This window comes from Lissotriton vulgaris, chromosome 5 (genome assembly GCF_964263255.1).
Source record: "Lissotriton vulgaris chromosome 5, aLisVul1.2, whole genome shotgun sequence".
NCBI classification, from domain to species: Eukaryota; Metazoa; Chordata; class Amphibia; order Caudata; family Salamandridae; genus Lissotriton; species Lissotriton vulgaris.
Genome location: NC_141693.1, coordinates 1,838,132,367 through 1,838,276,545, shown reverse-complemented (window position 1 = coordinate 1,838,276,545; position 144,179 = coordinate 1,838,132,367).

The window sequence follows — 144,179 nt, the reverse complement described above, 5'->3', positions numbered from 1 at the left end:
CAACTTTTATCCTCCAGCGCTTCTAAAACGGCAGGGGTGGCACTTCTGTTCTCCAAGGGGTTCAGGGGGGAGATCTTACAAAAGGTAGCGGAACAGAAAGGGAGGCTCTTAGCATACAGGATTAGGGTGGGGGGCCTGGTGATGACTGTAGGCTCTATTTACGGTCCCAATGACCATCAAGATCAATTTTTGCACAGGGCGCTGGAAGACGTGGCGTCCACCTCTGATAGGCACATAGTGTTGGGGGGAGATCTGAACCTGGTCTTCGACGCGGCCCTGGACAGGTCTGTGCAACGGCGCCACCAGTTGGGAGAGCTTTCGGGCTCGGTTCGCACCCGACTTGAGGAGCTGGATTTGCATGACATGTGGCGCCGCCTCCACCCTGCGACCCGCGCGTACTGCTATTTCTCACACGCACACAAGTCCTACGCGCGACTGGACCATCTACTTGTGACTGGCCCGATGCTCGCTCTGGCCTCGAATGCCGACATGGGGGTCCTCTCTCTTTCCGACCATGCGCCGGTGGAGGGTACCTTCAATTTACCCCCGGTGGCTCGACCAAGAGGGGTCTGGCGACTCCGGGACACCCTATTGCACAGACGGTCGACGGTGCAACAGATTCGCGCGGCCATAGCGGACTTCCAGCGCGTAAATGATAATGACGACACCTCCAGCGCGACGCAATGGGCCGCCCTGAAGGCTGTGCTCCGGGGCGAATTTATTGCTATCTCCTCGGCGGAGAACAAGGATCGCCAGCTCAAAAGGGATGAGCTTACCCGACAGGTGCGGGAGCTGGAGCAGGTCCATCCTAGGACGGGAGCCCCCAGGGTCTGGAGACAACTGAAAGCCGCCAGGAAACTCTTGTCTGCCCTTGACATGGACCGGGCTGAGTACGCGCTGCTTCGTCTGAAGCACAAGTATTACACCGGTGGCGACAGGTGCGGGGGGCTCTTGGACAACAAGCTTAGGGTGCAACACCAACAGCACAGGGTGAAGGAGCTGGTTACCCCTGCCGGAGGTTCAGTCACGGAGGACGAGCAAATTGCGGACGTTTTCCGTAGTTTTTACGCTGACCTCTACGCTAGCGAGGCCCCCTCCGCCCGTGCGGAGGCGGACTATCTGGAGTCGGTGCCTCTCCCGTCGTTGACGCCGGATCAGGCCCAGTATCTGGAGCGGGAGATCCGTATCGAGGAGGTGGTCACGGCGATCTCCCGGCTTAAACCGGGCAAGGCCCCGGGCCCGGATGGCTTCATCCCCCTTTTTTATAAGACCTTCTGTCAGGAGCTGGCGCCTCTGTTGACACGCCTCTTCAACACGTTCTCGCAGCCGGGCGCCATTCCCCCCGAATTTCTCCAGGCCACGGTCTCCGTGATCCCGAAACCGGGCAAGGACCGGACTGCCTGTGGATCCTACCGTCCTATCTCGCTACTGAACGTGGACCTGAAAGTGTTCACTAGCATACTGGCGGCACGCTTGGCACTTCATCTCCCGGGCATGGTCGACTCGGATCAAGCCGGCTTCGTGCCTGGCAGGCAGACGGTGGACAACACGAAGAGGGTGGCTCATATTCTTGAGAAGGCCTCCAGGATCCCCGGGGAAAGGATGCTCCTTTCCATCGATGCGGAGAAGGCTTTTGACAGAGTGCACTGGCCCTACCTAGAGAAGGTCCTGGGCAGGTTTGGGGTAGGCGAGAAGTTCCGACACCTGATTTTCAACTGCTACCGGTTTCCGTCCGCGGTGGTCCGAGTGAACGGAGGCAGCTCCCGACCCTTTCCTATAGAACGGGGAACACGACAGGGATGTCCACTGTCCCCTTTGCTCTTTGCTCTTTATATGGAGCCGTTTGCTCAAAGGGTTCGACAGAACCCCGATATCATCGGGGTCAAGATGGTAGAATTTCACCACGTGATTAGCCTCTATGCGTTCGACGTCATTTTGACGCTCGATGACCCACGGAGGTCGCTGCCGGCTTGTATCGCGGAATTGGACCTCTTTGCCGCGGTGGCGGGCTTTAAGGTGAACCTCGGGAAATCTGCTGCCCTCGATATTTCGCTAACCGGCGCCACCAGAGCGGAACTACAGAGGCTTTTCCCTTTGAGCTGGTCCGGGGACCGGATTCCGTATCTGGGGATCCTGTTGGCACCCTCCCTCACAGCGATGGTCACGGCCAATTATGCGGCTTTGAGCACGAAAATCAGAGAGGAACTGGCTCGGTGGGATAAGGGCACGTTGTCGCTGCTGGGTAGGGTGGCCGCTGTGAAGATGACCCTTCTGCCTCAGGTACTGTACCTGTTCTGGGCGCTGCCGCTGCAACCCCCCGCGGGATGGCTCGCGGAGACTCAGTCGGCCATCGCGCGTTTTGTGTGGCAGGGCCGTAGACCGCAGATTAAAAGGAACATTGCTACGCTGGCGCCTGAATCTGGAGGGCTTGGGATACCAGACTTACGGAAATATTTCCAGGCCGCCCAACTTCGCTATCTGGTGGAGTGGAGCCGGTGGGAGTCAGACAAACACTGGCTGTTTCAGGACCAGGCGGTGGCAGGCAGAACGCTACAGGAAGTGCCATTCTTGAGACGGGCTCATCGACCCCCTAACCTTTACGCCTCTTTTGTGACGCGTGTCCCACTTCGGGTATGGGACTCAGTGGCCACTAGGCATGAACTCACTACCTTTCCCTCTCCCTTCACGCCGCTAATTGGCAATCCGGACTTTGGTCCGGGAACTGAGCCTGGCGCTTACGACTGCTGGCGGGCGGCCCGCTGTTGCACTTTGTATCACCTGTATGGCCCGGAGGGTGTCATCCCCTTCCAGGACTTGCGGCGGGATTATGGCCTCCCTGAGACGGAACGCATGCGGTATATGCAGGCGCGCCACTGGGCACTACAGTCCCAAGTGCGCGAAAGTGCAGACCGGGAGATCACGGTGTACGAGCGCTGGTTAGTCACTCGCACGTCAGACGCTAAGCTTATCTCCGACTTGTACAAGATGCTGCAGCCCACCCCCCCTTCACATTCACAACCCGGGTCGGGAGCGCTGGGAACGGGAGCTAGGACGAGTGTTGAGTCATACAGAATGGGACCACATCTCCTACCGCTCACGCCACTCTGCCTATCATACGGGGCTCACGGAGACCTTCACCAAAATTTCGACCTACTGGTATCGCACTCCTGAGAAATTACATGAGATGGATAGGTCAATACCAGGGACGTGCTGGCGTAACTGTGGCCAAACTGGCACGCTTACACATATTTTGTGGGATTGTCCCCTTTTGGCTTCTTACTGGGAGGAGGTCCTTAGCGAGGTTGACAAATGTTTCGAGATAGAGCTGCCACGGTTCCCTGCCTATGTCCTATTGGGATTGCCGAATGGGTTGATGTACCCCCTCAGGTCTAGAAGGGGTAGACAGATTGCGATGGCTCTGGGGTCAGCGGTGCAAAACATTCTCATACACTGGCGCTCGACCACGCTCCCCACCGTGGTCGGCTGGCTGCATAGATTGTGGCATGTTCTTGGCATGGAAAAAATGTCCTTAGTGGCAGTGGGGGATGTAGATGCTTTTGAGGAGCTGTGGGCACCTTTCCATGGTCTGTTGTGTTCTGAGTTCAGGGAGATCACCTGCCCGAGGTATCTCAGGCTGTTACGGCTGACACCGCCGCCGGATCCGCCTGTTTGATTGGTCGGAGTCGGCGTCTAGTAGCGGAGTCAACCGAGGGGTCGCTACGAGGGGAGAGCAGATGGTCATTGGCACAGTGCAGGGGGTGGGTTTGGGTGCTGTAGTTGGGGGGTTTGTTGGTTGGGTAGGATATGGAGCAGGGTTGTTTCCCCACCCTTTTTCCCCCCCTTTTTCCTTTTTCCCCTCCCCTCCTTCCCACTCCCCCTCCCCCCCCCCTTTTTTTTGTCTTTCACCACAGGCGCGCAAACTGTATTTCCATGCTGGATGGTGCCCATTGAGGAGACAGAAATGCTTTACTGTATCTAATGTACCGTACGCACTGATTGTGGGGCACCTGTGGTTTCTTTTTTTCATGTCCTTGTTGTTTCCTTCTTTACCCTGCTTCAATAAAATACTTTAAACCCAAAAAGTTCACACTTAGAAACTTTTCGAGGTAATTCTGACAATGTTATTCAATGGGAGGAAATTAAGGTTACAGGTAAAGTACTGTTGCGTTACTTTGGTGACCCAGCACTAGTCTCCTAGGGCTAGCACTGGGGGCTTAACTCAAAACAGGTAGGTAATTGCGTTTCAGTATTTCGTACGATTTGTAATGAATATTTGCAGTTTTCAAAAGTAGACAGAAGAAATTTCATAGAAAAGCAGACAATGGGTTCCTATGGAGAAAATACAGGTTACTAGTGAACCCGCTAGGGATTAATTTTGCGGTTCAGTACTGGGCTGAAAGGTACAGTACTGGCTTCTCTCCTGATCCCAGGTGAGTATTTTCGAATTCGGACTTTGGCTGATTTTATAAGAATATTTTCAGTTTTCAAAACTTCACACTTAAAAAACGTTCGAGTCAAAATGGGTCAATGTTATCCAATGGCAGGTAAGTGAATTACCGGTTTCCTGGTGAGTACTTGGTTGTTGAAGTTAGGGTTCTGGGCATAGACTCAGGGGTTCCCCAGGGTCAGGCGAGTACAGTTAGTTCAGTCCCAGCGGCACAGGGGCGGCCGGGTGCAGAGGTAGGTAGGCCCAATGTTATCCAATGAGGGAACGGGGGCCTTCGGTTTGTGGCTTCAGGCCAGCAGGCCATGCGGCTCTGGGAGCTGGGCTCCTGGTCACTTGCTCAGGGCAAGGGAAGAAGTAGGATAGGGCAAAGAGGTCACAGCCAGCGGCACTTGGGCGGCTGGGTGCAGGGTGCTTTTGAGGCGTCGGGCGCTCAATGTTATCCAATGAGGATCTTGAAAAAGGAACAAAGGCTGCAGGCTCGGGGACGGTGACTCTCCAGGGGCGACTAGCATTACGAGAGGTAAGTTGGGATCTTGGAGCACAGGTAGGTACCCCAGAAGGAGGCACAGGGGGCTGTAGGGCGCCGGGTGGAGGGGTGTCTTTGGGTGTCGGAAAAGCTTACCCTCGCTGGTCGCAGTTGGGGTGGCCCCTGGTTCTGAGTCTGCAGGCGTCGGCTGGTTCGTCGAGGAGGGTCTTTGGGCACTGGACTTCGGGTCCCAATCGCCGGGGGGACCTCCTCGTGGTCTTGGTTCGGGTTGGCCCGGCCCGGGCTCAGCTGGTGCAGAGTGGGCTGGTCCGGAGCTTCCTGGTGAGCACCAGGTGGGTTGTTGCAGCAGAGCCTCTGCTGATGGTAGCCCCAATCTTTGAGAGGGTCAAGGCAGGCAGGTCCTCTGGGTGTCCCAAGGTTGCTGTCCGCGGAGGTCACCGGGATTAGGCAGGAGCAGGTTCCAGGATCAACAGGCCGGTGGTGCTGGGGCCAAGTCAGTGGTTATTGTCCTGTTGTTAGCAGCTGCGTGGCGGGTCTTCTTCCTCTTGATCTTCTTTCTTCTTTTGATATCGGGATCTGAGGAAGGAAGGTTCAGGGAGTGCCTAAATACTAAATTTAGGGGTGTTACAGGTAGGGCAAGGGCAGGGTCCAATGGGTCCCTGTCCTGGGGTGAGTACACCCCCTAGCCTGCTACTCTCCTGTGGGAGGGGGGCAGGAGCCTAGCTGGCATCAGTGTGGGTTTAATGTGCTGAGAAGTTTGGTACCAAACTTGTCAGTCTTCAGTGAAACCATTATGGTGCTGTTGAGTTCGTAATGACAACCTCCCAGCACCATATACTCTTAAATGGCATCACTGCACTTACAGTGCCCAGGAATTTCCCTGGGTACTGTAGGGGCACTCGGCTCATGTACCTGTGCCCTCACCTCTGGCATAGGGCACCCAGCTAGAGGGGTGACTGAAGTATGCCAGGGCAGTGGGTTCTGTGGGCATGGCACACAGGGATGTGTGCCATGTGGACTCTTGTTTTAGTTCTGCACTTAGGCACTCAGCTTGCAAAGGCAGTGTGTGTGTGCCAGGGTGCAGGGCCCCTGTGGGTGGCACAATAAGTGCTGCAGCCCTAAGGGGTCTTCTCTGGTCACCATGCCCTGGGTACCTAGGGTACCATTTACTAGGGGCTGACAGTTGGCCAGAGATGTCAATTGGGTTTTTTGTTTCAGCATAGCTTTTCTTTTTAGAGAAGGCACACAGGCCCTGGGTCCCTGATTGGCAGGGACCCAGGGCACACTCAGTCAAAGCACATCAGCAGTTCAGAAAAAAGTGGGGGCATACCAAGGCAAGAAAGATGGCACTTTCTCACACCCGAGTACTCTGGTGGTCCAGCGGGTATTGACTCTAGAACTGCCTAGTTCTAAAGGGGTTTACTCCAAGTCCTCTTATAAGTGTCCTTTAATTTTAATTTTCCAACCGTGACTTTCCCCATAGAAGTTAATAGTGATTCGCAGCTGTGTTTAGACACTGCACGCGTCCCCCGTGTCACTACCTTGGATGGTTCCTGGTGGCCACAGTAGTTCTAAAGGCTCTGGGGCTTGTATCTATACAGTAATTAGATTGCCACCATTTCTGAAGCAATCATAGTAATGGTCCCCAAACCGGACATGGATCACCAGTTAATTGACTCATATAAACCCCCTGTCAATAATTATTGCAGATGCTAAGCTGCTGGCAAAGGTGCTGGCTAGTCAACCCGCACAATAGTGAGCACTCTGGTCCATGAGGACCAGTATGGTTTTATATCGAGAAGAAGCACAATGCACAGTATTTGTAGCCTTGCTCATGTGCTACACTCCACAGAGAATATGGATATGTCTGGGACCGATGTGGCCATAGACATAGAGAATGCCTTTGACACAGTGAGCTGGGAGCATAATGCTTGCATTTTTGCAGGTGATGGGCATTGGGGCCACCTTCCGGCAGTAGGTAAAGTTACTTTATACACTACCCACAGCCAGAGTACAGCTGGGAGATGTGGTGTCAGAGGCATGGGGCATAGAGAGGGGAACCATTCAGGGATGCCTCTTGTCGGCCCTGCTTTTTGCTCTATCCCTGAAGCCAGTAGCAATCAGACTTTTCAAAAGGTTCCATTAGGCATACGAAGCATGTCGTGTCTATGTATGCAGATAATGCACTGGTGTACCTCCAGGACCCGCAGACATCACTACCAATACTACTGACCGAGTCGGAGACCTTTGGAGGGGCATCTGGTCTGCGCACTAATTGCGAGAAGTTCCTGGCATACCCACTGGGGCGACTTGCAACTTTAAGAGTGTAATGCCTTCAACGTGTAGGGATATCATGGGAGGTTGAACGGTTTAGGCATCTGGAACTTCTGGTGTCCGATAATACAGCGATATGTTATGATGGTAACATGGATAAGACTCTGCAACTCAATAGCTTTTTGGAATACACTTTCCTTGTCAACTGTGGACCGTATTTCCTGGCAAAGATGGTCCTTTTACCTAAATTTCTGTGTCATTTACAAAACATCCTCTGTGTTATCCGGAGATATACTTTTAGAGAAATTGAATCCTCATTAATATCATTGATATGGTCTGGTAAGCGCAGCAGAGTGCGTCTGACAATCCTGAAACTTGAGAGGTCTCAGGAGGGCTTGGGCTGCCGAACTTAGAATTATATTACTATGCGGCGCAGCTGCAATATGTAGCACAATGGTGTGTTGAGGGGGATAATAGGGAAATAAAACTCCTGAGGGATTTCTTTGGTGAGGATGTTCTTTCGGTGTTGATGAAAGGTGGAGGGGTCCACGCATGTTGCCCATATTTAGTCAGACAGAGAGCGGCAGCCTGGGAGGCAATGGTCGAAGGGTGATTAAGCATTCTCCAGGTCTCTGGAGATGTAGTGGCTACAGCCATTCAGAAAAGTAGACAATTACATAGTAGAAGGAGGGAGGGTGGATGCATAGTTCTTGGAGATTTGTGCATGGGGGATAGATCCTTGTCCTTTATGGAAGTGCAAATAATTTTGTAGAACAATGGTTCGGAGTAGGCCTTATGTGGTCCTTAAGGGAAAAAAGGGTATTAGCGAGTATTTAATAAGTCGCTAGGGAGCATTGGTAGTAGGAAAAATTGAGTTTTTTATTTTTACTCTTTGCTTATATCAGGACACAAAATATTAAAAATATATATACACTGTATTTCAGGTGCTCAGGTGAATAGTACGGTGCAGGACGTGACATAGGTGAACAAAGTGAACGAACTGTCACACACAACAAGGATAAACACACTCAACAATTATATACAATGGTACACGTGAAATTCCTTGGGTAGGTCGACGGCGTTTCGATCTATATTATTTTAGATCTTCATCAGGACAGTTGAGCCTCCTGAAACTTGCCAGTGGGGAAGGCAAGGATGGTCATTCGTGCAGTTCAGCTGGGCGTATGTCGCAGCTTTTCAAGGAATATTAAATTAAGTTAGATTCCAAGCTCTAATTGGGGATTCTGGTGGTGGTTGTTTTCTCCAGTGCGTGGAAATTACTTGAGAGGAAAATTAGGTTTAAAACATAATCAATACCGCTGCCAAGGCGCGTTCGTCGCTATGGTAGGGAAAATTATCTGAAATTAATTAATCGGGGTTCTGACACAGCGCATATGTCGCTTGGATGAAGAAGCCTGAAAATTAATGTTTCCAGGACGGTGCAGCAGGCTGGGGGTCCGAGTACCTCTTCCTAGCAGCTCACTATGGAAGTGCAGCAATGTTTTGGGTTGAGCCCTGGACAATTTTTGCAGTATACACGATTGACGACAACAGTCAAGGGCATCTGACGGAAGTTCCCCATGATACCCCCTTGTTTCAGAGTCACTGGTGATAATACTGGAGACAGGCCATGCAGCACATGCAGTATCTAGACTGCATAAAGCCTTGAAGGCTGATAGACAAAAAATGCAGATGCTGGCCATACAGCACTGGGACGATTGCCTGGATGTGCCATTGACAGATAGGCAGTGGAAACAGTCTTGCGATCATTTCTGATCAAAATCCAGTAATGCCAGATTTCAGCTCACACATTTCCATTGTTTCCACCAGACTTACCTGACTCCACAGACTTTGGCCAAAATCTACCCGACTAGAGTGTCCGACTGCCCTAGACGTGGTATCGGCCAGAATGACTTTTAACATATGATATGGGATTGTGTGCACATTCAAGGGTACTGGAGAGATATTGTCGATACATTGCATGTGGTTACTGGTTAGGCATTGTCAATTAAATGTTATTTCTATACTTAAATTGATGAAGATTGAATACAAATTTCTGTTGTTGGGATTGGTTTTGGCAAAGGACTTGCTGGAATGGGCTGTTGCTGAGGAAATTATGTAAATTGTAAATTGATACTTGTATAGCGCACTACTCACCCGCAAGGGTCTCAAGGCGCTTGTACGAATACCGCTGTGGAACCCATCCTGGCTTTCCCTGTGAGGCGTCCACTCCTGGGCACCCCCAAGGTGGAGGCCAGGTATCCTTAGCGTTGTGGGGGCCGTTGTGGAAATTAAGCAAGCTATTGCCCAGAGTTGCAGAGTGGGACTCCATGATTGGAATAGGCACCGAGGCGAGAATTATCAGGTCCGTGGAATTTTGAGCCCAAGACCCGCCGAGGCAGGGAATTGAACCCTGGTCCCGGGCTAGACCTCTGCATCAGGGTCTGCCGCTCTAATCATTGAGCCACACTTCTCCACTTCTCAAATTAGAATGAGAATGGTCAGCACTGATGATAAACTATCTGATGATCTGGAAGACTGGTCAGAAATGCTTGGGAATTTGACGGATGTCACGAACTGGGGGGGGGGGGGTGGGGAGTGACTGGGAAGCCGCTGATAAACGCTAAATGTGGTGGTATTGATGTGTGTTGAGTTGCTCCAGATTGGAGGGGGCTAAATCTGCATATTTTTTCTGTATTGTTTTGTTGTTCACTAAAATGCATAAATAGTTTTGTTTTTTTAAACAAAAAGGGGAAATATTGCCCTTAATGTCTGTAATCCAAGAACACAAAATATGTGTGGGTTTTCCTAGGGAATTAATTATGTAACATTAGCACAGACCACGAAATTGTGGCAGAATCACTGTTTATGGTGCACTCTTTATTTTATAATGTATCAAAAACAGGACTCTATTGAGAGTATAAAAACTATATATTGTACAATCTGGGGAATCAACTGATGCAAGCCATATGTCCCTTTTCCTGACTGGCTGGCTAGTGGAACCCTCTGAACATGATGGTTGTAAGATTTATACCTATTTTGGTGTTCAAAGCATGATAATCCCTCCAGTGCCCCTCATGCAGGAACATATGCCTTCCTTCAGCGTTGGCCCTCTGTATCCCCTGAGCATGCGGGTACCACACATGCGTGGGTTTTCTGTGGGTGCATGGTGCCCACAGGCAATAAATTAGGTGCAGTGCATTTTGAACATTTTAACTAGCAGCTGCATGCGGAATGTTGTTTTAGGGTACCTGTCTTTTGGTCTCTGATGTTATCCCTTGGCAGTATATAAACATATAGCAACTACATATTTTCATTATCTACACATCCTACGATTTTTATCAATGAATGTCGGATCTCCCGAAAGATAATCGAACTAGAGATCTCACTGAACATTACATTTGTCAGATTTTCGCCTAATTTGTTTCCCAAAAATCATTCTCCCACATGCACGAACACATCCCTGCCAACACTTGACTTCCCCTCTTTGTTTCTCTGTGTGTCCTGCCAGTGTGGGTACCAGACCTGCATTTGTTTTCAGTGGGTTTAGGCCACCGGTGATAAAGTGATTGAAGAGCATTCTGGAGACTTGGGAAGCAGCTTCAAACAAAATTCCAGTTTAGGATACCCGTCATTTGGTCACATATATCACCTCCAGACTGTATGGAACATACCACGACCATATATTTTAACATCAAGACTTTGCTAAAGTTTCTTTTGCTAGGTGCCTGGTCTCCTTCATCCTGATTGGCTGGCCAGGTGATCACACTGAACATGATGTGTATTAGATTGTTTTGCATTTTTCCCCACAATATGGTGACTTCTTCCAGTCTCCATTACACAAGAACATATCCCAGCCAAGGCTTGATCCTTTCCTTTGTGCTTATGGGTCTCCTCAGTATGGAGGTACCAGACATGCATTGGTTTTTCATAGTTTCGGGGGTACCATAGATGATAAACTTAGAGCAGCACATTTGGGAAGTTTGAAGAAAACTAAAATGAAATGCTATGTCTTGCTTCCTGTCTTTTGTTCTTAGATATCATCCTTGGACTGTATGGAAACATACACCAAATATGTATTTTCATCATCTACAGATCATTCGGGCTCTATCAATGTGTGCCGCAAAGGCTGGCTGGGACAATGCACTGAGAGATTTGTCAGATTTTAAACTTTTTTTTCCCACAACATAGTTGTTTCCTTTAGTCTTCCTCTCACAGGAACATATTGCTCCCAAGGTTTGACCCAAATCTGTGTTCCTCTAGTCCTTCTGATTATGTGGTTAATATATCATGTATGTTTCTGTAAGTTTGAGCAGGGATCCAGACACTAGAAACCAGCAAATGTTTTTGATGGGTGTTGTCTTCAGTATTTAAGCTCTGCGTTTGCCAGCACCCAAGGGAACCTACCACCCCCAGACATTTCAGAAAACTAGAGACACAAGGGATCCACACTGATCTCAATATATTTTATTACCCCATATCCACTGCAAATATTAGAATATGTTAAACTATTACAATTTTCTTTATTTTTCTGTGACCGAAAACCTCTGAACTTCAGGAAAATGGCAAATGTTCTACGATCTAATGTTTTCACACACTGATAAAAATCTTCTTTCTATATGTGTGAGGGTGGGCCGATTGCACAGGACAGGATAGGCCAACATTGTAACCAATTGAACACCACATTGACTACTACAATGACTTCACACAATCACATATTTGGCCTGGTCCTGTCAGTTACAATAGGCCCACCCATGTATTTATTCATATTGGTGGCAACGTGGAAACACTTGGAGTTTTGACATTCCCAACACATTCCCGAACCTGCTGTCACAGAAATGGGAGGAAATCTAAACAGTGTCAGACCCCCTCACTAAGACACACAGGTAGGAGAATGCACCCCAGGAAGGGGAAGGACACTATTTGCATTTTTCTGCGACTAAGAAACAATTTAAACAGCTCCTGCCCTGTCAATGTTTGTTTTCTATCATAATCAGTTCCTCTCTTTGCTGGGACACAGACACACAGATCCTTCCTCTCATAATGATTCTCTTTGACAGAGAAGTAGTGGGAGATGAAAAATCAGGAAGTGGCGGTTTAGCCACCTCCTGGTTCATTTCTTATGTTGGTGGTGTAATGTAATGTAATGTAATGTAATGTAAAAGGGATTTATAGAGCGCAACATACACCGGACGGTTTCTTGGCGCTGTTCACTAAATCAAGAGGAGACAGAGGAGGGAGGGGGAGGTAGCTTATGTGTAAGCACAGCGGAAGAGGTGAGTTTTTAAGAGAGACCTAAAGTGAAGGTAGGAGGAGGAGAGTCTGAGTTCCAGTGGGAGAGAGTTCCAGAATGAGGGGGCCAAAAAAGAGAATCTGAGGCCACCGTGCTTTTTGCGCCTAAACCTGGGCGTCTGAAGGAGAGCATGGTGGGAAGATCGAAGGGGTCTAGAAGGGGCGTACGGGAGCAGGAGCGACGAGATGAAGAAGGGGCCGATGCCGGCCAGGGATTTGTGGGTCAAACAGCCTAGTTTGAATTTACAACGCTCTGATACAGGAAGCCAATGAAGGGCTTTAAGTAGAGGACGAACGTGATGATGTTTTGGTTGGTGGTAAATCAGGCGGGCTGCCTGATTCTGTATCAGCTGTAATCTTTTGATTTGGTATTGTGGGATACCTGCGTACAAGGCGTTGGCATAGTCAACCCGAGAGATGACTAATGCCAGCAACGTCAGGGTGAGAGCTTCGGTGGTCAGAAAATGGGCTATTTTACGAATTTTTCTGAGCTGGTGGAAGCAGGAAGACACTGTAGCACTGACCTGAGGTTGCATGGAAAGATCTTGAGAGATATAGACCCCCAAGCTTTTTACCTTGTCAGCAGGGCAAGGGGAGGGACCAAGGGCAGGGGGCCAGAAGGTGGAGTTCCAGGGGTTGGATGGGCCTCCGACGAGAACAAGCTCCGTCTTGTCGGGATTGAGTTTGAGATGGTGAGTGCCCATCCAATTGCTGATATGACAGAGGGTAGACTGGAAATCCTGAGCCGCATCCTGCGAGGAGTCAAGATTGAAAATGAGCTGAATGTCATCTGCATAGTTAAATGCAGTGACGTTCCTTCCCCGGAGGGAGCGGATCAGGGGGGTAAGGTACAAATTAAAAAGAAGTGGGGACAGAGACGAACCCTGTGGCACACCGCAGGTGAGTTTCATCCTGTCAGCCGAAAAATGGGAGAGTCGGACAGATTGGTGGCGGTTCGTCAGGAATGAGCGAACCCAATCAAGGGCCGTCCCTCCGATACCAGCCTCTTTGACACGGTCGACCAAGATGGTATGATCGACCGTGTCGAAGGCCGCCGACAGATCCAAAAGAATCAAGGCTTGGTGGGTGTTAGAATCGGCGCCTCTACGGAGTTCCTCCATTACAGAGAGAATGACCGCCTCTGTTGAATGGGCGGGTCTGAACCCGGCCTGCTGGGGGTCCAAGAAGTTGGAGTCCTCAATGAAAGAACTGAGGATACTAGTCACATACGTCTCGAGCACTTTGCTTAGGTAGGGAAGTAGGGAGATGGGACGGAAGTTGCCCAAAACCGTAGGGTCAGCAGTGGGTTTCTTTAGAATGGGAACAGTGTAGGAGGGGTAGTGGGAAGGAGGGTGATAGGAACATGATTACTCTCCAACCTCTCTAACTCCCAACAATGGAAACAAGCGTTGACGATGCTAACAGGTCTGACTTATAAATGGAAAGTGCTACTGCAATCATTGATGAGTTTAGGCACTTAATTAGTCATCATACATGTACTATATGATTTTTCCTTACCCTTAACCATCGATACATCCATCCACTCTCTGTCTTGCATTTACCCACTTACCCATCAGCAATAAATATATATACAAACTCAACAACCATATGAAAGATATTTGAAAAGAATAAAATGCGACAAAATAAAACATGCTACCTTCTAAACATGCCAGGCATATGCTCGTAATTGAAAAATTAAATTAAAAGTAGGAGCAGCAATGCTATTGTACATAGATTGCATTGTGTGTCATTGTTTTAAAATGTAAACATTGCTGCCATTTTTAGATGCAACATATTGGCCACCTTGAAGCTGTCAAAACATTGACAAGCTATGCACAATGCAATTCCAAGATGGCTACTCAGTAAACATTTCACTGGTCAGCCATCTTTGAACATGTACAGTGCATCCCTGGTATAATGATGCAAGGTGGTCAACATAATGATTCTAAACGTGCTGCCAACCTTTGAAAGGGTAAAATAATGATAACTATAATAATATTATTGACAGAAGGGTTCCAGTTTACAAATAGTGGCTGCACAAGTTGGTTGCAGAAGACTGTAGATTAAATGAACTGCAAGCAGGTGGATCGGCAGGACTGTCTGACGAGCTGTAGGTTGTTCTAAAAAGGAAAATAGGGAAATAGATGACAATAAGCCCAATAAAAAGAACTGTTGATGAGCCCAGACACTGAAATGCAATCATTTGTAAGCAGATTGGCATATGTGAGGAGGACAAATGTTATTACTCACGAAGCAATAGAGCCAATGGCAGAAATTGACTAAGCATCGCCCAACGTAGAATTCCTGTCATGAGAAGCGACACAATATGAATGACACTCATACAGAAAGGGCTGACTGAATGATCCTGTATGCACGTAAATAAGGGTAGAACTTTGTATTATTTATTAAAAGGTCCAAGCATTTAACTACACCTGCCAGGCCCTCCTAGGATAGTCTAACAATGATTGTCACAGTGCAAACTTTATAACCCCAACATCTCTCAAAGTAACCAACACTATACTAATCTGTGAGATTCCACGTTACAAAATGCCTGTCCACACGTATAAACACAATATAACATCAAGCCGCCATTAAAGGTATATTGGCTTTAATATATGGTTTTCACAATAAGTAAGAAGTCAGTCATACTGCTGTAAATGTTCATAATAAAGAGATTGGACCTATGATGTCATGTCCTTTAGGATAGTCCCATCATGTGCATACCAATTACACACATGTTGTCCCATCCACACAACATAACAATCTTACACAGGTGACCTACGACCTAGTAGCTTACTTCTCACTCTTTGACACCAGGCTCTTGGAACCCTATCTTAATCTCTGTACCTGACGTACATAAACATGTCCTCAGGCACAGCAGATTTAGTCTGTAGAAGGGTCACAATTTTTTCATCAATGGCCAACAGCCAGCTGTACATGATCATGTTTGTTTAAAAAAGGATTAGTAGAGGATTAGTGAATGTTTTCAAAACATATCGATTCTGGAAGAAAACCTGGAGTAACCACTTTAGTATAAAAGACCCTCACTTCCCCTTACAGACAGAGAGGAAAATTCCCTCCAGGCTGGGCCGAGACTCTGCAGGCTGATCCTTCAACAGGCAGAGACCTGACATCCCTTGTGGGGTGCCATCCTCGACGCAGAGACGGAATCCTTCATTCAGAAACATCAGGTGAGGGGTTACCACTTCTACGAGGGTTTCTTTGCTCCCTTATGATATACCTTAACACATGCTTCACCTACATATCCAGGCTAGGTACATTTAGGTAGGCTATGCATCGTAGGAGTACACCAATGCAATTGTTTTATATAATCTGCGTTCATTCATTTTATTAGCACTATGGTAGGAATGTATCTGGTATTTACGATATTGGTGCTAGCGATCACATTTGTCTGCTACTGTCTTTTGATTGTCGCAGCGAATACGTTTCATACTAGACTGACGCTTGACCAATAAATAATTATTGAAAGCGTTCCAATCGTCTTTCTATGTGTATTCTGAAAAAAGTAAGCACGGGTGACTGAGCGAAAGATACTGTATATTGTTTTCCACGATACCTGAGGAATCAGGGCTGTGATATTCAGTGGTTGCCAGAAACAACCTACACCACTGTAGAATACAGGGGGGTGGTAGTGGCACTGTAGAGCTAGCTTGTCTAACGGCTGACTCATCCTGTGGGGGTGTCCAGAGTCTGTCTGCACACCAAGCCCTCAGTTTAGGCCATCCAAAGCACGCAGGTCCTGGGGGTCCTAGGAACTACACGACAATGACTTCGGACTTAACTTTTCCTGATGAAGCAATCCGCCATTACCTTAATCAACTCATGCCTCCTACATTAGACTATCTTTCCATCAAGTATACAGTCCTAAAAAAGAAATATGTGATAATTAGAGGTGGCAAAACAAAGCACAAACCTTCCTATCAGGGCGTTACAAAATTTCTCACAGTGCAAACATCTGAAGCGCCAGGATTTTCTCAGAGAGGAAACCAAAACAAGACCCCAAGCCTAATCTAGTAATCTATTAAAATCCATGTAAACCAATACCAGTGTATAGGCTGTAACGCTTTGTAAAAACAATCCACCCTTAAAGGCCTTTTGGCTCAGCATATGCTTTCAACAACAAATAAGTAAATCCTTCTCCTTTTGTCATAATGTTTTATAACAAACAGACCAGACTTATGGCATCTGACATAACTTTTCCCAAGAAACCCATTAGGCTAATAGCCTTTATCATTGGCTAGCCACCATACAGATCTCTGGACTACTGTATTAAGCGCAAGCTTGCCACAATGCCCCCAAGGGTATACAGTCATAAATAACAAATATGTATAAAATGACTGCTAGCAAAACAATACATGCAAAAAGAACAGATGATGGACAAAATGCTGAATTAATCTGATGGGGTAATCAATGCAAAAACAATTTTAGTCTGTGAGATTCTATATTGTAATTGTATTGTAATTGCATTTATATAGCGCTCACTATCCCTGACGAGGCTTCGAAACGCTTTTTCGGCGAGTAGCACGCTACTCCGGGACCCATAGAGGATTAGTGTTGAATTAGTATAGTGAAACATGCAAGTACATTTTAAGTGGTGGATAGGTTAGTCAGTTATTTGGATTTGGAATGATAGCAGAAGGATAGAGGAGGACAAAGGTTTGTATTTATATAGCGCTTGTTGATGCACGCTATTCAGGAAGCCTGTCAAGGATTAGTGGTGAATTAATATGGTGAAATATGAAGTAATTTCAGTGGTGGATATTAGTCAGTTACTTGGAGTGAGAAGAATAGCAGAGGGATAAAAGGGGAAGAAAGATTTGCATTCATATAGAACTTGTTCCCCTGATGGGTGTTGAAGCGCTGTTCTGGCGAGTAGCACGCCACTCCGGAACCCATAAAGGATTAGTGTTGAAAATTAGTATAGTATAAATATGAAGTAATCTGAGTAGTGGATATGTTATTCAGTTATTTGGGTAGTATATTAGTATAGTTGATTATGGAATTTGAGAAGTGAACATGTTAGTCTGGTAATTTTGATTGAAAAGGATAGTGGAGGAATAAAAGAGTGAAGGATTTTTTTTTTAGGTCATAGCAGTAGGAGGAGGTTTTTGGATGAGTAAAAAGTAGTTTTGGAGGGGAGGAGTCAGACGGAAGAGTTTAGAAAGGTTTGTTTTAGGGGATCATAGTAGTGGTATGGGGTTTGGGATAAATGAAAGAGTTAATGTAGAGGATGTATTGATAGATGCATAGGATGAGAGATAGGGTAGTGCATTTTCTAAGGAGTAGTAGAAAGAAGTTTGAGATGAGTCAGAAGGTTTGGCTAGAAGATATATTGAGCGAAGTATAGGGTGAGAAATAGGGTAGTGCATTGGAAATGCTAAATTAGAAGAAAGTGATAAATATATAGATCCATAAGTACATTGAAAGTATATAGATACATAAAGGAGGCAAGTATATGTAGATTAAATATATTGATAGAGACACAGGATGAGAAATAGGGTAGTGCATTGGATATGCTTTTCAGGAGAAAAGTAACAGGCACACAGATCCAAGTACATGGAAGGTACATAGATGCACAACGGAAGTATGAACATGTAGACCAAAGATGATTTTTATTTATTTATTATTATTTTTTCTCTTAACATAATATTATTTTACATGTTTATACAAAGTAATACACAAAGATAGGTACATATCTATAGTGAAAACAAATGCTTATATACAGAGGGATATGCTGTAAATTTCTGTTTGCGTATGGTGCTTATGTGGTGGGAGAGCCAAATCGTGAGTAGTTTTCTGATGATAAGGTGGTTGTCGGTGGACCTTATGTTGGGGGGTAAAGAGTTCCATAGTTTGGCTGCTTGAACAGAGAAGGATGTGCCACCCATGTTTTTTTCTTGTACGGTGGGATTTTGAGGCGAGATGCTCCTTTAGAGCGGAGGTTCCTTTGTTAAATGTGTTTGGTGATTTTATTCCTGATGAAGAGTGGTCCTATTCCATGTATTGCTTTGTGGGTGATACAAAGCAGCTTGAATGTGGATCTTCTGGCAACCGGTAACCAATGCTGGGCTTTCAAGGTAGAGGAGATGTGGTCTCACGGTTTGATATGCAAGAGTAGTCTGGCAGCAGAGTTCTGAATCCGTTGTAGTCTTTTCATGGTCGTTAAAGGTGATCCGTGGTAGAGGCTATTGGCGCAATCGAGTTTGGACAGAACAAGGGAGATGGTAGCTTGGACCTTGTGTGAAAATCCCAAATGAGGGAAAATTCGTCACAGCGTTTTTATAGTAGCAAAGCTTGATCTTGCTAGTTTATCCACTTGGGCATTCATCGACAGCTTGGAGTCCATGGTCATTTCTAGGTTTCTTACTTCCTTTGATACTTTAGGCAGTGATCCCAGTTCATCAGGCTATGCGGTCCACATCCTTTAACAAAGTGTAACATCAATCCACCCTTAAACGCCTACTGGCTTAAAACTTTTAACTAGTCGTATCACACATACTGGAGCTCACTTCACACGAGTATGGCACCCCTAATGCAGGATCTATATAAAATAGAGCACTGCCGCTCCATTCCCCGCTATGCGTGCCTTGCAGCTTTTTGATGATGCTCTGCTACCGTGAGGAGAGGCACCCCCAGACTGAAGCCCTGGAAATGGCTAATGGTGAGAGATCCTTTATTTGGCAGCCTTTCCCACCATCACACTAGTCGTATCTCTCTTAGTCCCTGCCTATACACCTTTGGCTTTACCAGAATGCCCTATGCACACACTAATGAGTTTTCATACAGTCGTTTCAATGTCACAACACAAGTACATTGAATGAAAGCCAACAGAAACAAACGAGATTTCTCTGCACAGTGTTGCTGTAGTTCAAATTATTTCATCGTTCCAGAACCAGCCAGCCGACACGTGTTTCGTCGCATTTGGAAAAGTGTTTCCGCGACTCCTCAGGGCTGGGAAAGACACAAAAATATATACAATAGAACATCTGGCATGATTTTAGCACAATTCATATGTTATAAAGCATCCATTCAGGTGAGAAACCCATACATATGGATCATCAAGTGGAACGTACGTCATTGTGCGCCACCTAAGTACATGTACCGTAGGTGAGAGAAGTTGTGCCCAATCAGTTCCGTTGTGAGATGATGCTACGATCAATATAAAAGACGTCTGAGAGGACACAGTACGAAATTCATGCGCTGTTTCTAGGTGCTAGAATTGTGAGTATCAGTGTACGAAAACGTGACGGACGGATCACATAAATAAAGTGCTTCAATACCACACGTGCTATGTTTTACGCCGAAGTGTGGAAAGTATGAGAAAATGTAATCATACCTGCAGTTAAAATTGCGTGAGGAGAAAGGTCTGAAAGACAAGAAAATGGAAAAACAAAGGAGGCATAAAATTCAGGGCAGACTATGAGCCCGAAAAACGAGAGAAGTGAGGAAGTAAACAGATTTTTTTAAAGAAACTATCAATAAAGTAGCTCACCCCTCCACCGGTGATAATTCCGACCCGGCAGGGCCCATGACCTACTATAAAAATTGTTGGCTACAATGAGCTGTTGAGTAAGAGTAAAAAAAGGTGGCAAAAGTCAAGAAAGGTTTCTGAAACAATGCGTGAAGCATTTGAGGGTACAAGTGTAAGGGTATGAATGAATAGAGAAGACATACCCTACAAGGAAATGTGCTCCTGGGATTGTATCACCAATGTAAATAGAGGTCGCTGTATTATTCTGAAAAATACCCCGGTATTGTCGTAATAATGAGATGTGGTCGGGAGGTCGCGCTGTAAATAATAAAGTGGGAACTCTTATGTAATGCATACACTATTGGTTGTTAGGTCGTCACTGATTTAAACATAAGGGAGCAATTATTGATGTGTGTCATAGATAGGGAAACAATTTTATTAGTTAAATATAGGCATTCTCCTCGAGGCGGTATGTCCGGGAAGTGGTTGAAGCGTGTCTAAGGAGGGATAACTCCTAGTCAATGTGTTTTCTGAAAAAGAACGGAACGTGAATATTAGTCCCCCTCTCATATGTTATAAAGGAGTGTGTGTCTTTCTAAAAAGGGCAGTAAAAAATCTCAAGTGGGGACCTACTTAGTAGTAGTAATAAGTTGCCGATTGTATTTCTCCTGGGTCGCCGTGTTCCAAAGTGTGGACACGTGACCTAGAAGTTGGAAGTGCTAAAGAACCCTGTCGGTCCACCGGGGGGACGCCCCTGTCTGGAAGACTAGAGCGCTGACCTTAATCCCTAGCGCACGTGTGTGCCAAGCGCACAATCAGGAAGACAGCCCTTCCTGGTCCTAGTGTCTAGGTTGCCGGCATGTGGCTGCAGTATTAGTCCTTACTGAAAACCCTTCTTCATGACCCATATAGAAGAAGTAAAAGTAAAAAATGAGAGGTAGCGGAATATTAAGATAACATTGAAAGGAATTCTATGGCAGGACAGGATGCTCAGATTATGCTTTCTCGATTTCTTTACTACAAACAGCAGCCAATAGGAACACAGTAAAGAAATGAAAAACTACAAATCCCATGAGCACTTAGGCAACCATAGAGAGCACATCCCTATATAAACAACCATAGAGGGCAAGACCTCCTCTTTCTTTGCTGCTTCGCAGCCAGTTAAGTCATTCTTGCTTCTTTCATGCTTAAATGTTGTGATACTTATATTGCTTGCCTTGAGCTCGTTCATTGCGCTAGACTGCTTGCAGCGCTTCTGGTTTCGCCGTTTTCGGCATCTTGTCTGCAGCTGCTGCGCTCGTTGCTGTGTTTTTCCTCCAGCTTTTCGGTTTGCCGTGTGTGTTGTGAGAGCTCGGGTCGCCTCTCTTTGTGCTCGGGTGCTTTGTGCCCGCGTATCCTGTGGAGTGGGACCGGGGACTCGAGCTTTCGCGCGCTGCAGTCGCGCGTCGCTCTACTTCCGGATATTTCAGGCGGGCGTCTGCGCATGCGCGACAGCCCTTTGTTTACTTTCTGTGTCTCTCACGGATTTCTGACACGCTAGAGGCGGCGTTTCTTCACAGCCTGTGCCCACTACCTGCCGGAGAGTTCCCACTTGACAACCTTTCCTCTATCAGGGTTGGGGTTGTAAAATTAGTAGAGGCGTTGCCTAGAGTGGCTTTGGTGCAAGCCTGTCCCTCCACATTTACCAGTTCCTCTGGGGAGCGTGTGGCTCTCCATACTTGGCTTGCTGAGGGGTTGTCACTCCCCCTGACTGGGTCACTTCTGTGTCCTGTTACTTCTTCCTGTGTGGGCTTTTGTCTGTCTCTCATTTCAGCCTCATTGTATTTAACATGGCTGGTTATGAGGAGGATGACGCCTACTATTACGGCGAGGAGCCTGAGGAATCCTTTGAATATGATTTGGTCGATGCTCTTGACCAGGGGGTGCAACACTCGGTCAATACCGCACTGGTCCGTGCCATTGGACCGTTGAAGCGTCATCTGACTGACTATGCGCAACAACAAGGTTGGATTCCTTCTTCTGCATCTGCCAAGCACTCCTCTAAATCCCCACGGAATCCTCACAAGTCGGATTTTGTGAAGTTGGCTAAATCTTTGTCTAGCTCCAGTAGTTCAAAGAGGGCTAAACCCTCTACCCCGGATACTGAGGATACCTCTTCCTCGTCCTCCTCTTCTGGTCCCTCTGGTACTCCAGCAAAGAAGTCTAGAAAGGAGCATTTTGTTGACGCATCTTCGCATCCCCTGGTGCTTACCTTTGAGCCCGCGGACATAGTCCATCCGAATTCGAAGTCCTGGCTCCCTGCTCCCGAGGTCGCAGAGTATGTCCAGGCCCACATTCGAGAACCATTTGATCAGGAGGTACGTTCTCGTCTTCGTTCCGAGTGTCCTCGCCCGGATTTGGCAGACAAACTCTCTGAGACTCCTGAGGTAGATCCCACTATCCTTACCTACCTTAAGAAGTTCACGAAAGACCCCAAGAAGGGCATTGATAGATCCTGGCGTCTGTGCCAGGATAAATTGTTAGATCTCCTTGGCCCACTTACTAAAATTCTAGACTTGGGTTACCAGGCTCAGGGGTCTGCTTCTGGCATCAACCCGAACGAGCTGATTGGTTGGTCCCAGCTGGCTATTTGCCAGTTGGGAAAAGCGAATTGTGCTCTTTCCACTGAGCGTCGCCGTTCCATTCTACTCAAAATGGACCCACGATTGACGGAACTGGCTTCTTCAGAGTTGGGGCCCCTTGCTCAGGGCCTACTGTTTGGTCAGCCGTTCCTCAAGGAGTTGACAAAGTTTGTCTCTACTTTCAGTGGCCTGGATAAGGCGCAATCCTCTCTCCGCAGGGCATTCCGCCCGGTTTTTGGCAGGGCCGGACGCTCCAAGGGACGTTCGTTCGGCCGTGGTTCTGGCCAGCAACGTGGTAATCAGTCCCAGCAGGGAGGAGGTCAACAGTCTACCTATTCCGGATCCAAATCCAATTTCTACCCCTCCCGCGAAGGTCGTGGGCAGGCCTCTAAAGGCGGTTATGGCGGACAACAGGGAGGACGTCAGGATTTCGCAAACACAGGTGAGCCTAATTCCTTACGAAACAGTTGTCCTGGGGGGCAGAGTGCAATTTTTCCTTCACAATTGGCGTACAATCTCAAGCAATGCTTGGGTGTTACAGACAGTTCAAGGTTACCACATAGAGTTTTACCATCCTCCCCATCAAACTCTCGTCCCTTCTCCCCTTGTTTTTTCTAAACAAGATCAGGCCGTCATCTCCACAGAAACTGAGTCCCTTCTGGTGAAGGGGGTCATTGTGCGAACTTCCCTGCATCCTCAGGGGTTCGTCAGCAATGTGTTCCTGGTGGAGAAGAAAGGGGGAGGTTCTCGCCTGGTGCTCAACCTCAAAGAGTTCAACAACAGAGTGGTCTATCGCCACTTCAAGATGGAGGGCATCCATCTTCTCAGGGATCTCCTTCGCAAAGGCGACTGGATGGTTCGCCTAGATTTGAAGGACGCTTACTTGTCCGTCCCGATCTTCCCGCCTCATCGCCGTTTCCTCCAATTCCAGTGGTTAGGGACGTGGTTCGAGTACACGGTTCTCCCGTTCGGTCTCTCGTCCGCTCCGTGGTGCTTCACGAAGCTTCTGAGACCAGTCATGTAATCGCTGAGGGCGCCCGGGGTGCGTCTGATCATGTATCTAGACGATATTTTGCTGATGGCTCAGTGTCCTGTCCAACTACAGACCCATTTGGCTTGGACGATCGAGCTCTTGCAGACTCTAGGAATTCTAGTGAATCCTCAAAAATCTCTTTTACATCCCTCTCAGTCGATCGAGTTCCTGGGTTTCCTAAGCGATTCGGTCTCTTGTCAACTGCTCTTGCCCTCCCAGAAAATCAGGTCTATCAAGAGGGAGTTGACATTACTGTTGTCCAAACAGAGTGTGTCCTTACGATTGATAGCTTGGATTGTCGGACTGTTGGCTTCATCCATTCAGGCAATCTTTCCGGGTCCCTTGCACTATTGGGCCCTGCAATGACTCAAGATCAGACACTTGCAGAAAGGTCTTCACTATTCCGATCTTGTTCCTCTGTCACCAGACGCGAAGTCGGAGATGGTGTGGTGGCTCAACCACATGGAGGCTTGGAACGGGAAAGCCCTGTTCGGCTCTACTCCGGATGTGGTGCTGGAATCGGATGCGAGTCTTTGGGGCTGGGGAGCCCGGTGCGGGTCTGTGACGACGGGCGGCCGTTGGTCGCAGGACGAACTGAGTCTTCACATCAATTGTCTGGAGCTCCTGGCGGGATCGTTTGCGATCTGCAGTCTTGCTCCTCAGGCCACCAGCTGTTGCATACTCCTCCGCATGGACAACATCTCTGCGGTGCGGTATGTGAACAAACTGGGAGGGACGAGGTCGAAGCTCTTGGCCGAAATTGCGAAGGACTTCTGGCACTTCAGCCTTCAGACGAAGATCACTCTTATTGCAGAGTATCTCCCGGGTTGCCAGAATCAGGTGGCTGATTGGAACTCTCGCCATCTTCTGGACTTCAGCGATTGGCGGCTTCATTCCAGAGTGTTTCGGAACTTGTCTCGCCTCTGGGGTCGGCCTTGGATCGATCTTTTCGCCTCTCGCCTCAACGCCCAATTGCCCAGGTTTTACAGCTGGCGTCCGGATCCGGAGGCTCTGGCCACGGATGCCTTTCTTCAGACTTGGCCCCCTCATCTCTGCTATGCGTTTCCCCCGTTCGCGATGGTTCCGCGAGTCTTGGCTCGAACAAAGCACTTCCAGTCGGAGGTCATTCTGATAGCTCCTCTTTGGAGGGCTCAGGCATGGTTTCCGGATCTTCTGTAGATGAGTTGCTCGACGCCGTTCCTTCTTCCATAGAAGTGGAACTTATTGTTGGATCCTCTGCTCAACCCGCATCCTCTGATTCTGTCCGGTCAGCTCCGGCTGGTTGTGTGGCGAATTTCGGGGAACGCTGGAAAGTCCCTGGCTTATCTGGAGATGCTACACGATTTATCGGGGAAGCTTGGGCCCCCACACGCACAAGCGTTATGCATCAGCTTGGCGTCGATGGTGTGGTTGGTGTTCTGAACGGAACTTGGATCCCGCTTCAGCGGATGTTACTTTAGTTGTTAATTTTCTAGCTTCCATACCTTCTAAGGGTTCTGCTTATAGGACAGTCAATTCCTTCCGCTGAGCAGTTTCTGCAGGCCACGATTTGGTTGACGGGAAGCCTGTTGGGGAGCATCCCTTGATTTCTAAATTGCTTCGTGGCATTAGGCTGGTTAAACCACCTTGTCCAAAGTATGTTGCTCTTTGGGATGTCTCCATTGTCTTACGTTTTCTGGAAGCCTGGCCTCCCAACTCTTCCTTGTCTCGTAAGCAACTTTCGGCAAAGTTGACAATGTTACTTTGTTTGGTGTCTTGTAAGCGCATTTCAGATGTGCGGGCGTTGGATCTCGCGGGGCGTTCGTTTTCTCCGGACGGGGTCACTTTTACCATTTCCCGCCGCACCAAATGTAACATGTCTTCTGTGACATATCCGGCTTTTCCTCAGAATCCACAGTTACGTGTGATCCAATGCATGAAGGATTATGAGGTAAGTACTGCTCCTTTTCGACAAGATTTGTCTGGTCAGTTGCTGATTGCTTTGCAAAAGCCTTTTAAGCCTGTGGCGCCGGCCACCCTGGCCCGTTGGGTGCGTTGGCTTATGTCTGAGGCTGGCATTGATATCTCCATTTTTGGGGCCCATTCCACTCGGGGTGCCATGGCCTCTAAGGCTTTTACTGTTGGTGTGAGTTTGGCGGACATTATGAAGGCCGCTGATTGGTCTTCTGATACTATGTTTAAAACCTTTCATTTCAAGCCCATTGTTAATATTGCTTCTGTTGTGGTGGCTCAGCTTTGAACAAGCATAATCTGAGCCTCCTGTCCTGCCATGGAATTAAAAATTTGCAAACATTTGTGACAAGAATTTTCAATTCTATTAAGGACACGGAGGCTAGGATTATCCCACCCAAATGTATTTTTGATGCATTTCTCATGTATATTCTCATTGCTATGGCATTGTTGTCACATGTTTCTTGCACTATTTCCCTACCCTTTGTACTTTTACCTTCCATGGTACTGGGATGGTGTATTACGGCTCTGATTTTCTTTCAGGTTCTGACCAGAAGTGAGATTCTTCAGTACTCTCCTGCCTTGGTGCCAGCTTTTCCGATTCGGGATCTGTGGCATTTTGCCTGCTCCACTCTCCTGCTCCTTGGGATGTCTCCTGTTGATCGTTCTCCTGCTGCCTTCGGATGTTTCCTCCAGGCTGTTCTTCGGTTCCACGTGAATTGACTCTTGACTGTTTTATTTTATTGGACAAAGAAAGAGGAAGTCTTGCCCTCTATGGTTGTTTATATAGGGATGTGCTCTCTGTGGTTGCCTAAGTGCTCATGGGATTTGTAGTTTTTCATTTCTTTACTGTGTTCCTATTGGCTGCTGTTTGTAGTAAAGAAATCGAGAAAGCATAATCCTCGCCTCCGTGTCCTTAATAGAATTGAAAATTCTTATCATGAATGTTTGCAAATTTTTAATTAGTAGTGTCCGCATGCAAAACTCTTTGTGGTGTGCAAGAAGTGCCATCATGAAGGACGTAGCGTAGAAGGGTTTACACTTCATGTTGAATGTTATCAAAACTCTTACTGAACTAAAAAAAAAACTCCAGATGTGTGTGAATTATTACAGTACCCGGTGACATTTGATAATATGAAGGTTTCTATACACTACATCCAAAACAGTCCAGTTACTCCCCAGTATGGAGTAGGATCATGTTGAACATAAAAGCATTTTTGTTTTTTTGAGCTATTCAAACCTATAGCCTTTCGAATTGGCTTTAGACTATAAGCAACTCAGTCTATGGAATTCTGCATAAGCTTTGCCAAAATTAATTTCCTCCTGAGAAGGATGATCATAGTGCAACTTTTCTACCCGTAGGGTTTGTGAGGGAGAAACGAATATCCTTTCCTGCTAGAATACTTATTGAGAATACATGTAACGCAAAACTGGTCTGCAGGCTTTCACAAAGTGCAATAGCAATCCACCCTTAAAGGTCTATTAACTTTACAATATAATTTTCACAATAAATAAATAAGGCTTAGGGCAGTTGTCATACATTTTCCTAATAAAACGATGGCCTGACATCACTTTTTCAATGAACCAATAAGGCCGATCACTTTTAGCCCAGTCTTGTCTCAATGTGCAAAGCTTCTCCCCTATGATTGGTGAGCATCAGAGGGATGGTAGCTTGCTGGGATTAGCTTGTCACCATGTCTGTGATCTCTTTTAAATAAAGCAAGCTTTTTTAATGCAATCATTTTAATTAAAGGAAATTGAGCTGTGTTTAAAAAGAAAAGTTTTTTGTTTGAATGATGGCAGTGGTGCTTGCAGCACACCACTTCCAGATACCAAATCCCTAACCATTTTGCAATAAATAATGTTTTAGTAGTTGGAAAAAAATTAAGCTCCTAAAATGGGATAGGGATATGTGAAAAAGAAATGTTATGGTCACAAAAAGTAAATCGCACCGTTTGCAACCAGAAACATTCTGGAAAGGGGCGGCCACTCGGTCCCCCCGAACGTATGGCAGAGTGCCTCGATCCCCCCGGGAAGCCATTTTGGGCGGGAGGCGCGTCTCGGCTGGTATGCCCGAAGCGGCGTAGCCGGGGCGCGCTTTTTTCCCGCCCTAGAGTGGGCTGGCCTAGACACTGACGCGGCTGGCCACGCCCTCGGGGCAGGCAGGGGCGGGTTTACGCCCGCCCTGAAGATGGATAAAAAGGGACGCAAGACCAGAAGACATCCTCTTGTTCCTGTGCTCTGAAGCTGCACCTCCTCGCTGCACGTGAGCTCGAGACGGAACGAAGAGCCAATTTTGAGCGTTTTAATCGTTCTTGTTTGTTTTACAGTTACTTTGTTGGAGAATGCCGAAGAAGATGGGAAAGCGCATGACTACTGACCAGATGCTGCGTGTTCTCATGAAGGAGATGTCCGAGCTAAAGAAGCGGGTGGACAAGAATGAGGAAGGGGGTCCAAAACGTCCTTTGGCGGGAGCAGCCCCGGGAGGGAAAAACAAGAGGCCCAGGAGGGGGGCAGCGGGTGAAGACATCCCGGGTCCCAGTGCCCCGCTCGAGGCTCCAACTCCCGTGCCGGAGGAGGGGAATCCAATTCCCGTTGTGGTCACCCCCGTGTCCGAGGATGATATGCCGCCCGAGCTGGCAGCACAATTGGCAGCGTGGTTGGGAAAAGGTAACGAGGGCGCCACGGCTGTCGATGCGCAGGCGCTGATAAAGCAATTGCGTGAGAAACGGGAAGCAGCCAAGGTGCCCGTGCCGGCTGCAGTAGGGGACAAGACACCAGGGACGATTGCGACCACAGAGGCAGCGTCAGGTGCAGGTAAGCGGCCATTGCCGATCGCGAGGGATGAGTCAACACCCTCTCGGAGAGAAAAGTTGGGGCAACATGTTCCTTTGGCAATTAAGGAAAAGATTTGGGCGGGGGAGTATGTGAACATTTTCTCACTGCTTGTTGATCATTATGAGGTAGAGCATGTAAAGAGTCAGAAGGATCTCATGCATCCGAGTGTTTGGCGCGCAAAAATGGCCGCCTTTAAAGTGAATGAGAATATCGGCAATTGGGGCAATGCTTGGGGAATCTTTACATCAATCTTGGGGGAACGTAGGCCTGAGTTGCTTTCCGAGTTCCCAATCTATCAATCACGAATCATGGGGTACTCGACATCGCACCAGGGTAATCATTGGTTCTGTTACGATAATCTGTTCAGAAAGGAAAAAGAGCATAATAAAAGTTTAACCTGGGATTGTTATGATTCCTTGACTTGGGATAAAATGAAGGAGTCAGGAATGTTGAAAATGCCGTTGGTGGGAAGTAATGTTGGCGAATCCTCCCGGCAATATGCGGGGACGCCCTTTCGATCAGGTACGGGTGCCGACGATTACTCGAAACCTGCCGGCAATACCGGGAAAAGGGGTTTCTGCTTTAATTACAACAGAGGTAAATGTACTAGACCCCAGGGATCGTGTAAATTCAAACATGAATGTAGTGGTTGTGGGTCGTCCCATCCTGAGTCCTCGTGCAGAGCCAGAACGGGTGATAATGGGGGGAGAGGAGGTGCCAAACAGGTCTAATATAGTCCGAGGGGCGCCTTTACCTACCCCAATTGATACCCTGGCGATGATTCCCTGGCTCAGTGAATACCCGGATCGTACTTCTGCTGGGGTGCTGCGGAACGGTTTTTCGTATGGTTTCCGCATCCCGGTAGGGGACTTTCAGGGTGTGGAAAAGTGTAAAAATCAACTTTCCGTCCTGCAGCATACGACCGTAGTACAGGATAAGATCCGGAAAGAGGTGACTCGAGGTCGGGTCGCCGGCCCGTTTAGTGTACCCCCGGTCCAGAATTTTGTTTGTTCTCCCTTAGGGGTAGTCCCCAAGAAAGACCCCGGTGAGTTCCGACTGATTCATAATTTATCAGCTCCACGAGGTCTTTCCGTAAATGATGCAATCGATCCAGGAGTGTGTTCGGTGCGGTACGCATCCTTCGATGAGGCCGTAGCCATTTTAAATCGCCTGGGGCCCGGGGCGCTGATGGCGAAGTCAGATATCGAGTCAGCGTTCCGATTGCTCCCGGTACACCCAGACGACCAGCGTCTCCTAGGATTCATGTTTCAGGGTTGTTATTACATGGATAGGTGTATGCCAATGGGGTGCTCTATATCATGTGCTTATTTCGAGAAATTCAGTAGTTTTCTACAATGGGTCTTCACAAAGAAAACAGGTTTCCAAGATGTAATGCACTACCTTGATGATTTTCTGTTTCTTGGGGCAGCCGGGGATCTTGAATGTGGCCGGGCCTTGGCCGAATTTTGTGTGTTAATGAAACAGTTTGGTGTGCCATTGGCGCCGGGTAAAACAGTGGGTCCTACGACTTGCCTCGAGTTTCTGGGGATCGAGTTGGACTCCATTGAAGGGTGTTTCCGTTTGCCAGCTGAGAAAGTGTTGAAGTTCAGGGCTGCGCTGCAAGTGTGTATAAATGCATCAAAAGTTACGCTGCAACAATTACAGCAGTTGGTGGGACAGTTGAATTTTGCCCTGAGGGTAATACCAATGGCCCGCCCCTTTTCCCGTTCAATTGCCCAAGCGATGGTCGGCCTTAAAGAGTGCCATCATCGCACGAGACTATCGGCCGAGATCCGCCAGGACATACGTATTTGGTTAGCATTTCTGGCGGACTTCAATGGTAGAATCGTCTGGAATGAACCAGCCGTGTCTTCTGAAGAGCTGGGGCTGTGGACAGATTCAGCAGGAAGCATAGGTTTTGGCGCCATCTTCGGCACGAAATGGTCGGCACAAAGATGGCCGACATGGTGGCATGAGAATGGCCTGACGAGTAATATTGCTTTCCTGGAACTGTTTCCCATCTTGGTGGCCTTGAGAACATGGCCCGATGGGTTCAAAGATCACTCTGTCATATTTTGGTCTGACAATATGACCGTGGTCGAGTGCATCAATAGTCAGGCAGCACGTTGTAAACTGATTTTAAGACTGCTTAAGGAAATTGTTTTACTATGTATGCAATTGAACGTGATATTCAGAGCAAAACATGTTCCAGGGGTGATGAATCAGGCGGCTGACGCACTGTCTCGTTTTCAAATGCAGGCTTTTTCGGGTTTCCTCCCCTCAGCGGACCCAGAGCCGGCACCCTTTCCCGAAGCTCTCTGGTCTCTCGGTGCCCCGAACTTCGTCACCTCGTGGGAGAGAGTCTAGCACCAAGGACGAGGAAGGCATACGAAGGGGCGTTTCGGGCCTATTTAGCCTTTTTGGGGAGTGATAGAGAGCGACTTTGGGGTCACGAGGAAGGGGTAGTGAATTTCCTGATGTCCTTACGTAGGGCTGGGAAATCGGTGGCTACAGCCCAGAGGCATCGTGCCGCCATTTCCTTTGTTGCCAGAGCACACGCTATCCAGGACCCAACAGCGTCTTTCGTCGTACAGAAAGCGCTGCGTGGGTGGCAACGCCTTGAGGGTCGCAGAGTAGATGAAAGGCGCCCGATAGGTTTGGATAGATTGTCCCAGTTGTTGGCCACACTCCCGGCCACATGTTCATCTCAGTTTGAGGCGGTGCTGTTCCGAGCCGCTTTTACGCTAGCATTTCACGGAGCAATGCGGGTAAGCGAACTAGTTGCAAGGAACAAACTGGATGTGGCAGGGGGTTTGTGCCAGGAACACATTCAGATCAGGGGAGAAACAATGACTGTCTCCTTTGTAAAATCCAAGACTGATCAAGATGGGATGGGTGACTGCGTCATCATACGCAGGATTCCTGGGTCCTCCATGTGTCCGGTAAAGTGTTTAGAGGATTACCTAGCACGAAGGGTGGCATCATGGGGGGGGACTTTGTTAAGACACGCTGACGCCACCCCACTGACGAAATTTCAGTTTCAGCGGGTGCTTGCGATGTCAATTGCCGCTGCGGGCTTGAACCCGGGCGAATTTGGGACCCATTCCTTTCGGATAGGGGCTGCTACGGAAGCTACAGCCAGGGGTCTTAATGTTGAGCAAGTGAAACGAGTGGGGCGTTGGTCCTCCAATTGTTACAAAAGATACGTGCGGTTGCACATGTTGTGAAGCTGTAATAATGTACTCACGCTTCTTGTTTTTGTTTGGTTTTCAGTTACGCAAGCCTACGAGGCGGGGCGGACTATGCAGTCGACCCTACACCGGGCCAGCGGTCAGACATCACCGGCTGTGAAAAAGGAGGTGTGGGTCGTGGGCCACTCATACGTGAGGCGTGCCGCAGACGTATTCAAAGCAGGTGACATGATTCACGTAGCTGGGGAATACGGGTACAGGATGTCCTTCTACGGAAGGGGCGGTCTCTGTATTGACCAGTTTCAAACATTTTTCGAGGGTTTGTTAGGGCGGACAAGGTCACCGCCGTCTATAGTTATAGTGCATGTTGGGGGTAATGATTTGGTCACCATCGGTAGACGACTACTCCTGGAGGCAATGCTTTCCACCGTAAGTTGGTTGGCGAGGAGAGTTCCGGGGTGCACGATTGCATGGTCCCATTTGATTCCACGAAAGGTGTGGCGGGGGGCTATCTCTATTCCTGCTTTGAACCATTCTGTTAGAAAGCTTAACAATAAAGTGAGTAGGTTGTTCCGTTCCAGGGCATTGCATTCTATTTCTCATAGCTGTATTAATGATGACAGTATGTATTCGGGGGATGGTGTGCATTTGTCTTGGGTGGGGAATGAGTTACTCTTAGGAGACTTCTTAGCATGGTTAAAATCGTTGAAACATGACCTTTAGGTAGGAGTTGTGTGGGGGGTCCGGATAGCCGGTCAACTATCCGGCCTGTGGCGGTAAGGTCATGATCGGTGAGCACTAATTGGAAGATCCCTATGAGTGGGCGTCACCCAACACGGATGGGAGCGCTCGGGGGAGGTGGCCTTTGGCCCCTCAACGGGGAGGCGGTCCCTTCTAAGGATGGGTCGCCGAAAGAAGAGGAAAGGCGGTCAAGGCCCCTTCCTGTGTAGGAGGGGTTACAGCCCCCTCCTGGGGAATTTCCCGGGGCCAGTGACATCTGCGACGGCAGATGCGGTAAGTTGTGTGGGGTTGGGGGGAGGTCTACGATACCTTCTAGATACCTCACACGAGTCTTCGAACGACCTTTAACTGGCGTCGAGTTGATAAGTGCCCCCGTCAAGTCAAGGGAAATTGGTAGTAGTTGCACTTGAGTACGCCTCAGTGCTGTCGCCCCTCCAAGTGGGGGGGGTATGTCTGGTTAGGGATCTTGACACCGGTTACGACCTTGCCGTTGGCCCTTAAACGTTAGGATGTACAATTTCAATATTTCAAGTAAATGTTTTGTAGGATGTTAGTTCGGCTAGGAGAACCTCTGTATTAGAGAATCTGTTAAGGTTAGCCAAACATCGCAATGTGGTATGAAATTGTACATTAATGTTTAAATGTTTATAATTTTTTGTTTTAATAAATACGGCCGGGAGGGTCACTCCCTCCCACTTCCAAAAACTTCAAGAACTGTTTCCGGTTTCCCTCCTTTGGGGATTGTGTTGAGAGGGGGTGGCGGGTATCTCAGCCATATGGAAAGGGGCGACCACTCGGTCCCCCCGAACGTATGGCAGAGTGCCTCGATCCCCCCGGGAAGCCATTTTTTGGCGGGAGGCGCGTCTCGGCTGGTATGCCCGAAGCGGCGTAGCCGGGGCGCGCTTTTTTCCCGCCCTAGAGTGGGCTGGCCTAGACACTGACGCGGCTGGCCACGCCCTCGGGGCAGGCAGGGGCGGGTTTACGCCCGCCCTGAAGATGGATAAAAAGGGACGCAAGACCAGAAGACATCCTCTTGTTCCTGTGCTCTGAAGCTGCACCTCCTCGCTGCACGTGAGCTCGAGACGGAACGAAGAGCCAATTTTGACCCACCCACCAGCCCCTGAGGACAGCCAGTGGTTTTAATAAATTTGATCAATTATTCTATTTCGTTTACAGGTTATTGTAGTGTTGTGTTGATGTTGAAATGCGTAATAAAGATTGGTCTAATTTTACAAGTTTGCGATTAAAGAACTTCGGATGTAAGGTCCATTTATAAACAGGCTTTTTTGGTCATAGTGGCCAATGTAGTTTCGTTTAGTTAGCATTTGTCGTATTTATTTTGGTCGGGCGGTAAGGTCATGATCGGTGAGCACTAATTGGAAGATCCCTATGAGTGGGCGTCACCCAACACGGATGGGAGCGCTCGGGGGAGGTGGCCTTTGGCCCCTCAACGGGGAGGCGGTCCCTTCTAAGGATGGGTCGCCGAAAGAAGAGGAAAGGCGGTCAAGGCCCCTTCCTGTGTAGGAGGGGTTACAGCCCCCTCCTGGGGAATTTCCCGGGGCCAGTGACATCTGCGACGGCAGATGCGGTAAGTTGTGTGGGGTTGGGGGGAGGTCTACGATACCTTCTAGATACCTCACACGAGTCTTCGAACGACCTTTAACTGGCGTCGAGTTGATAAGTGCCCCCGTCAAGTCAAGGGAAATTGGTAGTAGTTGCACTTGAGTACGCCTCAGTGCTGTCGCCCCTCCAAGTGGGGGGGGTATGTCTGGTTAGGGATCTTGACACCGGTTACGACCTTGCCGTTGGCCCTTAAACGTTAGGATGTACAATTTCAATATTTCAAGTAAATGTTTTGTAGGATGTTAGTTCGGCTAGGAGAACCTCTGTATTAGAGAATCTGTTAAGGTTAGCCAAACATCGCAATGTGGTATGAAATTGTACATTAATGTTTAAATGTTTATAATTTTTTGTTTTAATAAATACGGCCGGGAGGGTCACTCCCTCCCACTTCCAAAAACTTCAAGAACTGTTTCCGGTTTCCCTCCTTTGGGGATTGTGTTGAGAGGGGGTGGCGGGTATCTCAGCCATATGGCCAATCTGTAGATCCGAGCACTTGAATAATCATTAATACAGTAGTATGTGGGTTATAGTTGGTGATTTAGCCCCTTTTTATCGCTTTTTTCTCTCTGCTCGCCGTTTTCTTCTTTATCCTATTAATCACATGTTATTTTGTTCACTTTATTTTTCTGGCCTTTTAAATTAGTACATTTGGGATGACGCTCTTTTGGGCTTTTGGAGTTTCTTCTTCTTTTTGTAAATTTAATCTATTCGGTCACAATTTTCAATGTTTGGTTTTGCACACTTGTGGTAGGCGAAGGATCCTTTTGGCTTATGATTGAGTAAAAAATGCTAAAATGGCCTATTTTAATGTCCACAGCCCTGAAGAAGCAGAGGTGTTTACGACCTATCGATGAAACACATGTTGGCTTGTCTTTTCCCTAAATTGATATTTCAACTGCTTGATGTTGTGAATTGCTGTTTTTGGACTGTTATCCTTTCGGATTCAACTGTAAAGACATTCATCATGAAATCAATGTGAAGACTTGGATTATACTATATGGACCTGAACGTGGATTAAAGCAGACTATAACCCAGATACTACTCTATTAATGATTATTGGAGTGCTCGGATCTACAGATTGACTTATTTGTGCTCTTCCACTTTAGCGGGCTATGTATGATTGTGGTTGGTAACCAATCCTTTCCTAGGAGCACCACAAAATTGTGTGTGTTAAATACTTCCCCTAATAAGAGTGCTGTGTGCCCATTTGCTTTGCTTCATTTGTGGTTACCATATTGTTTCTATTACAGAAAAATTCTGGGGCAGATTTACAATCCCTTTGCAACACTTTTGCGCCTTTTTGTGACACAGCAATGGCGTAAACAATGCGCCACGTTGCGGCACATTTACAACATGATGCATCTATGGAGATGTGCCACATTGTAAAGCCCTTTCCCACATTATACCTGCATCCGGTATAATGTTTGCAGGGTCTGCGTTCCCATGCAAAAAGCCATGTAGAACTGACACAGTGAAATTTACATTTCACAGCGTCACTCTAAGCCTTCACTGTGTCAAAATCCCTACGACTGCTAAGACCAGACGTAATGAATGATGCAGGTTTTTTTTTTAATGGGACTCGCCTATCTGTTGTGGCGCAGTGTTGGAGTTGCGTCATTTTCATGAGCAACTCCAGCAATGCATCACTTTTGTGCCAACAGATGTGTCAGAATTTCTGACACATCTGTTAATCCTTGCGCCATGGAGCACTGTATTGTAAATACAGCGCATCCATAGTGGTGCAAGGACATGGCGCTGGCACAAGTAAACTGAATCAGTTCCTTTAAATGAGGCCCTTTATGTACGTTTAGTCCCTGCTTTCTAGTAGACACCTAGTAACAACTTTACTCAGTTGGACCAAATGCTGACCACAGTAACATACACACATAATTATGGTCTTCCAATCCTCTTACTAAAAAAGAAAGAAATGCACTAATAAGGTGTGGAAGGAAGGATTTACCTGAAGCAAGAAGGTCACGCTGCAACTTTCTCTTCAGGAACCGTGGTCCCATACAACTTGGAAAGGAAGAAGAAAGGTGATATCAACTTGTGCTAAAGAGTGATGAAGGGCTGGACGGTAAGGGAATGAGTAGAGGTAATACCATGAAGGGAGGTAGGAAAGCAAAGGAAAAGGATATAAGAACAAAGACAGGACTAACACCAATTGGACAGAAAAATGAAGTATAAAACAGTTCCTAGGTATTGAGTCAATAATTTCCTATTCTATATAGGAAATGGGGTGAGGATGCTTCTCTTTCTTTACTGTTATTAACACAGCAGCCGATAACAAAAGTAATGAACATGAACTACATATTCCATAAACATTGCTAAGACATTAGTCTCTCCACCAATCTCAGTAGACTTATACCCTCAAAACTGGGAGACGCCATCTTGCTTCCTCTTACTTCGCAGCTCAGCGGTCAAGATAAGTGTCAGTTTTGATGTAAATACTAATGTTTATATTCGAGTGATGTAAATGGTGAGGGTTATATTGAGTCAGGTTTTAGAATTGTCTCTATATTAGATTTCCCATGTTGGTTAAACAATTCTGTATTAGGCATGCACACGTTGTTGGAAAGGGAAATCGATTTATGAGGCATTTTAGGACAAGTACACTGAGTCTACACGCAGACCGCCCACAACAGGCGCTCCACAGGTGGGGCCCGTGGTGACAAGCAGGAGCTTCACTCACCAACCCCTGTTGGGTTGGTGAGTGAAGTCCTCTTTTGATCTCCATGCTTCGAGCTCTCTGCGAAGACATGCTCAGCTGCAGGCCGCGAGAATGAGAAACTTCCTAGTTAGCACAAAGGAAAGTTACAATTCTATTAAGGACGTGAAGGCTAGGATTATGCTTTACTTTCTTCACTCTTTATTCAACAGCAAGTTCAAAGGTTAAAGAAAAAACAAGTGTCTTAAACCACAACTCCCATGAGCCTCGGGAGTAACCATGGCCACCAACAGTCTAATCACAGTCCACAACTATAGTCCATATAACACCGTCGCCGCCGTAGTCCTTCCTCTTTCTCTGCTGCAGGAAGTTAAGCCCTCCGAAACTCGGTCCATCTTGGAGTCTGAACCTAGGAGGATATTGAAAAGAAATTGAAACTCTCTTGGGCACCATAAGCAAGGCCACAATGTTATCAAACCCCCATGATAATCAACTTCAAATCCGCAACAAGGAAAACAAGACAGAGGAGATGCATGAATCCCTTTTCTATCTATAAAAGCACATGGTTCAACAATTGAATAAGAGAAACAGCATGACAGCATCATCCTAATGAAGCAATAAAAACCTAGAAGAAGACAAAGAGTAGTACTTTCCTGATAAGACGGGAGTGGAATACTGCACTCCTACGTAAGCATTGAACCCCCACAATGAGGGCGGGAGGGAAGGGTAGAACCTGCCCGGGTGGGATAATCCTCACCTCCGCGTCCTTAATAGAATTGAAACTTTCCTTCGTGCTAACTAGGAAGTTTCTCTTTCTATGTCAGGAAGCGGAGGCGAGGATTATGCATTTTTAAAGCTTACTTACCACCAATGCGGCCGCTTCATGGATTGGTTTGAAGTAGAACTTTTTAAAAGTTGACTCAGAGGACCAATCCGCCGCATTCATAATGTCTTCAAACCTACCTCCAACCTGAAAAGCCTTGGAGGCCATAGCTCCTCTGGCTGAATGCGCACCAAATTTCCTACAGTCGATGCCAGCCTCCAACATTATCCATCTGACCCACAAGCAATTTTCAGGGAAGACGCCCCTTTGAAACGTTTTTTGATGGCAATCAAGAGTTGCCGTTCCCCCGGAGGCCGTACCTCTAATGTCATGTCCTCATAGGTCTTCAAGCATCTAACCACATACAATTTCAGAGAATCAGGAAATGCAGGATAAGATACTGACCTTGTACTCGTCTTTGTTCTTCTGGAGATGGTAAAAGTAACCCCTTCAGGGGTAAAAATCCGAGCCGTAATGTCCAGGGTCTCTTACATCCGACACCCTCTTACAAGATATAAGGCAGAGTAGCATAGCCAGCTTCGCCGAGATCTCCTTTCTGGACCGGCACTGATTATCTTGCCAGGATAACAATAAGCGAAGGACCAGATTGAAGTCCCAGAGGCCCGCATATCGGGGCTCGGGAGGTCGAGAAAGCCTGATGCATTTGAGGAGTTTAGTCACCCAGGGGTGCTCCCCTACCGGAGCCCTATCAACATGAGTATGGCCAGCTGAGATGGCAGACCTGAAGGAATTGATGGTACAATATGACAGCCCTTCCTGAAACAGTTCGGTTATGAAATTCACGATGACAGTAACGCTGGCGCCCATGGGACCCAGGTGTTTCGCCATACACCAACGTACCCATCTCCTCCAAGCCGATTTGTATCTCTTGGTGGTTCCTGGGGCCCAAACCTGTTGGATGAGGAATTGAGCCTCCTGCGAAAGAGAGTTGTCCTTCCAACGTCTCCTGAAATCCTCCATGCCATGAGGTGTAGATGGCCTTGGAAAACCAGAGGATGTGGAAGGCCCAGAGGATCTGTCAGGATCTTGTCGTAAAGGGGCAGGCAAATTGGAAAATCCCTGGGCAATTCTAGGAGCGAAGGGCACCGCGCTTGAGATCGCCAAATTGGCGTCACCAAGATCAGAGAAGCCCCCTGACAACGGGCCTGCGCCTCCACCCTCTGAATAAACAGGAAGGGAGGAAAATCATAGGCGCAAATCGTTGACCAGTCCTGACCGAAAGCATCCACTGCCTCGGCTACAGGATCCGGCCTCCAGCTGAAGTACCGAGGAACCTGGGCGTTTCATCTGGAGGTGAAAAGATCTACCTGGCATGGACCCCACGAATCCGTCAGAGCCTGGAAGATTGCTAGGTCCAACCTCCAGTCGCTGGCATCCCGGAAGTGCCTGGAGCTCCAATCCGCCACCGCATTCTGCGCTCCCGGCAGGTAATCGCCCGTGACAGATATCTGGCGTTGGAGGCAGTAGTGCCAAAAGTCCCTAGCCAGCTCCACTAGAGCCCTGGAGCGAGTGCCACCCAGGCGGTTGATGTACTGCACCGCCGTCATATTGTCCATGTGAAGGAGAACACAGCAAGGCGCTTTGTCCTTCGTGAAGGACCAAATGGCAAAAAAGCTCGCAGGAGTTCCAGGCAATTGATGTATAGGGACAGCTCCTTGTCCGTCCATCTGCCTCCCATGGAGACCCGTATCTGGCGCCCCAGCCCAGCCGGCTGGCATCTGACTCTATCACCAGATCCGGCTGGGAGCCAAAGATCTTCCAACCGTTCCACGCCTCCATGTGATCGATCCACCATTGGAGTTCTGTCCTGGCTTCCTGGGTCAGAGAGACCAACTCGGAATAAGTCAGACGCCTCCTCAGGTGGGACACCTTGAGCCTCTGCAGGGCTCTGTAGTGTAATGGACGCGGAAAGATGGCCTGTATCGAAGATGACAATAAACCAACAATCCTGGCCAACTGGCGTAAGGATATCCTGTCCCATTAGAGATCCTTCCGCAACTCTTTCTTGATCTTGTAGATCTTCTGCTCTGGGAGGTTCAGAGTCAATTACCTGGATTCAATCCGGAAACCCAAAAACGTCATGCTCCGCTGCGGGATCAGGTCCAACTTCTGGCTGTTGATGGTAAATCCCATCCTCTAGAGAAGAGAGATGGTGGTCTCTAAGTGGGCTACTAATTGCTCTCTGGACTGATCCCTCAAAAGGATATCGTCCAGATAAATAATCAACCGGATGCCCAACGTCCGGAGATGTTCCACCACCGGCTTGAGGAATTTCATAAAGCACCAAGGTGCTGACAACAGACCGAAGGGCAGGGTCCGAAACTCGAATAACTGGTCTCTCCACTGGACCTGGAGGAATCTGCAGTGTGGGGGAAAAATGGGGACCGATAGGTAGGCGTCTTTGAGATCTAACAGAGTCAACCAATCGTTCTGAAGAAAGAGGTCCCTGAGGAGATGCATCCCTTCCATCTTGAAGTGGCGGTAAACCAGCCACTCGTTGAAGGCCCTGAGGTTGATGACCGGGCGGAAACCTTTTTCCTTCTTTTCTACGAGGAAAATGTTGCTCAGGGATCCCTTGGGGTGGAGATCCACATGACATATAGCCCCTTTGGGCCTCATCCTGAGAGGAGAACACCAGGGGTGAGGACGGTAGGCTTGAACTGGTGTCCCGTAAAATTCTATGTGGAACCCTCTTATGGTTTCCAGCACCCACTTATCTGAACTGTGGAAGAACTGAGCAATCCTTCCCCCCAATCGGAAGGGAGACAACAGAGGAACGCTTAACGTTGTATCCACCGGAGACGTTCTGTGCACCTCCACTCCCTCGGCTGTTCTTCCCTCTGCCTCCTCGGGAGGGATAGAAGTTTCCTTGGCAGCCGTCGTGGCACCCGTTGTTTCTTTTGGCTTGCCTGTTAGGGCCTTGGGAGGTTTGGAGGCCGGAGGAGCGCCCCCTGCCTCATCCGGTCCCACCGAAAACCTTTCTGGAAAGATCTTTTTTTATGGAAGCTTGCGCCTTGTCCAACGCCGAGAAGGTAGAAGCAAATTTCCCCAGCTCTCTGACAAAGGGATTGCCAAATAAGGAACCCTGAGCTATCGGGCCTGCCTCCGAAGAAGAAAGCTCTGCAAGCTTGGGATCAATCTTAAGCAACAGGGACCGACGACGCTCGGCCAAGAGGGCACAGTTGGCATTTCCTAGCAGGCACATGGCCCTCTGTGCCCATCCCGCCATGTCGTCCATGGGAAGGGGTTGACCCCATTCCTTGGCCCTCTCCGCCAATTCGATGATCTTGGTGAGAGGCCCAACCACATCCAAGAGCTTGTCTTGGCATGCTCTCCACAATCTATATATCCCCTTCTTTGGGTCCTTCATGTATTTTGAGAAAAAGGTACATAATTTAGGGTCTAGCTCAGGCGTTACAGTGACTCTATTTGGGAGGGATGGCGTAGGGCATTCTGACCGAAGCATCGCCTTAACCTCCGTGTCAAGGGGTGTTCTAATCTTGTGGGTGACATAATCGCCACCTTCTTATCAGGGAACCACTCAGCGGACCTGGGCCTGAAAATACACGTTGGGTGAAACATATCTGATGCGGGGAACTCCCCTTCCCCTGCATCTGAGATAGAGGACTGAGGACGCCATGACCTACTGGAGTCCTGAAGGTCGTCAGAGGAATCCTCGTCGTCCTCATTACCCTCCCCCACATCAGGGAACCCCTCTTCGGAGTCAAAGTCTGTGGTGACATCGTCACCGGTAACTCTGGGTAAGTCGTCCTCCCGGTAGGGTGCATCACATAGCGTGTGCGCACTCTTATGGAAGGCTTCAGAAAGGCAATTGAAGCCCTCCAGGCGTCACGCTTAGGAGCCTTGTGTGGGTAAACCGGTTGCACACCGCTAGGCCTGGCTCCTCCGTTCCCCAGGATCCCAGTGCCCTTGAAGACCTGGGCAGACAACTACCTCAAAACATTTTTAACAAAGGAGGGATGGAGAGGGAAAAGTGGATTCTGTCTCCCCTGGCAACTATCATAAACAAAAGGAATCCACTAGGTGGACGGCGGTTGTTACCACAATGGTGGGGAGCAACCAGTGTTGTTAAAATACCCCTCACACACCAACAGGCCCCTTGGTGTCATGCTTCATCATCGGGGTCTTCGCAAACCTCTACGGAATGCGGCGTGCTACGACTTCACGACTACGCAGGAGCACTTTATGAGTGAACTATGTGTTTGGTGTGTGAAGGTACCAATAATGTGAGTGGTGAGGTGAAAAGTGAGGAATTAAAAAATACCTGTGATCCAAACAACGACGGCGTATGATCAAGAATGCAGGAGACTCCTCGCAGACAGGAGGAACTATCAGGTTCTGGATGAGGACCCCACAGAGTCCATACGAGTCCAAGTGGGAGCAATGACTGAAGAAGCTCTCAGTCATGACTGGCTCACGAAGAAAGAAGCCTTGTTTCTGACACAGAAAAATCCACGGGTACCATATTTCTATACGATACCCAAGGTTCACAAAAACCTCGCGAACCCTCCAGGTCGCCCCATTGTGTCGGGCATCGCCTCTATTTTGGAACCTCTTTCCAAGTTCGCGGATGCCTTCCTAAGACCTTTGGTACAGGCCACCGATACGTATCTTAAGGATACAAAAGCGGTCCTTCAGTTACTGAAAGACCACCCTTTCAACCCAACCTCACAAATCTTACTGAGCCTCGATGTGGAGAGCTTGTACACCAGTCTCCCACACGATGAAACCTTGAACATTATTGAGGAAGTCTTGTATAGTAAGCAGTGGCGTTACCACACTCCACGAGGTGTGGTAATGGAATGCATCTCAATGGCCCTCACCAAAAACTTTTTCGAGTATGAAGGTACCCTCTACTTACAACGCCATGGGACTAGCATGGGGAGCACCTTTGCTCCAAGCCTGGCAGGTCTCTATGTCCACCACCTGGAGACTACCAAGATCCTTCACCAGAACAATCCGTTCAGGAGCAAAATCCTGTCATGGAAACGTTATATAGACGACGTCTTGGTCATCTGGGAAGGCAACAACCAATCTGTCATGGATTTCATGCAATGGATCAACAGCCAGAACGAATTCCTAAAATTCACTCACCAAATGTCCAATGAGTCCATGGTCTTTTTAGACCTTAACATTTATCACGAGGCTGGTTATTTAAAGACAGAGACACATTTTAAACCGACCGCAAGGAACTGCCTCCTCAGGTTCGACAGTTTCCATCCACGTCACCTGAGGGAGAACCTACCATATGGACAGTTCCTCCGCCTACGTCGGAACTGCAGCGATGTGGGCAAGTACAAAATCCAAGCACTGGATCTGAGCAAAAAATTACAACAGAGAAAATACCCTGACAAGATCATTAACCAGGCAATGAAAAGAGCACGGAACAATAACCGGGAAGCTCTTTTAGATGACAACCCACGGAAAGAGGAATCTGTCAGACCAGTCTGTGTCACAACCTTCAGCCCCGTGTCAAACCAAGTGACCAAGCTGGTAAACAAACACTGGCGCATCCTTACAAGTGTGAGTCTAGATCTGGAAAAACCAATCTTTGCACATAGGAGAGGGAGAAACTTGAAGGATATTCTGGTCCATACAAGACCCCAAACCAATGTAACACAGCAGACGAGGCTAAAAGGACTGCATGGGCATCACCCATGTGGGAATTGTAATAGTTGCCACCTGACAAAGAAAAGCCTGTCCCTTGAATTCAGTAATGGCGAGAAATGGGAACAACGCGCTGTCACGAATTGCAACAGCCGCAATGTGGTGTATCTTATCACATGCCCTTGCGGTAAGGAGTATGTAGGAATGACCACGCGTGCGGTAAAAACCAGAATTAATGAACACAAGAGCAATGTGAGATGCAAAAAACAGACAACGAAAATGGCATCTCACTTCCTAGAGGCACAGCACTGTGTGAATGACATACATTGGACTGTTATTGAGCAATTAAAATCTGAAAGAGGTTTGTTTGAGAAGGAACAAAGATGGGTGTTCCGTCTGGGCTCAGATGTGACCGGGTTGAATGACTCCATTCCATGGAGCCAATTACGCTAAATAATAACCCCCTTTTTCTGCTCAAAAAAATCAGAGACCTTTCAACCATCAACTCCATTGCATGAAGCAAACTGCGTTTAATAAAACCAGCACCCTTAAACCATCTTGCCCTTCAATCAGTTCCCCATACCATTTATTCATTCCACTGGAGGACATCCAGGTAAAACCATGATGTTCCTATTTGGCTGATAGGGGTTCAGGTTTTTGCCTTTTAATCTTGCCTACCTCATGGCTTGCAGGCTTTTCTTAATATTTCTTAAATATTTGCTGTTTTACCCCAAATGCATGTGGTCATAATTTTATCAGGACCCCCGGGTATAGGCGGCTTATACTTTTCGCTGTCACCATAGGGATCACAACTCGCCCCTTGGTAATACATGAGGTTTCTCAGCAAAATCGAGTCGATTACAGGCCACAACACCGTCACTGCGCATGCGCGCGGTGGCAGACACTGGATCTAGATTTCGCGCATGCGCGAAGCGACTCAGTGCTGCCACTAACCGAAAGAGCATGGGCGCATGCGCAACACTGCTCCTCCGCACATGCGCATTCACACGGGAACACCCTTCCCGGTGCACGCAAATGCGGATAGCAAACCAGGGGACCGGACCAAGTATGGGCTTTTTCCGTTTTCCATTAGGGGCTAATTGAGGTCTTTTGAGACTATTTAAACTCGCTCCCTAGTTCACCACCTCACTCGTCGGAGCCGCGTGGAGGGGGAACAAGCCAGACAGCCCTGTGCAGAACCGTGAGTGTGTATGGATGTATGAACAAACCTGAAGGTGTGTGATCTATTTTTACCGAGGTATTACTACCTTTTGATCCATTCCCTTAAATACCTCACAGGTTGCCATATCGGGTAGAACGGACCACGCCCCAACACGCTGTGGCTCATGAGGCCATTGGACCTCTATTAATAAGTAAGCTACGCATTTGGGTCACAAACCATACCCTCTAAGACCTATCTGATATTTTGAATGTGTGTGTGTGTCTCAATCTATATGTAGTTCGTTTTTTTCTTTTTAGGGTTCCTGGACCTTCACTTTTGTTCCTTGTTACCCTTCTGTGTATTTACACAGTAGTAACATAAAAATATGTATTATCTTGCTTAGTAGTAAAAATTTTTTAAGGGTTCCTGGACCTTCACTTTTGTTCCTTATGACCCTTCTGTGTTTTTTAGCACAGTATGGACACAACAATATGTGCCATCTTGTTTTACATAACCTTTCTGTTTACAGGTATCCTGAACCGCCAACTGGGCGCAACGGACCGTACATCCAACATAGATAGGTACATTATTCACCATATCTATTTTTGTAGAGCACAATTTTTAATATTTACACACATGTGAGTAAGGTGGGGATAAGTAGTGCATATTCCCGTCCTGAAGAAGGAGTTCCAGTACTCCGAAACATGTCGACGCACTAATTTGGTTGGGTTACCCTAATTAGTAAACCACAACCACTCTAGCACTTTTTTTAATAATACCAGCCGGAGACTAAATAAAAATTTTTTTCAGCACTCACGTGCCAGGTATTTTTTTATTTTTTAATTCCTCACTTTTCACCTCACCACTCACATTATTGGTACCTTCACACACCAAACACATAGTTCACTCATAAAGTGCTCCTGCGTAGTCGTGAAGTCGTAGCACGCCGCATTCCGTAGAGGTTTGCGAAGACCCCGATGATGAAGCATGACACCAAGGGGCCTGTTGGTGTGTGAGGGGTATTTTAACAACACTGGTTGCTCCCCACCATTGTGGTAACAACCGCCGTCCACCTAGTGGATTCCTTTTGTTTATGATAACTACCTCAAAACTCCAGAAGAAACTCCAACGTATCCAAAACGCCTCAGCCAGGCTCATATTAGACATCCCACGCAACGAACACATCTCTAGTCACCTTAAAGACCTCCACTGGCTACCCGTCAATAAGAGGATCACTTTCCGACTGCTTACCCACGCACACAAATCACTCTACGACATCGGACCAGATTGCCTCAACTCACGACTGTCCTTCTACACCCCCTCCCGCCAACTACGTTCTTCAAACCAAGCCCTCGCCACTGTACCTCGCATCAACAAGACCACCATGGGAGGCAGGTCCTTTTCATACCTGGCTGCTAAAACTTGGAACTCACTCCCCGCTTACCTTCGCCTCACCCAGAACCACCTAGCGTTCAGAAAGCAACTTAAAACATGGATATTTGACAAGTAATCCTCCACCCCTTCCTAAGCGCCTTGAAACCCACTGGGTATGTAGTGCGCTATACAAATTTTATGACTTGACTTGACTTGTTCACGCTCTCCTGGAGGGGGGCCATCGCCTGGGCAATAGCCGAAGAGAGGAGTCTGTCCACCTCCGGAGGAATGCGCGAGGGGGGAGCCCGTTCCTCCACTGAGGAGACAGAGGTTAAATAATCATGCTCCCTTTGAGATTGCATGTTCCAGGAGGGAAGGGCACAAAAGGAGTAAATATGGAAAAAAAACGTCCCAATAAAGTTAAAGGGGGCCGCACCCTCACCGGTGCCCTGATGCGTAGCCACCCGAACCGGTGATAGGCAAAACCACGAAGGTTCCAAATGCAAATAAAGGGCTAAACCCATCAAGCTTACCGCTGCGGCGGTGTCAGGCGAGGAGGCGCGGGAAGGTAAGCACAAGCAAGCGCACCTTCCCTCAGCGCTGAATAGTCCACCCGCTGTGGTAAGGACGCTGTGGAACGAAGGATACCGGAGACTGCGCGAAACAGCGCCACCTAGCGCACCCGCGCTGTAATCAAAAACGCGCTCGGGCCACAAGGCTACCTTGCGGCACAAGAAGCGGGAGGACCTGCTCAACAAAGCGCTCGCAAAGAGTGACAGCAGCATAATAGTATCAATAATCACAGGCAAGGCATTAATCGGCAACCACAACCCTAACAGCTAAACCCAAACAATCACAGTGAAGGAGAGAAGGGACTTAACTGACGGGCCAGCAGTGAAGAAAGAGGAAGGACTACGATGGCGACGGTGTTAAATGGACTATAGTTGTGGACTGTGATTGGACTGTTGGTGGGCATGGTTACTCCTGAGGCTCATGGGAGTTGTGGTTTAAGACACTTGTTTTTTCTTTAACCTTTGAACTTGCTGTTGAATAAAGAGTGAAGAAAGTAATGCATAATCCTCGCCTCCGCTTCCTGACATAGAATTGAATGCAGCGGATACTCAACACCATTCACGAGCGGCAATAATAGGAGCAGACAGGCTTCAGGACAAAGCTGGAAGTTTCTAGTTAACACAAATAATCCATGCCTCTAGTCGTAGCATATAATTTTCTGGACATTGGAGGACAGAAGACTCAGATGAGATAAATAGGTGGAGGAGCCACAGAGGGAATGAACAGCCAGCTAGAAAGAGTAAACTTCACGTAATCATAAATGCCAAACTCTCAAAAGACATAATAACAACGTGACAAAAGCCACATTTAACATCATGAAAAGTTCATCACCGATTTTTCTCTACCCCGATATGGCGCCCATCTTTACAGCCTTCATACTAACATGTCTAGACTATGTCAACAGACTCTACATTGGGCTAGCAAGATGCCTAATGAGATTCAACAAATTCAGCGTTGGCCAAGCGCAAGCTTCCTTATCTTAATAGATGGGAGCACATCATCCCTATCACCAAGGGACTAAACTGCTTACCTGCCGCAAGACAAATATCCATTTAAGCCCTCTGCATTGCCCATATAGCAATCCACCACACCAGACTGATTTTTAGCCAGTCACAAAACCGCCAATCCGGCCCCCACCCTCCCGGCCCAATGGGAAAATGCCAGGTGCCCGCTACAGTCAAGGAGGAACCTTAGCTAGGGAATGGAACAGTTACTGATCATCCTTCCTTGCAGAAGAAACATGACAGGCGGAAGATCTTTGTCTGTACCAACCTGCAAACTGTGTAACACTTAACCAAAGAACATAAGGATGATCAGCAACCATTTTGGGACTCAGTCTCAGTCAAGTCTGAAACAGAAACCCAAAAAACAAAGAGAAAATGGCAGGGTAGGAATACCCTGATCCTCTAGCCCTGGGGTTGGCGTCTCTCGGGGAGTCCGCCAGGGCAAAAAGCATATTTTTGGCACGAAATCGTGGGACAAACTGCTAATCTGGGGCCAAAAAAAGCCCAGGCTAGCACACTTGTTTAAAGATTATCCCCTGGTATTGGGTATATTACAAAGTTAGGAGGGGGCGCACGTGGCCAAGCAAGAGCAAACAGTAAGTCCGCTCCCAGCGGGCTGAAGCAGGAAAATGGCGAGAAGTTTTCATCTGTTTTCCTGCTCAAGTGGCCCGACCCCAGGGGATAGGGTTCCCAGGTCTGAAATCGGCCCATGGAGGGGGGCCACGTGGCCTACCTCCAATAAAAAAACAAAATAAAGGTGAATGCATTGTTGATCTATTGGAGTGCAATCCTATCTGGGGTGCCTGTGATGAGTGGTTTCTTTCTCGTCGTCTCTTGGTGAGAGCAGAGTCAATGGTTCTCCCTTTTAATTACCCTGAGTCTGCCCGTTTGTCCCGTCCCATTTTCCTTAGTAGTGTGCAACAGTCTTTCCGCCTTTTCCCACTTTGATGGACAGGTTACCGAAAGGGCCCAAAGCGTGTTTCACTGCGATAAGAGGAAGTACCAGCCCTGCCAAGTACCACAGATCAGGGGTTAGACTAAGCTTTTTAGTGCCTGTGCCCACATTACTGCTCTAAAAAGCCTTAGTCTCGCAATTGTAGTAACTCCTGTACAAGGAGAAGGTACAATGCATTTAAAGCAGCGTGTATCCTGCGTGGGAACCTGCATGCTCTGCACTCACAACAGTTACTGCCTCAATTTTAATGTATTAATTTTCACTGGATTACAACAATTTATGTACTGAGCCGCGCAGTGGGAAAATGATGATCACCCATTTACAAGCAGTTAAAGGCGAGCCACCCTGCCCAGCAGAGTGATTGTACTACGTGGCCTCGGTCAGTGGAGAAGCTTGTGATGAAAAAACAGATTTGCAGAGACAATGAGGCTGCCCGCGGCCCACACAGGGGGCCCGATTGGAGGGTGGCCACCTTAGTGCCACATGAAGGCACATAACTATCTGGTCTAGTGTTTGGACCCTCTTTCGGTCCGGCGCGTCCCGCGTCATTTCCCGTGCACCAGTGGGCGGGGAGCGAGGTATATTTACCTCTCCCGCCCACCTGGCGATCCATTTTCACCGAGATTTCATGCCGTCGAGGTCGTCCCCTTGTTCGGCGTCAGGTTGGGTCCTAGTTTCGGGAGGCCGAGGCGGTGTCTTTCTGCAGTGAGTCTCCTCCCTTGAGATACTGTTACTGGGCTAGAAGCTCCTGCCCCCTGGCGTTTTTATCTGGTGTTCGCCGTAGCCCCCTCCCCCTCCCCCTCCTCTTTCTTGAACAGGACAGCGGGGTGATGCGAAGTCACAGGGCACAGAGCATGGATGAGATTTAAAGCTTTCTGTTTCCCTAGGCACGAAAGAAAGATAACACAGAGCTTCAGCAGTTGTCGGCTTCCATTAGCGCCTCCAAGAGTTGTTGCACTGACTGCGGTATTAGGGTGCCCATCCTGAACTTTCACGATGTTATTTGTAGACACTGCTTTGTTATAGTTGTCATGCAATACCTACTGTTACAAATTAGGGGTTGACCCAAAGGTACTGGGACCTGGGTATTCAATGTTACATAAAAAAGGAGGGTCCCAGTTGCGCTTTTTTAAAAAAAGAGTAAAGTTCCTGAAAATAATCTAAATCAAACTAGTAACACTTTTTTAGATTAGTGATGTTATTTATTCACATCCTCATTCATATATATATTATGTACACATTTGCTAAATACAGGTACTAAAACGTTTGTGCCCAAAGTGAGGCGTGGAGAGAGGGGAAACGAAGTGGGGTGGGTCAGTGGTGGTTAGGATCGGGATAGTGTGAAAAAGTTTCAGTAGTCGCATGTGGTCACACTGGTACACTTGCAACTTGGCATCACATGTGCATGCTGTTATCGCCATATACTTCTTTTACACATATATAATCCTATCCCAATTATTATGACACAGTAACAATGATCTGTCGCTCATGGGTAGGTCAGACAAAAGATAAGTCGACGTTTCGACCCCTGGTGGTTGTAGGTTCAATTGCACCTTACTGTGGGGTCTTCATCAGGACCGGTAAGTGAGGGGGACTCAAGGTGGGGGGCTATAAGTAAAAGAGAGTTGAAGTAAGCTAAAGAAGTATCACCTAATTCTGGGTTACAAAAGATGCAAATTAAATAATTACCAAAATGACACTGTGGGTTGTGTGGCAACATAGATAGAGATGGGTTGGGCCCTTAGGCTCCAGACATCCAGAGAGCTACAGCCTAAAAATAGGGTAAGTACAAAAATGGGCTTGCATTAGATCCCACATATATCAATGCCATGTGCAATAAACCATGCTATACAAAGAGTGAAAGAAATAACACTACCCAGCCGGGTTAAAAATCATCTTGTGATACCATATGACAGAGGATGTCACAGACAGCTAACGCTGAAAGTTCTTAGCTCTATGCTGTGGTGTCTGTAACTGAACTGTTTAGTTCAGTTACAGACAGCCCATTTTTAGGTCTCGCCTGTCGATGCGCATGCGCATCGAGCAAGCGAGACTATGGGGGCTCATCGACTCTTTATCCAACTTGCAAGGAATCGTGGCGATTCCTTGCAGTGCCCGTGACTTTTAAGCTCAATGCGCATGCGCATGCGCATTGAGCTTAAAAGCGCGTGCACATGGCCCCAGCCGTCTGCCTTGCCTACTCTCCCGCCCCCTCACTACTAGGCCGTGCCTCCCCTACTCCTCCTCCTACTCTCCTCCCGTCTGTTCCCGCACTCCTCCCACACCCCCCTACTCCTCCTCCTACTCTCCTCCCCTCTGTTCCCGCACTCCTCCCACACCCCCGCTCCGCCCCCTCACTCTCTCTGCCCGCCCGCTCTCCACTCCACGGCTTTCTTTTGGGCCTCCATAGCTACTGCCTCTCCCAGCCCCCAGCCTGCCCCGGTGTTGGCTGCATAAACACCGACCGTCTGTCTGCAACTTGAATAGAAAGAATCCCGAAAATGCTATTTTTTGTCCGCTATGCAAGGTACACGGGGCCTGTTTGTTTTGGATCTCCCCGGGCATTCCTTATCATTCATTCTTCCCCGCTCGGGGATTCCTGCGCTGAAGACGTAACAAGACTTCGCACCCACGGACACGCCTGGGCTTGTCCCGGCACCAGGGCTTGAAAAACACATTGCCACGGCCTGTTTATTTATTTTTATATTCAGTAACTCGGACTCGGCTCTTTCTGTGTTCCAGTTCTGTAACGTGATGCGAAGAGCTGAACCGGGTCAACATTTATACAAGCACAAAACAGCACCCGCTTCCAATGTTAGAACCATATCCTATATCTGCATATGTCCCTAGTGGCTCCATGTCATGTATGACGCACTTCTCGAATTCCTGGGTTTCTGCACTTCGCACCCAGGCAATTTGAGCAACGCCATTAAAGCAATTTAAAAGGCTATTGTATGTAATGCACACGCAGACAGAGCCAATAGTTTTAGCTTTTGAAAAGTGAACAATTGTTTTATTTACCTTCGCTAAGGCAGCGTGTGCAAAAGCGATCACAAACATCCCTCACAGATCAGTTACAATACTGACAGCACTATCGACTGAGGGAAAACGTGCACCTCATAGGGATCATTTACAATACTGATAGCATCTCAAAACCCTCAGTACGAAGAGCAGACACCTCTGGTGGCAGGAGACGTACTCAAAGAACAGATACAGCACTGGTAGGGAAAGTGCAAGCTTCCTTCACACACAACTCAGTTACAGTGCTGACAACCGTGGTACACATATCCTCTCACACAAAACAGATATGGAAGGAGTGCACACTTTTATTGCACTGTGAACATTCACAAGAAATACAGCAGTGTTTCAAGTACCCTCACGCAACGAACAGAAACAGCACTGGTGGCAGGAGTGCACGTTTTCCTCACACAGACAGTTTACAACCATGTCCCCTCTTGTGCAAGTACCATCACGCAAGGAACAGATACAGCACTGGTATGAAAAGTGCACGTTTTTTTCACACTAATCAGTTACAGTGCTGACAGCAGCGACACACATATTCTCTCACACAAAACAGACAGAACTGGAATGAGTGCAGACTTCCATAGCGCAGCGAACATTAACAAGAATGACAGTAGTTTCAAGTACCTTCGCACAAAGAACAGACACAGCACTGGTGGCAGGAGCGCCAGTTTTCCACACACATAGATGGCTTACCACATTGGTACAAGCATACCCTCATACAAAGAACAGACACTACTGGTGGGAGGAGTGCAAGCTTCGCTCGCACATAAATATTTTACCACAGTGACCACACTGGCACAAGTATACCCTCACACAAAGAACAGATACAGCACTGGTGGCAAAGTGTAAGCTTCCCTCGCACATATATGTTTTACCACACTGACGATACTGGTACAAATATACCCTCATACAAAGAACAGACACAGCACTGGTGACAGGAGTGCAAGCTTCGCTCGCACATAAATATGTTTCCACAGTGCCCACACTGGCACAAGTATACCCTCACACAAAGAACAGATACAGCACTGGTGGCAAAGTGCAAGCTTCCCTCGCACATATATGTTTTACCACACTGACGATACTGGTATAAGTATCCCCTCACGCAAAGAACCGGCAATGCATTGGTGGCAAAGTGCAAGCTTCCCTCGCACATAGATGATTTGCCACACTGACAATACTGGTACAAGTATACCCTCACAGACAGGTAGCACGCTTGCACAGGGTATTTTTTTATTTGAGTATTATTTGTTCCACCTTAGATCTTAATTCTTTAATGGTCCATACCTTTTGCAATCAAATTAATCCTTTCCTCACCCTCACCACCCTCAACCCCTCACCCACCCTCACCCACCCTCACTCACTCACACTCACTCACCCTCAACCCCTCACCCTCACTCACCCTCACTCACCCTCACTCACCCTCACTCAACCCCTCACTCACCCTCAACCCCTCACTCACCCTCACTCTCACTCATCCTATTTCACCCTCAACCCCTCACCCTCACTCACCCTCAACCCCTCACCCTAACTCACCCTCACTCAACCTCAACACCTCACTCACCCTCAACCCCTCACCCTCACTCACCCTCAACCCCTCACCCTAACTCACCCTCACTCAACCTCAACCCCTCACTCACCCTAAACCCCTCTCTCACTCTCACTCATCCTCACCACTACACCCTCACTCACCCTCAACGCCTCACCCTAACTCACCCTCAACCCCTCACTCACCCTCAACACCTCACAATGACTCACACTCACCCTCACACACCCTCACCGTCACACACCCTCTGCGTAACACCTCCCACACCCTCACTCACCCTCACACACACTCACACTCGCGCAACGTCACACACCCGAAGCCTCACACCCCCTCACTCACACTCACCCTCACTCACCCTCACCCACCCTCACTCACCCTCAACCCCTCACCCTCACCCACCCTCAACCCCTCACCCTCAAACCTTCACCCTCAACCCCTCACTCACCCTCGCTCTCACTCACCCTCAACCCCTCACCCTCACTCACCCTCAACACCTCACCCTCAACACCTCACCCTCAACCACTCACCCTCACCCACCCTCACCCACCCTCACTCACACTCACCCTCAACCCCTCACCCTCACTCACCCACCCACCCTCAACCCCTCACCCAGTGCAATAGGTCTCAGACCATTTCAGTTAGAGCTTTTAGAGATGTTTATGGCTTTTTTTATTTGTAATTCTTTAGCATTGGCTACAGGAAACAAAAATGCTAAACATTTACAAAAAAAACCCATAAACAATTCTAAAAACACTAACTCTAATGGTGCGAGACCTATTGCATTTCCAATGCTTGTTGTACTTACCTTAATTTTAGGCTGTAGCTCTCTGGATGTCCGGAGCCTAAGGGAGAGAATTGGAGGTGGAGAAGTGTGGCTCACTGGTTAGAGCAGGCAGACCCTGAAGCAGAGGTCAGACCCGGGACCAGGGTTCAATTCCTGACGCGGCAGTGTCTTGAGCTCAAATGTCCATGGACTCGATAATTCTCGCTTCGGTGCCTGACCTAATCATGGGTCCACACTCTGCAACTCCGGGCATTAAGCTTGCTTAATCTCCACAACGGCCCCCCTCGGCGGGATGCCTGGCTTTCACCTTGGGGATGCCCTGTAGGGGCTATCTCACAGGGAAAAGCCAGGATGGGTTCCCAAGGCAAGCACGGAGATACCCCTTCGGGGGTCGATTCTGGCGCTATATAAGAAACATAATAATAATAAGGGCCCAATCCATCTCTATCTACGTTGCCACACAACCCACAGTGGCATTTTGGTAATTATTTAATTTGCATCTTTTGTAACCCAGAATTAGGTGATACTTCTTTAGCTTACTTCAACTCTCTTTTAATTATAGGTGCGTCCGCCCCCCTCCCCCCTTGAGTCTCCCTCACTAGTCCTGATGAAGACCCCACAGTAAGGTGCAATTGAACCTACAACCACCAGGGGTCGAAACGTCGACTTATCTTTTGTCTGACCTACCCATGAGCGACAGATCATTGTTACTGTGTCATAATAATTGGTATAGGATTATATATGTGTATAAGAAGTATATAGCGATAACAGCATGTCCATGTGATGTCAACTTGCAAATGTACTAGTATGACCACATGTGACTTTTCACACTATCCCGATCCTCACCAACCACTGACCCACCCCCCTTCGTTTCCCCTCTCTCCACGCCTAACTTTGGGCACAAACGTTTTAGTACCTGTATTTAGCAAATGTGTACATAATATGTATGTGAATGAGGGTGTGAATAAATAACATCACTCATCTAAAAAAAGTGTTACTAGTTTGATTTAGATTATTTTCAGGAACTTTATTCTTTTTTTTTAAAAAGCGCGCAACTGGGACCCCCTTTTTTATGTAACATGCAATACCTACTGGCAATGTTAGTGCAAACAGCTGTGTTGTTACAGCAAATATTTGTTGTGTACATTTTTGATAGCTACTTGATTGCAGGGCCCAGTAGCATGTGCCGGAGGGCTGGCGAGGCTGACCTCTGACCTGTGACTGCAAGTGGGTACCAGGTAGCCTCTTCCGTTGTTTACTCATGCCTTTCTCTCAATGGGAGGAGGGCTGTGATGTGAGATGGAGTGGTTCTGGTCGAGCAAGGAACCTGGTGCGCCGTTACAGAAACACTTTAAGACTGAGAACACAGTGGGTCGTCAAAAAGGTTAAGGGAGTTTGTGTAGCACGTCGGGTGCACAGGGTGTTAAGAGTAGGTGGTGTTGTAGCCAGCGCTGCCGCCTCGGTTGTTGCGGGGCTGGGCCGGGCTTCCACGGGTTACGCTGTTGTGTCCCAGGTTGGTTTTGCTTGCTGGGTCAGGGGCAGTATCTGTCCACAACAACCCTTTCCCCCTTAAATCCGGTGGCTCTGTCCTCCTGGTTGGTGCACGGGTGGATGTCCAAGCCTGGTAATGTTTGTGTTGCGGAGGTAGTGGCATGGGTTAGGGCCCGCGGCCTTGTAGTCCACACCTGGTGTATGCCCCGGTAAGGGGTTGTGGTTTTGGAGTGACCAGGTTGCATCCTATCGGTTACGGAGTTACCGGTGAGCTCGGTCCGTTTGGTGGCCATGGCTCTTGCACCCTAGGTGGCCTCCTGCTAGGTCAGCTGGCTCGTTTTCCTGACTGAGCGTGGCGCAACTACTGGGTATGGCCACCTCATACTGCACAGTTTGTCCGGGGGTGGAGGTAACAAAGAGCAACCAATCTGGTTATTCAGTCATGGATTTATTGAATGTAAATTTATATAGCGTAAACTTTACCCGACGAGGACAGAGCGCTTTTCAAACAGACCAGTTACATTACATAGAGACTTCAGAGTGCATGCCTTACATCCAAGATACAAGCAGAAAAGCTCTAAGTTCACATAAGAATGGTAGAAGCACAAAAGTTAATACAGATACTAATGGTTAGAGTTACATATATACTATTTGCAAATTAACTCAAGGAAAGCATACTAACATGCTACATATGTATTCACTCTGAAAGGGCATCTAGGTGGACGTAAAACGTTACTAAGTTTAGCTAGGAGAGTTTGTTTAAATCAACCACTTAGTTAATACCTCATCTTCACCTGCGATGCTAGAATATATCCAGCGTCCCCAACAATTAATGACCCAGAGGCAAAGCCACATAATTTTCCAAAGCATCAACCTTTGTGCTGCCATGGGGTTTTAATTTGGATACCATTATGTACTAATTTGGGGCGGATTGCAGCACGGTCAGTATTTGCCTTACTTTTCATAACATTTCAGGTTACTTGCAACCCTCACAATTACCAGGAGTTCTGATGGATACATCTGCCAGTGGATTCCTCACTATTTTTGTAGCTTTCCACGCCAACAAGGACGACGTCACAGAAGCATGGCTCCGCTCGTGACTCCGCTGACGTCACTGGAGCCATAAGAGAACCTCATTGGCGTGATGACGTCAGTTCCCTTTTTTCCGCTGTCGGCACTAACGGGTTTTCTTGGACTCTCCGTGGTTTCACTTGCTACTTTGTGTTTCTGCTTGTATTTCTGGTCTTCTTCTTGTTTCCTTTTCAAAGATGTCGTTGAGGAAGTCCGGGTTCAAGCCCTGCGGGGAGTGGGGAGGACACATGTCTATTACAGATCCACATGAAAATTGTGTCTGGGGCCTGTCGTCGGATCATGACGTCGAGGGATGTGCCTGCTGTCGAAAAATGAATTCAAAGGCGTTAAAGGAAAAAGAGGCTAAATTCTTCATGGCGAAGATGAGGAAGGAGAAAAGAGGTAGAAGAAGGTTGAGGTTTCGTTCCAGGTCGAGGTCGGGCTCGAAGTCTACGTCGGGGCATGCTTCTAGATCTAAGAAGCATATGAAGAGGAGGCATCGATCAAGACGCCGTTCAGATAAAGACACGGCTCCGAAGTCGACATCGCCAGCTCCTCAACATCGTTAAGACTTTGTTTCTCCTTCTCCCTCGAATCAGGGCTCTCCCGTAAGATCGGCTTCGCCAGCACTTTCTCCGACACCGGCTCCATCTCCGACTTCAACACATTCTCCGGGTCCGGAGGAAGAAGTTCCAGTGCCTGATAAGTCATCGAATCCAGTGGCTCCACCAGGGGCGCCGATTGGCCTAAGCCTGGTAATGCCTGCGCCGGAACCTTCTCTAGGCGCTTATCCACCTTTCCCTGGCCCGGGGATTTATCTAAATGCAATGTATGGAGTTTTTCAAAGGGCTATGAACCCCTTTGGAGCACCTTCGGGTCCCATGGGTCCTATGGCTTTTATTCTGGGGGTTCATCAAGCCTAAGCTCAGGCTCCCTTTATGCAATTTCTGCCAGCGGCTCCGTCTTGGCATTTCCCGGCGCCGAGGACGTCGACGCCGTTCCCTTAATCTCCAGCGCCGTCAGCTCAGCCTCATTCAACGCAGGCTGTGCCTCCGGATCCGTGTTCGAGGCCAGCTCCAGCTCCATCGGAGTCGTTTCCGGCTCCATCGATGTTGGTGCCCAGAATGAGATCTAGGAGAGAAGCTCAGAGGGTTTTAGCCGAGCAGAGGTATCGTTTGGAGGAAATGGAGGCAGGTGAGATTCAGGAGTCGGATGACTATTTTGAAGAACTGAAGGAGGCAAGTGGCCTTGATATGTCTCCAGATTGGGAGCTTTCACCTCCATCTGATGTTCCTTCAAATGATGTGGTTCCTTACCACACAGTGATAAGGAAGGCAGCAGAACTTTTAGACCTCCAGCTTCCCACGGCTGAATTTAAGTCAAATATCTTGACTGAAGTTCTTCATTCACCTTCTACTGTGGTGCAGCATTTACTGCCAATCAATGGTGCCATCACTGAGCCTGTAATGGAGGTTTGGAGTAAGCCCTTTTCGGCTACAGCAGTTTCTAAGTCTGTTGCCAGGATATACAGGACAACTCCAGGGGACCTGGACTTTTTAACATCCCATCCTTCTCCTGAGAGCCTGGTGGTTCAAGCTGCCTGTTCCAAAAGATCTTCTGGAGCTTTTCCTCAGGTTCCTGGCGATAGGGAGTCGAAAAATCTAGATCAGTCTGCAAAAAAGGTGTTTTCCTCGGCAAGCATGGCATTGAAGTCCACAAATGCCACCTGTCTTTTGGGACGTTACATCCATGCCCTAATGGACTCTGCTAAGCAACTTGCCCCTAAATTGTCTGAGGAGGACAGACAGAGTTTTAATGAGGTCTTGTCGGACACTCAGGCGGCTGCTCGTCAGGTGATTCAAAGTGGTCTGGACACTGCAGACTCTGTTACCAGGATCATGGGATCTGCTGAAGAAGAGGTACCTGGTTTAAATCATCGGAGTTCTCCTCAGATGTGCAGGCAACACTTTTGGATCTCCCTTTTGATGGTTCAGGGCTGTTTGGAAAGAAGGGGGATGCATCCTTAGAAAGATTTAAGGACAGTAAAGCCACTGCCAAGTCTTTGGGCCTTCAAGCTCAGCCTAGAGGTTTCTTGTACAGGTAGTACAGGGGTTTTGGGAGATCGTCCTTTCTGACCTACCTCAGCAGCAGCAAAACACCTTGCAAGGGGCAAGAACAGAGGTTGCCCACGAGGCCGTCAGCCCTCCTCCTCATCCTCTACCTCCCCTCCTCTTACCACAGCAAACAGCCCTAGATCCACCATTCTGAATCATGCTGGTCCTGTGGGGGGTCGGCTTACTCATTTTCTTCAAGATTGGGAATCGGTCACTACAGACCTTTGGGTTCTCAATCTTATAGAGCATGGGCATGTTCTTCCCTTTCGGGAATTCCCTCCAAATTACCCTCCTTGTCAACGGGCTTGCTTGGAGGACCACCTTCTTCTCTTACAGGAAGAAGTGCTAACTTTACTGAAAAAGGGTGCGATAGAGGTGGTTCCAGAGCGGGATAGGGGTCAGGGATGCTACTCCCGGTATTTCCTGATTCCCAAGAAGGATGGCAGGTTACGTCAAATCCTGGATCTCAGGATCTTGAACCTTTTTATGAAACAGGAGAGGTTCAAGATGCTCACCCTTGCGCAGGTTCTTCAAGCACTGCAACAGGAAGATTGGATGGTTTCGATCGACCTACAGGACACGTATTTTCATATCGAGTACTTGAAGTCGCACAGGAAGTATCTCCGTTTTAGGGTCGCAACATTATCAGTTTGCGGTCCTCCCGTTTGGACTTACTACTGCACCTCGAGTCTTCACCAAGGTGATGGCAGTGGTTGCAGCCCATCTCAGGAGATCGGGGATTCCAGTTTTCCCCTATCTGGACGACTGGCTGATCAAAGCAGAGTTGCCAGAGAAGGTGCTTCATCATCTCCAGGTTACAACTCAGCTGTTGTCATTGGGTTTCTCGATAAACGTGCCCAAGTCTCACCTGGTGCCCTCTAAGCGCAACCTGTTCATAGGGGCAGTACTGGACACTACTGTGTGTCAAGCATTCCCTCCTCCACAAAGGATTCTCGACATTCAGGAAATGATTCCCTTGTTTTACAACAAAGCGGTCGTTCCAGTCTTGAAGGTCCTTCGCCAGCTCGGTCTGTTTGCTTCCTGAATTCTGTTGGTCAACCAAGCACGCTGGCACATGAGGGCGCTCCAGTTATGCCTCCGCAGGCAGTGGTATCAACACAAAAGGGATCTCAGGGAGTCTGTGAGGATCTCCAGAGAAGCTGCAGTGGATCTGTCTTGGTGGAGTGTGGATGGCAATCTGTCTCAAGAAAAGCCCTTCCATCTTCCTCCATCAGTGGCCACATGATAATGGATGCATCCACCTTAGGGTGGGGTGCTCATCTGGAGGATCTGGAGATTAAGAGTCTATGGTCTCCAGAGGAAAGGTTGCTTCATATCAACCTCCTAGAGTTGCGGGCTATAGATTTGCCGCTCAAGGCCTTCCTCCCTTCCCTTCGCGGTCAGTCGGTACAAGTTCTGACGGACAGCACTACCACAATGTGGTATGTCAACAAGCAGGGAGGAGTGGGGTTGCATTGTCTCTGCAGATTTGTCTGATGGCAAATCATCTGGCCGGAGTTCTGAACGTTCGTGCAGAGAGTCTCAGTCGGCAGTTCTCTGTAGACCACAAGTGGATGTTTCATCCGGATGTGGTTCGTCACTTCTTCCGGACGTGGGACTCTCCTCGGGTGGACCTGTTTGGCACTCACGAGAATGCTCACTGCCCGTCATTCTGTAGTCTCCAGTATCCGTTGCAGGGAGAATTGGGGGACGCGTTTCAGTTGGGGCTCAAGACTCCTTTACGCGTTTCCTCCCATACCCTTTGATTCCTCGGGTTCTGAGGAAGATTCGCCAAGACCGGGCCCAAGTCATATTTATCTTTTCCACCTCTCCTTGTGCCCTCCGCTCTGTCTCACTCTCAGGGCAGACCTCCTCTCGCAGTCGCAGGGGCAGGTTCTAGACCCCCACCTCCAGAGCTTACACCTTCATGCCTGGAGATTGAAGATTGAACAGGGCAACCTGAATTCTTTTCTATTCCTTCTGACGTGGTGATGTTATTTTGTCCTCCAGACATCTCTCCACCAAGTCTATCTATTCCTATAGGTGGTCAAAATGTGTTCATTGGTGTGGGGAGAAGTCTATTGACCCTTTGAGGGCTCGTTTATCCAACATCCTTCAATTTACTCTTTCTCTAGCCCAGCAGGGCTTTGCTGTGGCTACTGTGAAGGGCTATTTATCAGCTTTGTCGGCATTCCTTTGCTTGCCAGACCAGCCGTCTTTGTTTAAATCACCCATTGTGTTAAGGTTCATTAAGGGCCTTACTAATAAATTTCCGCCCACTCCATTTATTGTGCCTCAATGGGACTTAAACCTTGTCTAAACTTACTTGATGGGTTCTCCCTTTGAGCCCTTGCACAAGTGTCCTTTGAGACTATTGTCTTTAAATACTGTTTTTCTCGGCAAGGAGGGTAAGTGAGCTTCAAGCTCTGAGTTCGAAAACCCCCATTCCTGACTATTCATGCTGATAGAATAGTTCTTAGGACCAGGGCTGCTTTTCTCCATAAGATGGTAACTGCCTTTCATCTGGGGCAGTCCATTACCCTTCCTTCTTTCTATCCTCCCCCTCACCTTTCCAAGGAGGAGGAGCGGCTTCACTGCTTGGACCCTAAAAGGGCGGTGAGTTTTTACCTCGATAGGACTAGAGATTATCGTGTGGTTGACCAGCTCTTCATGGGCTTTGCTGGCTGCAGGAAAGGCAGAGCGGTGCACAGGAGCACCCTTTCCAGATGGATTATCTTGTGCATCAAGATCTGTTACTCTTTGGTCGGTAAGGATCCTCCAGAGGGTATAAGGGCTCATTCTACTAGAGCAAAGTCTTCAACTTCTGCCTTGCTAGAGGTGTTCCTGGGGAGGACTTTTGTAGAGTGGCAACTTGGGCCTCCCTCCACACCTTTGCAAAGCATTACTGCTTAGATTCCGAGGTGAGGAGGGACGGTCACTTTGCGCGTTCTGTCCTACAGGATTTCTTGGTATACAAGGGTGGACACGCTCCTCTAGGAGTGGGGACTTCTGTGGGATTCTATTCATAAGGTGAGGAATCCACTGGCAGATGTATCCATCAGAAAAACAAGTTACTTACCTTCGGTAACGCTTTTTCTGGTGGATACAGTATCTGCCTGTGGATTCCTCACTGACTCACCCGCCGCCTCGTAGTCCACCCTTTTATAACTACAATGTTGATATTTTCTATCTTTTACTTTCAATGGAAGTGTTTAATTCTTTTTGCTTTACTGCATTGATTTCACACTTTGTGTGTTGGTTTGAATACTGTGTACTGTGTATACTGTATATATTTGTGTTGGTCCTCCGTGTGCGTCGAAGGCACGGAAAAAAAGGGCGGAACTGACGTCATCACGCCCACGAGGCTCTCTTATGTGACATCGTCCTCGTCGGCGTGGAGAGCTACAAAAAACATCCGAATGCTGCTGGCACTGGGGATATTCACAAGGTGAGGAATCCACAGGCAGATACTGTATCCACCAGAAAAAGCATTACCGAAGGTAAGTAACTTGTTCATCTCAAATACCAGGATATCTCGTTTCTGGGCTATCAAAAAGGCAGACCTTCTCCAGCCTTCCTCAAGGTTTCTTTACACACCACATTGGCAAAGTTTAGTCTCAGTGAAGACAGTGCAAGTGGGTGCAATGGTAATGTTTTGCTGTGTGAGGTTGGTAAGCTCATTTGAAATATATGCACCTATTCTCAGCAGACCAACCATGGGCAAAACAAAGTATTCACTCCCGTCCGGCACAGAAAAGAACTAGTTTGTGTGGGGTTTAGACCAAGGTGTTGCCCTTAGTAGAGTAATGGGAGACGTATATACTTTATGCAACTAGCTCCCATTGACAAGGTCAAGGGCCCTGACTTGATGTAGGTGTATGGTTAGGGGTTGATAATATATATATTGAAGTAATGACAGAAGAGGCTGAACTATGCAGCATGCTATGCTAAGCATAGATTTCAGCTTAAATGTTTTAATCTAATGACAAAGATAGAGCAAGTGTTCAGGTTAGAAGCATTAGGCCACAGGGGGCACGACAAAATATTTTTAAACATGCAGGTGGCACATTTGAATAGGTGCATGCTAATTATCCTCTCTAACAATGTGGTATCTTGTGTTTTATCCGCTCCCCCACCCCTCGCTATCCTCGTAAGGAGTGGCAATCTATTTGTGAGGTAGACAAAGATGGTCTTGCATTCTTTTGTAGAATAACACAGCAATACTTTAAAGAAGCATTGCTTAGTTTCTCAAAATGTTGAAGGTTTCAGGCAAATAGTGTGAATTTTGTAGTCATTCTCTTTTAATTAGGACATGCAGAGATCCTTGAACACAAATAGGCACAGGGTTGGCTCTGTTGGTGCTGTGCTTTTTGCGTAGTTTGATTTGGTGGGTGCAGTTGTTGGCCTTGTTAGGCGTGAGCGGTTCACTTTACAGCACGGGTGATTATACAAAGCATTCCATGTCATATAGGAAGACAACCTTTTTAGGCATTCTCATTTATCTAAGGAGTTATGCGTAAATATTCTCCCCATGGCGCCACGCAAACTCATACCTCCTGCCTGCTGCCAGTTTGGAGGCATTCTAGGTGGAAAGGTGAGCAGTCGGGTTCTCAGGTCCATGTCTGGTGGATCCATTAGTGCCAAGGTGTAGGTTTAAGTAGTGGGAGTTGGCAACTGACTTTGACCAAACACTCGATGCTACACGTGGGCATCGCCGCATTGCGGCCAGTGCACAGGCACTGTGTTTTCCCCAGGGGGCGGCAAGCGAAAGCAAGGCTCTTTCTCAATCTGGCACCAGGACACAAGGTTCGTCAGAGCCAACTTGTCTGTTAGATGACTTGTGTAGGCAAAGACTCATTACAGCTCTTGCACAGTCCCATCATTTCAGAATTGAAGCATTACCTTAGGTATAGCTGGGCATAAAGGAATACCAGACAAGAATCCAGGGGATTACAGAGCAAAGGCACTCTTTTTTGAGCATAGTATTTGCAGGCATAAGTAACATTAGTAGCCCCAGTTCAACCCTGCATCACTACCTGCAAGATAGTAGGCATTTCTTCAAGTGTGAAGAAGGCCCCATAAAGGACTTCAGTGAACAATCACCTAGGCTACCCTTGCCAGTGCAGACAATTATAATTCGTGAGGGATTGAGCGCTGCAAGGGTGGGCATTCCTTGCTTTAGAAAGACAAAAGCATTAGGTCCCTGTATAGAGCACAGATACGGGTCTAGCGGGCTATTGCACCCCCAGTAGGGGACCGTTTTTATCCCATGGTCAGGTGCAGCTCCAAGCAGGTTCACCTAGCCTTTCAGCCTCCTGAGGTCAATAATATGACTACCATTAAGTTGGGTATCAAACATCTATTATGCACCATTTTACGGGGCGTGGCTTCGAGGGCGAAGATGGCGGACGCGGCTCTGTAGAGCTCCTGCCGGCCCGATCCTTATCCGCTAATTTATCCTTGCCCTAAACCCTCTTCCCTCGTCTCTACTGGTGCAGGAGTTTGCTGGAGTCCGGCGGAACACGGTGGTGTGGTTGTTGGAGCTTCGGACCTCCGCCAACGCGGCCGTTGGAGACCGTGCCTGTTGGGCCTCCTTGCCGCGTGGTGAGCCGGGACCTCGATTTTTGTCCCGCCCGCCGGATAACCCTGGACGCCGGCCGGGCGTCGTACGTCTCGGCCCGCAAGACTGGAGCGGAGTCACCGGAGCTGTGGGACGTAGGGCCCGTTGGCCACATCCTGCGGAGTGGTGTCCCGACGAATCGGCTGTGCGGACCCGTAGTTTATCCTGGTCGGCCTACCCTTACGGACTCGAGGGATCTGCTGTGCTAACTGAGGCGGACGGACGGGAGGCACCAATCCGGCGGTTCCGCCCTGGACCCCTGCCTTGTGATACCCGCGCCTTGGTGGAGTGCCTTTCCCGTGGCTCTGGCCTGTGTCCTGACGGGCTGGGGGCGAGCGGATCCCGAGGGATTGGTGTGCTGCGGACGCCCCGGACCCTGCTCGCTGACCATTCGCACAGGGTGACCCCGTAGCGGGTACATATCACCGGGCTACCCCGGCGGCGTCCATGACAAGAGGCAGGGGTGGTCATACTGCTGCCACGACGGGGCCCATCGACAAGTTCACCAGCCCCGGGGGTGGTGCCGGGGCGGCCGGAGGGGGTCAAACTGCTGGCCCGGACAATGCAGCACTGCTGACGGCCATCACACAATCTCGTGATATGCTGGATGCGAAGATTGGCGCGGTGGGCGCCGATGTGATGCTGCTGCGCCAGGACCTTCGCAACGCGGTCGCTCGCATCACAGAGGCAGAGACCAGGGTCACAACGGTGGAGGGCGACGTCGGCGCCCTGAAGAAGAGAGTCGCCGACCTGGAGCAGACGCAGCGGGGCCTGGCGCTCCGTGTGGAGGATGCTGAAGGACGGGCACGGCGGAACAATCTGCGTTTTGTCGGCTTTCCGGAGGACTGCGAGAAGGGGCCTATGGATATTTTCCTATCCCGATGGCTAGAGAGCTGGCTACCCCCGGACGCCCTGTCACGTTGCTTCGTGGTGGAGCGCACCCACCGCGCCTTGGCACAAAAGCCGCCGGCTGGGGAGCGGCCTCGCCCGATCATTGCTCGGATCCTCAACTACCATGATAGGGACGTCATCCTCCGGTAGGCCCGGCTCAAAGACACCCTGCTGTTTGATAACTGTAAAATTATGATCTTCCCGGACTATACCAAGCTGGTCCAGCAGCAGAGACATTCCTTTCTGCCGGCCAAGGCCAAGCTACGGGGCCTGAAGATCCAATACTCGCTGCTCTACCCGGCCCGCCTCCGCGTGATCTTCAACTCGAAGACCCACTTTTTCGATTCCCCGGAGGCCGTCTTCGCCTGGACTGACGAGACAGTCAGGCTTCGACCACATGTCCAGCCGGGGCTGCACTCCGGTTCCTCACGCAGTTCTTCTCAGGAACGGAGCGACCGACCGAAGAATGGAAAGCGGCATCGCAAGTCTCGCTCGAGGCGGAGGTCCTTGTCCCGAGCCCCCCTCTTAGGGGACACACAGCCGGAGACGGATCATTCTGGCAAGGGACCCTGACTACTGTTCACCGACTTTTTGCTCCCTGCTTTTCTCCTGTGGCCGTCCGCTGCGGCGACCGCCTGCCAGTCGGCGGTACGAACATAACTTGGTGCAGTATTACCTGGCTCTTTGGCTTTTATTTGGGACTCATGTGATCTGATGATCTTTATCATGCACTGTTTTTGATTGTGCCTTATGCTGGGGGGGGGGGGGGTTGGGGCATGTTCTAAGGGCTGCCTCCTCCTGTTGGGTCTGGGGGGTGGTTTTGGGAGTGTGCTTGGTTGGTGGTAGGGGGGTTGTTTGGGATCCTTTGGCATGTCTGACTTTCGGCGCTATGTTTTGGGCCTGAAGTACCGTATGCTGCGACAGATACTTAATTGTTTCTTGAGGTATTGGGGTGGGGGAGGGGGGTCTTGGGCTGTTGGGTGGCTAGTTGGGGGGGTCTGCTTTTCGGGGGTTGTGGGTTTTGGGGTCCTGTTTTCTGGGGTGCACGTGGTCTTCGTGAATTTTGCAACTGTGAGGTCTGGGGCCTGGGCAGGGAGCCGGGGATTGTGGGGCTGGGTGCATCGTGATAATGGCTGATGTCCCTCTCTTAGCGCCTTCTGGCGCTTCCATGCATGCTGGAATGTCCGGGGACTTTTGGACAAGATTAAACGGGGGGCGGTGCTTCGCTGGGCTAAGAGGGACCTGGCGGATGTGCTCCTTCTTCAAGAAACACACATGCTGGGTACTAAGGCCCTGAGTCTGCAGCTCTTTGGCTTTCATCAAGTGTTCCATGCCGGGTTTACTAGGGGCTCCAGGGGGGTGGCCATTCTTATTCATAGACGGCTGACGTACACTCACGAGCGTCAATGGCTCGACCCCCAGGGACGTTTTGTATTTGTTCAAGGGAAGGTTGGTGCGGAGCCTGTGGTGTTTGGCTGTGTGTATGCCCCCCCCCCCCTGCAGTGGACCTTAGCTGAACGGTTGTTTGCCTTATGGACTGAACTCCCCCACTCCTTGGCTGTGATTGGTGGTGACTGGAACGATGTAGTGGACGTGGCTTTGGACCGGCAGAGGAGGCCCGGAGTGGCGCTTGTGCCCTCCCCTACACGGTTGGGGGCTATGATTGATGGTCTGGGTTGGGTGGATGTGTGGAGGCACCTGCATGCGGAGCGGCGAGAGTACACCTATGTTTCGGCTGTCCATGGCTCCCTTTCGCGCCTGGATTGTGTGTTTGTTCCGAGGGCCTTCCTTGATAGAGTGAAGGGGGCGGCGATTCGGCCTCGCGGGCTATCTGATCATTCCCCTGTGGCAGTTCAAATTGATTTGTGCAAAGCAAGCCAACCTTTCACATGGCGGATGTCCACGTGGCACCTGCAGCGCCCTGATTACTCCCAGCATCTTCGTGGCGCGATCGCCCACTATTGGCAGGACAACCTTACCGGGGGGATGGACGCGGTGACCGTCTGGGAGGCCATGAAGCCCATCCTGCGGGGAATAGATATTGCTTGGTGTGCATCTGCTCGCCGGACTCGGCTGGAAAGCATTGTTGCTGCTGCAGCGCGGGTAGAAGAACTTGAGGCTTGCCACAGAGAGGCAGCTGATGATGTCGCGCTGCGGCTGCTCCTGCAGGCGCAGCAGTCTTACTCCTCGGTCTTATTAGACGAGGCTCGCCAGGCGTGGTTGGCCACCCGTAGCCGGGTGTACCAGTGGGGCGACAAGTCTTGCACTATGCTCCATAGGCTTTGCCAACAGAATTTGCAGCCTCTTACACTGCCGGGACTTGTTGATGGCGCAGGAGTGGCGATCACGGACCCGGCAACTCTTGCAACGAGCTTTGCGCACTATTATGGGCGTCAATATGCCTCCCGGGAGACTCTCTCCCCTGCCGATATCGCGGATTATCTCGCGTCGGTTCCCCCATCTGCTGTGTCCGATGAGGTGCGCGATGCCCCGGACCTTCCCCTGACGGCGGAGAAGCTGGGTGACGCGCTGGGTCAACTGAATGTGGGCAAAGCGCCGGGGCCGAGCGGATTCCCCAGCGAATTCTATAAGAAATTCCATCTGCAGCTCGGGCCGCATTACTTGCGGGCCCTGGAGCAGGCGCGAGAACATGGCCGCCTCCCACCGGATTGGCGCCATGCCGAAATCGTGGTGTTCCAGAAGCCGGGTAGGCCCCCGGATCGCCATGAATCTTATCGCCCTATATCCCTTATTAACTTCGAAGCCAAGCTCCTGGCCAAGGCGCTCGCGAACCGCTTGCTTCCACACATTTCAGCCCTTGTTCACCCAGATCAGGCAGGTTTTATGCCGCGCCGGGCAACGAGGCACAATATTCGGCGGGCACAGGCTGCGATAGAAGCGATCGGGTCTTCGGAGGATCAGGCGGCGCTACCTTTGGCCGATATCGACAGTGCCTTTGATTCGGTCAGCTGGACCTTTCTCTTTACCCTTTTACCGCTTTTGAACCTCGGCCCGGTCTTCATCTCCTATGTCAGGCTGCTTTATACCGAGGTCACTGCTTCGGTGCGTATCTCGGGGGCAGCTTCGGCTCGGTTCCCGGTGACCAGGGGCACGCGTCAAGGGTGTCCGCTCTCCCCTTACCTCTTCGCGCTGGCCATGGAGCCGCTGGCCGCCAGGGTACGCCATGATGTGCTCTTTCGTGGCTTCGTGTGGGGTGCGGATCATTCGGACCGCATAGCTCTATATGCGGATGATGTGCTGTTCTTCATGACCGACCTGCAGCGTACGGGCCCTCGTGTCCTAGAACTGATGCAGGAGTTTGGTCGGGCGTCGGGGCTCTTCCTTAACCCGCGCAAGTCGACCCTATGGGTACTGGGGGGTGGCGCGGTGGACTGTCCTTGGGCTGCATCCCTTCAGGTGGCTGTTGAGGTTGTGAAGTACCTAGGTGTTTTCCTCTCTGCTTCGCCCACAGTGGCGTGGGATCGGAACATCCAGCCAGTGTGGGATCGGGTCCGGATGGACGTCAAGACATGGACGCGTATGCCTCTTAACATCTACGGCCGGTCGGCCATCTTTAAGATGGTGGCCTTGCCCCGTCTCCTCTACCAACTGCAGAATCATCCCTTTAAGATTGACCTGCAGTGGTTCCGTAGTGTTGACTCTGTGCTGGGCCGGTTTCTGTGGGCTGGGGGTGCCTCCAGGGTGGCACTACGCACATGCTTCCTCTCTACATACTGCGGCGGCTTGGCGACCGCGGATATTTTGTCTTACTATCAGGCCTCCCATCTCCTTGTGCTTAACGAGTGGTGGTATGGGGACCGTAGTGATCCGGCCTATGCCCTGGAGCACTCTCTGATGGGTGGCGCCTCCCTACACACCTTGCTGTATTCGGCCAGGCGGAGGCGACTGCTTCCACGGGTTACCCAGGTGGTTTTCGCGGTCTGGCGGCGGGCCCTGCACCGTATGGGTTGGTGGGGTAGGCTGACGGCTGAGACTCCGTTATGGCGTAATGGCCTGCTACCGGCGTTGGCGTCTTTGTCCGGGTTCGACGGCTGGGACGCGATCGGGATCTCATCTCTCGGCCATGTCCTCTCTGGTACTACCCTTAAGTCCTTTCAGGACCTCAGTTCTGAATTTAGCATGCCCAGGTCCCAGTTCTTCCGTTACCTCCAATTTCGCCACGCTCTTACTCCTAGCCTGGTGGGCTTGGAGCAACTCCCTGACTTCAGTCCCATCGAGGCAAAACTTTTTATGGGAGACCTGGGTGACAAGAAGGTCTCTCAGATATACCGTTCTCTGGTCACACACTGCTCCCCTTCACTCTCGACACTGAAGGCCTCATGGGAGAATGATGTTGGTCCCCTGGATGAAGACGACTGGCGCGAGGCCCTTGAATCTCCCCGTGGTGCTGCTATAGCTGTCCGCCTCCGCTTCATCCAGTTCAAATACCTCCACCGAGCTTATTACACTAGAGACCGTCTATGGCGGGCGGGCCTTATTGCAACTCCGGAGTGCCTGAGATGTGGTTCCGAAAGGGGCACCCTTTTTCATACTGTGTGGTCCTGTGAGAGACTGACTCAATTCTGGGCGCGGTTTGGGACTGCTTGTCCGAGGTGTTGGGGTGGGACCTGCCTCGTACCCCTAGGTTGGGCCTTCTTCATGTTCTAGAAAACGTTGGGGGCAACATTTACAAACGCCATCTGTTGTTGCTGGGGCTTGTGGTAGCGAAGAGAGATCTGGCGCAGGCCTGGAAGAGCGAGCGCGCCCCCCCACTCGGTGCCTGGAAGGCGGGCCTGGACTTCCTCATGGGTCTGGAGCAGCCTGTTTTCGAGGCCCGGGGGTGTCCCCGCAAACATTACAAAATTTGGAAACGGTGGGCAGACTACAGGGGTCTGTCCCTCGACCCCCCCATGGACGTTGATGATGCACTGCCGCTGGATGTGGATCCTGCACCTTAGGCTGCTGGCCGGCTCCACCTTTGTACGCCATCTCATGTTGCTGAACTGTGATCACGTGCACTGGGTTAGGGTGGGATAAGGGGTGGGTAGCTGCGGGAGGGGTTGGTTGGTGTTCTTGGGGTTGGGTGGGCAGGGGCAGTTAGAAATATCTCGTTCTATAACGCTGTGTTCAATGCTGTGTCAATGCTGTGTCTTTTCATTTCTGTCGTTGACAGTCTCCTCCTGACTGTGGAGGGCTGTACTGAAACTTGCTTGAACTCATAATAAAAATGGTTTTGAAAAAAAAAACATCTATTATGCAGAGCCAGCAGGCCTTTCAGAGTGACGGTGTGCTCAAATACGCGTCAAGTTTGGCACATACATACAGGTTTCTCAGGTGAAAGCCATAGGTTTATGCTTCAATTGGCTAGATTCAGAGATCTTAAGGGGCATTTTCTGCAGCATGTGTCCCATAAATTGGTTAAAACACTAAGCCTAGTTCATAAAAGGCAGGTATCAGTCCCTCCTCCTACCCCAAGATCACCCAGACTCCGAATAAAGGAATAGAATTTACTTTCAACAGTCCTGGGCCAACAAATGTAATGCATTCAGTGGAGTGCATTCAGTTGAGTGACAGCCAGCTGATGTCATTGAGAATTTCAGGGGCAGAGGGGTTGTACCTCCAGGCAACCTGTTCCCAGTTCAGGAGCAGGGGGAAGCAGATTTTGGAGCAGGTAAGCATAGCTCAAAGGTGTATCTGTGGGTTTAATGCATGTGTATCTCTGGTCTTATAGCTGCGTAGAGCCATTTTCATTTAGGGGTATGTCCATGTTAAAATGTTGTGCTTATGTAGGTTCTCATGACCGATGTGGTTTTTTGGATCTTTTCAAGGGGAAGAGATATAAATTAGGTACTTAATCACTTACAACTTAGCACATTAAAGCGGGCAGTGTATAATTTCAAGTTGCAACCGGGAGATTCCTGCATTAACGTCAGCAAATGCTCACATGGCTGGCATTAAGCAGCCTGGGAAGTCTTGGGGCAAATGCCACAGATGAAACTGAACAGGCAAAATTCCTGTAAAAAAGGAGGGATACATGGCAAGTACATGATGACTCCCTTGCTTAATGTCACGTGGTTCTAAGCTGATCGGATAGTTGAGCATTTACACATCATAGTAGGATAGTCACCAAGGTGGAACAAGCTATGGGGTATGCCTTGCCAGGGCATTGACACATTCTTCACACGAACTGGAGCCTCCATAAAGGATAAATGCTGAAGCAAGGACTGGGGTACTTTTGGCTCAAAAATCCTCTTCACCAAGCTGCAGGCATTATGTTGTTGCAGGGTATCTTTGAGTGACAGGCAAGTGCATTAAGGGAGCTGTATTAAATAACAAGGTTACTTGCAGCGAGGCAGATGTGTCCCAGCCGACCCACAAAAGGTGGATTGTGGCAAAACATGAAACTGGGAATCTTGGATTCCGACATTATCATTGGATTAATAATACGCAAGACTCTCTAGCTATGCGGAGTAAACATGTTCCAACATGAATTACAAGGTGACTAGAAGGTAAGCCGAAACCCAGCTTTGCTTCTGTGGTGGGCAGTCAATTCCAGGGGGAACTAAGTGAACTAGGTATATTGCTGGTTTACGCACCAAGGGTCACAGCTGGTTAGCAGGTAGTGTGTATCTGTGATCGGGCTGCAGTTGAGCAAAAGTTGGGGGAACAAAATGTTAAAGGACAAAAAATCTACAATGTATTAAGAATATTTGGCATGTCCATTATTCAAGAAAATTGAAATTTGAATTCAAGATGGGCATGTCACCGGTACCTCATGGGGCAGGTGGGGCGGAAGGAATTCCAGTGTTTCAAGCGTTACATCCGCTCCTGATGCTTGCAAGGGCGGAGTGCACTTTGGGAGCAATATGTGTTGATATGTGTGTGGAACAACATCTGAGCAAACTAAGTGCAATCTTGAGCAGCACAATTTGTAGCGGTTTACAGTGTGAATTTTGAGCCAACTATGTGTAATATGGTGGAGCACCATGTGCTACCTGGTGTGCAGTGTGGTTTCTGAGCAAACTATGTTCAATCTTGCGTAGTATTTATAGAACTATGCAGTGTTTTCAATAAAGGTGTTTGCAAATCTGCATCTCTTTATTTTGCCTGGTTCAAAGGTTTGGGTAATTAGCCATTCTTACATCGCGAGAGTGGCGCGTAGGGCCGAAAACAGGAATTGGAAGCATGGGTTTCTTTCTTGTTGTCTCCTGGTGAGAGCAGAGTCCATGGTTCTTCCTTTTAATTACCCTCAGTATGCAAATTCCCTAAATCATCTGCAAGCTCCACCGTTTTGGTCCCACCTCATTTTCCTTAGTAGTATGCAAAGGTCTTTCCTTCTTTTCCCACGCTGATGGACAGCTTACCAAAAGGTCTAGAGCACTTTTACCACAGATTTTGGGGACACGTTCAGCCCTGGTAGGTATCAAACATCAGGGGTTAGAATCACACATTATAAGAAAAATTACTGCATTACAGCCCAGGTCAGACATTTTCACGGATCATTAAGTTCCGTCTCAGGCCTCTGTGTGTAGGGTTGTCATACTAGTCATTTCACTCGGCTGATAGACGTCCCCACTGACAGATATATTGCCACGGATGTCTGCAGTCTAATGATGGTAAAGGTTTGGTGCTCACAAAACCACTCAGAGACCCATACAGCCACTCACACACCGTCATCGACCAATGCACCCACTCACACAGCCACTCACACACCCAATAACCGACCCATGCATCCACTAACACACCCATAGAACCACTCACACACACACAAAACCACTCTCAGACCCATACAGACCACTCAGACACCCCCTCATAGAACCATACAGCCACTCACTCACCCAATCTGAAAGGTTACATGTTACAGTTAGGAAAATAAATGTAAAAAAACTTTCAAAATTAACACAAAAAAACCCACACAGGATACAGGGATGTTATAGTCAGGAAATCACTTTAAAAGAAAAACTGAAATTTACTGAAAAAAACAGTGGTTACAGGGACGTTATACACAACCAGAGAAAATCAACTGTTATAGTTACCTGAGCTAACTATAACTTACGTCATTAACTGCTTATGACCTCACATATTACATCACTCATGACATGGCCAGTGACATCGCTGATGACATCATTCATGACATCTCAAATTACATCACTGATGACATCATCCGCAGAACCACTCAAACTGACTCACACACAATGTCTCATTCACCCACTCACATACCCATACAACTACTCACACACCCACTTGCTCATCCACAGAGCCACTCACACACCCACTCACTCATACATACAGCCACTCACCCATACATCTAATCACTCAGTCACTCACTAGTCACTCAAACAGCTATTCACACACCCACTGACTCACCAATAAATCTACTCACACATCCAGTCACTTGCCCATACAGTCTCTCAACAGAGCCACTCACATACCCACACAACCACTTACATATCCATTCACACATTCATACATGCCGGAAAACCTTTTAAGGTAGCTGTGCGCATTACAAATTGCATAATAATAATAATAATAATAATACAAGCACTCCCACCTCTGCTCACTAACCCATACAGCCACTCAACAGTCACTCTTCAATACAGCCACGCCCACTCAGTTAACCAAACACCTAAACATCCTCTCACTCACCCATACAGCCACCTATACACCCAGCCACCTATACAGCCACTTACTCATAGCTACTCACACACCTACTCACTCACTAATACAGCTACTCACACAGCCACTCACTCACCCATTCAGCTCCTCACACACCCACTTATTCATGTTCACATCAAATAACATACCCACGTATTCATCCATACAGCCACTCACACACCCATACAGCCACTCACACACTCTGACTCACGGATACACAGTCACTCACACAATTTTCGTTTGAAATAGCATCACTTATTAGTTGGACACAAGGTATACTAATTAAACTTTTGTAGTACCTTAGTATATATGATTAAGGCTCCCTGTTTTCCGTATTTACTGATTTTTACAGATAAATACAGACAGAAAATATTTAAACGGAAATTGGGTTGCTTTTTGAGTAATTCTAAATACTGTCTGCCATGACTGCCAGGCCAATTGCTGTGTGGATTGATAGGTAAGGGGGGTAAAAAAGAAAGGAATTTTAGCAAAGATGTTTTAACAGCAGTAGATATGCACAAAGTTGATACTTAAATATGCATATTTTCTTATCAGTGCATTGATTTATCTTCTGTGGCGGTTTACAACATTGAAATCTAGTAGGCATCCAAGCATGAGTGGTGCATATTTACTGGTTAAATATGTGTGGAAATATACTAATTTCAGGTTCCATTTTTCCACAAAACCCAAAATAAATATGGATAAATACAGACAAAATTTTCGAAAAATAAATATAGATAAATATAGACGGAAATTTCAAAAAAATAAATACCATAAAACCGGGAGCCCTATATATGATTAACACTCAAAATCTTTTACGAAACACTCACAATCACTGGATGATGTCATCAGTGATGTCACTGACCATGTCATCTCTGATGTGATATGTGCGGTCATAAGCAGTGCATTGCGGGCCGTACATTATAGTTAGCTCAGGTAAATATAACTGCTGAATTTCTATGGTTTTATGCATGTAAAATTTGAGCCTAACTAGATTGTAAATGTAACCTTTGGTTTTTAAATGACGGTCACCAGTAGGAAGATATAGTTAGGACCAGGTTTGCCTATATCCTTGGCGCCGTTTGACGAATCTTCACAAAGTTTTCTCAAAAAAGGGCGCCAGAGATTCTTTGTAATGCACGCACCTTCTTTGTCTCGGAAGTGTCCTGGATTCATGATGCTTAACACCCTGTCTCCCCCTCGTCACCCCCCGGGCGCCAGGCAGAGGCAATAACACTCTTCTTGTTGTAGTGGACATGTTCACCAAGTCGGCTCATTTCATCCCTTTAAAAGGTCTACCCACATCTTCTGTTCTTGCAGGTGTCTTTCTGCAAAACATAGTCAGACTCCATGGTTTGCCCTCTGTCCTAGTCACGGATAGAGGTTCACAGTTTATATCCAAATTTTGGAAACAATTATTTAAATCTTTGCAAATGGAAGTCCGCCTGTCTTCTAGCCATCATCCCCAGACGGATGGACAAACAGAGCGGGTGAATCAAAGCCTAGAGCAGTTTCTGCGGTGTCAACTACTGCAGGACCAGAAGGAGTGGGATGAGCTAATTTGGTTGGCAGAACTGTCATACAATAACAGTCATCACTTTTCTACTTTATTTTCCCCTTTTTATGCTTCCTATGGTTTCCATCCTAAAGTTCTATCCTTTTCTCCATTGAGACCTTGTGCCATTCCTGCCGTACAAGATGTTGTCTCCCACTTGCAAATAGTACATTCCACCATCCATGACAATCTAGACAAAGCAAAGACGGAGTACAAGAAGGCAGCAGACACACACAGACATGCAGGGCCCATTTACCAACAGAACGATAAGGTCTGGCTCTCTACTAAGCATTTGGCCTTGAAGGGTGCGTGTAAGTTTAAACCCAAATATATTGGTACTTTTTCTGTTATTCAAATCATCAATCCTGTAGCCATGACGTTGAAATTACCGCCCTCAATGAAAATACACCCAGTTTTTCACGTTTCCCTGTTGAAACCGGTACTGCCTGATACCCGCCTGCCAACAATTCCCCTTCCTCTTCCCTCAGTGGTAGATGCTAGTGATGAATACGAGGTGGGTGCTATTATTGACTCCAGAAGAGTTCGGCGCCGCCTCCAGTATCTGATACACTGGAAGGGTTTTGGCGTTGAGGAAAGATCTTGGGAACCTGCCAGCCACATACACGCACCGCGTTTATTGCGAGCATTTCACAGGCGGTACCCCCACAAGCCCAAGCCAGTGGGAGGCATTGTGGGAGGGGTGTTCTGTCATGCCTGTCAGGTTCATGGAGGCGTCACTCCCACGAAGAATTAGATCTACAGTCAGTTTTCTATTTTCTGTTTGTCCACGTGAAGCAAAGACGTGGTTGGCAATGGTTGGCAGAAATAATTACACAGGCCTTGGAGCATGCGTAGTAGCAGCGCATGCGCGGAAGTGTAGCGTTCCCAGCCTTAAGCCCACCCCAAACCCTCAGGAAACGCTTCGCGTTTAGCCAGAGTGTTACCCTTGTCGTTCCGGGTCACGGTGTCGGCGTCCGAGGAGCTAGTGGTTCGTGGTGGCTGTAATCTTCCGTCCGGCGTTAAGAGCCCGTTTTTGGGATTCCGTAAGACTTTAGAAGTGGCTTGCTTCTAGTAGATTGTTCCGTTTTCGTTTCCCGTGTGTTCTGTGTTACTGCTGTGGACTTCTAGCGGTTGTGCTAGTTATTTGATTTTTCTCTTGACGAAGATTGTTCAAGAGCTTTTTGCCACTAGGTTTAGTGGTGTTTTCATGTTGATTTTGCAATACCTAAGCACGTGATTAGGTTATGGATATACATTAAGGCGTTCTCAAGTTGTAGAACTGGTGAGTTTCACAGCAAACAGAGAAACCGTAATGATATTATAATTGCGCTCCATTTATTGTGTTACTTTATATTTAGATCACGACTACATTGGATAGACCATACTAGTCAGACATTCAATGTTCCAGACCGTTTCCTTTCTTTCTTCCTTATAATTTACCTCCACATTCCATAAGGTAAAGATACATTACATCACACTCCATACCTTGGGAACATCAAGGGAGGGGATAGTTTTTACTTATTGTTCTTGTGTTTTAATGCAGTGCCATTAACAGAGGAGAGAACATCATCTGAGTGGAAGAGGAGTGTGGAGCGCCATTTTCTTTCCCCTTCTTACCCTTGTTTTGTTCCCCTGTTTTCCCCTTGGTTACTTGTCGGGTGTTAGTGCCTCTTCCTGGCGCCCGGGGGGTGACGAGGGGGAGACAGGGTGTTAAGCATCGTGAATCCAGGACACTTTCGAGACAAAGAAGGTGCGTGCATTACATTCTTGTTGTGCATGTGAAGTTTTGGGGTGTTTTGTTGAGCGGGGTCTGAGATAAAAGGGGAGGGAGGTAAAAGAAAGTGCATTTCCCATGTTAACCCCTTCACTGCTGGGCCTTTCCCCCCTCCCTGTACTTTTTTTGGTTATTTGGGGTAGTTTGACCGTAGACCTCTGTAACATTTTGATCACATAAGGTATCCACGCCAAATTTGCGTCCAACATCATGGGATTCTAAAGGTATCCAGGGTTTATGGCTTCCCCTGGAGGGGACCCAGATTTTAGCCAAAAAACAGCAAATTTTTTGGGGGTGTGGGAAATGGGAAAAAAGAGCTAAAGAGTCTGTTTTTTCCCCTGCAAATTGTATCAAAAAGGGGTTGTGGTGCTGAAATCACCATATTTCCAGCTTTCAGGGACAAGCAGACTTTTGTCAGAAAACCAAACTGTTGTACCCAGTTTTGGCATTTTTCTGGGACAAAGCCTATTTTTGCTATTTTTTGTGCTTTCAACATCTTTCCAGTTAATGATAGAAATGGGTATGAAAGCAATAATGGATCCTGAAAAGCTATACATTGTAGAGAAGATTCTAAATTCAGCAAGGGGTCATTTGTGTAGATCCTTCAAGGTTTCTTTATAGAAACTAACCATTGAATATAGGAAAAATTTGAAATTAGTTGAAAAAAAACAGCCATTTGTGTCAATGTTTTGACCTGTAATTTCTTCTAATTATGACAGCTGTTTGAAAACAATCTACTTTTACATTTATCTGTTGGACCTTTCTGGTTGTGGGGATATATTGGACTTGTAGGTTCACCAAGAACCCGACGAACCCAGAGCCAATAACTGAGCAGCGTCTTGCAATGGTTTTTTATTATGTACCGGGTATATAGCAATTAATTTGCGAAAATATATACATGGAAAAATCGGTATGAAAGACACCTATGTATTTCTAAAATTGGAACAAAATACAGAGTTTAGAAACAGTAGATATTTGCACATTTCCGAAATTGTAAGTATCCATACTAGCATGACAATTATAGATCATTTTTTAAGAGGAAGTGCAAGATGGTGGCTGAGTGAGCTTTGCGGGCAGCTGTTTCCCTACCATGGCCACAGAATGACTGCCTAAATACTGCGAAATTCACTTTGGAACTTCAAAGAGAAGAAAAAAAACATATTTTACCCAATCTAAAACTCCATACTGGGCTGATGCGGATCAGGTTCTTCTCGGAAGCGGTGAGCCTTGCGACGAGAGTACTGAGAGCTCTGAGAGCTCTTGCCTCTGCGGCAGCCACGGACAGACCAGTGGAGCGGGAACTCGCCGATAAATTGTATCCAAAAACGTGACGGAAGGCTCTGTAAGGAGTCGCGGTACTGATTGTACTGATTGTATCATTCTGGAAATGCCTCCAAAGGGAAAAGACCCAAGCGCGACCAGAGGAACCAAGTCTGCATCCATGACTCGTCGAGCTGTGGAAGGCAAAATCCTGGATCTCAGCCTGGTCTGGGCAGGGTAGGTTCACCGAGAGAGAAAACATCGGCGAGCGGGGTCAGCGAACAAAAAACAGAAAGGTGCTCACTCTAAGGGGCCAACTGTGCCGGTAATGTTTGCCGGGGAGAGGATCTACCACTTCAACATCTTCATTGCAAGCTGACACAAAACTTTCCCAAAGCAAAGGTAAAAGCGCAAGCAATGTGAATGTTAAAATGCCTAAAGACAATTTGAAAAAAAGCTGATTGTGGATAAGGGGGCGCAAAATAAGACTTACAAAAGTCCTGTGAGTTCAGGTAATCCCGTCCCAGGGGCAGATGAGATAAATGGCCTAGCAACAGAATTAGCTAATATCGTCAGCAGTGGACCAGTAAATGCAGGTAATGCACCAAAGGGGCATAATATGGAGGCGCTTCCAGTGGATGACATGTCACATGCAGGATTGGACTGCAATAGCTCGGATTTTCCACACACTCCGGTAAAGGAAATACTTGAAGTGCCGGCTCAGGCTGAAGGCATCATGGCAGCGACTCCAGTTGGGGATAATTTCTATTCGATGACAGATGAATCCGAGTTATCGGAGGACAGTTGGAAAAACAGCATTGATGGAAACTCTTCGGACAGTGGCAGCCCTTTCACGAAGCCTGACACTCAGAAGCGCATCCCCCTTCACAGCAAAAAGAAAAGCACAAGGGGTTCAGAAAAAGACAAAGTCTTTACTACTGATGGTAGCCAGTCTAGCCAGCTGAAATGGGACTATTCCGCCTCGCATCTTGAAGGAGCACTAGAGAATGGACCTAGAACGCAAACCATAGAGGGACAGGGTGGCACAGACAGCGCGACAGGTGCTCAGATGATGCAACCTTCAATGGAACTAATCTATGCTACATTGAAACAGATGCAGTCAGAGGCCCGTCAGGAGCACAAGAGGGCCCATGCGGCAACCAGGAAACTTCAGGGTGCGGTCCGGAAAGTTAACAAAGCTTGTACGTAGATTAGTGAACGTACCACGGCGTTTGAAGAGCGCATAGTCCAACTTGAGGCAAGTGTGGAGAACTCTGATAAACAGTCCACCTCTAACAAGAGTAGAATGACGGACGTCCTCTGGAAGCTGGAGGATTTTGAAAATAGACAACAATGGAATAACCTGCGACTACTGGGAATTGCGGAAAAAGAGGAAGGGGAAGATATTCAAGGTTTTGTTTTAAAGCTCTTGCAGGAGGCCTTTCCGGAGCTGGCTCACTGGAACTGGGATACAGAAGAACAAAGGGTGCATAGATTCCCCTTAATGCTTAAAAAAGGCCAGGCCAAGAAGAAAAACCCAGAGCTATTTTAATTTTTTTTGGCAACTTTCTCCTCCGCCAAGCTATTTTTGAGAAGGCTAGGCCGGAGGCAAGAAGATCTGCTGCAGGACATTCCTTTTTTGTCCAACCTGACTTTTGTCATTCCACGCTGAAGAGGAGATGGAGACTCCGCTCTCTAATTACTCCCTTTCAGCAACAAGGGTGTGAAGCATTTTTAATGAACCCAGCTAGGCATAAAGTTATTTGTAAAGGCATAACCAGAGTGTTCACTTCTGAGATTCAAGCACAGGAGTACTTACAAGAGCTCACTAAAAGATAGGTTAGGAGATGAGCTTCAAGATGAAGTCAGGCAGCATTTCTTAAGTTGTTTTTTCTTTTTCTTTGGGGTCTTGTTTGGGGGCGTGGTCGGGAGCAGCTAGGGACGCAACCACATGCAGGAGGCATCACAAGGGTCTAGAGACCTGTTTTGCCGTTTTGATGGGAGGGGGAGGGATGGGTTGGGGAGAGGGGGGCCGAAACCATGGGAGAAAGGGGAGAAGAAGAATGTTTACAGAAAAATGGTCTTCGCACTTTTTCATTTTGTTGTGCTGTATGCTTTTGACCTTTTTATTTTATAATGAGGAAAATAAGAATAGCTTTGGTTAAGATATGTGGTTTAAATGATCCACAAAAAAGGAGGCGGGTCAGTGTGGATGTTCAAGTTTTAAGGGCTGATATTCTATGCCTCCAGGAAACTCACATCGAGGGAAGTAGGAAATGGCTTCTGGAGATGTCTGGGTACCAAATTGTGGCAAATACGACACAAGAAACTCGCACTAAGGGGATGGCTATCTTGGTTCGGAATGGGTTGGGTAGTCTTCTTAGTTTTCCTCGCTGCCTGGTTGACAAAATGTGCAGATGGGTGATTGTTCAAGGTTGCATTGAAAATAAAATGTTCACTCTCTGCTCAGTATATGGATCTGTGTTGGATGCCACAACTACCAACCTTCAGTATTCAAACTAGAGATGTTAAAGGAAGAATTCAGCATTAACGCTTGTAATTCTCTAATGGAGATGTGGGAGTATTTACTCCAGCCGGGATACTCTTTCAATTCTGGAAAAGATGGTGCATTTAATCATTTCGGAGTAGCCAATCCAAAGCATGTGGAGCTCCCTTCAATAGGATCAGGACAGTGTTCCCATTGGGTATAATTCACTATATTCCTTCTTGTGTTCGCCTTGTGTAGGTAGTTATTTCCAAAGTGTTGGTAACAATACAAATCACCATAGTTAGCAGAATTCAAATATAAATCTTCAGCATCAAAAGCAGCATAATATTTTAAATCTGAAAACAATGCCTCAACGGCCTGAACATCCCAATCATCAGCATGTATATTTTGCTTAATTACATCCGCCATGGAAACCCTCAGTACATTTGGGACATTAATGACTTCAGTCAGATCATGAATCTGGAATTTCACTGCATCCCAAACTATTCCATCTAAAACTGGCCAAGCAGTGATGTTAACGTGCTCCAAGTCTCTCTTGATGTGGTGGGACGAGAATTAGGGTGCCAATGTTCCGTTAATTGGTCGAATAACTAATTGTTTCTCAACGTAGTGGCCATTCACCAAATGAAAGTAAAAAAATCACAAATCCAATTGACATAAACAAAAAAAATTTAAAAAGTACCAAGCAAACATAAGTCCAAGGAGGAAACAAAAATGTTTTCTGAACCATGTCGCAAAAACTGAAACCTTTGAAGGGGACTTAGATGTGGAAGAGTTAGTGTCAAAGGAAAATCTTGACTCGTTTGCAAACCTAGTCTCTAAATCAGGCATCGACAAGTCAGTGGGGTATGTATACTCAGTCTCGTTAAGAGGATCTTGAGGTGGAATATTCAACAAAGGACTTGATACAGCAGGCATCTCTAAGACACCGTCAGCAGGCCTGTTTCCAGGAGCCGGCACCAAAACAGAATTTCTCAGCATAGCTGAGCAAGAGACCGCAGGTGTCATACTAAGAAGAATCGGCCACTCTGTGTAATTTGACACTGTCTATGGAGATGTACCTCTTTTCCTTATGACCTGGGAGTGGTGGTAAAATGACTGTTCTTGTGTCCTGCACTCCAAGTACAGGAACTAGTGCTCGATACGAGGGGCCAAATTCTTTCTTGTTCTCGATCTTCTCACGGACCAGTTCTCCAACTCTGGGTAGTCAGCCAACTACCGGGATCTGCAACGCAGCATCAGATGTGCAGGACAAATGTTCCTTTGCAAGACTGTCTCTCGTCTTTTGTAGAGTCTGCAAAACATTACAATGTTCATCTACGTCAAAGGGGGCAGCAGACGCCGCAGAGTCTAGACCGTCAAGGTCCGGGGAATAAATTTTGATGCCAAAGAGCAATTCGTATGGGGTCCGCCCACCCAGAGACCTTCTAGGGAGATTATTAAGAGCACGCTGTACGCCATTGAGATGGGTTAGCCAGTTCCTTCCAGTACCTATACCTCGAGCTGTCAAAGACTGCTTTAAATCACGGTTCATTCGTTCTACAACACTGTTGCCCTTAGGCCTGTATGGAGACGAAAATTTGACTTGGACCTCCAAAGACCCCATGGTATCCTTGTATGCCTTTGAGGTGAACGCTGGACCCTGGTTAGAATGGAAGGTGCCACAGGCAAAAATTCCCACAAAGATACGCAAGTCTCTTATGACAGTTCGTGAATCAGCACTTCGGTGTGGCCATAACCAAACAAAGCGGGTGCAAGAATCAACTGCAACTAAGATGTACTTATACGCAGTATCAGAAGAAAAAGGACTGCAGTGATCTAAATAAACACAACCAAGTGGTTTATTAGAAATGTACAACTGTGTCTGGGGCGGACGCGCAGCTGAAGAAGGCTTGATATGCCACATTGAAGGACATAATCTTGCGTCTGTTTGTGCAGTCCCTTCCACCAGTAACGCAGCTGAAGCTGAGATACAGTAGCCGAAACGCCCGGCTGAGCGGAGGCAACACCTTCATGGGCAGCTGTAATCAGTGTGGGCCTGCGGTCCGTGTTGGGAATCAATCTGTCACCAACGTCGGGGATCTTCACATAAGGTACTTTATCAGGACTCAATTGATAAGTGTACTTCAGTAGGATATTTCTCACCCTTCTCAGTTGCGGCAATAGCTTCCAAGATGTCAGCCTCTATTTTACTTTTGGAACGCGTAACTGCTGCAACCAAGTATGTAGCTACCGCTGACTTTGCGGCCTCATCGGCCCAAAAATTGCTAACAGCATGAACTCCCAAACGCTGATGACCAAGAGTATGAATTACATACACGAGTGGCAATTGCTCTTTGAGTTCCACCACTCGAACCCAGATCATTTTATGTTTTATTGTGCTACCCTTGGAATCACGATAATCATTTTGAATCCAAAAAAACAGATTGTTATTGTAAGACTGGACACAGTAGTAAGAATCACTCACAATTAGAGTAGTCACACCAGGATCCGCGTACTCCAATGCAAGCATCAGAGCACGGAGCTCTGCCAATTGGGCGGTACAGTCCCCTAATGTCTAAGCATGTACGACATCGGACTTGAATTCACCATTCACTATAGTACCAACCACAATAGCGCAGGCCGAGACATATGCGTGCTTAGACCCATGTGCAACCTGCGCAGAACCATCAGTGTAAATGACACAATGGAATTCCTCCAAAGGCCACATAGTCAGAGGAGCAGGATGAACAAACTCATACTGCAAGAACTCCTGCGTCTGTAAGGAGGCATCAAAAACAAACGTGATATCAGGAGACGTCGGAGACGTAACCCATTGTATCCACCGTGGGTGTAAATGTAAATTGATACTTGTATAGTGCACTACTCACCCGCAAGGGTCTCAAGGCACTTGTACGAATACCGCTGTGGAACCCATCCTGGCTTTCCCTGTGAGGCATCAACTCCTGGGCACCCCAAAGGTGGAGGCCAGGCATCCTTTGCGTTGTGGGGGCCGTTGTGGAGATTAAGCAAGCTATTGCCCAGAGTTGTAGAGTGGGACTCCATGATTGGAATAGGCACCGAGGCGAGAATTATCAGGTCCATGAAATTTTGAGCCCAAGACCCGCCGAGGCAGGGAATTGAACCCTGGTCCCGGGCTAGACCTCTGCATCAGGGTCTGCCGCTCTAACCATTGAGCCACACTTCTCCAGGTGTAAGGCTTTTGAATTTGGTACACTGGCTTTCGTCACTGCTTCCAGGGCAGGATACGGGGTAACAACCAACATGCGTTTTCTCTGCGACAGTGCGCGTTCTTTCAGGATCGCCATTTGCACTGCTGTCAAAACTTTTTCCACAGTGGAAAACTGCATTTCAGCTTAAGTGTACAAGTGTGACTTGTAAGCGATAGGTACTGTGTCACCCTCATTAAAAGAAATCCACCACCCCAGGTACGATTCTAATCACCAGGTTGCTGTGGTTATCACGAGTCTGCAAGAATTTAGACTCAAGTAGATCAGCCTGCAAAGACTGCAAGATGGCCGTATGCTCAGGCTGCCAGCACAATTTGGTATAAGTTGGTTGTATCAAGGCATATAATGGCTTGATACACTGGGCATAATCGGGAATGTAAGTACGCCCGAACTTAAAAAATCCCAGCAAAGATTGTAATTTCTTTAGTGTTGATGGAGGGCGCAATAATGCGCATTTCTCCAAGAAGTGGGTAGCTAAGCCTCGACCTTCATTGTTGAGTTGATAGCCCAGAAACAACACTGTAAACTCTGCAATGTGTGACTTTGCAAAGTTGAATTTGTAACCGAAGTCCGCAAAACAACAAATTATGCGGTCAACGCGACACAGATGCGCCCAAATTTCGTCGTCCGTGAGACAGATGTCATCCACGTACCAACACGCTTCTGGGTCGACTCTCTCTAAAAGAGAGACAATACGGGCAGCAAGCACGCCAGGACTATTCTTATAGCCCATAGGTAAACGTTTGTATTGGCGTTGTTTGCCACCACTTGTAAAACTGGTCCATTGACTACATAAGCAGGACAAGTTGTGGGCAAAAAACAATTGGATATGTCAAGTGTGCTCTTATCCTCTTACGCACAAGACCATCCACTAGAGCAGAGCCGTGGGTATTCTGTACTGTACCAAACGGTACGAACCGTCAGGTTTGGTCACAGTAAAAAGTGGGTTATTTATCGGAGACACACAAGTTTCAAGTACACCTTGATATTCCAATTGCTCAAGGATTTCTGCCACGGAAGCCTTAGCTTCACGTCGCATGGGATATTGAGGTTGAGGCTGTGGCATTGACTGCAGAGGAATCTCGTGTCGGGGGAGAATGTATCCCATCCACAGTGAGTACGGTACAAAGCCGGCGCAAGGGCCTTAGCCCACTCTTCTGCAAAATTCAGCGCATGCTCTTTCAACACTGTGTGCGCGAAACTAGGGAGTATTTCCTCCTCCCCTCTCGGAGCAGCAAGAACCAAAGGTGGGGCCCAGTCAGCCTCCGCTAACAAAATGGCATACGTTGTAGTTAGATTTTCCCAAAATACCCCTTTTATGGTACGTTGTATGTCACCTTCAATTAAAAGTTGAATCTCAAAAAACCTATCAGGGGTAGCCACTCTAGTGTCAGCTGTCTCTACAACAACATAAGTATCAGTCGCTGTCACCTTCAGAAGTGGATGGAGCGCCTCGCGTACTATGGTAATCTCCTCCGCGCTGTCCAACAGTGTCAGCGCCCATGTCTGATTCCGAAGCTGTATTCTCACTATCTGTGGCATATCTCGCTGTTAGTGCAGCGACTTTCTTTTTCTGAAACTGGGGTCTTTTCGGTGTAGAATCGTCCTGCTTGCCTTTTCCGTCTTTTGGGCGGGGCTGGTGGTGGCTCTGCTGGCCACCCCTACCTCTGCCGCCTCCTCCACCACCGGTCGGTGAGGCCGATAAGTCCTGAAAAGAACAAGGAGAGCCATGTTCAAAAGCCTGAAAACGATCAGGTGATTTTATCGTCGCGCGGTTGCGCAAGTCATAAACACATTCTGTAGACGCAGGCACGGGTGATGCAGGACGTGACTCCAGCTTCTGTTGTTGTTTACCCTGTGTTTTGTTCTTAGACCAATTTTGCTTTTTAGATTTGGGTTGTTCATCTTTCTCAGACTTTTGTCATTGGGGTTGCTTTTTCTCCTAAGTAGAGAATGGCTTGACACCCAAACTATTACGGCCCACGGTCTTATAAGCCGCCGTAATAATTCTCGGTAACTGTTGGGGTTTATCGGCATCGGGAACAGCCTGCAAAGCATTAGACACCTGAAAGCTTACCGCATCTCCCTTCACATTCACAAGGACTAGATCGGAAACTACGTAAAAACTGCTGCATAGCCTCATTCCCAATTCAACCGCTGCCTCTGGTCCGTGCTCATCTTGAACACGCTTAATGACCGAGGGAAGGACAGTCATTGACGGAGTGCCGAAGCACCTCGTATACACTGCCGCAAAAATCTTACCCTATGACTCAGTCACCAGCTTCCGGTATCAAGTCTTTAGTCAAACTAATTGTGAGAATCCTGTGTTTTTTAACAGGAGTCGTGTTAGGAAATACTGCTTCCAGCTGGTCAAATTTCTCAGCAAGCCAAAAAGGCATATCATCCTTATCTTGGGGACGCTTGACCATTACTGCATTAACCATTACAGGGCTAAGTTTCATTCCGCTCGGTCCGGCTGGAAGCGCCGCAACACCTGGGGCCCCGCCTGGGAGATTGCGGGTAATGTATTGTACCAAGGACCTAATAACGCTAATCGCTACAGTATGTAGCGTCTTAGATCTGCAACGGGAACCGCTCCTGCTTGAGGATGCGGTGTAAATATAGCCAAAACAGGCCAAGTAGCGCCTGGAATGGACAAAGGACATAATCTAGTTGTCGTTAAAGAGTGGGGAAGGGCGCCATTAAACCAAACTCGGTGCTCCCAAGCATTTATTGGAACTTCCTGTGTCCTATAAGGAACATATTCTGCGGGCACGGCTGTGTGCGTATATGTGTGGAACACACCAGTATTTGCGTTCACAGCAGGAAAGGTCACCCATGTGTAAAAGATCTCAAAAGGGTAAGCTACTTCAGCACTCACAACCAAGATTACTGCCATGCCCTCCAGTCCGATGTTATACGTTTGCAAATGATTGCGAACCGCTATGCGACTATGCTGCGGTATGTCAACGTCACCCATAATGACACAGTAAGAAAGTTATACAATGAAGAATCTATGTAGCACAACTGGGTAGTAATTCAAAAGGAAACCATTTTGATAGATTCAAGCTTGAAAAGACCTATGTAACTATAGATAGGTTTATCCGTCAGTACCGTTATCAGGAAACAATAGTGAGGGGGTTAAGGACTGATATAAGCACTACTCATGCGCCTTGTAAATACGACCAAACCACGATGGGTGCCATGTTGCAGGGATTCTGCTCTTACACAGAACTGTGCATAGAGACTTAGGACCTCAGTGAATTAGGGTGTACCAAAACCCACCTTAGTGCCCAAACCCCCTACCAGACTAGCAATCAGTGACTCATTGGTCCTTCGTCCTATAGCAAAAACACCAAGGATTAGTCAACCCAGAACATGCGACTTAGGATACCTCAGGTAAGGTGGCTAACAAGAACACTCTTTCGTTAGTCTTACACCAGTCTAAAACAAGGAGTAAATAGAGACACAAGCAAGTTTGAAATGTTTATTTCTAACGCCGTGATCTCATGCGCAGTACCTTAGATAATACAAGCAAACATATTATCAGAAACAAGGTTGTGAGCATTGTTACTATTCCATAAAATACAAAAGGAGAAAGCATCTTGTAATGCTAACGGGAAATAGCTTTAAAATATACCTATACTAGCAGCCCGTCCCGACGTTGTCCGGGTATGAATTGCTGCCGGCCAGTAATATATTGTTTTGTAGGATTTCGTTTTGATAGCATTTCTTACCTGTGACAGGCCTGTGAAACGTTCCGATTCACAGTGCACTGCTGATGCACTTAAGAGTGCGCGTTCAGTAGTGTGTGAACTCGAGTTTCCCTACTTTATTTTTCCTTGCAATATTATATAGCGCAAACTCGACAACATGGCTTGAGCACAATTTACATTACAGAAGAACACATTCATTTGTGATAGGCACCGGGAGACAAAGCGATTTGCCTGAAATCACAGGATGTTGAGCTGATGCCGAGATTCGAACGTAGCTCCCCAGCCCTAAAGTTCACAATTCTAGAACTTGTGGCGGGAGGTGTGTCTAAAAGTGTATGTCGGTGCTGGCCATCAATGAGAGAGACCTGTACATTTTTCAAATCGGTGGTGAAAAAATATGAGTATGTTGCTGGAGATGTGGGCCGCCGTGCCACCAATGTACTTACCGGGGGAGGGTTATTCAGCAACTTTATTTCCGCATACCATCACTCCACATACTTTCATTACGAAAGTACCATGACTCCGCAATGCCATTATAACGCATGGCATTACATTTGATATGCTTTTACCACGCATACATTTACAACGAAATTCGTTGTAAATGCATGAATGGTAAAAGCATGTTTTTTTAAATATTTGCATATGGTAAGTATGGGTATAGGGGTATATGTTTTGGGGTACTGAGGTATATGTTTTGGGGTGTTTGGGTATTTTAAGGGTTCAGATATAGTTTTGGGTTATGGGGTACAGGGGTAGTTTTAGGGTTTAGGGATAGGTATGGGTTTTGGGGTACAGGGGTATTTTTAGGGTTCAGGGCTAGGTTTGGGTTTTGGGGTATAGGGGTATTTTTAGGGTTCAGGGGTAGGTTTGGGTTTTGGGGTACAGGGGTATTTTAAGGGTCCAGGGCTAGGTTTGGGTTTTGGGGTACAGGGTTATTTTTATGGTTCAGGGCTAGGTTTGGGTTTTGGGGTACAGGGGTATTTTTAGGGTTCAGTGGTAGGTTTGGGTTTTGGGGCACAGGGGTATTTTAAGGGTTCAGGGCTAGGTTTGGGTTTTGGGGTACAGGGGTATTTTAAGGGTTCAGGGCTAGGTTTGGGTTTTGGGGTACCGGGGTATTTTAGGGTTCAGGGGTAGGTTGGGGTTTTGGGGTACAGGGGTATTTTTAGGGTTCAGGGCTAGGTTTGGGTTTTGGGGTACATGGGTATTTTTAGGGCTCGGGGTAGGTTTGGGTTTTGAGGTACAGGGGTATTTATAGAGTTCAGGGCTAGGTTTGGGCTTTGGGGTACAGGGGTATTTTTAGGGTTTAGGGATAGGTTTGGGTTTTGGGGTACAGGGTATATTTATAGGGTTAAGATGGGTTAGTGTTTAAGGGCGTTGGGGTATTTTAATGAGTAAGGGTGGGTTATGATTATGGGGTGCAGGGGTATTTAAAGGGAGCAGGGTGGACACCCGGAACTGGAATGTACAGAACCTGGGAAGAAAAAACAATGACATATTGGGCACAACGCTCGCTTTTTTTTCCATAATCCTGCCCCCAGCACACGCCCACAGCACACAATATGAGACATGGCATGAAGGGCGGAACGTACCACACGCCTCCAGCGTTTGTCACACCCCCAGCACACGCCCACAGCAGAACGCAGACACGCCCACAAGGGACTACTTTGCTGGCACGGATCTTTTACCTTTTAAATGTATATGGTGGGCATCTGCATAGCCTATGTCCTTCTGCTGCAACTGCCCTTTCCAACGCTGTATTGGGTGTTGTGATTGGTGCTGTGGTTCCTGAGTTTACCCGCCTCAAAGGTTTGGGCTCTCTCTTTATTATATTAGTATAGATTTCACCCTGCCTAATTAGTGAGTTAGTTTATAACTAATGAATGTCTCATAGGATTACATGGGCGGCCCCATACCTCTGATACTCAGCAGTAGTGGATTACATCGAGTTCTGCACAAGCTGTCGGGATTCGAAAGTTCTCCAAGTGTGTCCGATCATGCCTGCACAGTACATTATTAAACGCGCCAGTATCAGAGGTGGTCACAGCTGCAAATGTGTTATGTCTAGAACGTGCGCGGATCATTCCGAATAAGTGACACAGTGTCCAAGATAACATTGACAGTCTCGGCTCTCTATGTGCAGACTAAACTAGCGAGGCAGTTTTGAAATGTAGCATAACAAGCTATTCTCATGTGAAGCAAAATACTCAGCCTTCTCTAAACAATATCGCAAGTGCATGTCGTGTGCATAGTAGAGCAGGAAAGCAAAAATGTCGTTTAAACTTGTAATAAACCCATGCTAACTTAACACTATGTAAATGTAAGACATGCCCCCAACACATACCTTTGATCTTTTGCGGAGATTTGAATATTAATTTGAGCTGCCAAGTTGTTACCAAGAAGGCTCCCTATCAGGGCAGGAAACCCAATGTGTATAACTCACTGTCGCAACTCAAGACACTGCATGGTTTAGAGGATGTATGGGCTCTGAAAAGGGGAACCGACTTAGGCTTTACGTATTTTTCTCCTCCTCATAAAGTACATGCTAGGCTGGATTGTTTCCTAGTATCGCCTGAACTTGCCTCGAAGAGTGTTATTAATAAATATCCTAAGGTTATGTCAGATCATGACCCCTTGGTGATCGAGTTGGATATTCAGTTCCCACCCCTGCAGTCACGGTGGTCATTCTATAGGACATTTTTAAGTGATGCAGAGTTGACACGGCAGATAGGGGATTGGATTCCTAGGTTTATCGGAGAGAATTACGGAAGCGCAAACCTATGCAACATTTGGGACACATTAAAAGCAGGGGTGAGAGGAGAAACAAACAGGTTCGGATGGGAATCACGGAGACAAGAGAAAACTTTGTTGCGTGCATTATATGAGGACCTAGTGCGGAGGAAGGCTCAATTAATAGAGATATTATCAGCTGGAGTAGATTCAGAGGCAAGCCAGTTAAAAGTTACTATTGCAAGATCCACAATTTCGCAAATCTCATCAAAGAAGGCAGCTGGTAAATTCCTAGTGTGGAAAAGCCGGTCTTATGAGAGCAGCGAGAGAGTAGGGCATCTATTAGCAACACATACTAGGGAGAAAACGGTGCAATCTTGGGTGTTGGCCTAGTGACCGAGACTAATGTTATCCTTACAGCTTTTCAGAAATGTTATCAAAATCTGTATACCGAAGACACTCAGGCTGGGAGCCGGGAAATTCCGGATTACTTATTGGGGGTGGCCCTGGGTCAGCTCTCTGTAGAGGAAAGAGATACACTAGATGAGCCTATCACTATGGACGAATCGTCGACAGCCATAGATCTTCTCCTTTCGGGCAAAGCTTCAGGCCCGGACTCAATTCCCGGAGAGTTTTATAAAAAGTTTAAAAAACTGCTTTTGGAATTGGTGATGGAAGTATTCCGAAGTGCACAACTTTATCAGGTCACACCAGACTCTTGGAAAGGGGTTGATAATATTGTGTTTTCAAAATAAGGTAAACCAGTTATTGAACTGGGGTCATACCGGCCAATTACTCTGCTTAACAGTGATGTGAAGATATATTCAAAAATTCTGGCGAACAGGCTGACTGCAGTTATCGGAAAACTAGTCTCTCCGTTCCAGCATAGATTTGTACAGGGCAGGGGGACCACAGAGCATATAAGACGTATAATTACTTTGTTTAACCTTGTTAGGGTTTCAGGAGACCCTATGGCAGCCATTTTTCTTGATGCAGAGACGGCCTTCGATAGGGTCTCCTGGCCCTTTCTATGGGCAATCATGGAAAGGCAGGGGTTGGGTAAGGGCTATATCAGCACAATTGTTTGTATGTATCAGAATCCTGTGGCTAGGATCACTGCAATGGGCGCCTGTTCTGATATAATTAAAATTACTCGCGGTTCACGGCAAGGGTGTCCGTGTTCTCCACTTTTATTTGCACTGTATATAGACCCTTTAATTAGGAAAATTGTGGAGAACAACAGGATTCAGGCAGTTCAAACCCTGTGGGGGGGGGGGCAATGATCTTAGCATACGCAGATGACCTTGCCATAACAACAACTAGTCCTGCGGATGCATTAAGGGAGGTGGAAAGTGAGGCCAAACGATTTGGAGAAGTTTCAGGCTATTTCCTGAATAGAGAGAAGACAATGATTGTTATAAATTCCCAGGCAGACCTGGTTGGCACTAGGGTCGCACGGAACGCTAGATATCTAGGTGTTGAAATATCCGCTAACGTGGATGATATAGTGCAAATTAACTTGGAGCCCTTGCTACTTAAGACTTAAACCGATTTCAATAGAATGAATAGCCTACATCTAACACTGCTGGGTAGGTGCAATATTAATAAAATGCTGATTTTACCCATAATTTTACATTTTTTTAGAGCCAGCCCACTTGAAGTTATAAAACTTAGATTTCTGCCTTCAATCAAGCTATCTAAAAAATTTTTATGGGCTGGCATTAGAAATAAGGTATTTATACTCCTTCCTCTTAGCTCTAACCAGTAAAATGTTATCATGTTGCTTCATGGCCTCTAGTAGGTCTGTTTTAGCCTTCCTACAAGCGGCATTATACCACGAGGCATGCGTCCCCTTCCCTTTCTTTGCCCTCTGCACAGGATTCAGCACCTCAGCTAGGGTGCTACACAACTCCAAATAAATTGCACCAAGTTCTCTATAGCTCTCCTCAGACGGGAGTTGGTGAATGAGATTTTCAACTTTTTGCAAGACTGGGACAGTCTTTGCATAGAGCCTCTGGTTGTCCTAAGGGCTTCCTATAATTTTGGACCATCGAACTCTGCACCGATTACTAGATAAAATCATGCTTGAGTCCGTGAGGTCATCACCCCCCTGCATAGAAAAAGTAACACCAGGGACCGAAATTTTTAGAATCAGCGCATTATGGTCGCTATCATCTCGTGGGATTACATTAAAATCTACAACTCTGGCCAATTCAGACATTTCCACAAGTATATAATCCAGGCGGGAATTGTGCCCCGGTTTGTTGAAGGTTGGTTTGGGAGGAATATCTCCACTTACCCGGCCATTGCAGGCCCTTAAAGAATTTGCTACGGTTAGGCACATAATTTGTGTCGCTAGTGGTGACCAACTGCCAGATTCATCAAAGACCCGTTTTGCGAGTTTTTAATAGCGATTCATAAGGAATCGCTATTACAGACTCACAAAACGGGATTCATGTAGGAATCGCAAAATAAAATGCGATTCCTACACATTCCTTATTTGCGATTAGCAAATTGCTAATCCCATATAAGGAATAACTCCCCATTCATTCCTATGGGCCTAAAGGCTGCCTAAAGGATGCGATTTCGAGGGTGCTAGGGGTCCTGTAGCACCCCTGAAATGTAATCTACATTGGTGTTGCGCACACACATGTCCAAAGGACATGTGTGTGTTCAACATGCAACTTAGAAAAATGCATTTAAAAGCATTTTTCTAAGTTTTCGCTATTTACCACGAGGTTTGACCTCGCAGTAATTAGCGGCAAAATCGCAATTTATAAATGGTTAATGAATTGCATTTAAGGAATCTCAAATAGAGATTTCTTAAATGTAATTCCTCGCAATTTAGCTAAATCGCATTTACCGATTTTTGCATTTGGGATGATGAATCCCAAATGCAAAAAATTGCGCTCGCAAAGGGCCAGATTCTCAGAATCTGGCCCTTTGCGAACGCAATTAAGCTTCATGAATCTGGCTGCAAGACTTCACTGGCGGGCCAGCCAGTTTAGGAATTCCCCATTGATCATCCTCCTCAATGGTTGCACCTTCTAAAAATAATGGGAGAGGCTCAAATTGGCAATTAAAGTCTCCCCCAACCACATACGGGGTACCTTGGGGGATAGTACTCAGAAACAATACTAGTTCCTCGATGGTGCTAGAAACATTTGCTATGCCCACTGGTCTTGAATAGACATTTATCAGTGCCAATTTTACGGCATTGGGCCATTCCAGGAGTACACACTGGACATCTGGAGAATTAGTTACGAGAGCCCTCGCTTTACAGCCCAAATGGGAGCCCACCCAGATGAGTAGTCCACCAGACGGGCGTCCCTTCCCCTTCCAGTTCGCCCATGTTGAGAATGTATCAAACCCTACACGCCAATGGTCTTCTCTAGCCCATGTCTCCTGAAAGAGGCAGACGTCCTGTAGATCTATGAATGCCCCCCAATCCGGGGAGTCAAGTTTATTCACCAGACCCGCCAAATTCCAGGAGACAATGGAGATGTAACCCCTATCACGCAGGTCTACATTGAGACAATTGTTTGGCCCATTTATAACTGGATCTGCTAAATCCTGAGCGGCCTGCAGCCAATTCCGGTCACAAGGGATGGGACTCCTCTTGTTAATATTAGAGGAAGATTTCTTAGTTAACCGGGGTGCGGTAAGCGGTCCAACACTAGTGGACAGCTCACCGTGCCCATTAACTCCCCCCCTCGGGGCTACAAGATCCATCCTCTCACCCTCAGATAGGCTAGTAGGATTTCGCTGTCAGTCGACCATCTCAAGGCAACTTAATCTATTAGCAGTCAGGAAGCCACCCCAGTTGTCCCTAAATGCCTGGTCTCTAAGGCCCTGTGCCCCCCAAGTCCTCCAGTCTCCACCGCCTACGCGACGCCCTACTGTATGCCAATCACTATCATTGTATCAGTCACGTATCGGTCCACTCCTTGGGGGATAAAAGAAGGAAAGGCGTCTAGTTGCAATCCCCTCATATCTGTCCTGTGTGTTCCATGCACACGCATGGTCAGCTGTATGAGGGTCGGCAAATTTAACCAGGATGCAATCACCCTGGACTGATTTTCTCTCATGACCCACCCACGTTACCCTACGTACCGTCAGAATCTTACTTATTCGGTTAGATGGTAAGGGCCGATTTATGTTAAGCCAATGTTGGACTTTGTTTTTTAGAGACCAATTGGCTTCCTCATCAGCCTCACCAAATTCTGGGACCCCTATCATGACCACCACATAGGGGCAAGTTCACCGCTCATCTCCTAAGTGAACTTCCATCATTTTTATTCTTATTTAGCTGCGTCGTGTGTTCCCTAGTTGGAATATGCCCCTCTCGGGGAGGGGTAGCACAGGTTTTAGTTTTTGATGCAGTTATCTTCGCAGGGGCCAAAGCGGACTTGGGTTTTGGGTTAGTCACTGGTACTAATGTTTTTTTAATGACAGGATCAGTGGATTTATCGATGTTTAGTTTAATTCCCCCTGTTTTATGAGTCCCCTGCAGGTTTAGTTTTTTTGGGACGGCACACAGATCAGCTATCTGTTTTCAATGTGGGCTAATCTTATCTCAATAGGGGTGAGGTAGAGTTTAAAAAGTTCAGCTATCCTAGGTAGGAGTGAAATGTTAACCTCATTGTCCCTAAAACTAATCCTATCTAGATTATCCGGGGCCTCTACAATCACAGTACACGATGCCTCATTTGTGGGGACATTACAAGAGGGATCATGGTCTGTAGTCGGGTTTGGAACAAGAGCTCCAGAAGACTTTCTCGATTGTTTACCCCTCTCCCTTACTGTTTTTGGCTTGAGTTTTTTGGGGATGGCTCCCTCCCTCTTGCCCTTCAGCTGACTGGCACTCAGGTCAACGGGTGAGCTGATAGCGGCTATATCCGGGGTTTTCTCTAGGTCTGCACTTAATTGTGAATCTAGTGAGAGGTGGGACACTGATAGGTCTACCGTGCCGGGCAGACTCTGTCTGTGGACATGTATATCCGCATTAGTTATTACAGGGGTTTCTAGAGGGACCAAACCCTTTGGTTGTTCGGGGGTTTTGGCTGTAGCAAAGTGGCCCATAGAAGATCTTTTAGCTAGGGCAAGATCTTGGGACACTCTGCGCTCCATCGAAGAAATTTCATGCTCTATGAAGGAGTTAGCCCTTATGATGAAATTATCCAGAGTGCCCAGTTGTGGTAACCCCCCGCTGCCGTTTTGCTTCTAGACCCTCTTGTACACATGGTTATCAAATGTCATTAACCCCTTTACTGCTAAGGCAAAAATATTTATTGAATTGAATTTCCATTGAAATCAATGGTAAGTGCATGACGAGTTACCCTTGTCATTAGCATCCAAGAGGTTAACTGACAACAATCTATACGGGGTATACCCAAATGCAATCAAAGGAATATAGTATAGTACGTGCACCTAGTTTTAGTCCCATCTCGGAGTCAGAAGTTGGAGGGGTGGCCCGGCCCGGCCTTAGACGGTCTCTAACGGGCTACTACGGGCCCGCCCTTGGCCCAGGCTTCACCCCGCGCTTCATCCCACCCGCGTCCCGCGGTAGCGTGGTGGGCCAACCATAAATTGGGAAAGAAGGAGGGATCACGGTAAGAGGCGGCAGGTGCGTGTGAAGTTCGAAACGCACTGCCCTGTGAGCCTCGCAGTCCCGGACCCCCGAATCCACCAGCAATTCAAGGGCAGCAACGTCAGTCCCAGGGTGGGAATAAGGCAAGTTCTCCTCCAAGAGTTCAGCTCCCAAATTAGAGGCAATATCCGACTACGAGCGGCTCCCGCGGAGCGGGTGCCGCGAGTCGCGATTTGAAGGGCAGGAGACTCTGCAGGGAGGGGTCACGGGAAGAGGCGGCAGGTGCGCGTGATGTTCGAAACCCACTGCCCTGTGGGCCTCGCAGTCCCAGACCCCCGAATCCACCGGCAATTCAAGGGCAGCAACGTCAGTCCCAGGGTCGGGATAAGGCAAGTTCTCCTCCAAGAGTTCAGCTCCCAAATTAGCGGCAATATCCGACTACGAGCAGCACCCGTTTATTGTGTTGTTGTTTATTTAAATTTTGAGCAGATTTTTTGTATTATTATTTTATTTTTCCCACTGAGCAGCATCACTGTACATCATACATGCATTATCTTTTTTACACGCATGTTCCAATTGCTCTGTACTTACAATGATAAATAGAGAGATGAAACGTATATTACAATCTGTGGCATACAATACAGTGACTATATCAGGAGGGCTACAGAAAATGCTCCCATGTCATAATCTCCCGTGCTATAGCTACGACCTGACAATACAGCAAGTGTACTCCTCCCATATCTAAATCGTCCCCTGTGTCCTGTAGTCAAGGTTCGTCTTGAGTCTGCTGCAGATAGTCCATTAGTGGTTGCCAGAAGTCCTTGGGTCTGGAGGCCTGAGGTAAGTCCTCCCCATACGCCCCTAGTGTTTCTTTACAGTATATCATGTCTGTTATCCAATCTTTGAATCTGGGTGGTCTTCTGCTACCCCACGTCATAGCTATTCATCTTTTTGCGAGTAAGAGTGTTACCGCAAGGAACTTACGTCTTTTGACTAATTTGAGTTTGCGGATACCCAGCAGACATACCATTGGTGTGTTTGGGATTTGCTCAGTTAGCATATTCGATAATGTATCTGTGATTTCTTGCCTATACGTGTGCAGACTGGGGCATGCCCATGCCATGTGTACAAAGTCAGAAATAAGTGTGGCACAGCGCAGACATTTGTCGTCCGCCCTTAGGCCGTATCAGTGTAATTTAACCTGTGTGTAATACGTCTGATGGATAAACTTAAAATGAATGATCCGTAAGTTGCAGTTTGATGTGAGTAAGTGTAATTGAGCACAGCTGTAACTCCAGTCCTCTTCGGATATTGTTTCACCAGTTGTGTCTTCCGACCTCTGGAGCGATCTATCAGGCCCTAAATCTGTTCGTTCTGGGAAGCGATATAAAGTCTTGTAACTAAACTTTTTTGTGTGGGTGTTGTCAGGAGTATCTGCAGTGCGTTCACTGATGCGGGTTCTTCCGCGAACGAATCGTACAATTCTTTGACTGCTGAGCGTAGTCTAAAGTAAGCGAGCATCTTTAATGGCGTTTGATGTGCACATAGGGAAGGGTTTTCTTGTAGGATGAATTTCTTGTGTGGAAACAACGTACCCATGGTCAAGAAACCCATTTCTCCCTGTACCGTTCCCATTTTCTTTTCTTGTGTGACCAAGAGTTAGGGGTGATTTGCCAAGGGGAGCGCCGGAGCATATAGCGGGAGCTTCTGCGCTCGAAATGCCAGAGTATGCCACGCTCTAGACGTGCATTTGACTGTTTGTATCATGTCCCTGGTGGAAAATCTAATGAGATCTGATATGTAAGTTGTTAGCTGTTTTGGAAGGATGCTGTCTCTTGCCACTGCAATATGTGGGATATGGGAGTGTGGTTGTATCCAGTAGAGTGCGTGGTGTGCTTGCGCACAATAGTAATACAATTGACGGTCTGGGGCGCCAAACCCACCTTGATGATTGGTTAATATCTTCCAGCTGACTCTGGGTTGTTTCCCAGCCCATGTGAGACGTTGTAGCGCTGTTCGCAATCTAGAGAAAAATGCCTGTGTGTACCATATCGGAATATTCCAGAAGAGGTATAAAAATCTAGGTAGGACTATCATTTTCTGGAGTGCAATCCTATATGCTAGTGATAGAGGAAGTTTAATCTATTTTTCGACCCGTTCTTCCAGTTTGTTCATGGCTTTTCCGTAATTTTCTCTGATCACTGTGTCTGGGTCACGGTAGACCCAGATTACGAGATATTTCACCGGATCGGTGCGCCATTGTAGTGGATAGTTAACAGTGGGCTGTGGGGTCTCTAATGTCAGTGGAATTACAACTGATTTATCCCAATTTATACTAAGCCCAGATTATTTTTCAAATCCTAGATATTCTCATATGAGTGGATTCAAATTGGTATCTGGATATCTAGTGTATAGTACCATGTCATCTGCATGTAAAGAAATTGCGATAGGATGAAGATTAAATTGTAGGGCTGCTTCCGGGTGTTTTTGTCTGATTGTACAAGCTAGTGGTTCTAACGTGAGCGCAAATAGGATAGGGGACAAGGGGCAGCCTTATCTTGTCCCGCGGTTTATCTCTATATGTTGCGAGGTGATGCCATTTATTCGTGCTTTAGCTCTGGATTCAGTGTACAGCAGGGAGATCCATTTTAGGAAAGGTGGTGGAAACCCCATTGTGGTCAGGACTGTGAACATGAACTCCCACTCCACTGAATCGAAGGCTTTCGCCGCATCCAGGAGGGCGGGTAAGCTATAGTACAGTGCAAATATGGTGCGTATGTTTTGTGTTGTGGATCTAGTGGGGATGAAGCCAGCTTGATCCGGCAGGACTAGGGATCACAGGAGGGGTTGTATCCTATTTGCTATTATCTTGGCTAAGATTTTGACATCAATGTTTATGACTGATAATGGGCGTTACGAGGTGCATTTTTCCAGGTCTTTACCAGGCTTGGGAAAAGCTTTTAGAAGGGCCCCATGTAGTGACAATGGAAGGACGCCTTCCTCGTACACTTCCGCGTACATCTCAGCCAAGTGAGGCACTAGGAGGTCTCTGAATTCTTTATAAAATTTGCCCGGCAGGCCATCCAGGCCAGGTGCTTTATTGTGTGGCAGTGAGTTGATCGCTTCTTTAAGTTCATCTTCCGGTATATGATGGCCAAAGTATTCCCGATGCGTGTCTGATAGCCATGCTAAGCCAATATCATCTAGATAATCTTGTATTTCTGGCTCAGAAGTTGTAGACTGCGTGGAATAGAGATTAGAGTAGTAAGACACAAAGCTATCCAGGATGGAGGGAGTGTCGTAAATTGGCATACCTTGTTCATTCGTGAGTTGTGTTATATGTGCTGTTGTGTGCGCAGGTTTCCTTTTATGCGATAATGCTCTACCAGGCCGTCCCCCTTCACCATAATTCCTAGCTGTGTATCTCCATGATAAATATTTGATCTCGGTGTCTGTTTTGCGTCTAATGTCTGCTAGAATTGTGGTCTCTAATGTGGCGGTGTAGTCAGCCTCTAGTTTCCGAATCTCCCTTTCAGTCATGTCCAGTTGCTGTTGTATATCCCTAAGTATTCCTGCATGTTTACCTATGCAGTGTCCCCGTATAGTTACTTTGAATGCCTCCCAGGGCGTTGTTGAGCTTTTTACAGAGCCAGTATTGAGCTGAAATAAGTCTATGATCGCTTGATGTAATTCGCTACAAAACACTTGATCGTGCAGAGTGTTGGAGTCTCCATGTAAACTGTCAGTCCAACTGGGCCCGCCGTGTGGTCTGCAGGGCCCCGCCGGTATCACCATGGTATCTTGCCGCACATATAGAGAGATGCCCCCAGGGCCATGTCTCCCTCTCGGGCCTCGCGGCGCGCTCGGGTAGCTCAGCCTCCCACCTGCGGCAGAAGCGAACGCTGCGTGCGGCTCCTAATGGCCTGTACCCATCGCTCTGCGTGTGCAGGCTCAGGCCGCGCCGGTTATCAGGGGGGGGGTCCGCAACAAAGCCACAATAGGTGACTATGATATGATTACCTCACTGTAGTAGAGGGCGCAGGTGGCCTGACGGAGTCCAGAGGCAGATCGCTGTTCCGGTCGCAATTCCTATTATCCGCTCCGGAGCCAGGTCCCTCCTCCACCCGAGTTACGTCATTTGCGTCACAGCCTGCTTGTGTACTCTAGGCCGGTACTCAATCTGCGTCGTCATGCCTCACCATCCTGATATGCAGGGATGCGCCAGTTATTGTAAATCTGCCCCTAAGTGTTGAATTAATTAATTAAATAAATAAATAGGAAAAAAAATAGGTGACAACATTTTCATCCACAATATTTTACCCTGCTGATTGATTTGCAAAAGTACTACACTGCAATGTCTGTCAGACCCTTCTGGTTGCAGGGACATATAGTGTTTGTTGGTTGTCTAAAAAACAGTGATATCCAGTGCCAACACTGATCTGCAGCTTGTAATGATATTTCGTTTTGTACTGACCATTCAACAAGTCATGTTGCAAAATCTAGGTTTAAAAAATAATAACTAGCGTAACGGAAAACTGCATTTTAAAAATGTGCTAAAGATAGTGAGTTTATGAATAGTGATTAATAGTGATTAATTCACTGACTTACATTTAGAAGAAAGAAATGGAGAGAAATGTAATTGATAAGGACCTGAGAGGAGAAGGAGGAGTCTGCTTGCAGCCCTCGGTCCACAGTTCGAGCAGAGTGGCGCCGGCGTGAAGTTGTGACCGAAGCGGGAGCCGGGTTGAGCGAGCGAAGTGAGTAAAGTGGGTTGGTGCGGCAGGGCACTCCCCCGCTCACTCCCTCTTTCTTTTGCACTACAGCCGAGGCCAACATCATCTTATCAGTTGAAGGTGTGGATCCGCGAGAGGAGACAGAGCCAGGTTGCCAGAGTTGAGCGGGTAAGAATCAATTTTTGCCTCCTTTTCTTGCCTACCCTCACTGCAGCCCAACTTGCCTCGGTGGGACCGGGGTCCCGAGGGCTTCAAAACAAGCGCTCTTCCATCCCAGCGCCACCGGGTCGTTGCTGTGCTCAAGGGGACTACAAGCCCCAGAAGCCCCTGCACCTGTTGCCTAGCTGCTGCTGCTTGAAAGGGGGAGGAGCCACCATTGCGCTATTTAGCGTTGCCTCTCCCCCCACAGCGCGGGCGGCGCCCGGGCCAAGGGCGGGCCCGTTTGAGCCTGTTCGAGGCCAGAGTAGGCTGGGCTGGGCATACCCTCCAAAGCCTGGTTCAGGACATTTGTGATCATCATAGTACGGTAAGATCCAAAGCCTTGGCTAAGTCTCGCCAACTGGGGGTGGGGGGGTTTAAACTGTGCAAACTGTTTAAATATCTGCGATGGCGAGTGGTGTCAACAAGGAAAAGATGGGCTCGAAGTGGGGGAGTATGATGGGAACATTGGACTATTTCATTACGAGAGCTTCGAATGTACTCGCACAAGACTAAGTGTCCGTCTGTGGGTGGGCTCTTGTCGGATCACTCTCCTGCCCAGGGTCCAATTACCAGCGATGACCATCCCCTTATGGTGGACACTATAACGGCAACTGTCTTAGTAGATTCTGTGCCAGAGAACAGGGCTCAGGACCAGCTATCATGGGCCATAACCAGGTCAAAGACTGCCCCTTCCACGAGAAGAAAGGAAATCCTAAAAGATACGCAAGAAGTTAACAAAAAGAAGTGGGGGGGGGGGCCATTTAAAGAAAAATTGTCCCAGTAAATCAAAGCTAACAAGGATGGACCGAAAATTTTGGGACATTACGAGGAGACGGAGCAAGAGACACCCTTAGTTGCCCCGACTGTTCCCAACACACCAGAGGTCTCCGTGCCCACTCTGAACAATGCTTTCTGTGACAAAGTGGGGGCTATAATTGCTGATTGTCTATTACCTCTTACTAACAGATTGGCTGCTATTGAAGCAAATTTACTATCTCTTACCAATGTTTCCGATCAGAATTCTGGGGTTCTAGCCAGACTAAGCAATGCTAGTAACAAACACACATCTTTAACTCCACCTGATCTAAACTTCACAGGTGTAGCGAGGTCTGTGGCAGACGATCAAAGTATACAGGGGTCTGGGAGTTTAGAATTGGTTAAAACAGGGCCAGTAGCGAATGTTGCTAACTGCGGTCTGGAACACCAACCCCAAAATAAATCTATATCTAGATATGACCACAGCGCAACAGCAAAAGATCGCCCATAAGAATTGATTTTCCCCCCGAATCCAGCCCATATGTAGTGGTTCTAGTGGGGGTACCTGAGATGAAGAACGCCAGCGAGGAATCACACATGTCACTAAAGAACAAAGTTATGGATTGGCTTAACAAAAATAGACCACTCCCGCCACATGTAACCAGTGAAATTTTGTTTGTCCGCAGGGTGTCATGGGTGGGTCACAGAGTAAAGGATACAATGGGAGACTGTGTCCTGATAAATTTTAGAGACACACAGACGGTGTCTCACATCTGTGAGTGGAGTCAGTCCAGACCCGCGCCAGTTATCCAGTCACTTCCCTTGTCGCACTTTTACCCCCCTGGTCCATTGTGCACTAGGCCTGGCATTGAACAAGTTTGGAACACGGTAGGGTGCCCAACTGCGGATGGTTCCAGTCAGGGAAGGCTTATAGAACCTTTAGTTCCTGTGGCCGTCCGCCTACAAAATAGATATAGCTGCCTGGACATCGTGGATTGACTGAATCCTTCTAAGCTGCGGCCTACTCCTGGGGGTACAAATGGGACAGTCCCTGAGACAGAGCCGGGAGAGTTGGATGATGGGGGAAGAAAAATTTCTAGCACCATAGGGGCCAGGAGTGTTGAAAGATGTATAGTGGATATACTGATTCCAACCACCATAAGTAGCAGCCCACTCCCCACCGAAAGAATTAAGGAGCCTGTAGCCGACTCAGTTGTGGAAGGCAACCTATAGCCCCCCTTGTTATGTAAAGTGGGTTTAACTGAGGAGGGAAATGTGGAGTCACCCGAGAGTATGGTTATGGGCTTAAGGACAGTGTCACTTAAAATCTTATCCTGGAATCTGGCAGGTCTGCCTAATAAATTGACCTGTCAGAATGGGGTTCTTTCGTGGATGAAAGTGATGTGTGCCTCTTCCAAGAGACCTGGGCATGAACGGAGCAATATCGGGGAGGTTTTGCATCATTCTATGTCCCAACAGTATGGGGAGGGAGAGGCCGCCCGTCAGGGGGACTTACTATCTGGGTTGGATCCCATTTGGGTTGTACTGTCAAGTCATTAAATACCTACTCCAAAGATATTGAATGTGTAGTCCTCGCTTGGCCCAATGCTTTTAAGCTAACACTGATTAATGTCTACTCACACCCTGTCAGTATAGCCAAAGAGTCCAGCACTATTGAGGACCTGTCCCTCTTTATTCCAACAATCCCGAGTGACATCTACCTTCTGGTAGGGGGCGATTTGAATTGCCATTTTGAGCCTCTTGAGGATATAAATGAAGATGTCTTATCGGCATAGTATGAACATTGGTCCATCCCTTTGATACAGGCTCCATCTCCTAGGGCATGGTCCCCGTTAGCCATACAGATTATGGCATTAACTTTAACTCATTCCCTACGAGCATGCAATGGCCGCACCCCCTCTGACACCCCAGCCAAATGTACTTTTAACAAACCTGGAAAAATGTCCCATCTTGATTGCATTTTGGCTGAAACAAGGCTATGGCCAAAGGTAATAGATTTTAATGTTGTCACAAGAGTGGACAGTGATCACAACACCTTAATTTTAGATCTGGGCTTGCCTAATATCAGTAGTAGCTGTGCCTCAGCTTCCGGGGATACCGACGGCGATCTTACCCTGTCTAACGACAGGCGCAGAGTAAGATGGCATAAACTAATGGAACACCCGGAACAAATAGAAAAATTATAAAGCTTGACAATTCCCTCTTTTATAGAGGTTGCAGCACTAGTAAATCAACCACCGCCCTCTGACTATCCAGTTAAGCTGGAGGCTCTACATGTGGACTTAGTATCCAATCTGTCAGAGGTACTCAACCCTCGGGTTTCTAAGAACGGAAGTAGGGCTCCCTACTGCTCGTGGTATAACTCGGCGTGTAGGAAGGCCAGAACAGAACTATTGCAAAAGATAATAATAGAACTGCAATTAAAGACAGGAGGGCACACTACAAATGGTTAACTAAGTGTGCGAAGGAAGAGTGGGATTATGACAAGTGGTCTAGTTTATCCCTTGCGATAGCTACCAAAGATTCTCGGAAATTTTGGTCCATAATTAATACTTCCTGCAGTGAGCCGAAAGCAGCCATTGAATCTAATATAGCGGCGGAAGTCTGGGAAGGCCATTACCGGGCCTTGTACTCTACTGAGGGCCTCTCTGACGACTCTGAAAATATATGAATTCATTCTGCATCTATCACGCAGTCAGAGGTGATTGAGTTTACGGTGGCAGAAGTTTGCAACGCAATTACCTAACCCGCCACAAGCAAAGCACCAGGCCTGGACAAACTCCCGGGCGACCTTTTTAAGCACGATCCGAAAATCTGGGGTCCGTATTTCCATATCCTTTTTAATGCGGTCCTGAGAGGCATGGTGGTTACCTGTACTTGGCTGGGCACTGAGATTGTCCCCATTTTTAAAAAAGGCTCTCCTCTGCCCCCATCCAACTACAGACCCATAAGCCTCATTGATGTCCCTCAGAAGATCTTTGCGAGACTCATTTTGGACCGGTTACAGGACTGGATAGAGGAATTTACAGTACTTAGCCCCTATCGGGCAGGGTTTAGGAAGAACACCTCCACTGTGGACCAAATTTTCAGTTTTCTACTCTTGTACTGGAAAACGGTGAGAATAGAGGGTGGCAGCCTCTATATGGAATTCGTGGACCTTCGCTCTGCCTTTGATCTTGTTCCCCGGGGGGAAACTCTGGAGTGTTCTTCTCCAGCTAGGAATTCCTATCCATCTCCTGTCTGTCCTGATGAGGCTAACTTTGCTCAAGTTAGATGCTGGAAAAAAGGCAGGGTTGTGTGCTCGCACCAACCCTGTTTTGTCTCTATGTCAATGGGGTAATCGCGCATCTTAATGGAGTACAGAACAATGATGCTCCCAAGTTAGCTGGCAACAGGGTTCCTGCCATTATGTTCGCCGACGACACCCTCTTGCTCTCTAAATCTCCAATGGGTATACAGCGAACATTGGATGGTTTGAAGAATTCTGTACCGCTCGGGACTGGAGATCAATTCTCTTAAAACTAAATTCATGATCTTCAACCTCCCCAGAACAACCCGACCAAACCCAAGTCTAGGGACAACGAGACATGAAAGGGTAAGCACCTTTGATTATCTGGGGGTTACCATCAATGAGAACATGACGTGGGGCCCCAGCAAATTAAGTCACAATTAAAACTGGCCCAACTTTCGGGCGGAATTCTCAAACTATCCAATAAGTCCACTATTAAACCTGTTGGTCCCCCGCTGGATGTTCATAAATCACAAGCAAGGGGTGCCATCATGTATGGGGGCGAACTATGGGGACACTGTAACAGGACCGAAATTACTAGGACCGAAAATAAATGTTTAAGACAGCTGCTAGCACTTCCATCCAGCACCCGCTCCTTCCCTTAAGGCTTGACCTGGGGATTAGATCAATTGATGAAGAGTTAGCTCTAAAACCTCTCAGGTTCTGGCGCAGGCTCTGGGTAACACCAGAGCTGACAAATTACAGACAGGAACTCAAAGAAATACTGACCTTTCCGAGGGCATGGAAAATTCCTTGGCTCACTTTTATAAAGAATGAATTTACAAGGTTAGGAGTTCCTGCTCTATGGGCTGACCCAGAGAGGGGTTGCAAAACGATCTCACGTGCTTTGCTTACGAAAGTATTCCGTGCTGATAAACTCGATGTGGCACTATGTAATCCCCAAATCGGTTCTGTAACTGCCTCCTTTCTTCTGGTTTTAAAGATTTTTATTTCTTTGAGCGATTTTTAGATGACATATATTCTTTATTAGCAAACAAATTGTATGTTCAATTGAGGCATGGAATTTTACCCCTTCGAGCATTTTTATTTTTGCTATAATTGATGTATATTGCCATCGATATGTACTGTTTGTATATGTTTTTTAGTCTACTTTTATGGTACATTACCGAAATAAAGATTTCTTGACTGACTGAATTGATAATAGCAAATGTTCTATTATTCTTTTTTCCCACATTTATCCCGATACAAACAGTACCTTACTTCTGTGGCTGGGCCCATCGTCCACAACAGCAAAGTCCCCAAAAAGAAACATGGAGACATCAAACTTTTTGCTCTACAAATTTACCTATTTTGGTAATAAGGGTAGCTGCGGTTTTTCGAGCCACCCAGGTAAATGTATTAAACCTAGACATGTATTGAAAATGAAACAACCAGGAGAGTCAAAGTGGTGTGACTTGCATTAATCCCACAACGTTTTCTTATCCAAAACACCCAGCAAACCTATTTCTGTGAGGTACGCCTCCAGAATCTGTAGAGATCCTCAAAATTCCTAGCACACTACATTCACACACTGCTACTAATAAACACAGTACCTATTTGTGTAGCTGGACCTACAAAGTTGACACAATAAATCCAAAAACACAACATTGGGACCTCAAATTTTCATCATGAAAATTGACCCATTTAGGTGATGTGGGTAGCTGTGGTACTTGGCTCTGTGCTTGAATGTCACTCAGGAAAACCTACTAAATCTAAGGGACAGATGTATGTTGGGAATGCGCCATGTTTGCGTCACGCAACTGCGGCGTAAACGTGGCGCATCCCTACGACCCATTTACAACATGACGCATCTAGGCAGATGCGTCACGTTGTAAAGCCCTCCGCCACTTGTGGGCGTTTCGGTGCAGGGTGGGCGTTCTGGGGCAGGTGCGCCTCGCAAAAGTGGCTGAGTGAAATCTATAAGATTTCACTCCGTCACTTTCAGGCCAATGCTGCGTCAAAACCCTGCGCCTGCTTGAAGCAGGCGTAGGTCTTGACGCAGCATTGTAAAGATGGGGCACCCCCGAGCTGAGGTACCGGGTTTTTAGGAACCCGGCGGTGCCAGGGGGAACACCCAGAGACCTCTTGAGTTCTTCCTGTTCTGGACCACAGAAACACAGAGTCTTCTAGGTGATGTCAAGGATCGAGTTTTATTGGCTGCAACCAAGTAACAAGCGTCCTAGAAGTATAACAGCACGGTGTGTATATTCTCAGGAGACTGTTCGTTTTTACAGAACCAACCTTCTCCTTTTATACAAAAATATCAGCTTCAGGCAAGAATTCTTTGTTTTACGGTACAATCATATACATATTTTCACAACAATGAAAAAGCAGAGTCATGATGGCAAGCCCATATTTTCGTTTGTCCAGTTCGTGATGGATTACCCAGCCAGGCCCAGAACTTCCATCAGATATCGATGAAACCCCAATAAAATCGGGCACCTCCTCCTTGTAAAACTAGCCATAAGAAGAAACAGAGACGGGTGTGTGTATGATAAAGCGTGGTTTGTATGCGGTGAATGGTTCATGACATGTTGTTCCTTGATGCTAATCTCGCTCGGCCATTGGGTTGGGGACTGCCCAAACAGGTTTGGCTGGAGGCAGCTCGCCCAGGTCACAGAGGAGTCAGCAAAGGTCTACGTGTCCTTTCAGCTCGAATTCGGCCTTGGTCAAATGACTATGTAAGGGCAACCACAAGATGGATGCCGCTCACAAAATGGAACCCGAGCGTTCAAGACAGAAACTACTGTTTTAAGGTGATTGCATCACTCGATCATGACGCAAATGCATAGGTATAATGTCCTAATCATTACCGATCTGCCGATACCAAATTCGTCATGATATGATGATATTTTGTGACACGAGTGTTGGGCCTCGGTACCACATTATAGCAGGGTCCACAATTTTCAGTACCACGGAGCCTTGCTGGAGCTGCATCCCTGGGTATGCGCTAGTTATCATAAATCTGCCCCTAAGTGTTTCAGAAGCAACATACCCAAGAGAGTGCCGAGTAGTGTGACTTGTGTGAATCCCATAACATTTTGATATTCTGAATGCACTGCAGATCTGAAACATTGGCTAAAATCCCACATTTTCCTCACATTTCTGGCAGGGATGTTTCCAGCATCTGTGAGGAGCAATAAATTACGAAAACCCAGTGTTCCCACACTTTTTCCACTAAAAACTGCTGGCCCATGTGTGTGGCTGGGCAGATTTCATTTGATAAGAACTGAATAAACTAGTGACCATGTGAAGATCACATTGACTCCATATAGTCATAGTTTTCATCAGTTTCTGTCACAGGTGAAAGGCCCAGCCACACAAGTGAGGGCCACGCATCATGACAATATGCACATTTTACTATCAAATATCCACCTTTCATTTGGGAATATAAATGTGATTCCCCCAAACAAAATTCATCCTTTTGAGGGGAAAAATATATATTTTGATCTGAATACCTCAGTCACATTTTTGTAAACAGACCTGGTACCCAAATATCATTTCATCATCTAATTTTCACTGCCTATTCACATGTACTACTGACAAAAATTACTTGTTTCTGCCTTGTATGCCCATACATTTCCTTCTCATGCTATAGATATCAACGATATGTGAACAATGAGAACTGCACAACATTGGAATCCAAGAACAAGCACTCCGATGGAACTGCTCCTTCCTGACTTGCAGGACCCAGTCAGTCAGTCTGGCACCGTAAAGCTCGAGTGCCCGCAGCCTCATCTGCGGAGTTCCACAAGGATCCTCTCTGAGCCTGACCCTCTTAGACGCATATACGATTCCTCTAACAAGCATCATCAATGCTCACGCTATCTACTTACTTTCCTATTCTGATGATACTCAACTCATTCTTTCCCTAACTGGCAAAATGCCCAGCAGCTGGATCAAGTCAATGCCCGCATGACTGAAATTCGCCCCCTAGATGAAGACCAACTATTTGAAACTCAACATCAACAAGACCGAAATCATGATCTTTGGGTAGAGCACCTCAGCGTGGGACTCCACCTGATGTCTAACAGAGCTAGGACTGACAATCATTCCCATCACCCATGGCAAGAACCTTGGGATCATTATCAACACCAAACTCAACATGACAGCCCAAGTCAATGCCATCACCATCTCATGCTTCCATACTCTGAAGATACTAAGGAAGCTTTTCAAACAGCACCCAATCAGCACCCGGAAAACCATATTGTATGACCTGGTCACAAGCAAGCTGGAATATGGGAACACTATTTATGCTGGGATCACAAAAAACTCACCAGAAGGCTGCAGACCATTCAGAACTCGGCTATCAGAATCACTCTCAACTTCACATTGCCACACTCCCATCACACCACACCTGAAGGAACTCCACTGGCTCCCACTTCCCAAATTACCAAAATTCAAACTCCTCACCCACACATTCAAGGCACTAAATAATACTGGCCCAGCATTCCTCAACAATCACATCTACTTTCCCAAACCTTCCAGATACCTCTGCTCGTCTAAACTCCTACTTGCACAAATCTCATGCATACAGGAAACCAGATCTGGTGGTCGAGCCATCTCCAACATCGCTTCTAAAGAATGGAATGACTTGCCTTTACACATAAGAGCCTCCTCATGAATTGAGTTCCCCAAGAATGTCTTTTTGAGTAATCCCAGTATGCCGTAGGTGTGCCTAGACCAGAGGTCTTCAATCTGTGGGGCGCGACCCCCAGGGGGGTCGTGAAATCCTTGGAAGGGGGTCGCAGATTATGCCAGAGTGCAGTTCCTGGCTTGGGCTGATCGGTGCTCACGGTGAAGCCTAATTCACACCGAGGTGTGAAAAACATCCAAGCCTCATTAACAAGTAAGAGGTGGGTGTGGCTGTGTGTGTGTCCCTGAAGCAGTTTCGAGCTGGGGAAGGATGGGAAGTGGGGGGGGGGGAGGCAGGGGGACCGAGGGAGGCTGGGGGAGCAGGCTGTAGTGTAGCCCTTTGAGGCCAATGGATATTGCGTGCCTGGAGCTGTGGCTCCCGTGACACGTCCCCCCGGCCCAGCAGGGAGGCACAGAGATGCCCTCCCATGATCTGGAAAGAAGGAAGAACATGCAGAGAGATACTGACCCCCTCTCCCCCCTGCCCCCATGAGAGAGGCACAGAAATGGTGGGTGGATGAATGATGGGTGGATGGATGGATGTAAGGATGAAGGATGGATGAATGTGTGAAAAGGTGGGTGGATGAATGATGGATGGAAGGATGGATAGATGGATGGATGAAAGGGTGGATGAATGATGAATGGATGGATGGATGAAAGGGTGGATGGATGAAAGGATGGATGGATGAAAGGGTGGATGGATGGAAGGAAGGATGAAAGAGTAGATGGATGAAGGATGTATGGATGAATAAAAGGTTGCATGGATGAATGATGGATGGATGAAAAGATGGGTGGATGAATGATGGGGGAATGGATGGATGAAAGGGTGGATGGGTGAAGGATCGATGGATGAAGGATAGATGTATGGAAATAAGGATGAAAGAGTGGACGGATGAAGGATGAATGGATGGATGAAGGGGTGGATGAACGGATGAAAGGGTGGACTGATGAAGGATGGATGGATGGATGGAAGGGTGGATGGATGTATGGATGGAAAAAAGGTTGCATGGATGAATGATGGATGTGTGAAAAGGTGGGGGATGAATGATGGGTGGATGGATGGATGAAAGGGTGGACGGGTGAAGGATGGATGTATGGATGGATAAAAGGTTGCATTAATGAATGATGCATGGATGGATGTGTGAAAAGGTGGGGGATGAATGATGGGGTGGATGGATGGATGGATGGATGAAAGGGTGGATGGATGTATGGATGGATAAAAGGTTGCATGAATGAATGATGCATGGATGGATGTGTGAAAAGGTGGGGGATGAATGATGGGTGGATGGATGGATGAAAGGGTGGGTGGGTGGATGGAAGAAAGGGTGGATGGATGATGGATAGATGTATGGATGGGAGGATACAAGGGTGGATGGATGTATGGATGGATAAAAGGTTGCATGGATGAATGATGGATGGATGTGTGAAAAGGTGGGTGGGTGGATGAATGATGGATGGATGTGATGAGGTCTAACAGGCACATTTATGGTTGTCAAAAGATGATGATGAGGAGTACCAGTTTCTAGAAACTTTTGTCGGAAGGGGGTCCTTACCCCTAAAAAGGTTTTACAAGGGGGTCTCGGCATTAAAAAGTTTGAAGACCTCTGGCCTAGACTCACACCTGCTCAGCGCCGGGATACCCTTACGGAGGATACTGCATTCCACAACTTGTAGTATAGGATAGCAAGGGGAGGTATTCTGTGCCAGATACCCACACAAGGCCCAAAATGACCACAAATATGCATGGGTCAGCAGTATACCAAGGGTGGAACCATCAAATCCTGGATCCCCCCAGTGGGCCAGAAATTACCAAAAATATACCAGAGCCAGCATTTTGCCATGTGTTGGCCCCATCAAGACCTGGATGCCCGAACATTCGCCAAGCTTATGTCCGGTGTGGGTCGCCATCATGCTACGGATGCACTCAATTTTCCATAAAATCAGCGCCAACATGCTAGAATCAGTGTTGTGCCATGTGTGAGTACCATCATGCCAAGTCAACCCCAATATGCCAAGAAACGACACCACTATGACAAGAATCACCACAAATATGCCAGGGAAGAGTTTTACAGGGGATGGGAACACCAGAGCATAGATGTCCTAAATGTGCTAATATTTATTTTGTAGAATTAATATTAGGGAATTAGAATTCCTATTTTGGAAAAGACATGGCATCGTTTTGAAATGGAAGCACCCTGGGCAGAAGAAGTATGGCTTATGCGACAGCGTCAGATGTGCTTATTGTAAGAGCACCACATATATTGTTCTAGTGCAATATACACTGGTCTACAGGGGCATCGCATCTGCCACAAGAACACAATAGGAGCATAACAAATGGTCTAAAAAGAACACCTTTTCTGGGTATGATACTTGTATTTCTTTGATTTTTGTGTATTTCGGGTATTTATTTAGCAGGATTTTTCTGCTACTGTTTTCATTGCTCTTATTCGAGTGGCCTACGAACCAATTTTAAAACCATACTGCTAATTGACAGCAGACATCCTGTTTGCAAGGGAACTTCCAACACTCCAGAATTGTGTGAGGATAGTGATCCAAAAATCCCTCCACTGTTTCCAGCTCCAAAGAGACTTATAGATTTTTCAGTCATATTGTTTTACACGACGGGTAATTGACTCCTTTTCTGTGTGAAATCAGTGGGTCTGCCTCTGCGTGACTGGACTATGAAATGGTCAAAAATCTCAGTGTAACTTTAGGGGCATTTATAGGACTTTGTCTTGATACGAATTCGAGAGAGTTACTCGAGAACTGCAGGGTTGGGGTCTCAGAACATCGGTCAAGAACGCAGTTCACCGCACACACTTATAGAAGCCCACCAGTCCCATTAAACAAATTCAGGGACACAGTGGGAATTAAAACAATTTGTCTTGCAGTCAACACACTCAAACGTTGCACTAGGAAATCGTGACTTTTAGTCTTAAAAGTTTCATTTAAGGGCCAACATTTTGTGCAGATAAAATGCACGGTAACACTACAGGAGAGCAAAATTGCAATTAAAATTGTTGTTGTTTATAAAAACAATCAGACAATTTCAAACATCATTTTGCATATTAAATGGCATCCTAGACCCTAATGCTATTTCCAAACTCTACGCTAATTTAATAGGTTAGAAAATTATATATCATTCCTGCCTATCGAGTATATGGAATGGAGCACACAAGATACTTTTTGGAACAGCAAACCTGGGGGCATATTATCAAGGGATTTATCTGCGCTTTTTTGGCTTTAAAAGCCAAGAAAGCAGAGATAAAATTATCTCCCTATCAGCAACAGGGGGCTAACACGCAAATTCGCATGTTAGCACCCTTTTTCTCTACGCTTCCCCTTGCATCTCTAATGAGATGCAAAGGGGGCGTTCCAGAGAAAAATAATAAGAGAAATGTTGTTAAGCGACATTTCTCCTATTATCAAGGATTTCGCTAACCCTGTTAGTGATAAAAAAAAGGAGCGCTAACCGCGGTTAGCACTGCTTTTTTTACACCTGGTATTTTCCTGACTTAGCCATGATATCCTATGGAATGTGGATATCATGGCTGAGTTTGTGTGCCCCTTTCATCAAGCTAACACCAAACTTTGAGAGATTATCATTGGTTTTCTAGCGATAATCTCTCAATTGGCAGTTAGCGTGAGGATTTTTATCACTTCTGAGATAAACCTTGCTAATAGCAAGTTATCTCTGCGATAATTTCCGACAATGCTTAGCGTTGAAAAATTCGTTGCTAAGCATTGTTAGCGTTAAATATCGCTTAACGTTGGTAATATGCCCCCTGGTTGTTTGTCATCCGAGTTTGTCACAGAAGAACAGGCTCATGCTTCAGCAAAGGACAAAGGTCCCAGCACGGCTGCTCCTGGCTTCAACAGCTGGCTTTCCCGAAGGTTATCTCTGATTGAGGGCGATCTCTCACCTCTCACAATAATCTCACGGGCGAAGACCTCTCCTAATTATTGGTGAAAAACCCTAACTTTTAGAGGGTTTTGGCCACTAATGTTTTCAAAACAAATCTCTAGCCTACTCTATCTCAGCCTAATTTAGGATAAGCTAAACGTCTTTACATGTTTACATTAATGGGAAGCGCCATGCTGGCCTTGAGATTCATAGGGGGCTACCATAAGGATTGATGCATAAGCATGTGCGTATTCAAGAACAAGGTCAGGCTACAGTGAAGGAATATATAATGAAGATAAGAACTATAATACAAATGCCAGCCTACAATCAAGGCGTCCATGTTTTATCAGTAGTTGACATAGAAAAAGAATCTCACACTTTCTAATACAGATACTATTTGAATTGAAAACAAAAATAAAAACTTCAGAAAATAAATGACTCAAGATGGCAACATTCCACTGCTGTAACATACGTATTCTATGTCAAATATGTATTTTGTGACTAATTACTTGATACTACCTCTGCTTTTGTTCAATAAAATATTTAAAAAAATAAAAAAAGATGGCAAAATTGAACTAATTGTTGGGATAAGATAATATTTTAGACTTGTGTTTTTGATATAAATTGAACCTAAGTATTCATTATATATACACTGAAAAGAACATAGGTTTCAAGGGCGTTATAGTTAGTTGGACATTTCACTCGTACAAAACCATTGAAATTCCCCTGTTATAGTTAGTTCAGCTAACTATAACTCGTGCGCCCGCAATGCACTGCTGGTGACGTCACATATTACATCACTCATGACATGGTCAGTGACATCACGCATGACATCACTGATGACATCTCAAATGAGGTCATCAGCAGTGCATTGCGGGCGTGCAAGTTATAGCTAGCTAAACTAACTATAACGGGGGAATTTCAATGGTTTTGTACGAGTGAATTGTCCCTGAAACATATGGTTTTTTCAGTGAATTTCTAAGGTTTTTTAAATGCTAATTCCTAACTATAACGTGCCTGAAACCTATGGTTTTTGCAGTGGATTTCATAGGTTTTTTAAATGCTAATTTGTAAATATAACGTGCCTGAAACCTATGGTTTTTTCAGTGAATTTCTAAGGTTTTTTAAATGCTAGAAAGAAGAAAAAACACACAGAAAGAGGCAAAGGAAATGCAGAAAGAAGCAACAGAAGTCCTCAAAGACGAAGAAAAGTGCAGGAAGAAGGAAGACGTGCAGAAAGAACAAACACTGGAGCAGAAAGAGGCCTTGTTGCAAAACATCCTGAACCCTCAACTTTTTCAGATGGGTACTGGTGGTAACTGACTCTGACTAACCAGTCCTAGAGCCAGTGCTACGCTAAAAGACACTTAGAATACAGTTAAAACACTTACATTCACTAGGGAACACTATGCATTGGGGTACCCCTGTGATTACCATGGCCTCCTCTGTAAGCCCCTAGTACATAATATGGCAGGGGGATTAAAACTACCTCTTAAAACGAGCCACAGGGCGCGTTTGCACACTGGTGAAGGGATGGGGGGGCCTGAGGTGACGTGTGCAAACACACCCTGTGGCCGTGTTAATTTGGGTGACAAAGTCTCCTTGAATCCTGAGTGTCCCTTGGGTCCAACTAGCCCACCAGGTATCTCCAGGTAGCGCCACAGAGCTGTGTTGCAGAGAGGTGTTAAAAGGGGCACTGCCTGGAACACCTCTCTGCAACTCAGCGCAGTAGCGCTTAATGGAAGCACCTGGTGGGCTAGTTGGCCCCCAGGTGCCCTCAGGATTGAAGGGGAATTATTTCCCCAAATTAAAAAGCGCCACAGGGCGTGTTTGCACACGTCACCTCAGGCTCCATCCCCTCCCTTCACCACTGTGTAAACGCGCCCTGAGGCTGTTTTAATTTGGGAGATTAATTTGCCTTGAATCCTGAGGGTCCCTAGGGACCAAGTAGCTCACTAGGTACCTCCAGTAAGCACCACAGAGCTGTATTGCAGAGAGGTCTAAAAAGGGGCACCGCCTGGACCACCTCTCTGCAACGCAGTGCAGCGGCGCTTACTGAAAGCACCTGGTGGGCTAGTTAGCCCCCAGGGGCCTTCAGGATTGAAGGGGGATTATTTCCCCAACTTAAAACGCACCACAGGGCATGTTTGCACACGTCACGTCAGGCCCCGTCCTCTCCCTTCACCACTGTGTAAATACGCCCTGTGGCCGTTTTAAGTTGGGAGATTAAGTCCCCTAGAATCCTGAGGGTCCCTAGAGTCAAATTAGCCCACCAGGTACCTCCAGTAAGCACCACAGAGCTGCGTTGCAGAGAGGTGTAAAAAGGGGCGTGGCCTCTGAACATCTCTCTGCAGCGCAGCTCCCTGGTGCATACCGGAGGTACCTGGTGGGCTAGTTGGCCCTCAGGGACCCTCAGTTTTATTTCCCCAACTTACAACTCACCAGGAGATGTGTTTGCACAATGGTGAAGGAAGGGGGTGGGGCATGAGATGACATGTCTGCAAACACGCCCTGTGGCGCGTTTCAAGTTGGGGAATTAATTCCTCTTCAATCCTGAGGGTCCCTGGGGGCCAACTAGCCCACCAGGTACCTCCAGTATGCGCCAGAGAGCTGCGTTGCAGAGAGGTGTTCAGAGGCCATGCCCCTTTTTACAAGACTCCGCAAAGCAGCTCTGTGGCACTTACTGAAGGTACATGGTGGACTAGTTGTCCTCCAGGGACCCTCATGATTAAAGAAGAATTAATTCCCCAACTTAAAAGGCGCCACAGGGCATGTCTGCACATATGTCACCTCCGGTCCGCCCCCTCCCTTCACCACTGTACAAACGCGCCCCATGGGGCGTTGTAAGTTGGGGGATTAACTCCCCTTGAATCCTGAGGGTCCCTGGGGTGTAACTAGCCCACCATGTACCTCCATTAAGCGCCACAGAGCTGCGTTGCAGAGAGGTATAAAAAGGGGCTTGCCTCAGAACACCTCTCTGCAACACAGCTCCCTGGCGCATACTGAAGGTTCCTGGTGGGCTAGTTGGCCCCCAGGGACACCCTGTATTCAAGAGGAATTAGTTCCCCATCTGCAAATGGGCCAGGGAACGCGTAAGCAGAGTGCTTCAGGGAAGGGGCGGGGCCTCTGGCGCGATGTCCGTCTTTTTTATTTATTTATTTTATAAGAAGGGGGCTGTCTGCTCCCTTCTTTTCCTAATATTTTGGCCCTGGGGACCCCATCCCCCAGGGCCTGACCCCTTTGTTTTTTTTTTAATCTAAATTTTGAAGGGGGATGCGTGGCCCCCCTCCTGATGCCATAATTGGCCCCGGGGACCTCATCCCCCGGGGCCTGGCCATTTTTCTTTTATTGTAATTTCTGGAGGGGGCTGCGTAGCCCCCCTCCTTAGCCCATTTATTGCCCCAGGGACCCCATCCCCCGGCGCCGGCCTTGCCTTTTTTTAATAATTGGGGAGGGGTGCCACGTGGCCCCCCTCCCGGGCCACTTATGGCCCAGGGGGACCCCATCCCCCGGGGCTGGCCCGCTCTGTTGGGGACCGTGGGGCGGTCCCCAATCCCCCCACGGTCCCACAGCTCTCAGCGTCCTTCAGGAGCCGGCATTGCTTTTCCACATGGGAAGCTGCTAAGATGCAGCTCCCAGGTGGAAAAGCAATCAGCTTTGGTATATTCCAAATACCAAAGCAGAGCTTGCTACCACAGCAAACTGCAGTGTCCAGGGGGGCACCCCGGGACACTGCAGAAGCCGGCCCTGGGGGTTTGCGGTCCCCAGGGCCATGACAGGGCTCCAGGAGGGGGGCAGCACAGCCCAGCCCCCCTTCCAACATTACAAAAGCCCTGGGAAGGTGGTGGTCCCCGGGGCTGGGGGTCCGTCACGGACCCCCAATTATAATATTTAGAGCCCTGGGAAGGTGGTGGCCCGGGGCTTGTGGGGGGCTCGAGCCCCCCAACACAGGTTATTCTTTTTTTTTTTTTTTTAAACACAAGCCCGGGGGTGGTGGTCCCCAGGGCTTGGGGGGCCTTTGAGCCCCCACCCATGTTTATTCGAAGCCCAGGGGGGTGGCGGTCCCCGGGGCTGGGGGCACTGTGAGCCCCTCGTGAATTTTCTAATAAAGCCCCAGGGGGTGGCGGTCCTCAGACTTGGGGGGCCTTTGAGCCCCCCACCCATTTATTTTTGAAGCCCCGGGGGTGGCGGTCCCCGGGGCTGGGGGGGCTGTGAGCCCCCCACAGATATTTTAGCAAAGCGCCAGGGGGTTGCGGTCTCTGGGGCTGGGGGCCCCTCTTGGCACCTATTACATTAAAAATATTGCCCCGGGGACTTGGACCCCGGGGGCTAAATAGTAACAAAGCGCGGGAGAAAGCGCTTCATTTTGTTTTTTTCGCGGCCGGATCGGCGAATTTTGCTGTATTAAATAAAAAAAGAAAACATTTTTTTGGACCGTGGGGGTTTTTGTGGGACCCCTAAGCAGACCTAGGGGGGTCAGGGTGTGTCTACCCTGCCCCCTTTTCGCGTTTTTTGCATTTCTTTTACTGATTTCTTGTGCCTCATTTCTACTGAGGCACAAGATGGCTGCCAACACTTCCTGGTTTGGAATATTGACAGCCAATTACCATAAAGCTCGTGATAGGGAGGCTGCGCGGATCCTGCGTGGCCATAGATATATAGTTTTTTACTTTTGATTTTCTCTGCAACTACTGAACGGATTTACACCATCTAACAAAAATTGATCTTTCTGAACCAAGAGCTACCTTTTTGCCAAATTTGGTATAATTCCGTTCAGTAGTTCGGGCTGTAGGCGTGTCTAAAGTTTTTTATAGGAAATTGCATGGGGAAACATGCGTTGGGACCCCCTTTTTTCCCAGCCCCCACTTGACGAATCAACTTGAAACTTTCAAGATACGAGCGGACCGGAGTGCCTCACGAGTTATGAAAATTTCGAGAAGATTCATCAACCGGCGCTAAAGTTATTGGGAATAGAATATTGCGAATTTCCTATAGAAAATAGGTCCTTTGTATACCTACCTACTGGCGACCGCCAGTAGGTAATACACACACACACACACATACACTTGATATAACAAATGTCAAAGCATCTTATAGTAATAGAAAACATTTCAAACTTAAAAGATCTTAATAGTATGCTGGTATAGAATAAGTTCTGATGATATGTGTGTGTTGATAAACCAAGTTAACCAGTGATCCAGTGGGACACCAACCTGCGGACAAGTATCACTAAAATACACACATTCCGCCCCCTAAACCACTTTCACTTACAGTATACGATTGATGAAAACCCCGCCGGGAATCAATGTAGGGGTTTTCTATACGTACGTTTGCCTAAAGAATTGAACCTATTTATTTACTAAGCCCTTCTTCACTCATGGATCTATTTTAGTTGAGTTAGAGTTGGTAATTAATGACATTAAAACATTTTCCTATTTTATTTCATTGAATAACCACAGACTCAGTTTAAAGTTTAAAGTTTTATCTGAATTTTTTAGTGAATCAAGTACAAATTACAGTGTTAACTCCATCATTCTGGAAAAGGTCAAATTCATTTACCTAAATTAGACTATACATTTTAATGATGAGTACCTCAGGAAGAGAGGACAGAGAGAAAAGGCACATTGACACAATGCCCATTTATATTTACCTAGGATAGATCAGACCCCTCTGGCCAAGAGTTTGTACCCCACGGAATAACAGGTAACAGGTTCAAGACAGGATTAGGATAGGACAGGTCACCTCTTCTGGATTCAACGCCAGCGTCAAACCCCTCTCTGATACTAGTTTCCCTCCTCGACTATCTTCCGTATCTCGTTCCTAGTTCCCCGCCTCCTCAGTCCTCTTCCGCACCCTTGTTCCTAAATTTTATTTGCAAAATTGTAAGTCTGCTTCCAAGTAAATCGATCAGCAATCGGACAGCATCTCTATCTCTCAGCGTTCTGGCAGCGATCAGGCTACTTCATTTAGCTAACTATCCCAATAATGCCTTCTGGTGGCATGTTCCACCCCCAAATGTTTCAAACCTGTGTAATTTGTGTATTCTGATTAGACAAGCCAAGGGAATGATCTTCACACCATACTAAGTTCATTACTTTTCTAAAGAGCATTGTCTTATGTTCCCGCCCATTTAATTTGTTTCACCCAAGCTTTATTCCCACCCGTTTTCATATTACATTTTATAACATTTATACTTTCGTTCATTGAGTCTTCAGGATGTTCCGTCATCTTTCTGCCTAGAAGAAAATATTTACCTTGATCAGGTTCCAAGACTTGAGATCATGATTCCAGGGTTGCTGTCTACTGCGACTGTGCGCATTACCCACGTGGGTTTTAGCCTCGTCTCTCTTCAATTAATAGCGCTCTGCAGATTGAAGCCACGAGCGTGCGCTTTGTATTCTATTTATAGCGCTCTGCCGAGTAAAGCCATAAGCGTGGGTATATTAACCCATTCATAGCGCTCTCCCGATTTCTGCATTTCCCCTGACTCAGACGCGCATACCCAGCTGTTGTGTGCGCCAGCTGCTACTTAACGTAGCGCCTGTGTAAACATTACATTGCCGAGTGCTCCTCATTAATTTTAAAAAAGCATTGGAACCACCATTCACTCGGTGTGCCCCTTCCTGTTGCAATTTGGACTCGGATTCCATTTTGTTTGTTGTTTGTGCCTCAGAGCCCGTCCTGTCCGCTCGATCCCGCCTCCCTGCTGACCCTCCCTCGCCCCTCCCCCCCACCAACCATTTATGACAGATGCTTTCTCACACAGCGTTCACGCGCAGCGGCCACGCCCCAGTTGCGCCGAAGGTGCGCCAAAGGTAAGCCCGTCTACGCCCGTCCGCGCCTGGACCGCGCCCAGCGCCAGACCCCCTGCCCCTTGCGCTGCCCAGCCCCCCCGCATTACCTACGATGCCGCCGCCCTCCTAGCCCTTAACCCCGGTCGCGCCCCCAACTGCGTTCAAGCCGCTCCTGGACGCACCCATGGACCTTTCTCATGCTACTCCTGCAAATTCAGCGGCACCGACAACATCTCCGCTACAACCACACATCAGACTCCCGACCCCAACCACTTACAATGCATCCTTCTCAACACCCGATCAGTCCACAGGCACGCCATTGACCTATGGAATCTACTAGACACCATTTCTCCGGACATCGCCTTCCTTACGGAAACATGGATGAACGCTTCCTCCGCACCAGACATCACCATTGCCATCCCTGAAGACTATAAGATCACTCGCAAAGACCGTACCAGCCACACAGGAGGAGGAATCGCTATCGTCCATAAGAAATCCATCCGCATCTCAACCAGCTCTGACGCCAACCTCGCCAACTCCGAACACCTTCACTTCCAGATCCACATCGACCCCAAAACCACACTCCGAGGCACTCTCCTCTACAGACCACCAGGACCCCGCGCAAAATTCAGTGAAGACATCACGGACTTCATCACTCCACACGCGCTCTCCTCCAAAGAATACATCCTTCTGGGAGACCTCAACTTTCACCTTGAAAATATCAACGACCGCAACACCGCCACCCTCGTGGACAACCTCGCCAACCTCGGACTTAAACAACTAGTCACTTCCCCCACCCACATCGCAGGTCACACACTCGACCCCATCTTCACATCCAGCAATCATGTCTCCTTCGGCCACACCACGGACCTCCTCTGGACTGACCACAGCTGCGTTCACTTCACCTACAACAAACCAAAACCCAACATCCACCTCCAACCTACCCTGCAAAGAAACTGGAACAAAATCACCACGGACCAAATCTCCGCATCGCTCCTTCAAAACTCCCCAGCCCCCTCTTCTAACGCCAACGAAGCCGCCGCTAACCTCACCCTATGGTTATCCAACACCGCCGACACCTTAGCACCACTGAAAAAACGGCAAAGCAAACCTGGCAGCAAGAAGGCCTCATGGTTCAACGATGATCTCAAGAAGTCCAAGAAACTCTGCCGCTCCCTTGAAAAGGCCTGGAAAAAAGACCCAACCACCAGCACCAAGGACGCCTTCAAAAACGCCACCCGCACTCACCACCAACTGATCCGAAAAGCCAAGAAAACAGCATTCAAGGATCGACTTGACAACAACGCCCACAACAGCAAGGAACTTTTCAACATCGTCAAGGAATTTTCCAATCCCTCGGCCAACTCCAACGACATCACCCCCTCTCAAACCCTCTGCGACTCCCTAGCATCATTTTTCCACAACAAGATTGCAGACATCCACAACAGCTTTGACAACCAACCCGGAAATCAACCCACCCTACCATTTGCTGATCATCTTCCCCCCGTGAACATTCTCAACGACTGGAACCCAATCTCCACTGAGGACACCATCCGCCTGATGAATTCAATCCACTCAGGATCCCCCACAGACCCATGCCCTCACCACATCTTCAACAAAGCAGACTCCGTCATAGCTCCGCACCTCAGAGACGTCATCAACTGCTCCTTCAACTCCGCCACCTTCCCGGAAGACTGGAAACACGCTGAACTCACCGCCCTTCTGAAAAAACCAACAGCGGACCCCACCGAACTCAAAAATTACCGCCCCATCTCGCTTCTCCCATTCCCGGCCAAAGTCATCGAGAAAGCTGTCAACAACCAGCTCGCCACCTTCCTCGAAGCCAACAAATCCCTCGACCCCTCACAATCTGGCTTCCGAGCAAAACACAGCACTGAGACCGCCCTCATCGCAGCAACAGACGACATTCAAACGCTACTAGACAATGGAGACACAGTCGCCCTCATCCTCCTCGACCTCTCCGCAGCCTTTGACACAGTCTGCCACAGCACCCTCCTACAACGCCTCTATAACATCGGAATCCAAGGAAAAGCACTTGAATGGATCACCTCGTTCCTCACCGGAAGAACCCAGAGTGTCCGCCTTCCTCCATTCAAGTCCGAGGCCTCTGAAGTCATCTGCGGCGTACCACAAGGATCCTCACTCAGTCCCACCCTCTTCAACGTATACATGAGCCCCCTCGCGGCCATCGCACGCCAACACAACCTCAACATCATCTCTTACGCGGACGACACTCAACTGATCCTCTCTCTCACCAATGACCCCAGCACCGCCAAAACTAACCTACACGAAGGAATGAAAGAAGTTGCCGAATGGATGAAACAAAGCCGTCTGAAACTGAACTCAGACAAAACAGAAGTCCTCATCTTAGGTACATCCCCCTCTGCATGGGACGACTCCTGGTGGCCGGAAGCCCTCGGAAAAGCACCCATCCCGACAGACCACGCACGGAACCTAGGCGTCATCCTGGATTTTTCACTCTCAATGAACAGACAAGTCAGCGCCGTATCCTCTTCCTGCTTCAACATTCTTCGCATGCTCAGAAAAACATTTCGCTGGATCCCCTCCGATACAAGGAAAACAGTCACCCACGCTCTGGTCACGAGCTGACTGGACTACGGAAACACCCTCTACGCGGGTACTACCGCAAAACTCCAGAAGAAACTCCAACGAATCCAAAACGCCTCAGCCAGGCTCATATTAGACCTCCCACGCAACGAACACATCTCTGGTCACCTTAAAGACCTCCACTGGCTACCCGTCAATAAGAGGATCACTTTCCGACTGCTTACCCACGCACACAAATCACTCTACGACATCGGACCAGACTGCCTCAACTCACGACTGTCCTTCTACACCCCCTCCTGCCAACTACGTTCTTCCAACCAAGCCCTCGCCACTGTACCTCGCATCAACAAGACCACCATGGGAGGCAGATCCTTTTCATACCTGGCTGCTAAAACATGGAACTCACTCCCCGCTTACCTTCGCCTTACCCAGAACCACCTAGCGTTCAGAAAGCAACTTAAAACGTGGATATTTGACAAGTAATCCTCCTCCCCTTCCTAAGCGCCTTGAAACCCTCTGGGTATGTAGTGCGCTATACAAATCCTATGACTTGACTTGACATTTTAGGCCCAATTAAAAACTAACAGAGAAGTCAAAAAGACAAGATGGTAGATTCAAATAAAATGGTTTTACTGTATACCACTTATGTCTACTCTAATCCCATTTAATCAAAATAATTCTTTATGCATTAGCACTTAGTATAAAACACAATTTGGTTTCAAGCAGAGCAGATGCTTAGCATATGAGTTCTGAAGCGGCCATTTTGGACGTTAGTGCACAGAAGCAAAGCTTTCCCTCCAAGTGTTATGACATCATGCAGTTGGCGCATGCGCACTTCAATTCCCCCGTTTTTCAGCTGCCATTTTAGTCTCAATCCAGTTACTTGTTAGTAGACACTTGGCAAGCTTCCCCTGCTCCTACATTGTGTACGAATATCATGTAAATTAGTATAACAAACATTTATTGGTACTTTTTTATGATTATATGAGAGGATTCTTCCAGCAAGTTGCTTATATGCAAATCCTTGCTCCATCAATCCCCTCTCTGATGGCATTTATGCCATCAACAACTACCCATACCCCAAATCAAATGCCAACTTTCGTATATTTTTATTCCCTTCTCTAATTTGTAAATTTCTATTTCTTTTTTCCCTTCCATGCTCTTCATTTTCTTATATAATTCACCTTTTAATTCTTCAAGCCTAATATCTTCATATTTTCTTTTCTTTCCTTGCTTATTTATCTCATATTTTCTTCTCCTTTTAATGCATTTGCACCAAATCATTAGTATAAAACATATCAATGTTATTCCAAGTATAGGTATTATTTTTTGAGCTATTACTCCTTTACCAAAACTAGTAAATCAAGACCCTATTGAATTTAAACTATTCTTTAGTCTTTTCCATACATCAGCAACTTCCAGTGGTTTTAATGCTTCTTCCGAATTAGTAATATTCTTAATATATTTCCCAATTTCTATACTTTTGTCAGGAATGTAAGTGCAACAATGTTGTGCTGTAAACATTTTACAGACTTCACCCTCTTTTGCTAATAATATATTACGGGCAAGTCGATTTTGTAAAACCATAGATCTGATAGCAACATCTCAGTATTTATCATTAGAAACCCTCCAGCAGTGTCAGTCTAAAAGCGAGCAACTACTGTGGATAATTTACAAATTCTTTGTGTATTCCTAATCACTCCCACTGAAAGGATCAATGCACTGAATATATCTCCTACAATTTCGGCAAAACTAGCTCTTTTACTATGTATTAGATGATTACTGTTTTCATTGCTTCCAGTGATTCTTTTTCCATGGTAAACTTTAGGAAATAGTATTCCAAAATAGCAACTCCCATACCATCTTTCAGGTAGCTTAAAATAAGCTTTGTCCCCACATATATAATAAATTCAGGAAATACTGGATCGGTTCCTCCTTTTAGTCCCTATCCCCCAAGGATCAAGAAATTATGCTCCCATTCACTAAAATCAATAAATACATTGTCATAGTCAGTTTTAAACCTGTGGAGACAAATCTTCCCTTTCTTTTCAAAATCTAGTGCCCTTGCAGCCTGAGCCTTGCCGGGTGTATACAAATTTCCTTTCTCTGCCCGTGATGGAATTTCGGCTTTCTTTTCTTTGGCTTTCTTCTGGAAATCTTGTCTACTGTCTTCTACTACATTCAAAAATATCTTTACTTCTTCTTTTAGTAAACATGTTAGATTATGCTTATGAGCTTCTGCTATATCTATTGCATTTTGTGCTAAGAAAAATTCTCCCATAAACTATGTAGCTAGACTAGTGAATACTGGGTTCATATTCTTTCTAACAGGAACTTCTGAAAATATGACATCTAAGTTTGAATAATAATACAGCAATTGCCCTGTTTTATAGAACAGACTTGTTAGTATACTACATGATATGCCATATGTTAACGGTAAATGGTGATATGTGACTCCTTCTTCTACTGAAGCTGGTAATTTCATGCATACATAATCACTAATCTCCATAGTATCTATATATTCAGATAATAATTTGGTATTGACTTTTAAATCTGTGTTATTATCTGTTACTATGTGATGTATCTCTAACTCATCTGATGCTTATAATTCTTCTCTATTTCCCTTTGTTAGCTTGCCTTCCATCTATAACTGTAACATTTTTCTTTTCGATACTCATCAAATATGGTATTGCTATGGCTAATCCTTACCATACTATAATCACTAATTAAATGCTACATATACATATTTTACAACTTTTTGTAAACAATTTCGTTTTGGTCTTTCAGTAACTTTATTTTTAGCCATAATTTAAGAAGATCTTTCTTCTTTCTTTCAGAAATTTACAATTTTATCGGTTTGTTTTCAAGGAGCTCTCACCTCTCCTTAATTAATTTGATCTGCAAATATTTCTTCATCACTTTCTTCATTTAAATCTACATTTTCAAGATCTTCAAGAATAATATAAGTCCATTCAGGTCCCTTGAATTTATTATTCAATATTCTTAGTCTCTGGCTTCTTCGCTTTTGTTTCTCACTATTCTGTCCCGATTGACTAGTGACTTCATTCACTTGTTCAGGTTCTTCATCAATAGTCTTAAAGTGATACCTCAATCTTTCGACATATCTGGGCAAATTATCACCCTTTCTGACTCTTTTGGGTGGCACTGTATTTTCACTCTCCTCGTCACTTTCAAGTATTCTTTTATTTGTATTTGGTTGTGGCACACCTTGATTTTCTTCGTCTTCTGAATCCCTCTCTAGTTGACCGAATTCAGGACTTTTTGAAGTACTACTCTTCACCTGAACATGTTCCGCATTGTCTAACTGACCCTGTACTGATTTCCTGCTCATCTGTTCTTTTCCCTGTTCTTATTTCCCTATACTTATTTGGATTGGTTCACGTTTTTCTTCTTCCGAATTATCTCTCAAATCAGTCTGTTTGTATTTTTCTGTTCTTATCTGTTCTTGTTCAGAGTCTTCAATTTCATTCTCTATTTCCTGAACTTGTTCTCCTATTTCTATCTGATCTTCAATAACTTCTAGCTTTTCTGCTTTTGTTCTGCTCCTTGTTGTTACTACTGCATCAGGTAAATTGACAGCTGGTACCCAATCCTCCTGACTAGTTCTTGGTTGTTCTTGATCAGCTACTTCAGAGTTTGTTATTCTAGGCTCTTCAGCTGCACAACCTTCTGCACCTTCAACTTCAATTTCTTGTTGTTGATTTTCTTCATCAGGATCTGGTACTTTCTTTGTATGGCTGGCATGTATCCAGTTAGGCAAACCTGCACATTTCACTGCGGTGGTTGTAACCAATATGACCTGTTTTGGGGTACTCCACCTGGGTGCGAGACACGTTTCTCGAGTGTGATTCTTCACTACCACTCAGTCACCTGGATTTAGATCATATGCTTGATCTGGCTGCCTGGCCTTTGAGTCTTCTCCAACCTGGTGAGACTAGTTCAGCCAATCTTTTACAATAATCCAATACCAGATCATCAGTTATGCTTAACAATCTGTGTCCAGGTATGAAAGCTAATCTCATTGTTCTTCCCATGAGTACTTCATGGAGACTCAACCCAGTATTTCTGTCAGGAATGTTTCTGAGTCTGATCAGAACAAGAGGCAATGCATCTGGCCATACAGTGAAGTGGATGCGCACACCAATCTTGATTTTATTGTGCCATTCAATTGTTCCACTATCCCAGAAGCCTCTGGGTGATAGGCACAGTGCAACTTTTGTTCAATCTTGAATGCTTCACAGATCAATCTAATTATTTCATTATTAAAGTGAGATCCTCTGTCTGATTCCACCGTTACTGGAAAACCAAAACGCAGAATGATCTCCTTCAACAATAATTTGGCAACTGTCATTTCTCCTGGTTGGATATGCTTCCACCCATCGTGAGAATAACCACACTATGACTAGTATGTATTTTAGTCCCCAACATGGTGGTAACTGAATGAAGTCAACTTGCAACCACAAAAATGGTCATTCTGCCTTTCCAATCCTTCCCCAACTGACCACTGTCTTTCTACCTGGGTTATTTTGTTGACAAATTAAACATCTCTGGCAAAGGCTCGCTTCAACAGTTCTAAACTTTGAATTGTACCAATCTTGTTTGAAAAGTCTGATAATAGCATCCCTACCCATGTGTGTGTCTCCAGGTTACATTTGTGCTAATTGTGAAAGTAAACAATCTGGCTTGACTGGTCTGCCATCTGGATAAATCCAGACACCATCACCTTCTCTTCTTTGGAATTCGATTTTGAACCACCCTTCCTTCTCACATACTTCTACTTCATCTTGTAAATTTCTCACTTCATCCCAAGTTTTTAATGCTGAAATAAGCATAAGTTGGCATCTGATTCCTGTAGTTTCAATTTTCTTGTTTACTGTCATCTTTGTTTTAGCAAAATGTTGAGCAACTTGGTCAGCATAACGATTTCCCGCAGTCACATAGACATTTCCTGACTGATGCGCAGCACATTTGACCATAGCTACTTCTTTTGGCAACTGTTTGGCTTCTAAAAGCTCTTTTACATATTGTCAATTTTTGATAGGGGTTCCTGGAGAAGTCATGAAATGCCTTTGCATCTAAAGTTGGCCAAAGTCATGCACAACCCCGTAACCATACTGACTATCAGTGTAAATGGTTACTCTCCAATTTGCATGCTTTAATTAAAGAAATCAACTTGGCTAATTGTGCAGACCTGACTCCAGGTAAATAGGAAGCTTCAACTATTCCAGCCAACGTACAAACAGCATAAGCAGCACTCAATCCTCCTTCTTCATGCCTCAAAATAATTCATTTTCACAATTGATCAATGGTTCTTCTTGAATGTCTGGGCAAGGTTTTGTTACATCTAAGCAGTCATGATCAACATCATCCCTCACTTCTTCTCCGTACACATCAGGTAATAGAGTAGCTGGATTTAAACCTGTGCACCGGATTACGGTCACATTTTCTGCTCCCAAAATAATTCTCTCATATTTTGTCATTTGACTTGGTGTGAGATACTGGGTTCAAGTTCTTGTCAAAAGAATTACAACTGAATGTGGGACATATACTTTAACAGGATGACCCATCACAATCGGTTCACTCTATTCAAGACTTGTGCAAGTAGCAGCTACTGTTTTTGGCAGAAAAGTATGCCACTGGATGTCTCATCAAACCATGTCTTTGGATCAATACTGACAAGGCACAATTATCTTGTTCACAACAAAATAATTTACACCCTTTTGTATAATCTGGCATTCTCAAAGCAGGAGCTTCGCATAGTCTTTTATCTTAATTTTACAAAAGCTCCCTTGCTTTCATCATCCCACTCTACAGGATATTTTGCTTGTTTCTTTGTTAACTGTATCAGAGGTTTGGCCAGATCAAAAACCCTGTAATGCCCTGCTTACAATATCTTACAGTACCAAGAAACATTCTAATTTTCTTCTAGGTCTGAGGTAACTGCATCGCTTTTAATATTTTGATTCTTTCAGGTGTCACCCTCATTGCTCCTCTTTCTAGTTGATGTCCCAAATATTTTACATTGTTTTGGCAAAAATGTAATTTTTCCCTCCATCTGCGAGATGGTTTAACAAGGCAATAGAATCCAAGACACAATCTTGTTGTGTTTTTGAGGCCACTAACAAATCGTCTATATACTGGACCAAAACTGAATTACTGGGCATTATCAATGATTCAAGGCATTTTTTTAGACTCTGATAAAAAATTGAAGGACTTTCAGTGTACCCTTGAGGAACACGATTCCACACATAAATTCAATTTTCAAATTTAAATGAAAAGAGGTACTGACTATCTGGATGTAATGGGATAGAGAAAAATGCATGACACAAATCAATTACTGTGAACCGTCCTGCGTTTCATGGTATCTGATATTAAAATCACTGCTGGATTTGGCACTACAGGACAACAAGGTACAACTACTTTATTTGTCTTGCACTATCCTATATTTTCTGTTATGTTTCTTAATGCCAATAAAGTGTGAATTACCCGGGCTGCTCATTATTTCTGTTGAAATGCCTTGTTGAATCATTGATTCTATTTCTGCTATGACACCTGATTTTATTTCTGGACTCATTTTATATTGTCTTGTATTTGGGTAAGTAGCACCGTCCATTACAGTCACTTTCACTGGGTCCACACCTGCCATTAATCCTACTTCTTTTCCAGTGAAATCCCATACTTTTGGATTTACTGTTAATTTTAGCTCTTCTGGTAGGTCATCTTTTGTCATCATGGAGTACATCTCGTCTACCCCTGTTCCTTGTTTTGCTAACATCAATTTATAGATACTATCTTCATCAGGGGTCTGGATTGTCACACCATCCGGTGTACAATATATGGTACAGTTCATTTTACAAAGTAAATCCCTACCTAACAAATTTACAAGACTTGAATCACAAACTACAAACTTATGCATTTCTTTAAAATTCCCTATACACACTTCCATTGGTTCTGTAACTGGGGTTCTGATCTGTCTGTTAGAAACTCCAATTACTTGGATGGCTTCTCCAGAGAGGGGCGGGTTTGGGATGTCTGTTGTTCTTACAGTAGACCGGGTAGCACTAGTGTCCAATCAATATGTAATATATTTTGCTTCTACTTTCCCATCAATGTATTGACCTGACTGATTTACCAGTAAGGATGCGTTAAGTACACATTCTTCTTTCCCCCTCCTCAAGCACCATCACAATTCATACTCCGATTAACTATTATTCTGCAAAAGAAACTGAGAAGTTATAGAATTTGGCTTACCACTTTCTCCTTGAAATCCTGCGTCCACACTGTACTTTGCTCTGTTCACAAAATTTGGCATAGAAGCAGGGGGTAACTGATTCTGTGGGCTTACAACCAGTTGCGGTTTATTCACTATCACCTCATTCTGTGTCTGTGGATTTAAGTTTTGATTTGGGCCATTATTATTTTGTATATTTATACACTCGTTTTTCCTATGCCCCAATTTTCCGCACCCATTACTTCTTCTTGCTTGCTTCTTCTCTACTCGTTTTCTCTCTTGGTTTTCCCTCATTATTTTCATTCTGTCCCGATCTTCTATTTTGTTCATTATTTAATTTTAATTCTTGTTGTTCTGCCAGTTTTACTTGTGCCCACATTACTTTTTCTTCTAACTTTTTTCGTCTATTGTCAATTTCATCTCCACAATATTTTGCATACTTCAAAACCTCATCTATAGGCTTCATTTGCCAGCACAGCATGTGCGTCTGAATAATTTGAAAAAATTCTGGTCTTAGTCCAAATCGATATACAAAATGTCCCATACTTTTATCACCAATATTTTCAAATCCACTATACTGTTTAACACCATATGGCTGAGATACCCGCCACCCCCTCTCAACACAATCCCCAAGAATGGGAAACCGGAAACGGTTCTGAACTTTTGGAAGACGGGAGGGAGTGACCCTCCCGGCCGTATTTATTAAAATATGAAACAAAATTAAAACATTAAAATAACAGTTTCATATTAATGTACAATTTCATTTCCACATTGCGATGTTTGGCTAACCTTAACATATTCTCTAATACAAAGGTTCTCCTAGCCGAACTAACATCCTACAAAACGTTTAACTTGAAATTGTACATCCTAACGTTTAAGGGCCAACGGCAAGGTCGTAACCGGTGTCAAGATCCCTAAACCAGACATATCCCCCTCACTTGTGAGGGACGACCGCACAGAGGTGTACCTCAAGTGCATTTACCAATTTCCCTTGACTTGACGGGGGCCCCAATAAACTCGACGCCATTTAAAGGTCGTCCGAGGACTCGTGTGAGGTATCTAGAAGGTAGCGTAGACCCCCTCCCAAACCCCACATAACTTACCACATCTGCCGTCGCAGATGTCCAGGCCCCGGGAAATTCCCCAGGAGGGGGCTGTAGCCCCTCCTACCCAGGAAGGGGCCTTGACCGCCTTTCCTTTCCTTTCGGCGGTCCATCCTTAGAAGGGACCGCCTCCCCGTTGAGGGGCCAATGGCCACCTCCCTCGAGCGCTCCCATCCGTAATGGGTGACGCCCACCCATAGGGATCTTCCAATTACTGCTCACCGATCATGACCTTACCGCCCGACCAAAATAAATACGACAATTCTAACTAAATTACTAAATGACTAAATTACTAAAAGACAGTAACAATTTACAACTTTATTAAAAGGCATGATTACTGATCAACACTAGTGCATAATCACTTTATTTGCAAAACATATTATAATTCGACCATTCTTTATTGCATATTCAAAGTTATCACGATAGTCATCACCACCTGCAAAAATTAGTGTTACCACATCAAACTTTATTCAAAACCACTTGCTGTCCTCAGGGGCTGGTGGGTGGGTCAAAATTGGCTCTTCGTTCCGTCTCGAGCTCACGTGTAGCAAGGAGGTGCAGCTTCAGAGCACAGGAACAAGAGGATGCTTTCTTGGCTTGTTGCTCCTTTTATCCGTCTTCAGGGCGGGCGTCAACCCGCCCCTGCCTGCCTCAAAGGGCGTGGCCGGCCGCGTCAGTGTCTAGGCCAGCCCACTCCAGGGCGGGAAAAAGCGCGCCCCGGCTACGCCGCTTCGGGCATACCAGCCGAGACTCGCCTCCCGCCCAAGATGGCTTCCCGGGGGGATCGTGGTACTCTGCCATACGTTCGGGGGGACCGAATGGTCGCCCCTTTCCATATGGCTGAGATACCCGCCACCCTCTCTCAACACAATCCCCAAGAATGGGAAACCGGAAACGGTTCTGAACTTTTGGAAGACGGGAGGGAGTGACCCTCCCGGCCGTATTTATTAAAATATGAAACAACATTAAAACATTAAAATAACAGTTTCATATTAATGTACAATTTCATTTCCACATTGCGATGTTTGGCTAACCTTAACATATTCTCTAATACAAAGGTTCTCCTAGCCGAACTAACATCCTACATAACGTTTAACTTGAAATTGTACATCCTAACGTTTAAGGGCCAACGGCAAGGTCGTAACCGGTGTCAAGATCCCTAAACCAGACATATCCCCCTCACTTGTGAGGGACGACCGCACAGAGGTGTACCTCAAGTGCATTTACCAATTTCCCTTGACTTGACGGGGGCCCCAATAAACTCGACGCCATTTAAAGGTCGTCCGAGGACTCGTGTGAGGTATCTAGAAGGTAGCGTAGACCCCCTCCCAAACCCCACACAACTTACCACATCTGCCGTCGCAGATGTCCAGGCCCCGGGAAATTCCCCAGGAGGGGGCTGTAGCCCCTCCTACCCAGGAAGGGGCCTTGACCGCCTTTCCTTTCCTTTCGGCGGCCCATCCTTAGAAGGGACCGCCTCCCCGTTGAGGGGCCAATGGCCACCTCCCTCGAGCGCTCCCATCCGTAATGGGTGACGCCCACCCATAGGGATCTTCCAATTACTGCTCACCGATCATGACCTTACCGCCACAGGCCGGATAGTTGACCGGCTATCCGGACCCCCCACAACACTCCTGCCTAAAGGTCATGTCATAAAGTCTTAAGCCAAGCTATCAGGCTCCTATGAGCAATTCGTTCCCCACCCGGGACAAATGAACACCATCCCCCAAATACATACTGTCCCCTGTAATACAACCATGCGAAATACAATGCAGTGTACTTGAACGGAACAATCTACTCATTTTATTATTAATTTTCCTTACTGAATGATTTAGAGCAGGAACCGAAATAGCCCCCCGCCACACTTTCCGTGGGATCATATGGGACCATGCAATTGTGCACCCTGGAACTCTTCTCGCCAACCAACTTACCGTGGAAAGCATTGCCTCAAGAAGAAGTCGTCTACCAGTGGTCACCAAATCATTGCCCCCAAGATGTACTATGACTACAGACGGCGGTGACCTCGTCCGCCCTAACAAACCCTCAAAAAATGATCGAAACTGGTCAATACAGAGCCCGCCCTTTCCGTAGAAGGACACACTGTACCCGTATTCCCCAGCCACGTGAATCATGTCACCTGCTTTGAATACGTCCGCGGCACGCCTCACGTATGAGTGGCCCACGACCCACACCTCCTTTTTCACAGTCGGTGATGTCGGACCGCTGGCCCCCTGGTGTCGGGTCGACTGCACAGTCCGCCCCGCCTCGTAGGCTTGCGCAACTGAAAACCAAACAAAAACAAGAAGCGTGAGTACATCATTACAGCTTCACAACATGTGCAACCGCACATACCTCTTATAACAATTCGAGGACCAACGCCCCACACGTTTTACTTGTTCAACATTCAGACCCATGGCTGTAGCCTCTGTAGCAGCCCCTATCCGAAAGGAATGGGTCCCAAACTCACCGGGGTTCAAGCCCGCGGCGGAAACTGACATCGCAAGCACCCGCTGAAACTGAAACCTCGTCAGTGGGGTGGCGTCAGCGTGTCTCAACAAGGTCCCCCCCCATGATGCCACCCTTTATGCTAAATATTCCTCCACGCACACCACAGGACACATGGGAGACCCGGGAATCCTTCGTATGATTATGCAGTCCCCAATCGCACCCTGATCGGTCTTGGACCTGACAAACGAGACAGTCATTGTCTCCCCCCTGACCTGGACGTGCTCTCGGCACAGTCCCCCCACGGTATCCCGCTTGTTCCTTGCTACTAATTCGCTTATTCGCATAGCCCCATGGAATGCTAGCACAAAAGCGGCTCGGAATAACACTGATTCATACTGGGATGAACACGTTGCAGGAAGTACCGATAACAACAACGCCAACCTATCCAAACCTATCGGGCGTCTTTCGTCTACTCTGCGACCCTCAAGGCGTTGCCACCCACGTAGCGCTTTTTGCACCACGAAAGACGCAGTCGGGTCTTGGATCCCATGAGCCCTTGCCATAAAGGAGATGGCGGCCCGATGCCTCTGGGCCGTAGCCACTGATTTGCCTGCCTGATGTAAGGACAGCAGAAATTTTACCACTAGCTCTTCCTGACCCCAAAGCTCTCCCCTAGCAGTCCCCAAAAAGGCCCAATAGGATCGGAACGCCCCTTCATATGCCTTCCTCGTCCTGGGTGCTAAACTCTCTCCCACGAGGTTCTGTAGTTCGGGGCACCGAGAGACCAGAGAGCTTCGGGAAAGGGTGCCGCCACCGGGTCCGCTGTGGGCAGAAAACCCCAGAAGGCCTGCATACGAAAACGAGAAAGCGCATCAGCCGCTTGATTCATTACCCCCGGCACATGTCTTGCCCTAAATAGCACGTTCAATTGCATACACAATAACACAATTTCTTTGAGCAATCTCAGAATCCATTTGCATCGTGCTGCCTGGCTATTGATACACTCAACCACGGTCATGTTATCAGACCAAAAAACCACAGAGTGATCTCTGAGTCCCTCAGGCCAAGTTTTTAGGGCCACCAGAATGGGAAAAAGTTCAAGAAAGGCAATGTTACTTGTCAGCCCACACTCATGCCACCATAACGGCCATTTTTGGGCCGACCATTGTGTGCCGAATATGGCACCAAAACCAATGCTTCCGGCCGAATCTGTCCACAGCCCCAGCTCTTCGGAGGACACTGCCGGTTTGTTCCAGACAATTCGACCATTGAACTCCGCCAGAAATGCCAACCAAATGCGCATGTCCTGGCGAACCTCTGCCGATAGTCTCGTGCGATGATGACCCTCCTTCAGGCCGACCATGGCCTGAGCGATCGAGCGGGAAAAAGGCCGGGCCATCGGCATTACTCTCAGGGCAAAATTCAGCTGGCCCACTAATTGTTGTAATTGATGCAGTCTGACTTTAGACTCACTAATACACTTTTCCAGGGTAGCCCTGAATCTTAACACCTTTGCACTCGGTAATCGAAAACAACCTTCCTCTGAATCGAGCTCGATCCCCAGGAACTCGAGGCAAGTCGAGGGACCCACCGTCTTACCTGGTGCCAGTGGCACACCAAAATGCTTCATTAAGACACAAAATTCATTCAAAGCCTGTCCACATTCTGGATCCCCAGCCGCCCCCAGAAACAAAAAGTCATCGAGATAATGCATGACATGCTGGAAACCCGTCCTCTTTGTGAAGACCCATTGCAGAAAACAACTGAACTTTTCAAAATAGGCACAAAATATAGAGCATCCCATCGGCATACATCTATCCATGTAATAGTGACCCTGAAACATGAAACCAAGGAGACGCTGATCGTCTGGGTGTACCAGGAGCAACCGGAACGCTGACTCAATGTCTGATTTAGTCATCAGCGCCCCGGGCCCTAGGCTTTTCAACATGGCGACGGCCTCATCGAAGGATGCGTACCGCACCGAACACACATCCGGGTCTATCGCATCATTCACGGATAGACCACGTGGGGCTGATAAATTATGTATCAACCTAAACTCACCCGGGTCCTTCTTAGGGACCACCCCCAGAGGGGAACAAACAAAGTTAGCACATGGTGGCTCATCAAATGGACCGGCGACTCGACCTCGGGTAACCTCTTTCCCAATTTTCTCCTGTACCACGGTTGTATGTTGCAAGACCGACAGTTGGTTTTTACATTTTGCTAAACCCTGAAAATCCCCCACTGGGATGCGGAAACCATATGAAAACCCGTTCCGCAACACCCCAGCGGAAACATGATCCGGGTACTCGCTGAGCCAAGGAATCATTGCCATGGTATCAATCGGAGTAGGTAAAGGCGCCCCTCGGACTATTTCAGACCTGCTTGGCGCCTCCCCTACCACTGTTATCACCTGTTTTGGCTCTGCACATGGACTCAGGATGGGATGGTTGCCCACACCCTCCGCATTCATGTCGAAACTTGCATGACCCCTGGGGCCTCGTACATTTACCCCTGTTAAAGTTCCAACAAATCCCCCGTTTACCTGTGTTGCCGTTCGGCTTCGAGTGGTAGTCATTACCTGTACTCGATCGAAAGGGTGTCCCACCATATTGGCGGGAGGATTCACCCCCGCTGCTCCCTACCAATGGTAACTTCAACATACCAGTACTCTCCATTTTCGACCATGAAACAGAATCATAACAATCCCAAGTCAAGTTCTTGTCGTGTTCTTTTGCTTTTCTAAAAATATTGTCGTAACAAAACCACTGATTGCCCCCATACGATACAGAATATTCCATGATTCGTGACTGATAAATAGGCAATTCAGACAGTAACTCGGGCCTACGTTCACCCATGATGGCGGTAAAAATTCCCCATGCCCTGCCCCAATTGCCAATGTTTTCGTCAACCTTAAAGGCGGCCATCTTTGCGCGCCAAACACTCGGATGCATGAGCTCCTTTTGGCTCTTAACATGCTCCATCTCATAATGATCAGTAAGCAACGAGAACATGTTTACATACTCATCTGCCCACATCTTTTCTTTAATAGCCAACGGAACATGCTGACCCAACTTTTCCCTTCGTGAGGGTGCAGACTCGTCCCTCGCAATCGGCAATGGCCGCTTACCTGAACCGGAAGCTGCGTCTGCCGCTGGACCTGCTCCTGTCGATTTCCCACCCGCCGGAGACGGCGTGATAACTGGCGATGGTGCTTTCACCGCCTCCCTATTTTCACGCAGTTGCTTCATCAACACCCGTGCGTCGTCAGCCGTGGCGCCCTCGCCATCTTTCCCCAACCACGCTGCCAATTGTGCTGCCAACTCGGGCGGCATATCCTCCCCGGACACGGGGGTGACCACCACGGGAATCGGATTCCCTTCCGTCGGCACCGGAGTCGGCCTCTCGAGTGGGGCACAGGGAACCGGGATGTCCCCCCCAGCTGCTCCCCTTCTGGGCCTCTTGCCTTTTCCTCCCGGAGCAGCTCCTGCCAAGGGTCGTTTCGGTCCCCCTTCCCCGTCTCTATCCGCCATCCGTTTCTTCAGATCGGTCACTTCTTTCATGAGTACACGCAGCATCTGGTCGGTAGTCATTCGCTTTCCGACTTTCTTAGGCATTCTCAGACAAAAAAGAAAGATTACCACGCTCAAAATTGGCTCTTCGTTCCGTCTCGAGCTCACGTGTAGCGAGGAGGTGCAGCTTCAGAGCACAGGAACAAGAGGATGCTTTCTTGGCTTGTTGCTCCTTTTATCCGTCTTCAGGGCGGGCGTCAACCCGCCCCTGCCTGCCTCAAAGGGCGTGGCCGGCCGCGTCAGTGTCTAGGCCAGCCCACTCCAGGGCGGGAAAAAGCGCGCCCCGGCTACGCCGCTTCGGGCATACCAGCCGAGACTCGCCTCCCGCCCAAGATGGCTTCCCGGGGGGATTGTGGTACTCTGCCATACGTTCGGGGGGACCGAATGGTCGCCCCTTTCCATCAGTGCTGCAGCAATCCCCCCTCTGTGCTAACTCTGATTTATTCCCATTGTTCATGACAAGCTCAGCTCGTAATGAGCACACGAGCAGTGTACTGCATGACGAGCTGAGCTCATCATGAGCATCGCAGGGGTTAAAGACTTGCAATAGTCGCTCGTAATATGCATGGACAGTCTCATTTATTTCCTGTGTTGTTCTATCTATTTTTATCCAATCCGGTTCTTTTGGAGGTATTTTCCCTTTCAAAATATAATCACTTGATTATAGTTCTTCATTACCTCTTCTGATGGTGCACCTGTTTTCTCATCTCTTGGATATTCATCACTAGGCAAATCTACTGTAAATTTACATTCTGTCCCTAAATCAGTAGGTACCACTATGTCAAACAAACCATCCAGATCCTTCAGCAAAAAATTCAAGACGGAACATGTACATATCCCCCTTCGGGTACTTCTCTCATAGGGCACTGTCTTTCTGTCTTTTTAGTTTCTCTTATATATATCATTTTATTTGGTTAGGCGCCTTGATGTCCTCTGGGGCTAAGTTGCGCGATATAAATCTCGTTTCATTCATATTCTGATGCGGCTTTATTTGCTTGAGCTTCCTCCTTTTTTGTCCACCTTGGCTTCCACCTGTCTAATTCCCCCCCATTTCTGCAAAATAGTCATCAGTTCTTTAATCTGCAATTTTATTCCTGACATATTCATATTTTCTAAATCTTTGGCAGTGAACTCTGCTCTGTAGGGTTTTTGCAATACTTTGGATTTCCCTATGTCAATTCCCATTTCGGAAGCAAGTTCTGTTAATTTCTCATGAAATAGTTTTACATTTCTTGTTATGCTTTGGCATATAAATAATAACTCTTCCTTACAATATGCATTTAATCTGTCTATTCCCACATTTCCAGCTATAATTTCCTCTGAGTCAATTTTTAATCTGTAAATATCCAGAATCTTTGGTGGCGATACTGTTTTATCTACTCCCTGTGCCATCTTTCTAATTCTTCTGGTGACACTAGGGTAGCACTTCTAGTTCCTGTGGGAGTCTCCATTCGTATTTCTCGTGAACAATTTGGGGTAACTCTCTTTGGAGTCTCATTTATTTGTTCCTTGATTGGTAAGTCCATTAATGATATTACTGACTCACATTCACTAGCTTGATCTTCAATTATTATATTTTCTTTTCTTGACTCTTTTACAGAAATAGATGTTTAAGATGTAACCCAGATCAGTTGACTGGGGTGAGTGCTTGCAATGTTCAACACTCCGTCCATCATCCCCTTAATCCCCTTAAGTTTTGCTTTGTTCACCCTAAGTTGGCAGGGTATGCCCAGACGTGGGTCCCTTGCTCACTTTGCCACTGGATTCAAGCTAGCCTGGCTGATGACGGCTGATTAGTCAGAACCCGGTCCCAGAATGCTTGTTTCCGGTCCAGTGAAGACATGGTTTGGCAGTTCGGGCTGGACTGTTCCCATGAGGCACAGGGTCAGACTGATTTGCATATGGCCATGTCTAAACTGGGGTGGCGGAGTGAGCTAAAGAATGATGATGGATTAAACCCAGATCAGTTGAGTGGGGGTGAGTGCTTGCAATGTTCAACACTCCGTCCATCATCCCTTTGGTTTTGCTTTGTTTGCCCTAAGTTGGCAGGGCATGCCCAGATGTGGGTCCCTTGCTCACTTTGCCACTGGATTCAAGCTAGCCTGGCTGATGACGGCTGATTAGCCAGAAACCTGTCCCAGGATGTTTGTTTCGGTCCAGGGAAGACATGGCTTGGCAGTTCGGGCTGGACTGTTCCCATGAGGCACAGGGTCAGACTGATTTGCAGATGGTCATGTCTGAACTGGGCTGGTGGAGTGAGCTAAAGAATGATGATGGTTTTAACCCAGATCAGTTGACTGGAGGTGAGTGCTTGCAATGCTCAACACTCCGTCCATCATCCCCTTTGGTTTTGCTTTGTGCGCCCTAAGTTGGCAGGGCATGCCCAGACGTGTGTCCCTTGCTCACTTTGCCACTGGATTCAAGCTAGCCTGGCTGATTATGGCTGATTAGCCAGAAACCGGCCCCAGGGTGCTTGTTTCTGGTCTAGGGAAGACATGGCTTGGCAGTTCGGGCTGGACTGTTCCCATGAGGCACAGGGTTAGACTGATTTGCATACGGCCATGTCTGAACTGGGGTGGCGGAGTGAGCTAAAGAATGATGATGGATTAACCCAGATCAGTTGTCTGGGGGTGAGCGCTTGTAATGTTAAACACTCCGTCCAACATCCCCTTTGGTTTCTCTTTTACAGAAATAGTTATAACTGGTGGATTAGGACAATTTCTTTTAACCCCATATAATGGGACAACAGGACCTATGGTCACTGGTATAGTTAATGCTTCTGGAGTTACACTCAGTTGGGTTATTTTCTGTATTAATTATTCTGTATTCTTATTTATGGCTTCCCTCTCTTTTTCTTTTAAAATTCTTTCATTTAATGAATCATGCAATACTTGTGGAACCAAAGCAGTCTCCAAAGCTGGTGCACTTGGTATACTTCTGAGGTCAGCGCAATAAAAAAACCTCCTTTACAATTGCCTGTCGTCTCACCCACACCCGCTGTCCAATTCCAGCGGGGCACTTGGTGACATCAGTACAACTCCGGCAACTGACCCTCCCTTCACAAGGTAATACGAAAACGTATTTTCTTTAACAATTTTTTTGACATTAGATGACAACATAGATACATTCGCTACTCTGTCGATTTTGCAAATCTAATACCTAGTTTCTTGCACTACGAGTAAAACCTTCCGCTTACTCTTCAAACATTACGAGCAAAACTCTTCTGTTTACTCTTCACACAAGCTCATAATAACCTGCCAATCTTTCAGTTTTACCCCTTCTAGGTGATATAACAGCAAAATTTCAACAGCAAACTTTTCACTATCAATTACTCTCACTATCTCTCAACAAAATTTCTAAAAATCAATGAGTAACCTCTCTGCAGTGTGATTTCCATTTATCACCCGCTATACATTTTCCGGGAATTTACAGACAACATTAAACAATATACAAACAAATTTGTTAATACTTAAATCTATAACCAATAATCACCAAACTAACCAATAAAAACCATACCTCTGCTACCAGGAAACTAACGGGACACCAATCTGTGGACAAGTATCACTAAAATACACATAGTCTGGCCCATAAACCACTCTCACCTACAGTATCCGGTTGATGAAAACCCAGCCGGTAATCAATTTAGGGCTTTTCTATATGTCCGTTTGCCTAAAGAGTTGAACCTATTTAATTACTAAGCCCTTCCTTACTCATTGATCTACTTTAGTTGAGTTAGAGTTGGTAAGTACAAAGGATCTGTGCACACGTCCTTTCGTTGACAGTATAAGTGCTGTACGTAATTAAACAACAACAAGACAAAACACAATGAGAGATGTTGATGGATGTATTCTTTCAGTTTAGGTTTATTCCAGGTGCTCAACCAACATGTGTTTCGTCAGGGAGTTACCCAAGACTTCTTCAGGGCTCTAACGGGCAGCTTATCAAAACGTCGAAAAATACTCTCCGCCGGTTTTACTTCCGTCCCGGCTGTGGTTATATTCAGGCAATATTGCTAGCAAGGACTATATCCTAGACTGGTAAGTACCAGATAGCGGAGCGCTGTGATTATACTCCTAATTCAAGCAGCCAGCGGGCCGCCGCCATTGCTTTACCCGTGTGTGTTGGGGCACAGAGGTCCTTGCTAGCAACAATGCCTGAATATAACCACAGCCGGGACGGAAGTAAAACCGGCGGAGAGTATTTTTTGACGTTTCGATAAGCTGCCCGTTAGAGCCCTGAAGAAGCCTTGGGTAACTCCCTGACAAAACACGTATTGGCTGGGCACCTGGAATAAACCTAAACTGAAAGAATACATCTATCAACATCTCTCATTGTGTTTTGTCTTGTTGTTGTTTAATTACGTACAGCACTTATACTGTCAACAAAAGGACGTGTGCACAGTGTGGACTATGGCCTGATTTGGAGGTTGTGGGTTTTCCTCTTTTCTGTAGCACCGTTCAAATAATTGTTCTACCGAGACTCATGTTAACCTTTGGAGGCGCCACTACTTATCGCAACACTAATAACCCTTCCTTTGTCTTGAGTTAGAGTTGGTGATTAACAACATTAAAACATTTTCCTATATCATTTCATCAAATACCCACTGACTCAGTTTTAAGTTTAAAGTTTTATCTGAATTTTTTAGTGAATCAAGTACAAATTACAGAGTTAACTCCATCATTCTGGAAAAGGTAAAATTCAGTTACTTAAATTAGACTATAAATTTGAATGACGAGTACCTCAAGAAGAGAGGAAAGAGAGAAAAGGCACTTTGACACAATACACATTTATATTTACCTAGAATGGTGTGAAATCAGACCCCTCTGGCCAAGAGTTCGGACCCAACGAAATACCAGGTAACAGGTTCATGACAGGATTAGAATAGGACAAGTCATCTCGTCTAGATTTAAAGCCAGCATCAAACCCCTCTCTGATACTAGTTTCTCTCCGCGACTAATTTCCGCATCTCGTTCCTAGTTCCCTCGCCTCCTCTTCCGCATCCTATTTCCTAAATTTTATTTGTAAAATTCTAAGTCTGCTTCCAAGTAAATCGATCAGCAATCGGACAGCATCTCTATCTCTCAGCGTTCTTGCAGCGATCAGGCTACTTCATTTAGCTAACTATCCCAATTATACCTTCTGGTGGCATGTTCCACCCCCAAATGTTTCAAACCTGTGTAATTTGTGTATTCTGATTGGACAAGCCAAGGGAATGATCGTCACACCATACTAAGTTTATTACTTTTCTTAAGAGCATTGTCTTATGTTTTTGACCATTTCATTTGTTTCACCCAAGCTTTATTCCCACCCGTTTTCATATTAATTTTTAAACATTGTATAACATTTATACATTTGTCATTGAGATTTCAGGATGTTCCATTATCTTTCTACCTATGAGAAAAGATCGTCCTTGATCAGGTTCCAAGACTTGAGATCACGACTCCAGAGTTGCTGTCTACTGAGACTGTGCACATTACCAACGTGGGATTAAACCTCGTCTCTCATTTTAGGCCAATTACGAACTAACTGAAAAATCAAAAAGACAAGACGTTAGAAATGGTTTTACTGTATACCACTTATATCTACTCTAATCCCATTTAATCAAAATAATTCTTTATGAATTAGCACTTAGTATAAACACAATTTAGTTTCAAGCAGAGCAGATGCTTAGCATGTGAGTTCTTAAGCGGCCATTTTGGACGTTAGTGCGCAGAAGCAAAGCTTTCCCTCCAAGCGTTATGGCATCATGCAGTTGCCACATGCGCACTTCAATTCCCGTGTTTTTCAGCTGCCATTTTAGTCTCCATCCAGTTACTTGTTAGTAGACACATAGGCAAGCTTCCCCTGCTTTTACATTGTGTACGAATTTCATATAAATTAGTATAACAAACATTTATTAGTACTTTATTATGATTATATGAGAGGATTCATCCAGCAAGTTGCTTATATGCAAATCCTTGCTCCATCACCAGGCAATCCAGTAATGTTCATATATAGATGCAGCTTAAAAAGAAAAAAGGAAGGTTGATCCAAAAAATACCAAAATATGCTGTGGGTCATTTCATTTCAATAAGCAGGAACAGTTCTTTTACTTCCGGAACAAAGTTTCACATCTTATTTCTTTCCGATAGGAGATGGCTGCATGTAATCCTTGTAGCTTGTAGGAGTCTTTGTTGAGATGTGGGAGTGAGTCACATAGCCGTGATCAAGGGAATGACTCTGTTCCTTTGAGTGACTGATTACTGGTATGACGGGGATGGACATATGTAGTCGAACAGACTCTGTAGTTCAGCAGCTCTTAGAGGTGTTGTCATACGTACCTTGTCAATGGTTCAACCACTGAAGATGTAGCCGGCTTGAATTGGGAAATTTGTCCCTCATACCATGTGTATATCACAACCAGTAGGTGCATCGCTTTGCAGTAGGTCTAGGGCAGTCTTGTGGCTGCTGGTGGATTTGAAAAGTGGCAGGCAGGAATTTAAGGACTGAGTTGTAGCCCAGGAGCTAGTGTAGCTAAAACTGGCTCGGGCTAGGATTTCAAGAAAATGTACAGGAACAAACCAGAAGATAACCCAGGGATAATAGTCTATTTTCAGTCTGCCTTGCAGCCAAAAGTACATACTGACACACAAATAATTTGACATTCTGTATATTTCCCAAAACATTTAGCTTGTAGGTGTGGATCTAGCTGATTCAAAGGCAATTTTCTTCACCATTGTGTCCCTGCTCTGTCAAGTTGAGTGGTTAGTCCCAATGGTGCACAATTTGTAAGCAATGTTTATATTTGCATAAATGACCAAACGCCTACATTTTAGCTAGAAAACTTTAACCTTGCTTTCCTGATTTACGGGATATTTTAAAATCGGGGTTAGTTACCCAATAAGTCACTGCTGGGTACTAAGGCAGGCTCCTTCACTCCCTGATAAGTGAGGAAATAAACTGGTCCCTTCACTAAGGGTGGTTGAACCCTAAATGTTGTTGCTTGTTAAGGCTAGTGCTACTTTAATTCTCATTAAGCTATTTCTGATCAGCATTTCGCGCCGCAAAAGAAGAGTATTCCTTGGTAGAGGAATGCGAAGTTCAGGGAATATGCTGTACTACAATAAGGATTCAGAAAAGGGGGTGGTGATG